Below are 144,179 nucleotides of genomic sequence, written 5' to 3'. Positions count from 1 at the left end.
CTTTCAGTTTTGGTCATCGCTGGCTAGTAAGCTCTCTAATTTATGGCCCGTATATGGGAAAGGGTACTTTGTTTGCTCTACATTTCTCGTTTTCATTAGTTTTATTGCTGGCTATTGAAATTGATAGTGATACGACTAGTTCTTAAGCCTTTCCCGAACAGGCGCTCCAGTGTGGACCGCCCGTTGCAACGTTGAAGCAAACAAATCCACCTGAGTGTACGTAGTTTTGGTATTTTTGTTGTGAATAGTGAAATCTCTTGTGCAATCGTATGTTGAGCAAAATGAGAGCATTTTTCTAGAATGTGCTGGTAGAAACGTATGGCTTCGTTCTATTCTTTTATTTTCGGAACCAATGCCTATAACTATTTTCAAGAGTAGTTCAGTACTTATTGATAATAATTATCTGCAAAAAATGCTCTGCAAATTATATTTATTAATGTAATAAACGTTAAATATAATAAATATAATAAATTATAAATTAATTATAAAACAGATATTCTTACATCCCATCATATAATATAATAAATTATAAATGAATTATAAAACATACATTCTTACATCCCATTAAATCAGATTATTTTCTGACTGCAATCACTTAGAAAACACACAAAAACAAAAAGGTTCACATTCTAGAACAACAATTCTTTAACCTCTTTTGCAGTCCGACAGCCCCAAACATTAATTAAATTCATAAATTCATATAAATCTGCAAGCTTATTAGAGTTCTCATCTATATTATAATGTTAGAGAGTCGCGTGCCTTTATATTGCACAGTAAATATATATGTATGTATGTACTATATATATGTAGTACATACTATATGCTCGTATGTTTGGGATCCCAAGAAAGTAGTCAGTGTATTCAACTCTGCCACATCTTGTGGGCAGACAGTCGCATACGCATAATTTCCATCGGCCACATTAAAGAAATTCGTCACGTAGTCCGCCATAAAGCCATACAAAAATAAAATTCATAAAACGAATTATAGGCACATGCAACACATATAAATATATATTTATATTTAAGGCACATGAAATTTCTTCAAGTTGAAAGCAAGAACAAGAAAAAAAGAACATGCAAAAAGAAAAAAAACTGACAAATCTTTCACATATCGGCCGCCGCATCAGCAATATCTTCGAGTCAACAACACCCCCAATCGGTGGTCACATTATCAGCTTTACGACTTGGCGATGTGTCAAAAAAAAAAAAGAAAAGAAAAGTGATATGTGTACGTTGTGTTGTGGGCCACGCGCCTATCAAAACTTCCGCCTTCGCCACTTCTATAAACTGATGACAGGGCAGAGGAGATAATGTCTGTTTTTGTACACCGAAGACTACATACGCTTCCAGGTCTCTTATATTCGATAATAAGAGTGTATGCTTTGATGAGGCATCATGAACATCGACTGCCATCGATTTTTTTTTTTTTTAAATATAGAAAGAAGTGTTTTCTGAAATGGTGCACGAAATAAAAGATATGAAATAAGTTAATCAATTAATAATCTGTGTAGTACATGAGTGAAATCTTATGATATGCAAATGCTGTATATTTATGTAGATACCTAATAGATGCTTAATATTCGAGTTACCAAAAACTATAAGAGCTATCTGATATGATGGTCAGTAGTTTCTTAATAGGAATGCCATATCATAGTAAAATTTAAAATAACTGGAGTACTGGAAATTGAATGGAAAAAATAATAAATCCTCAGCCTTGGTTAGACATGAAAACAATTTGCACTCAGCTTTGTCGAGTTTTTATTTGAATAGCAATTATATATGTGAATTATATATTTTTAATATTATAATATTTTTAAGACACTTTACTTATCGACATACACACTCGTACTACAATTTGAATGTGTTTTGATTCGAAATCAATAGGTTATAATACATTTATAATTAGCCTTTAAAACTTTTTGCTTTTATAGGCATTGGTTGGAGAATATTATTTATTTATCATAGTAAGCCATTAGTTTATTGAGGCACGGCTTTTGATCGAAAAGCCTTCAAAGATTCTCAGCGATGCACAAAAGCACAATTACGATTTAAGATTAAAACAAATTAATATTTTAAAACATTTCAAAGGCAGGGATTATTCAGCTTAGATATGTATTCTAGTTAGCTATATCCACTCAGCTGTAACCGCTTTATTATTTGTAACATGAATGAAAGCAAAACCAATATACCCTTTATGAATTTATGAGTATGTGTACTATATTTATTATTGGCAGCTCCAATATATACAAGCATAATGATAATAATTTGCACTTGCCACAATCATATTTTCAATTGTCAATTGTTTAGATATGCGATAGCTGTGCATATTTATTTAAGGGGCACCCTTATCTATCGCTCGACCAGCCCCACAGGAACTGCCGGCTTATCTGAGTCGCACACACAATTTACTCAAAATGGCTGGCTTTGTGTGTAAAAGTTTCTGCATATGTTTATTGTTAAATTTGCATGGCAGGCACAAAACACAATGAATTATGTCTGTATTAGTATTTTGATCGAGATAAGTGGCACACGTGTCCACAAAAGGGTTCATCCTGCTTATCTTTCTGCTTATTTTGGCCTTAATTCGATTCGTCTCATGCAGCTAAGCAAACAGTTCTGTGAGTTATGTGTGCAAATATTTAAATTTCCCACAAAGAATTTTATTGTTGGCAGCCAGCAAAGCAGAGCCAAGCAAAGCATAGCTATGTTTACAATTTATAACGGTATTTTATGTACATATATATCTAGTTTTCCATCCACTCTAGAAGTATGTACTCAAATGCCATTGAACCGGCATAAAAATGGCTTAGTGGTCTAGTTTATGGCTAAATAAAACAAATTTCTATGCAAACTAGAGGCGGTTATGTATATGGAATATATAGGCTTATATTTAAAGTATTGTATTAGCATTTATGTCAACTATCAAAAAGACGAATGTACAATTGTTTAATTATAGTAAGACTAGAATTAAAGCTGCGTGTTAATCTTAGGCTTTTGAGATCTGAAACTGAAGCCTTTGATTAAAAATTTAAGAGGACTAAGAAGAGCTGTAAAATGACACCAAAATATATTTATTTTAATTAGTTACAGCTCTAGTTGATTTATTTGAATTTTTGTTAGTTTTTCTATTATTTATTTCAACGATTTTCCAGTCTTACTGAAATAATAAACAAAACAAAAATTTTTTAAACAAAAGTAAATCAAAAATGCATAAATATCGAAATAATTTGCATTGTTTCCAAAGTTATATTCCCGCTGGACCTGTGCTTCTGCAACTTCTTAACAGACAGACGGGATTTTATGTATGTTTTTATTGCTGGCAATTAAACTTGGCAAATCTTATTTGTTTTATAATAATACAAGTACACACTGTTCGTTTGCATGTGGGTGTCTGTTTGCATGTATATTTTTCCCATGGCACTCAAGCTAATATTTGTAAGGCTCGACAAAAGAAAAACAACAAATTAAGTGCAAAGCTTGAGGCAAACACAAATAATCAGTCTGTATACTAAGTATAGCACAGCTTTATCATGTTCTAGGTTTGGAGATATGTTTGACTGAGCTGTAGGAATAATAATAATAAACATTAACATTAAAGCAAACAGGCACGAAAAACAAATAGCCCTAGACTTGCTTTCCTTCTACTCCTACTTCTTACTCACTATCTGTGTTCTGTGGGCCTGCATGTCGTATTTGTCTTTGTCTTTGTTTTTGTCACTCAGTTGGTGCTGCCCATCAAGTGAGGCAGTTGTTCGGACAGCTGCAAGGGGCATGCAACATCGCCGCTTGAGTTAAAATATTTTTAAATAAACAATAAATGGAAATGAGTTTTTTGTTAGGAGTGCAGGCAATTTGTCGCCAATGCGATTTTCCATTCATAAAAGTCACTTCAGCCGCTACAAAGTCGCCGCAGGATATTTTTGCGCAAAGGATGCGGCAATTGTTCGCTCGTTTTTCAGCAACACGCAGCACACACGCACACATACTCGTACACAAAAGGTACATTTCCGTTTCCTGTCCTGCGGCGCATCGAATGCGCTTTAATTTCCATTGTCATTTAGTTGAGTTGAGCAGCATTGATACAAAAGTCATTTGAAAGTGTTCGGACTCTACGCCCTTAAGTAGTTGGCACTCAGCATTGAAGTACAACGCTTCAGAGCCAGGTGTGCCGCTTTTGGCTGAAACTAGCAGCTACCTGTGTCTGTGTCGTTGGCATGGTTTTCAATTAATTGTTAAATTCACACTGCATGCAGCGGCTGCCACTGAAAGCCCCATCCATTAATTGCTCGCTTAATCCGTTAATGCATTTAAAGCCTAGCCCTTGCTTCCTTTAAGCCACAAAGTGTGGCGAGAGCGTGGCTGATGATGCCAAAAACCGAAGTAAATATGAAAATGCCAGGCCATTTTTTTTTTAAAACCATTTCAATTCAATTCTAAATCAATAATTTCTATTTGTGGCCACGTGCGGTAAAGTTGAAATTATATTTCATAGAAATTATAGTAATTGGTTGGCCACATTAAATTAAAACGATTTATTTATAATCACTAAAAGGGGATAGCTTAAAATTCTGATTGCTCGGTCGAGAAGAGCAGTAAAAACTAAATAAGTGAAATATGAAATTTAATTGTTTTTGAAATCTATATGTTATTGTTGTATTGTAAGTAATAGTTTGCTAAAGAATAAAAAAATAATATTTGCTTGAAATGTTTTGCAAGCACCAATAAAGACCTTTTAAAGACCAAGAAATATATCACAATAGGCCTTTTACGGGAAAAGTATATAGACAAGTACCAGTAACTAATAATTTGCAGCATCAAAAATCTAAAAAATAATTTAAAAAACCATTTCAATCAAATTCCATTATTAATTTCATTTAAATCAAAGGTATAAAGTAAGAAAAATTAAACTAGAAATTCTAATAATTATAGTCATCTTTCCATTAAAAAATTCTATTTTAAAAATAAAAGAACTGGTTTGATGTGTCAGATGACAAGTCGCCAGAATCTTCGAAATCAGAAACAATTTCAAAGTCAGTATTAAAAAATATTTCACCTAATTGTGGGTTTTTTGATTTTCAAATATACGCAATAATATGTTATTCAAAATTAAATTCAAATCTTAATTTCTGATGCATATCAGTTAATGATTTCCTCCCATTTGTTGTGGCATGAAGATTAATAAATAAAAATTGTGCCTTTGTGTTAAGTTTATTTGTTCTCTACAAACAGTCGTCACAAGAGGCATTGGAAAAACAAACAAATCAATGTCTATTTGTTAATATTGTTTTACTCTTTTCAAAGGGCTTCGCCATATTATTATTATATTATTTTATGTATTGTTGGTGCGGCAACGGAAATGACTGATTTATATATATATGACTGATTTATATATATGTATATACTTGTATATATATGTTTGTGTGTGCGCAAATATTGTTTTGTGACTCAGTAATTGATGAGAAAATTGCTTCACGAATTTATATTTGCTATTAATTGCTTTCGTTATCAATGCGAAATATCGTTAGTATTCAAATTAATTCGACAGCCACAATAGCTTTAGGCCCAGAGAATAGATGAGCCATTTATTATCAGCGGCCCGATGGGTTGCTGGTTTAGTTTTTGTCTAAGCCCTTGGGCTTCTTTGTGTTTTCCATTCCTGTGCATATTCTCTCTTTCAATCTACTACATTTCAAATTAAATTAAATTTAGGGGAAATTTAAAAGTAAACTTAAATTGTTGAACTTTAAAAACTGCCAGCACATCTTTGTGTGAGAATTCTTAAGGCTTCAACAGGAATTCGGGTCTCGAAAGGAATAGTTTTTACTTAAATTCGTTCAATTTATCAACCGAAACTTGGTTGTTGTGTTTTCTAAACAAATGAATTATATGTATAAACTAATATTAAAAATATTACTTTTATCATTTAAGCATTATTGCATTTGACACAAATTTTGTAGAGGGTTGAAGGACTTAAAATGCTATTTGATAGCTATCGGCATCTTGGAACGGAACGTTTTTGCCAATAGGAAGTCAATCTTTACAGAATTAAAAAAACGAGGCTATAAGGATTATGATTAGCTCCAAATTTTTTCAAAGTTTAAAACAGATGAGTCAGCTTTGGGTGAAAACGTTTAAAGAACTAAAAACAAAAATTTCCAAAAAGTTTAATCACAATAAACAATGTTTACTTAGGCCATAAAAATATAAGAAAATTTTTTATAAAACAAGATGTTCTTTATTGAATTTTATTTATTTTTTAAATGTATTATTTAATTCCAATTCAGATAATTAACGTTCTATTAAAGCAATTGCAATTATTTCAGTATTTTAGTCCGTACAATTATTTATAAGCCTACTTATGTATTGTTGTCCACATGTGCTTTGTTTATGTTTTGTTTTCCCATCTGGAGATGCCATTCGATTTGCCATTTAATTAATTAATTTTGCAGCATGGGACGTTTGGGCTCTGGGTTCGGTTTTTCGTTACCGCAATGTTGAAATGCTCTGCCAGAGCTAATCAGTTAATTACTTAATTTAAAGCCGCAGGTCACGTTCCATCACCATATGTGCTGTTGTGTCTAATTGTGGGTGGCTGTGCGTGGGTCTCTGATGACCTGGGTTGACAAGTTTTATTGCAAAACTACAAAGGCGAGCATTAAATGGCGTTTTGTAACAGATAGATTGCCTATTTTTTGGTGCCAGACACATTCGCAGGCACTTCAATTGGCACGCAATTGTCGTGAGTCTTGTCTTCAATAAGTATCCTTGTCAAGTGCTTACCTTCTTGGAGCACACCAATCGATGACCATTGTCTGGGCCCATTGTTGTGTTCCACTTTTCTTTTGATCATTGCCTTAAATAGTCGATGGCTTTAAACAAGAAGTGGCCGCGCGAAACCTCAGCTGTGGTACAGAAAAGTGCATGCTAATGAGTCATATATTTTATTCACTAAATATTAAAAAATCATGTATTCATGTATATTTAAAAAAAATTGTGTATCAAGGCATCACGCGATAGAAGTGAAACGTAATGGTTGTATTAGAATGATTTAATTTGAGTTAATTATTTAATTAATTAATTTTTTTCAGTTGGGGAATGGAGCCTTTATAATTGAAAAGAATAGCTAGAAAATGGTTTTCACTTTCGTTTATCAAAACCGATAGAAAATGGCTTAAAAAACAGTTAATAATAAATAGAAAACCCGTCACAAAATGGCTAAAAGGACAATTGTAAGTAGCTAGATAATAGGTAGAGAATACGCTAAAATCCGCCAAATATTGTTTGGAAAACCCACTAAAAATGAAGAGCCTCAGTTCTATTTCGCATTAAAAATATTCCTGGAAATCCATAAAACTACAAGAATTGGCGACTATTAAAAATCAAGAACTACCAGAAAGGCATAAATAAGCAGAAAGTAAATCCACTGCTGGTCTACTGTTCATTGATGTTATCAAGCAATTGGTTTGTTTCAGAAAAGGTTGCCAAGCCAGCTATCAAAACCCTCAGAGAAGAAGTTTTACTTAAGAAAAACATGAGCTCTAGAAGTTTTGCGTAATAATGAAAACATTTTGCAATTACTTTAACAATCTATCACACTGTGCCTTTGTCTGTCACTTCACTTACTCGTCTGGCATTGCGGCATCAAATTGTTTGGCGATTGCGAGGCGTTCTTTCTTTCTTTGCTCCCACGCCTGTCGATTGTGGTTGCGGCTCAGCTTCGATTATGTCTTTGGAATCGTCGGCACTCCTCACGCTTTACTAATTTCTCTCCATTAATTTTCCAATTTAGCGAAATGTTGGTGCATCATCATCATTGTTTGCCATTCTTTGCGGTTTCCATTGCTGATTTGTTTTGAATCAATCGATTGAAAGTGAAAACACGAAAGTGTGAGTGGAAAATGATTTTCCAATGCAAAAACCACGTTGATTGTGGCATTCAGTTTTATGAAGTCTAATGAGCCAAGACATTTGGAGCGATCTAGAAAATTTGTATGCAATTTGATGGCCCAACTTTTCTGAAGTGCAACGCACCCGCACTTGGAGAGTGGAAATAAATTAATTTACAAAATTAGCTTTACCAAAAAGCAGACCAGTCGGGTGTCTGGGCGCCAGCAAAAGTGCCACTTGCCGTTATTAACGATTAATGGGGTCTACGAGGGAGCTCTACATATGTACTTCGAGTATACATATGTTGCATATAATTATGATTTAATGAATGCGGCGCGTTTCATTGGCCCCCATATTTGGGGTAGCAATCAAAATTTCGGTTCCCTTTGTTTGTTTTAATTGTGAACCATTAAATGCACTCAATACTTTTTGTTGTTAATATGATTTAAAAGCAACATAATTAAGTGAGCTTTGTCTTTGCCGCCTAAAAAGCATAATTTTTTCACAATAATACATGCAGAAAATGAAATGATTCATAATTTATTTCTATTTAATAAAGTTAATTGCATTACGTTTTATCGCAAATTATTTATTTATCTGTTGCATTTTAATTTAGTGTGTCATGGCTTTATTTGCGGTTTATATCAATGGGATTTGAGGCTTAATGGTCGTTTCATTAATTGAAGTAAAAGTAATAATTGCAACAAACTGTTTTTTCGCAAGATTATATATAAATACCTGCAGTTCACAAAATAGTCCATGCTAACCATTATGGGCTTAGACGGTAATTTTATTCGAAAGGAAGGAACTAGCTTTAAAGCATTTATTTTAAAACTAATAAACTGCGTTCGGAACTAAAAATTCGCATATAATATCGTAAAAAGAAAGTGCTTTGGAAATAACTAAAAAAATTAGTCTACAACTACTGGAAACTCGGCTTTTAATGGAGAAATTTATTACTGTATCTTGAAAGCACAACTTTTCTTCAAAAATAATCAAATTAAGCTCCAAACAAACAAGAATGAATTTGTTTTTATGTTTTAAAGACTTTCCAAAATATAAATAAACATATAATGAACGAGTAGGAGTTTTCCTAAATAAACAGGGTGTTTGAAAAGAGATTAAGTTCGTTAAACATTATTCCAAAACATTTAATTTAGTAAAACAATATTAATAAACATAGAAGCTATCCACACCGACAGCTTGAAGGTCAACCACTCTGTCCACATGCTTTTATTTTGAAGAAAATAAATTGATGTCGCTAAATTATTGTTTATTTAATTTTTCGAATTTTTACCAGGTAAAGCTCCTTGAATATAGCTGCTTTCTGTAAAAATGTTTCTAATACTAATGTAGCAAAAATATTCCAACAAATGTGTAGTTTTGAAGAAATAATTTCTCAGTAGTTCATTGAGTAAACTACGAAAACATGGATTTTTTGAAAAGTTCCACATGAAAGTCCCATTAAAATTGTTTCGAAATGCGGTAAATTATGATTGTTGCGCAAATAACTTGATCAAATATGTTATGGTTCAGCTATAAAAGAAGTGTATGTCTAATGATATAATTGCACAGTTTTCGCGACGAAGTAAGTTAGCTCTAGTTTTGTTGTAGCCGTTGTTTTCTGAAAAATGCGAATATTACAAGCTATAGGTAGGCCTTTTCGAAATAGGTTTTCTAAAATTAAAAAATTTATAATTTAAACAACAGTGGTGCTACTTCTAATTGCTGAATCGCTGCAGAAACCCGCCAGCGTTTGGGACTTTTTTAAGCACTTGCATTTGCCTGTGATTGGAATGACAGTTTAAAAAAGTCTGGAAGACTATAGGTATAGGAAGACAGAGGAGACTCGAATTATTGTTCATGAGAAATGGGTTGACAAAAAAGCCTTTTCATTGTAAATTGAAATAAAATTATTTGCGAAACGTTGAGTAGAAATTATTGATGGGTGTGTTATCAGCTTCGGAATCATGCTGAAATCAGAAGAATATGGAAAACTTAGAATTAAAAGCTGGCCCAAAAGCTAGATTAAAGTCTGCTCCATAAATTAAAGTATAAATATATTTGCGAATAAGAGAATAATAACGATAAGAGCTACCTTTCTAAGTGCCTTTTAAAAGCCTTATTTTTCAAAAAAGGGCGTGCCTTTCGTTAGGTGTGGCTGCTAGGAATATGAAAGGCTAATCCATATGAATAGAGTTTGCATTAGAATAGAATCCGGTAATATAAAAGTAACAGTGCGTTTAAAAGTTTGGCACCTTCTTAATTTAAATTCATTTAAAACGCTACTGTTCGGCATGAATTTATTTGGCAAATCTTTAGAAACAGCAGCATAGGCTGGCGTTACTTTCCCATAAGACCTAATCGAACCAGTTTAAGATCAAAGTATTGACAATAATATTGAAATTCAGTTGATTCTGTTGTCAATTTGTCAGTGCGATCGACAGTCACGATGTGTTAACATGTAAATTGATATCTTTTACATTGAGGCAAGAGCAGTGAGAATGAACGACAATAATGAAGGTATCTTATAGATACAATGACGAGCTTTACGATCGTGCGACAAAAACACTGAAAAGAGGAAAAAACAAACTGATTTATGCACAATGAACGTGTTTAAATCAAGTTTGTAATAATGCCCTGCGAACGGATGGATCTCGGACCATGGACAGACACACGGGCTCAGCACTGATCAATGAAATTTGTGGTTTATAGTTTGTTGGTTGTCGCTAAGCTGCTCGCACCCATTTGGCCCATTGTTGTGGTTGCCATTGCTGTTGTTGTTTTTGTTGTTGTGTTTTTGTCATCAGCCTTTACTCACTGCCAACTTCATTGATAAAACTTGTTGTAGTTTGCCGCTTCCTCTTTGTAAGTGATTTTTTTCTCTTGGCCGTATTTGTATATTCGCTGATGTCTTCGTCAGTGCCTTTCATTGCCTTTTTTATATCAAATCCGGTCGTCTGGTCTTTGAGTTTGTGGATGGATTCCAACATATTGCTGTGCCGATCGATATAGATGTCATGAGACTGGCATGCCCTAGTAAGAGGAATTTGCGTAAATTGTTCAGTTGCGTAGGGTGGGTTTGGCAGACCGAATTGGCTACAGAGTAGGTGAGGCTGGGTTGCAATGTCTGGGTGATGATGGTCACCCACCCACTTAGGCCACAAAAAGTTCCATTCTCTTGTTTATTTTTAAGAGGCCACCCTTTACCAGCGGGAAGGAGTGTTGTTTCTTTTCCCTTTTGCCTTTCTAACGACGCCCTAGACAACAAAGTAGAAGACGAACATGGGAGAGTGAGAGACAGAGAGGGGGGAGAGAGAAAGAGAGAAGAAGAAGAGAAGAAGATGATCAGCGAAGTCCTTCGAAAGAGGTTGAATTCGGGAAAAATACAACGAGCTTGATACTTTGATGGTAAACTACTTTAAACGATGACAACCAAATGAATTCTATTCGTTCACACTTTTCATTTAATAAACATTGTATTGTATTAAATAAAACCCCACATATATTCGCAATCACAATCCCCAGAGATCGCTTAAAAAGGATTGTCCTAGAGCAATGATTCTCCGTCTCTGCAACTTCTGCAGAAATGATTGAAAGGGATAATGGCCCATTCCAGTGAAGACTTCGCTACTACTACTTCTCTTCAGAGTAGGATATTTGGGGTTTATTTTTGAAATGATTTTTATTCAAATAATAGCTACAACAGAGAATTGTAGAGTTGTTCATAACAAACACATGGGATTAATAGTCGCAAAAGTCACTCTATTCAGAACGATATTGCAATTAAGTTTTTATAGCCTCTACCCAAAGAGTAAAAGAGTGACAAGTTTCGTGCTAGTGTATGAGCAACGTGACGCGTGGCAGGCTCCACAAAGTAATCGTCTATATAATTTTGTTCGTCCGTACCTCCGTCCGTCCATCTGTCCGTTTGTCTGTCCGTCCATCTGTCCGTTCACCCGGTTAAAATAAACTGGTTAACATGGTTACCATGAACTAAACGGCGTGTGCTTTGTTTTAAATGCAATTTATTAATTGCCCATGCTGTCCGAATACATATATAGCAATACATACATACAAACATTATAGGGGTTATTCATATACATAAATATATGTGTGTGCGTTGTGTGTGTGTGTGTGCGCGCAGGCCTCCCCAGAACGTCTCAAGCCGCTGCCACCGATCCTCCGATACATATGGATGTCATCTAATACTTATCGGGCGACTCTTCGTCGGCGGTACGTGCACCGACGGAACGACTATCTACATTGACTGGCATGATAACATCCAGAGGCGCTCTTGGTAGTGCCACCTCTGGTGCCTTCGGAGGCTTCTGCGGTGGTGGTAGAGGATTCGGAACTGGTTCGGCGACAGGATTTGGATTGGGTTCAGGGGCAGGATTCGGGTTTGGTTCTGGCACAGGTACAGGGTTTGGCTCGGGGTTGGGGGCTGCCACCGGCTCTGGCACTGGCACCGGAGCTGGTTCGGGCACCGGCTCGGCAACCGGCTCGGGCACCGGAGAGCCGTAGACGTTGTTCAGCAGCGCAAAGACTGCAACTATGAATATAATAGAGACTATTTTTAGTTTATTAAACATTATGTTGTGCAAACTTGGTACTTTACCGCATGCGAATAATACAGCTGCTAGAAATTTCATGTTCTTTAGACTGATTGCTTGTTGCGGCCGCAGCTCCTTTTATACCAATATCGCAGCATTAAGCATAAGAAATTAATTTGTTTTAACGACCGTTTATTGCGAAATTTTTAACGCATCTGTCACTATCGATAGCGAACACAATTCGCGCCTTATATAGAACATTCTAACATACTTGTACATACTCGTATGGCTGTTTAAACATTAATGTACACACACCACATTAATGATGATAAGTATATGTATATACTTGTATGTAGTATATATATTTTATTAATGCAATTAATTATTTTATAAATCAATGCAAAATTTATGGCGTATAGATAACGAGTAAAGCAGCGGATAATGGTTGGAAAGCAACTTAATTTGCACATCATTTTTACGCATTTCTTAAGTATTCCATATATTCATGACTAAATGGCAGTAAATTTTTTTTTGAGATACACTTTTCAGAGCGTACAGAACACGGTACGAATTTTGGCCTAGTCAGCAATAAAGAGTGAAAAGCTGACTTAATATTCCAGGATACCTTAATTAAGGACCGTGTGTCTGTTTGGTGCAAATAATTATACATTTATTTGTTTACCTTGTTAATAGTCTTTGCTTCGAAGCAAGTACTTAGTAGTTTACTGACTTGGTTAATATCTTAATAAATAAGTAAGATCTTCCCTAGTTTTTTTACCTCCCTTTCGTACTTTCTTCAAACTATTTTCTTGCCTCAATTTTTAAATTAATTTGTTCCTATTCATTGGCTTTCTTCCTAATTTGAAAACTAGAACAAAGCAGTACATACTTACTTTTTTTAAGCACTTAATTCTAATGGGAGTTCAAATCAATGTGGAAAGCTTTGCCATTTTATTAGCAATGTAATAATTCATAGACATCATCGCACATTTTAAATGATTTTTTATTTCCCCTTTTCTATAACACGAAGCATGATTTCAAAATCAATTATTATCCGCTTTATTTTATTCAGTATAATAGAATTATATAGAATTTCATTTGGAGTTCATTTCTGTTGTAAAACTATATAAAAGAATTGTATTTTATATATCATCAGATATTTTAAATGGTTTCATATGCGTCGCCGGCCGTGACGCCCATGGCTCTTTACTTGTGATGGAAGGATGAGCGCCAAGAGAAGAAGAACTAAGCAAGGCTAAGAAGGTAACTGAAATATATACATTTGAGGAAAAGAAGTAGTTAATAAATTAATTAACTTGCACTGTGCACAAAAGTTCACAGTTTGTAGCAAACGCTTACCCAAGACACCTATTTTCAGCGACCACAGGTACATTTTCGAGCAGGCTATGTATGGCAAATGGCCATTAGTTGCTCAGTGAATTGTTTATAAAACATTTGCATACCATTTCAAATCAACCAAAGCGATTAATTACAAGAAAACACATTAAAGTGTGCATTTATTGGTACGATGGGCAAAAAAGCTGTGGTAGTTAATGATTAATGTTTTCAAAATTCCAAAGAATGATTTGAAAAAGGACCCTGTCGCACGAGACTAATTAAGCCATTAAGTAGCAGATTCTGGCTTCTTCCCCTGGTAGTTTGAATATATTGTAGCTAAGTTAAAATGTATGGCATTTTGAGTTGCAGCTGCTGGCGAAGCATGGGAATCGAATTAAACAAAAGTTGAAAAGGTTTCCTGTTTACAAAATTTGTTTAGAATAGAGTCCTCTGCGGGTATTAATATTATAGATAATTTATTTATTAAAGCGTTTGAAAGATGGTGCCAGAAATCCTGAGAACTATTATTGCCAAAAACATCTAAACAAAAACTTGTTACTTGTTACTTTTAAGTCTTATAACAACGGAACACATCGCTGTTGAAACTACCCCTATAATGGACTTTGGCATATTTGCCATTATTTTTTCTGAGATCGAGCTGCTGTCTAGCGAGTTGTGACTATATTTTAAGTAAGTGGGTGTTTCAAAAAAAGGCCATAAGCTAATTTGTTGGAATATCTGCGGGATTGTTGTCCAATATATTTTAGTAGAAAAGTTCTCGCCCACATAAATAATATTGCCATAGGAAATAACTTGGTTACAATTTTTAATACCAATTCCAATTACTGTCGAAAAGTTTTAAGGCAACATAGATTTATTTAATTAGTGATAGTTAGTGGTTTTTTATGCTGGCTTGGTGATTGGTTGGTTGGCTGTGGCTTCATTGGTTGGAGCACCGGGAGTCCGGGCAAGAACAATGTTCGGGCTTTGGGCAGCTGGCCCTGGGACTCCTGGGACTACTTGAGGCGCAATTCCCTGTTGTACAGCAGCGGGTGCGATATATTGGACGCTGGGATTCCCATTTGGGACACCTTGAACTGCCATTGGAGACACTACGGGCGCTGCATAAGGAATTGTGGCAGCCGGTACCTGTTGTATGGCTACTGGTTGGGCCGCCATTGGAGAAACTACGGGGACTGCATTAGGATCGTAGGCAACCGGTGCCTGCTGCATGCTTAAGGGCTGGACTAGGTTTCCAATTGGTTGTCCTTGGGCTGCCATTGGAGACATTGCGGGGACTGCATTAGGATCATAGGCAACAGGTGCCTGCAGCATGCTTATGGGTTGGATTTGATCTTGGGCTACTACTGGAGCTTCTGCGGCGGCTGCATTTTGAATTGTGGGAGCGAAGGCAACCGGTACTTGCTCTACGGCTACGGGTTGAGCTTGCTTTTCAATCTGTTGAGCTTGGGGTGCTGCGTTTGGGCCTCTCAAGGCCTTCTGTACACCCTGAGTTAGGCCTGTGAAAAGTGTATTTGCTTGTTTTTGAGCTCCGGATATGATTTCAGTGGCTTTTGCAACCTGGGCGGGACTCATGCCTAAGGACACGGCTTTTTGGGATAAGTCGGTGACAATTTTTTTACCCACGTTCGAGACTTGTGTTTGAATAGTTCGGGCGGTTTCCACTCCCTTGTTTAAGAACTCTTGGGCTTGGCCCGCAGGGCCATTTTGTGGCTGGTTCACACCAGCATTCGGTTGCCCTCCTGACAGTAGTTTTGTGAAACTTGGGCCAAGGGTTTTAGCCATCGTAAGGCCACCCAAAATTGTCTTCCCTATGGCTTTTGGAGCGATTTTTGCAGCTATTGGCAACATGCCTATGGCTATGCTCAGACCCACACCTAACCGAACAAAGAATTCCTGCTATGATTTGTTGCGTTGGCATTAATTAAAAAAAAAAACAACAACTTACAGCTCAGTAGCAGTATATTGCGAACGGCGAGTCTCATTTCTTAATCTGTGCTGGAACACAACATCCATGTAACTAGTAAATATAATATTCTACACGATGTAGAATGTGTAGCAATGGAATTGGTTCTGGATATTTAGGTTTATATAAGCCCAAATAGATTACTATTAGTCTATGGAAATAAATATTTTAAATTATTGTACTATTAACTCAATTATTTATTTAATACGTTCGCAAAGCATATAGAAGTAGGTAGAAAGAAGCTGAAGAAGCTTTCAAATAAACTGTGAAACCTGAACTATTAAAATTATTTATTAAAGCAAAAATAGCAATATTTATGAAGGCTTAGCTCATCATCTGACATATATATCTATATATGTACATATATCTTAAATTAAACTCTTTGTTGAAAAGCTCGTTGCCTCAACAATGTCCATGAAATTATTTTCAAGCAGCTGTTGGAAATTGTAATACAACGACCGAACAGTCAGGGGATCACTATAATCTGTGAACTTAATATTCTAATTTTTTCAAGACCATTATAGCTTCCTTTGAATTCTTTAACTCTCTTACGCGGAGAATATCAATTCCACTGACAAACTTATTGTAACTTTGTGTAGCTTTTAGGTGATTCTTATTGCGATTTCCCCATAATCTTTTAAAGCAAAGTATTATAATTAGAGCATTAGCGTAGAAATTACAGCATTTTTGGTTTACTAATTTGCTTGACATAGCCGAGGTAACAGTAAAAATGGGCCACATAGGGTTATCGAACAAGTCTTCTTCTTCTTCTACATCGTTGAGATACAACAGCCTTGCCGGAAGTCAGTGGCGGCGCCCATTCGCTGGCTGCACCTTTGAAGACCTTTGAAACACAATATTTGAAAAGTCTTAGTGCAGACAATAAAACTCGTTGAGCTCGCAGGGCACTCAACGGTGGTTCTATTCAAAGGGGGAACCCAAAACGCTTCCGCACAATGCGCCGACGTTGTCTTGCATACCAAGAGAGGCGCAGCAGGTTACACGAACGATTCCACAGATTTGAAAGTCCCAACGGGCATTCGTTGGCTTTATGATATCTGAAAGCGTAATATAGTCGTTTGTATGACGTTTATACATTTTATTTGATTTGTGTGCGCTATGCAATTCGAATAAAAATTCGTTCCTTCATCCGTAACTTGTGCATAAAAGCTGATAGAAATGATTTGTAAATGATACTCTTTATAGGCAGCAGGTGGCATTAGTTTGTCAATCTAACAGCATTCAGTGCAACGAGTATCTGCATTATCTGGTTTTTCACCAACTGGTTTAAATTTAAAAACTATTAATAGATGCAATGCAGTTGGAAACTTAGTCTATCAAAACTACATATACACTCTGAATGCATTTTTAGATTGCAATTTTCCGCGTCCGTTCCACAAAGATTTTTATTAAACCATATTTTCACAGGATATTATAAAAACTGAAATCATCTTCCATTATTCGACTTGTTCTTTTCTTGGTAAATAAAAATATTTGAATTCAGACATTTCAACCCAAAATTGAAGTTTTTGAAAACGGTTTTTATTTTTCAATTATAACCCTTTAACATTAAATGTAAAGCGTTATATTTTATTATTATGAAACTGTAAATCAACTTTAAAATTTGATCAAGAATTACATACATATATAGTATTTTTAAAATAAATGAAGGTTGTTCATCGTTAGACATTTTCATTTGGTAGCTCAGAAAGTGAACGTGTCTCTATTTTTTTTAAAGCGTATACCAAGCTTGCATTTGCACCATATTGTAATCTGATTATTGAAAATCAGTTTAAGTTTCACAATTTGACAGTAAAAACATTAAATTGAAATTTACATAAATGCTCATTTAATAATTTTAATTTAATGCACGATTTAATTCGAAACTGACTTCATGCCAGCAGTTGATGATTAAAGCATTTGTAATTATTTTATGAAAGAGAAAAGCCAGACGAAAAAATGAAATAATGACGATTTAAAAAGTCAAAGCTTCGACATAAGTGTGTACTGACATATGTGAGAGTAATTATGAAATGATGTCGTTTATAAAGCAGAGGAAAATAAATTATGAATCTGATAAAGTGTATACTTTATTTAAATTTTATTAGCTAACAATTAATTATTATTATATATTTTTTGGAATATTATTGATAATTTTTGGAATGGCATAAAAGTAATTCTAATTTAGACCTTAATAAAAACACAATTTAATAAAACACCTAATGGTACTTCCTTAAGCGAATATGTAAGGCAGTTTTAAAAAAATGCTGATAGAAGTTTATATGTGTATATTGGAGAGGTTATCTTCAGAAGTATATATTGGTAAACATTTCCAAAGGGGTTGTACATCGCCAATTTGGAGATGAGAAATCGTACGTAAGTTAAGTAAATTCGAAGGTTTTGATGAGATGGAAGCAACATGAATCCATTAGTTTACAACTAAGATGAAGAAAAGTCATAAAATAATGAAATAAAGAAAAACCATTGCGCTGAGTCGTCAAGTTGTGTCCAGGTCGCAATTTCTTAGTACCAATTATAAGCTTCAATTTAAATTACTTTACTATATCTTGGCCAAAAAATTGTTGTATTTGTTTTACCAGAATATGTATATTAAACTGCTCAAAAGTATCTGAAAAAGTAAGACTTTCGATTTGTATCTCAGAGTTGCGACAGCTATGGCTACAAATGCACAGCTTGAAGAAAAAAATGGAGTTATGCTCACAATACTTGTTGCACACAGCTTCCATTAAAGTGGCATTTAATAGCGAATTATTGTATGAAGTCCATAAGACACAATTTCTTGTGGTGTATTTAAAATGTGATTGGAAATCGAAAGTTAATGAAGCGCTCTGGGTGTTGAATGCGCGTTAATTGAAAGTGAAATGTGTGCGACTAGTATTGCCAAAGCCGATTGCGAAACACAGCAAATTAAAAACGTTCTTGGGCCCAAATGTTCAAAGACTTGGACTTGGTCGGCTTCAATGTCTAGTCGCTTGACTGCCAAAAAAAAAAGAAGGAAAAAATACCAGCGAGTATAATTAAGTAGCGAAAACGAAAACGTTTCGCACAATAAATCATTCGGCTTTAATATATCATATTAATTATTTTCAGCACAGACACAAAATGCAAACTCAGAGGAGCAAAAAATAAATGATACTCCAAAGGCAAAGACATAAAAATGCTATATACAGACACACACACTCGTGCCTATATATAATATTTTTGGCAATTTTAATGTGCGCTCAGCACAAACCAAATTAAATTTCGGCTGTCAGCTTAGGGTATAATGCCCATCGAGTTATTAGAAATTTAAAGCTTCGCTGAAAATACAAAAAGCGAAAAACAACAAATTTTCAAAAATAAAGCCAAAATGCATGCAAATTAAAATTCTTTGGAAAACTATTGTTTGCACAATTTTTAACAAATGCGTTAAAGCTTGGAAAAAGATGAAGATATGAGCCCATTTTATAAACAGAGCCAGAAAAAAGAGAAGTCGTTGTTAAATAGTGTTCCCTTCCCTGGTTGACAGATTGAAACTAAATCTATAATCATACTTTGCAATATAATGTGTAAGCTGCGAATAATTTATCCCTTAAAAATATGAATACTTGTAAACTACACTGAAAAGAAGGGGAACACGTTATAGCTGAAAACAACTGAACACTTAAATACCCTCTTTGTAGCTCTAAGCAGTGTTTGTTTAGAAATACTTGTTAATTAAGTTAGAGTTTAATTTTGTAATAAATACATAGCAAAAAATTTAATATTTCATTCAATTCTGTTAAAAGTATGTCTTGTAATATTAGTGCCTTTAATTAATAATAAATTAAAATACACAACAAGCACTTTTATAAAACAAACCAACAAACAAAACAAACATTTTCTAATTATTTAAAAGTACAATTCAACGAAAAGGCTATAATCATTATATAGAATTAAGTAGAGTGGTTTTAAACCCTCTGCTGATCTTCATCTATCCTGAAATACCCCGATAATATACCCGATTGCTTGGCTCTTCGCCAGAAGAGCCGTGGCGTGCGGAAAACCGATTTGGTTTTATAGGAAAAAAAGTGATTAATTAGATGAACAGTCGGCAGCCATATTTTGAACAGCTTTATTTATAATCTAAAAGCCTCCTACAAAGTCTTTTCCCTAATTATGTCTGCTAAATAAAACCATGCAATTTTAAATAGGCAAGCTTAATATTAAAGAGAGCTATGTGACGATAAAGACATTAATATAAAAAGAAACTGGACTCTAAGAGGGAACGACAAATTCGGGAGTTAATTGCGTATCAAGATATCAATTGTAATAAATGGCGGAATAGATTTCAAGCTATATAGTTCTATAGTATTTGAAGTTGGGCAGAATATAAATACAGTTCTTGAAACGTTAGTTTTGTTAAATACTTTGAAGTTGCCATAAATCTGAGTCGAATGTTCTTTTTGGAAACTGTTTTATTTAAGCTGCTATAGTGTATAGATACTTCATAATGCTGTTACATTACCCTTCCTGAATTCATAGTGCTCTCCCAATTGCTGAGTATAGGCTGCGTAAAAAGAAAAAAAAGAAACCATGACCCAGTCCATGTTGACGCCTTTCCGCTTTGTATGCCCTTAATAGGCAGCTGGCCACTTTGTGGTGTTCTGGCCTTCTGGCGACAACGGATATGCCCAAGACATCAACGGCGGCGCTAAGTTTTTGGGGTTTGGCAGAAGCCAAAGCCGAGGAAGAAGAAACAGCCACTTGCACAGGTTGAACTTTGGCTAAACACTCTGACCAGCTGGCCACCTGTTCCTGGTCAAGCTGTTGTGCTTCAGCTGCTTAAGTTGATGTTTTTTTATGATTCTGTTTCGTGCTTTAATAGGTTTTAAGGCACATAAGCGTGGCACTTGCCATTATTCGAGTGTACGAGTATAGCCGCAGCAATCGGAAGTTCGTGTTTATGATACGAGTCCGTTGTACTTTTCTGGGGATCGGATCAGCTGTCACTTGTTGTTGGTGCCGAGAGAAACGAATGTTGTCGGTCTGGTGTCCAGTGGCAGATGATTTGCGTTGCTACTCATAAATAATATAGATTTATTGCGCTCGATGGGTTGTTGATATATTTAGTTTTCCTACTGACACGGAGCTGTTGCTTATTTTAAAAGCCACGATTGTAGGTAATAGACACTTTAAATACTATGGGAGGATAATTGATTCAAAGAGGCATATGATGATGAAATATTTATAAGCATATAACGTGTGTTCTACCATTCCATATACCTTTACACTTTTCACTGCAAAGAATACAAATAAAATTCTGTTTAGATATAATTAAAGGCTTGGAAATGTCTGCATTCCGTAATAATTGTTATTATTCAAAAATATTGCCTTGTTTGCATTGCTTTTCTAAAATTTCTAATACGTTTATAATGTTTTTTTTGTCTTTTCCTAAGACACTTGTACAGTGAACAGATTTTTAGAGATTTTCTGTAAATAAATTAAATTAAACAAGGATTTCATTTCAAACAAGTGATTCTAATAGCCATAAAAAATGCAGCTTTGAAAGGGTCTCTCCTAGGTATTATATTGCTTTATATTTTATGGCATCTAACATTTTTAGAGCTGATCCAAGTAGCAACGAATAAAGGGATTAACGAATTAATAAACGATTGTAAATATAATCAATTCTCAATTTAAAATATTAGCTCACCAAATGCCGATAACATGTCCAGAAGTAAGTATATATAAATATCTGCAATATAGTATCTTTTTGAATAGGTCGAGTTTTGTGGCTTGACAAACATTTCGAATTGCCAGGAAAATTCATATTGTATGGAAATTTTTTGTTGGTATGAGCAGCTTTAGATGTTCAGCAAACACTCGTAACAGTTCGAACTATAATTAGAAGAAAACACTTCAATAATAGACTGTTCCAGAAATTTCTTTTGTCTTCTCTGCTTTTTCGCATCACACGCTCAGAACGTAAGCGAAAGCTATTTGCAGAGCTCCCATGATGTTGATTGATTGCCATTGCATTAAGCCTTTTTGATTTACAGCTATGTATTTTTAGAAAATGTGCAAAATGCGCAAAAAGGGGGAAACTGCAGCGCTTGGCAGACGCTTTCCGTAATACGGGCAGATGCATCTGCTTGACCAATTCAGAGGCATTGTAGCTTTTATTGTTGTTGGCAGTGCGTGCAACAAGTGTAATGCGGCAAGCCGGCAATGCGGCAGCTTTTTGTTTACAATTGGAGCACGTCTGTTTTGGCTGCTGCAGCTGCCCAGCTGCCCATCGCAGCTTCCCCATGCCCCTCCATGTAGTCATTAAGTGGCAGCCGGCCGGTCTGTTTATCGCGTCTCCAACTCTGCACTGCAACCGAGTTGCCGGCTGCAACGATGGCTGGGTAAGGGGGGAGGTTCGGGCCAGGGGGCCAGTCAGTCAAATGCGTTCTTCTGTGTCTACAATTACATAATAAGTTTGTACAGTTTGGGCAAAGCGCGGCTATAACTATAACTGGAGCATGCATTCCTATGCTATCGAGGCATGAATTGGGTTAGAAGGGTATATCAATTAGCTGAGCATGTATGCATGTAGCAGGCGGAGGGAAGACAAGATATACCGGTATTGCAGCGATTAGGCCCTGAAAAATTATAGCATTCCATCATGAATAATTATTACAAGACACAACCAACTCTGAGAGGTGTTCAATATTAAATGCAAATGCAAGGCAATAATATCTTAACACTGATGTGATTTTATCAACATTTTATTTCAGTTTTGAATGATGATATGTTCAATATTATCGGTTTTAACTTCATTCTTTCAACACAAATTTAGATTAGATCGAATTAGATCTCTAATACAAGTTTGGCCAGCGATATACTTTCTCCTTCAGGGCTGTTTAACATAAATATACATGTACAATTCACAAACTAACTATAAAAAGTACTAGAATTGAAATTCATTAATAATTGATCTTTTTTCATGATTAAGATAATAACCAATTAAATTTTAAAATAAATTTTTGTAATCATTTAATTATGTATCTCGGGGTATTTTGATTGCAGATGTCAAGATTTTATTGTCTTAGATGTTGTTTATCGCTGTGAATAGATAAATCGTGGCGTTGCTTGTAAATTATTACAATTTCTTATTTATTACTGATAAGCTGATTTTCTAATAGTTGCTATTATTGTGATAGTTATATATTTAATTTATCATCACAAACATTTCCTTTTTCAGCTTTTGACTTCAAGAGCTTGTGATCTAATTTCTCTTTACAAATATCCAACAAGTTAAAATTTCATTTATTAAGTGAGGGTGTTTAGTCATTCAAATGAAGCAGAGGTGCTGATTGAAATCGAATTGGATGAGCATTGATTGAAAAAGTTGAATCTGACAGGCATGGTGGGCGTTTCAAAAACTCTTGTACTTTCCATACTTTCCATTTGAGAAAGTTGTGCGCGTTAAGTACCGCAAATTCGTTTCATAAAAACAAGAAAAAAGGCCACAAATTGTTTTCCTATTCGTCAGACTCAACTATTTTCGCTCGATTTGTCAAAAAATGTGATCTCTGTTATAAAAGATATGAATGTCTATAACAACAAACGTTCTGATTGAGAGTATTTGATGGTCGTGCAGGCTCCATCGCTAGATGTTTTGCTTCGCCTTTTCGTGGATTCTTGGGCTCGATGCTTCAAAGACCTCAGGCTGCCTGTTTGCCTTCGTGACACATTGGAAGAATCTACCTGGGGTGCATTGAACGACGCTGGGCTAATTGCCTCACATGCCACAGCTTTGGGGCACTTGTCGTTGCTGTGTGTGTTTTCACACGTTCGTGTGAAAAGCGTGCTAAGGCAACACATTTTTTATTGAGAGCAGCAACAATGCTAGCTAAGCAAATATTAGGCTCGGCTGATCTAACTGTCTGTCGTTGTCATGTCATGGATGTTATAATTTAAATATGGTATATAATTAAGCGCGATTCTAATGCATGTACCTGGCCATTTAATTCCAGCTCTAGGCCGTATTTAGACATACTTGCATAACTATATCGCTATGATTATATACAGCTGTGTCTAATTAAATCAACAAAATTTCACATGGCAATCTTTCAAATCGGTTCCGCATTTTTCTAAGGTTTTTCACAACTTCACACATCATCGAAACACAGCCTCATTATCATCATCATCATCGTAGTGAGCATCATTATCATCGTCGGACGTCCGAAAATCGTTTCGCAAATGCACATCTATCAAAAATCTAATGATGCTGGTCGCCCTCAAGATACATTTTTGTTGCTCATAATTAAATTTGACTTCATTTTTTTGGCTTAATTCACAAATTATGCGTTACGCGTCGCGCTCCAAAATAATTTCACTTTCATTAATAATTTTGATATTTTTTTTGGGCAGCCTCATCATACAATTATTTTTCAGACTTGTTACGTTTCGTTAAATAAAATCATGGCAAAAACAAAGCGTAAAAATGATATCATTGCGATATAAAACTTTCTTCGTTTTCGCCGTTTCTTGCTGTTTGTTGGCCTTTGCCGTTGCAGCGAAGGTTCAAGCGTTTTATGCTTTTGTTTATGGCCATAAAGTTAATAGCAAGTGCGCTTAAGTCTGAGCTTAAATGTCACACAGAGTTGACACGTTAGGGTTAAAGCCATAAAATGCCACTTAACATGCGCATAAGGCACAATTTTCGTTCTGAAGCATAATGGAGGAGAGAAAATGAAATTTTTGGGACATTATGATGGAATGAATGCAGAGTTTTTTGAGGCCCATATAGTCACTTTACATAATTTATAGAATTTTTACCAAGTATAGAATTTTATTGGAAAAATCTTAAGTAGGTTTTTTTTAACAAATTCGCCTCTATTAATACAAAAACTTCAATAGCCAGAATGTTTATTATTTAAGACAAACACTATATTACAAAATAATTCCAACAAACTAACAACATTCTCTAAAAATATAAATATTTATTGTTACATTAGAAGTTTATTATATTCATGTTTACAGTTACAAGTATTTTGTGGAGTTGAAAAATGTATATGTTGTTCAAATATTTTCTTAGTTGTCTCTCGCTCTTTCTCTCTCTCTCTCTCTCTCGTTCTCTGTGGGGCACAGTTTCTACTCTTCGCTGTACTGTCTAGCTCATTTTCATTTATAACCTTAACGAAAACCCACATCGAGTGCCGGTCAATTGCACACATCTAATTGGAAACCAGTTTTCCAGGCAGCCCGCCCAAAGAAGCACCAGCACCTACTCAAAATTTGAAAAAACAACAACACAAACAACTACACGGCTATAGCAACTTGGAACTAGTTCGCCCAAGCAGCACGCCCACAGCAACATAAATACGCACCAGCAACACTTCAATCAGTCAAACAGTCGACGACCTACACAAACAACAACAACAACAGCAGCAACAACACCCACGCTTAGGCGCTCACTTGAAGCTAGCAACATGTTGCTGAGAAATAACGCCCTTGCAAGCCGGCTGTTGTTTTTGTTGCTGCTGGCTCTCGCGCGTTAGCAGTCAGGTCTGATCTGCTCAGCAACATGAGCGAGCGTCTCGCTTGCTTGCTACATGACAGACAGGTTAGCCCTCGTTGTTGCCAGCGCTGTTGTTTCAGTTTAGCCGTAAACATTGTTGAGAGCGGTTCGTTACTTCGTTTGCTCGCTTCTTCGCCTGCGCTCTTGTCTTGCATTTTCTAAGCCGATACGCGTCGTTGCATTAACGGTAAAACCAAAGTTTGATATTAACAACGCATACAAAAAATTGAAAGTGTCGTTCTGCAATACATTTATACAAGTTTCTGCTAAGACAAAAAACAAATCTATAAACATCTTCGCCAAAGTCAAAAGCAGAGCTGCACCTGTTTCCTGCCGCATCAACCAAAGCCACCACGCACATCTGCTGCCGCATTATGAGGCACGTACGCGCCTTTGGCTACGCATAAAAATGCGATGTGCTTCAAACATATAAGCATAAAGCATATACGAGTTTAGAAACGAAGAAAAAGTGTAGTGTAGTGCAGTGCAGTGCAGTGCAGTGTCTCCCAACATATTTCGCTGTCGGCGTCGCTTGCGCAAGTGCTGATAACTTAATGCTGAGCGCCAACAACAACAACAAATAAGCATAAAAAGAAACAAGAACAGAGACAACGGCCTTGTCTACTTGTCGCGCTGCCTTTTTTGTTTTGTGCGTCCCTCCGTATTTGCGCTTGCACACATCCACACTTACTTACAGACTTTACGCAGCGCTGCAATCTATCATAGTCAGTGCACTCGAATACCAGAACAAGCCACACAAAAAACAAAAAGCAAACTAAACTTTTTCTTCTTCTTGGGATTAAATACCACAGTTGGATATTTTAGAGACAAACGCGTCATTTTCAAAGGTATGTAAAAGCTCTTATTTATTCCATTGAGGTGGTGACTGTGAGAAAAAATGCAAGCAGTTGCTGTTTATGTTTATGAATATTTACAAATATTTATTCATACTCATTTGTCATAAACAGATTTATTACATTTTTAAGGATTCATTTCTAGGAGTGTTTCTAAATTTCTTATACTATTGAACTTTGAAAACTTTGAAACCAGAATAGCTGAAAACCCAAACCTTCCATATAGATTTGCTACAAACATACTTGTGCATCGTAAAATATACAAATAATATAAAATATGTATGCAGCAACATTTAATTACAACTGAAAAATGTAGCTAAAATTTAAAATTATATGAAATGTGATGATAAGTCGATTAGTTTTTGCTTAGCTTACTCAGTTGGAAAAGGTTGGTTAATATTGTCTACCCGTCCGCTAGAAGTTATAAGCCGCGCGAGCTTTTAAACCACAAGCCACAGCCATATAGACTTCCTCTACACACGTGTAAACATGGAATATTATGAAAAATTAGTGTTCTAAATTTCAAAAATTTGAACACTTAGTGGGCAGTCGGTGCTGGCATTAATGGGTAAATTTCTCGAGAGTCAAAATGTTGAGTCAATTATGTTGCTACCTAAATTGATTTATTTGGATAATTCGGAGCAGGCGGCAGCAGCTTCCTCATTTCGTTGGTCTACTTAGAAAGTTGCGATGCTATCGTTGAGACACTCGTCTCGACTGCTTTTTAGGCGCATTGGCGAAAGTTTAGAATTCTCACTTGAGCTTTTAATTGATCTGATAGCAGAAGCAGTAGAGGTGTTTTCAAATGAAAGTGGCACAACTGGACACAACCGATTTGCTTGTCATTAGCATCGGGTCTTTCGGCGATTGCTGGCTAAGTTCAAGGCACTTGGCACCCACCGACTTAAACTTTTAAACCTTAACTTAACTACGCCAGAGTTGATTGAACTTACCTGCCAGCAGGCAGAGCAACGGTTCACAGATCTCTGCGCCAGCTTAGCAGACTCATTTCCGTTTCCCTCTCGCATACACTCTACGAGCATGAATCACAAATCGCAATCTTGCCGCAATTATAATGCAAATTTTCAGTGCTCTTAGAGGTCTGGTATTACGAATATGTTTGTGTCATTGTTGTCATTTTGCTTATGAATGAAACCTGCAGTCGTCAGTTGGCAACCCTGTTACAAAGTCACCGCAACAACAATTATTAGTAGTATGTATTTGAATTTGTTTTTCAAGCATATTTATGCAAATTTTTACACCGGGGGGCATACAAATGTTCGTTGAAAAATGCCACACAGCAAAGACCTTCCCAACTACTTGTATTTACAAAATGCATATGTAAAGCTTTTTATGTTAATTGGCATGGACTTAAAAAATATTTTAAATTAAAATGCTTACTTAATTAGTCAGAGCTAGTTATAAATGCTTATAAATAACATAAAGTATTTGTCGTTGTCTCTCTTTACTAATCACGCTACAGTTTACGTAAATTTGACAATCAACAAAAGAAGATACAAATAAAAGAAACACAAAAATTTCCTCCATTGTCTTTATTGGCTTTTGATTGAGCCCTGGCTCTATCACAGCCCATTATGACAACAAAATGGGCTCCAATACTCGTAGCATGGAGAGATAAGGTGGAGGAATATTTGAATTATAAATTGGTTCGCACGCTATGAGGTGGGCCCAAAGAACGGGCGGTTGCTGTAAATTAGTTTCATTATAAAGTTCTTATATTTTCAATGAACAATATTATTGGGATCAAGATGGGCTAAGAAGCTTGGTCTTCTGATATTATGTGATATAAACTGGTAGATTGATGTTTTGTTATTAAATATAGAACTGGTTGACTAGTCAATCTATATTCAGCCTAAAGGTGCAAACTAAACCCCTGCAGTTATTTTAATTGCAAAATATAAAAAAAGAACTTAACAAAGCTACCATTAGTATTAGAACATTATTTTATGATGAGTGATCGATTGAATTGGGGAGTTGAAAATTGAAAGGTGTACGAATAGTGTATTTTTTCAATAAAATTAATAACAATATATATAATAAAATATGTATATAATGAAACATATAGATCCAATGTCTGAGAGCAGAACTCTGAATAAGTAGTAGCAGCTATATTTCTTTTTAAATTTTCATCAACTCCACACTATAGCTTTTATCGAAAACATATTTTTTCTGGTTCTATCTATATAATTAAGTGCAGCTTATTTAATTTCTATCTTTCAAGTCGTCATTTAAGCATTGAAAAATATCAAGCCTTTTTCCTTTTCCCCTGATTTACCCAGTATATTAGCTACCTATCTATTCTATCCATGAAACTCTTGACCCAATTCCCACAACTAAAAGTATTTATAAATTGTCGTTCACACGTTTGTAAATCGAAGACAATTAAAATCATATTTCACGTCTTCCCAGAAAGCCATCAACATAAAAGTATGTCCGCACCTCACTGACATGTTGAAAGCTAATATTTATGGAAAATCAGGTCGAAAACCTTGTGGGCCATCATGTCACTCAACAAAGCAGAAAATTTGGCCAAGCAATATATCTTAGTTATATCATCTGAGCAGCAACTTTTGCTTTCAAACAATCCCTCAGTTAGAATCCCAGACGTATTGTTGTGGACTGTTGTTCCCACAAAACAAAACAGAAAAGGTCACAAATTATTAGCATATTGCCGATCATTATTCATTTGCCATGTCGCTGACTACTTAAGGCCTAATTAACGCACAAACTTTATTCACAAACATTAAGGGAAAACTTGTAAAAAAGCAAAACGAATTAGACTTGAAAGACAAAAGTAAAGAATTTGCAGTAATTTGTAATTTTTGTAGAAATTTCTAATCCGAGAGCGAGAAACTAAAAGTCAGTCAACTGTTTAAATTGAATTTCATGGTAGCGGGCAAAAGCGTTGGGAAAAATCAAACTTCAAATGCAGACAATGTTAATGCTGATGATGCTCAGTGCTCAGGAGGAGGCTGATGTTGATGACAGCCACAACAACAACAAAAACAACAACAGCAACAAAAAACAACGTTGTTGTTGATGTTGTTTATGGCCAGTGACTATGAATTTCATTTGGCTTGGACATTGGCCGTTGCCGCCTGATTACGAAACAGTTTGTTGTTTGTTGTTGCAGTTAATAACTTTATCGTTGAGTTTTCACTTTTTGGTCGCCAAAGCAATTTGCTGAGCATGCATGCACGTTGCCCGGTTTTCCTGGAGTTCGTTGAGCCCCAGACAATCGCCATTGATATTGACTTTGAATTAATTTCCTGTCTTTTCGAACACCCTGGGCTGGGAGCCTTTTCACAGTGCAGCTCACGTTCCGACTTACAAGCAACTTGGAAATGCTTACAAAAACTGAACAATGTCCGTAACAATAACTAGTTGACAATGTGTTTCCCCTCGCCCCTCATTTCGGCCGAACATCGGGCCGAGTTTATTGGCTAATTAAAAATCAGGAAATGCACACACAAAACACTGCGCTGCATGTGGTCGCAGTCGTCCTGTAAGGACGAGGGTGTCTTCTACAACATCCAAAACTAGCTACCTGCTATTGTTAAGAGCCTGAGCCTACTGTCAAGTGCGGTTTGCTATGCTTTAGCGCCCCTGCTCCTGCTTCAGATAACAACAGGTACAGGACTCTCCAGATCGGGATTAAGGATGCAGCGAAACGTGATCTATTCGCAGTTTTGCAGGATATGCGCCTCATTACATGCACATTGCTAATGGCAAGCACGTAGCGGTCAGAGGCGTGGGGCGTTTTAAAGAGAAGTTTAACAGGTTGCTGCGATTAGTCCGATCGACCCTTATCTTTAGCCAGAGATCTGTGTTTTCTGTATTGAATTGTCAAAAAAAAAAACTCCAACTTTTTATGGCTCAATCTTTTAGGTTTGTATATAAATTGGTGGCTGATACAGTGGCAGGATACCTTGCTATAAACTTGGCTATGTCAGGAGTGGCTGTTGGATTATATCTTTGAGTATAAATCGTAAATGGAGATGTCATCAGCAATACTTTGTTGACACTCTTCTTTACAAAATAGCTTCAGGTTTAGAAATGGGTGCATTCAGTTTGATCGTAGTTAGTATACTTTACACTACACTATATTATTAAATAATAGCTTACAAAAATAATTGTTTATTGTATTTTCTAGCAATTTGTAAAAAAATGTATGTGTAAGCTAGAATTTTTATTCAGCTGCCTTTTTCTGAATGCATTTAATAGATTTGATATCATAAAGAACTCTTACAACGACCAAAGGCTTAAGAGTTAAATCTGAATCTAAATTTGACGGATTTTTTAAATATATTTATTGCTTAAACTAAAGTACTGAGCTTTAATTTATAACTAAAATATTTTGATAATAAAATAGCAAAAACAATTATTGAAGAAAGTTTGAAGAACAGAACCAGAGTTTTTCTAAAAGTTTTGACAGTTTTCAATCAAAAATGTCTTCGTCCAACTCACCTTAAGAACAACTAATCAGGACTACATATTTTATTAGTTTTAAATTATTAGTTTTAAACTAGTATACCCTTTTACCCTTCGGATGCAGGGTATAAAAACTCATAGCAAGCAGCCGCTGTAGGGCAATCAATCATGCCAACCAGCTTTTGACATGAGACCATCAAAAGGCAAAAACTAAAGGTGAAGATGAGAAAAACTTGAGCTCTGGAGACCTTTAAAATGTTGATTGCTGAGAAAATTCTCAGCACTCGAATCGCAACTCATGTTTATTTTCAAGCCCATTTAACACATGTGTACATAAGTGGCTATAAAGCGCCATAATTGTTTGCTTAACACGCCATTTAACGAAAACGAATTATTTCACAGCTTGCTAAGCACAACAAGCTAACAAATTCGTCATATTTTTGCATTGTCGCCTGACACCCTTTTTTGTTAATTAATTTGTTAACAAAACGGCGTATCAACAAAAAGTGAAAAACCACCAGTAGCAATAACAACAACACACCAATAAAATGATCAGCAAGCAACAAGCTGACTACCAATTTTTGCTGACGTTATTGACATTCGGCCATAAAAATACATACACACATTTATAAATAAAAATATTTCGTTGCCGTGCTGCTTTTTAAAACGCTGACTAAGTTCGCATTTAGCTGTAATTTGGCCAAGTTAGCATGAAAAAGGCAAGTTGAAGTTAAGGGGGAAAAAAAACCCATATTCGGACTGTTTGCCATTCAATTGAATTTAGCAGTAAAAATATCTCTCTCTATATATACATATGTATATATACGACATTGCTCGAATATTAGCACCCACTTAATTGAATTGCAAATCATTTCAAATGTCTTATGACACGCGTGACGCTTCTGACTTGTAGATCTGCTACTCTTGCCCATATATTAGATGCCTTTGCCAGATGTGAACGGGTTTTCTAGTTGGCCCTGCAAATGGTTCACAGTTTTGTGGCCATTTATGCTTCGTCCAAACGCTCCGACATATGCAAATTGTGAGACAGTCAGTCAATTGTCTTTTGTTTCGTATTTCAAATGATTGCGGGCGTTTCTTTGATTGTGAAATAAGCAAGAATAAAGCGCTTTAAACTGAATAACTAGAGCGGGCACACTTTACAAAAGAAACGGAACTACACGGATTGTCAAAGCAATGGAAACAATACATATTACTTATAATAACCGATTACAGACTTTATTTTATGCATAGATTTGAAAGTAATGTATATACTATACTTTAGGAAGTCTATTGCATTTACTGCAGCTGCTGCCTTCTAATTCATGTATAGGCTTTACAGAAGACTGAATCTGAAATAATGCGCTAATTGGCATCAGTGCGTTAGAGAGAAAGGGATGGAGAACCTATTAATCAGTCATAAAATATGAAAACAGTTCGATAAGCAATCAGACTGAGCAACTGATTGGCGAGCATTTTTAAAGCACTTCAGCCAACAAATAAATAGATTTTATCTTGCCTTAATAGCTTTATTTTTTTTTGTATTAACAATGAAAAGCCTAATCGTAATCGTTGCATATTTAAAGACATTTTTAAGGACCTAATAATCCAAAAGAAAATAATGACAAACATGTCAATATAAAAATCAGATTAAAAGGACAAATAAATAAGCATTCATCTAAGGGTTCCATTAATATACATACTCGTAAATAGTTTATAGCTTTCTATAATTGCTGCTGATTATAAATTCATTATAAAGGAATGAGTTTTAATATCATGTCGATAAAATATTTGTTTATATTGCAATTCCTTTGTAAATTATCTGACTATTGCTGAATGATGTGCTAATCCATTAGCCATTATCATAAGAAACGCATCATTACCTTTTATTTCCTCGTTTCATTTAAAAATTATCGTATATAATCTGAATACTAGGCATATATAATCAATTTTATTTTATATACAAGTTGATACGCATTTCTTGCGCTCCACTTTCTTTGGTAAATGATTAGTTTTATGTCCCGCTGCTCGCACATTAACCCTTTGGCACTTAACGGACATTCTTTTGGCACAACATCTTGACCCTTCACTTTTGAAGGCTCGTTAAACTTTCGTTTATCTAAAGCTCGGCTTTAATTTGAAATGTATCTCACAGTAGTTTCTTTCGTTTATCGTCGCCTGAAATCAACAACAAAGCCTAGGAAAATGACTTTCACAGTCAACCGAAGGGGCCGTGGAACACGTGCCTACAAAAAAATACTAAAAGCCAACAAAATTCTCACGCTAAAATCAGTTTATAGCCAAACTCTTTAAGTCGGGCTAAGAGTTTTCTTTAAGTCTACTTCTGACTGTGACTGATTGGGCGTGTGGAGCACAAAAGTTGCACACAAGCGAGTGAAACCGCAAAATGTAACCGCAATGTAGCAGTTTTTGTTGTACTTATAGTAGTTGTTGTTGCAGTGGTTGTTGCTGTTTGGTGGTGGCGGTTCCCAGCTATCCTGGGACAGGAATTTGCTGTGCTGTGCAGTGTCTTGTCGTCTTGGAAAGCCCAGTGTGGGAATGAACAGCAAAATGATTGACTTACTTTTTTTTGCACTACTGTGTGCGAGCTTGTGAATTACCAAGTTGAGTTTCATTAGGCCACAGTTGCTCAACGCCTCTCTCCCTCTCTCCATCTCTCTCTTTCCCTTCTTCCTTCTTCTGCTCACTTGCCCTTAACGACCTTCAGGCTAAGGATGTGCGCGTGAGTGTTAAGTTACAACTTGAAGTTGGGAAGATCTGCGAAAGATTGACTCGCAACTAAAACTACTTGATGATTATTATAACGATTTGAAATGTTGTTAGTAAACTATGAAAAAAATCTCATTAAGTGATAACAAATATGATGAAACAGGCCGCTAGTCCGCAGGATGTCTGTGTTAGATTTCTGAAAGCTCCATAAACAAAGAAAACTATTTCGTTTGCTAATTTAGGGGAATTTTAATTATTGATTCTTTAATGATAGGCATTAATTTGCTGTAAATGTTAAATAGAACTGAGTTAAAAATCGATATGTATTGCTCAAAAATATTCATATAGTGAAATAAATAACAAATAAATAAAAATATAAATCAAATAAAAATATAGAATAAACAATGAATGAACAATGATTGTTAGGGTTCGTGAAGCGATTGCCTCTGCACATCAAATTCACGAATCACGCGCACTGCTCTGACAGCGAGAGAGTAGAGCCGCTGAGTGAGTGAGAGACTCTGAATGAGCGGTAAAACAAAAGGCCCTTGGAGTGCGAATACAACTGGTTGCAAGTCATCAGCGTAATCGATATGCGTGTGCAATGCACTGCAATGGCAAAACCTTAACACCCGGCCAGCAACCGGGTACTTATAGGTGTACTATATATACGAGCACATACCTATAAGTATGCAAGTATGTAGCTTTGCATGCCAACAAGCGGAGCCGGAAGCGCCACATTTAAACGCCTCAATTTGAGCCAAGTTGTTTAAATGCGCCAGCAATTGACGAAGCCGGGCAGCCAAAATAAAACATAAAAAAAGAGGGCCTAACTACCACAGAGCTCTGACTTGGCGCTCTATTTGAGCGTGATTAATTTCTGTCAATGAGTGTCTGGCAACAGCAGCAGCAACTAAAAAAAAAAAAAAAAATGAATAAATAAAAAAAACCATTGCACAATTGCAGCTCCAAGTTTTTTTTTTGCCTTGCTTCTCTGTTGGCCTCTTTGCTCTGGCCTTTTGACAAATTGCCCGAGCCAAAGGCTACATTTTGTTGCTGTTAACCGTATGACAAGTTGACGCCTTTGTTGGCAGGCCATATGAGAGGCGTTGTTGGCTTCCAGCAGGAAGCATTTTGCTGGCCTCCAGCACTTGGCTACTCGTCTTCGTCTCCGTCATCGTCCCAGGCGGCTTAATTGTGCGTTCGCAAATTTGTGTGTGAAATTCTGTTTTGGCCAGCTGCAGGCACAGAGCCGAAGAAGAAGCCAGATCGCCCACAATTTGGTTCACATTCTGGCCATTTCTCTGTTTCTGTCTCTGCTTGTTTGCATTTTGGTTGCCGGTTGGCTTTGTTACTGCTCCTCTGGTAATATTAGTGGATTTCAATTTGTGTGTTAGTTGCCGAAATTCTGTTGTTCAGCACGGATTGTAGGCATAAGCTGGACTTGGGCTGGGGATGAGGAAACGTTTAATTTGTCAAAGTATGCACAAAAGGGCTAGTGCTGGTCTACAGAAAGGGTAAATACTATATATGAGAGGAAAATACTTGAATAGGTTTTCCTTTCAATGAAAACAAAATCAATCTGCAGACAGGTAGAAAACCAAATCATTGCAGCGCAGTCTAGAAGTTCTCTTAGAAGATGAACAGGCTTGGGAAGTTTATTTTGATCTTTGGCCGGCAAGAGTTGTAACAAAATCAAAGGACACCATATTTAAGCCTTAAAGACTGTATTAATTTATCCTACCAAAGTAGTTGCCAGCAGCTGAAAAAATAAACAAAAATTGTAACAAATCTCGTAGAGGACAAAACATCAAATAATTTTTGATTACCTTTTTTAAATTGAGAAGAACGTATGTTTTAGGAAAGCAGCGTCTATTATTAATCATTTTTGAAGAACAAGTTTATGAATTTGTTTGTGAATGTCATGATTCTTTGCTGGTATGAACAGAATGCCTTTACTTTCGTAAGATGGAAGTTGAAGACTTTGGAACGGCTTTGGATCTGCACTATCATTGCAGGTCTGTGGAGCTGCCTTGAAAAATGTTGACAGCTCTTTATAATGATATTACGAATACATACTTGTATGTAACTACTTTTCTTCAAGCGAATGAATCACTCTTCTGTTGTACATACATAACGTACTCGGATATACTCGTACATATGTATGTACAATAATATATATATATATATATATATATATATATAAGGGCATATTTTTATTGCGCTTATCAGTCTGCGCTACAAATAGCAGCGGCGAGGGCCTCTGCTTTAAATGCACGGCGTGGGCAGATATCTTAATATATAAAAACAACTTAATCGACACTTCAGTATATGAATGCGGCAAAGAAAAATTAATCGTCGGCGCTTAATTTATTTATGAACATGCGCAGCATCAGCCTTCATTTAAGCACATATATGCTTGCAACATACATATATACATATATTTATATATATACATACATATACGATAAATGTGAATGCCTGACTGACTGACTGAGTGACTGACTGGTTGGTTGGCTGCATAGCTGGCCGTTTTTCCTGCTGCTGACAGAAATGAGAAAAAAGGGAGCATCAGAGACCCTCTCCGCACAACTTCATTAAGCGCTCGAGCAACTCGAGATGTTTCTCGGAATTTGCTTGCCTTGTTTTAGTGGTTGTTCTTGTTATTATTTTTCTTAAATATTTATGCATGTGTGGCTATATGTGTGTGTGTGTGTGTCTGTCTATATGTAAATATTCTGTGGCACATGTGCAGGCTGCGATCTCGAGACGAAGAATTAGTTGTTGCTGCTGCCACTGCTGCTGTTGCTTAAGTTATTAATGTTTGAATGCTTTTAAAGATCCCATGCATATTTTATGATTAGTGACGAGGACGTTGCGTTGTTTTGACTTTAAAAGCATTTAGTCTGCACTTTGTATAAACAATTTTAGAACTCTTTGTTGATTTATTGCAACAAATGCGCAATTTGTATGACATTATTCACATGGCTGCCCCAGACAAAAGACGGCCTTCCCATTTTTAATTGTAGTGGAAATTAGCATTTAGTCTAATGTGCTGGCATGTGAATTAAAGCCACGTTTTGAATAGAATTGAATTGTTAAATGCTCAACAAAATCAACAATAATAACAAAATATACAAAAACCTTTCATGCCAGCCATTATTTTTATATTTAACAAAAAACGCCGGAAAGCAAAACCAGCAGCCACCAAACAAAAAATAAATATAAATAACAACAAATTAAAAAAAAGCAACAACTGACATTATTTTCGGCGTTCTATTTTCGTGTACGAGTATGTATGTATGTGTACGTGGGTGTTGTAATAATTTATTGACAAGTGTAAAGTGTAAAACAATACCTGGAGTCGATTTATTTCCCAGAATTTCTCGTTTCTCGTTTTTGGAAAATAATTGTGTTAAAGCAGATTGCGTAAAGCGAGCAAATGAGAACAGAAAAAAGATAAAGTTGCGCATTGAATTTATAATTTCCGCATAGAGCTTTATGCGATTTCCAAATCTGACAGTATTTTCCAATCATAGTGCCAGCAGCGTTTGCCCTTTGACATCGTTTTAGTGGAATTGCTTTCAATTATATAGAGGGGGGAATTTAAGTGCAGATACTCCGCATTGAATTGTGTTGCCATAAAATGGCTTTTATGCAATTGAAGGTGGCGCATAGTTTAAGAAAAAAGCGTTAATTAATGTTAATAATGCGCAGTCAAGTGGTTTCGATCAATAATATTTGCCACAAAAATGCTGAAAATGCGGCATTTATCGGCTCGCTAGCAGAGCACTGCATGCATGAAACTAAAGTAGACAATTATTTGATTCCGAATGAATGAATACAGAAATAAACTAGATTGTCTGTCCCCACACATTGTCCAAAGAAATGTAATATTTAACAGCTTCGCATTTACACTTCACTCATGCAGTACTCTAATACGAACACACACTAATACGAATATTCACACTTCAGGCTCATCGTAGTGGAAAAATCTGTTAAGTATATTAAGTACACTTGACACCCACACAAAAAATAGTGCTGATGTATGCACTAATTGAAATACATGAACAAAAAATATACATGAGAATATATGCTCATATATTATGTGAAAAATATGAAATATAATTGATTAATTAATTGACAGCAATTGAGTTTAATTGAGTGTCACGTCGGGGCAGCTGTTGCTTTTGATTTCGCTGTAGCTTTTCAAAAAATGAAAAAAAAATCATTTTCTGAGCTGCTGAGCCCCATGGACGTTGATTTCCGCTCCCAGAATATTTTTGCATAATAAGACACGCACACGCACTTTTCACACACACACACACACACACGCACACACACATTCATGTTAAGATAACGACAAATTAGCGGTAACCCAAGTCAGCGTTGTTGATTAAAAATCAAGACAGGAAACGATAAGAGAGCAGTCTGAGTACGAGGCGGCCAACAACAACAGCAACGACTGCGCATTAACAGTTAAATTCTATATTGGTTTTAAAGACTTTGTGTCTAGGGCAAAAAAAAAAGTTAAGCTATTTCGCACTAAATACCAAAGTTAAGGCACCTGTTTTTTTTTCTTGCCAACAAAATTGCCGGCAAGTCAAAAACTTGAACATGCAACTGTGGAAAGGAAGTTGACAATTGTGTTCAATTTTTCGATTAAAACGTTATTTGAATTTACAAATAAAAAAAGGAATTACTAGAAAAAATACTGTCTTCAAAAAGTAATTTATATTGATGTGTATTCAAATAGTGCAATATATTACTTAATGTATTAAAGGTTACAGTCCTTATTGATTTTATTAAATAACTGATAATTAAAGTATCAAACAATACTTTCAAAATGCGATAACAAAAAGTACTTCATTTTTAACAAATATGTATTCAAAAACTAGTCTGCTTTTTATTTATTAAATAATTCTAATAAACCAAACAGATGGGGGTTACAGTTTAAATATTTGATACGATTTTATTTAAAAAAGTAAAAACATATTCTTTAATTAGTTTTTAAAGTATAAAGTATTAAAAAGGCTTATGCAAAATTGTTTAGTTTGGTGCTAAGGTTATGGAAATAGTTTGGATACTTGATTTTATTTGCAAAATATTCCAAATTTAACATTGCCATCCCATAGTGCGTTGCAAGCATTCGGGCAACAGCATCGCTTAAGCCATTTGCGCCAGCTAATAAAGCAAAATTACGTAGTCGGACACTCACCTAGGCGACAGCGAAGCAACGCGACGTTGACAGTGATGGCAGCAACATGCTCAGGCAACAATTAGTTGCAGCAACCACACCAACACCAACACCAACAGCAGCAGCAGCAACAACAAGTGCAAACACTGCAAAAGTTTGTTGACAAAAGCGCAACGCGGAACCGAAAGTCAAGTCAAAGACCGCCAAGTAACTTCATCAGTCACAACAACAGCAACATGAACTATGACTAAGCGGACAGCTTGTTGTTGCTGCTGTTGCTGTTGCTGACGCAGCGCGTGCGGCAAAGTCAACAGCAACTATGTATGTACTCCAAAGCGTGACAAATAACTTGCTGTCGCTAAAGTCAATGTGCTTCTTCTTCTTCTTCTTCTGCGTCTTCTTGCTCATATAAGTATGTTCTTGGCCATGCTGTTGCTGTTGCTGTTGCACGCTCAGCAACATGTCCAATAAGCTGCTGCCTTAGTTGCTGCAGTTCTGCAATTTGAGCCGCAAACGCTCACATGGTTATGTTGCAATGCATTTGAGCCTTCATAGCTATCATTTTTTCAAAAGAATTGCTTACTTTAAACAATGTTGCTGGTAGGAACAGCAGCAGCAGCAGCAACACATGCGAAAAATTCTTACGCCCAGCTATTTGACTATGTAACTAAGCACAAATATGAACTGACGACTAAAGCAACAACAATTAAGCACAACAAGAACAACAACAATGTCAATGACAAGGGTTTAAAGCCAGATAATCAACAGCAACAGCGACTACAAGACAAATAGAAGCCACAAAAATTAGAAAAGGTAAAAAGGCAAGACAACAAAACAAAAAAAAAAAAAACAAAAAAAAAACAAAATGTCTATTGTATTTACGCAGTAGCGCTACAAAGCCAAGTGTAACTCAGCTAACTTGGCCATTAGTTGAAAGCCACAGCCAAACTTGAACTTCATTTCTGTACGGGCTCGCGTGCTCCAAAAGGAAGAAAAAAGACGCAACTTTGCGCCACAAATTTTTATGTAATTTCATTTGTACTTTATTGTGTTAAGTGATGTTGTTGCTGTTGCTTTTCGTGCGAATTCTGCCCAAAAGCAAACAGCACTCGTACTGTATAGTGGACGTTGGCTGCTTTAACCGGAAAGCGCTGAAAAACTAGTTTAAGCTTTAGCTTAATTCGCAGTTGCCAATTCGCAGGAATTAAGCAGGGGGAAGTGAAGTTAAGTCATGCTCATAAAACAATGCAAGTTCTGTTAGACTTTTGATGAGCTCCAGCCTCATAGAGCAGAAAGCATAGAGAGCCTTGGGCTATGCTGCTATGATTTTATGAAGCAAATGGAAAATAAACAAAAGCAGGCGCTCTTTATGAATCTGCACAATTAACTTCCTGTGCACAGAATCGTGGGCACAATTGTGCAAACACAATCAAAATTGTTGTCAACTCATGCCGTTAATAAGCAACAAACAACAACAATTTGTTGTTTGAAATTAAACAGCAGTTGATTGTCAAATGATAAATGCTCATAAAATCTTCACAAAGTCCGTCTGACATTTTTCCCTTCTCCTAGACACACAGAACGAGGCTTTTGGAAATTGGTTCCCTTTGGCATTGGCGCAGGAAATGAGAGGGCACTGGTTACGTCTACCTCTGTACACCTGATTCAATTGCATTTCTTGGAATTTTACGAGCTATTAATTGGTGAATGTCACTGTCTGGTCAATTGTTGTTCAATTTGAAGAATGAAATCGACAAAATGATTGGCAGAAATAAGTCCAGGAGTCGTTTTTTATTGCGGCATAAAAGTAGGATTTCGAAACGTAATAAAGGAAGCTATGCGCACAGGCAACCTAATACTGACAATAAAAAATGAAAGTAATAAAAAGCCGTTTGTTATACAATTCACATCAACTCAATGCAGAACTCTAGATAATTAATTTTAATTGTGTCACATAAGGTGAATTGCGTGGCTAAAACAGCTTAGTGAATGGAATTGGAATTAATTTAAATGCAGAGGGCAGGTGCATTAAATAAATGGACAAGAAATAAAACGAATAATAAATTTATAATAATGTAGTGTCGAAATGAGTTTGCAAATGTTTTCAACTTAATCTCAAAACAAATCAATCCAAAAAATTGTAAATTAACAAAAAACTAAAGCATACTCTCTGAAATGCTTATCATCGAACAAGTTATGAGTTGGTAGCAATATGCTTAATAGGAAGAAGTTAATAGTTTAATTTCGATCTGTTATTTAGCTTATAACATTGTTTATTAAAAGAAGAACATAATACATTTGCATATAAATTTATAAAAGATAAACAACTTACTCTGCTTGGTTAGCTAGAACTCTAAATTAAGAATCAACTCTACTTTTTTTTTAAACTCTGACGACGACTCTCCACTTCTCCGACAGCCCACGCTTAACAGCTGTCCGTGTCTGGAGCACATTGTTGCATCAATCTATGTCTACTCGGAAAATGTTAAAACATAAAGCGGAGACCACTGACAGACCTGAACCAACTTCGAGCCTCTTTTCACACCTACGTGTATCGGCTCGTACCCTTTGTTCTTTCTAATTGTGGGCGTTAAGCCGTGACAAAGGTCCGACAAAGCAATCGTTATGATCGGAGCAGATCTTGTTAGGCATGCCAACTTCAATTACCAGGCAGAGCAGCTGAGCTAGGCTCATAAAAACTATGCCACACCAGCGATTAGGAAAGATATAGAGAGCCCCAACTTCCGCCAGCATTTAAAATCAAAAACCAACAACCGGAAATTGCATTTGCATTTACTTAAAAGAAAAAACAAAATCAATTCCGAAACCACATAAGGCAAACAAAAACAAAAAGAACGCCACATGCAGGCATTTTCATTTTCATTTTCCAAACAGCTCCAAATTCAAAGAATGCGCATCTTCTTTATATTATTCTAGGAGTACATATCTTTTGACTTTGGCGTATTTTGATTTCCTACACCGCGCCGCGTCCAGCGACTGCTGTTTTATATGGAAATAATCAAACTGCCGCATTACATTACCATTTCCACACAGTTCCACACAGTTCCTCACAGTTCCCCACAGTTCCACACATTTCCACATGTTGAGCACACGCACATTTCCCTTTTAGTTGCAGCTACCTGCGCTCCAGCGAAACCTGCCACAGATTGCTGCAGCATGTGCAGCTGCCGCGCCTTTCGAGCTGCGCTGCGCGCTTGTCTCGCGTTTCTCATAGCGAAATTCCCACACTTGTTGTAAAGCCAGTCCCAGTCCCAGTCCCAGTCAGAGTCTCTATCTATGGGCAAGGACTGGAAGTGCAACTGCAAGTCAGCTGCTGCTGCTGCTGCTGCTTCTGCTGTTGCTGCTACCACTCAAGTGTATCTCACAGATAAACATATGCGTGCACAGCCAGATTGTTTTTCTCTTTCCTTTGTTTTTGGCAGATTTCCTCATATGGTTTTTCATATTTCTGCGCTCCGCTTTTCATTTTCTGTTCATTTTGGCAGCTGTCGCGTGGCTGCCCCTTCTCTGGCATGGGAATCAGCAACAGTTGCTACTACTTTGGGAAACGCTCGAACTATTCCCAACTCTCATATATCATCGTATGCAGTAGGAAAGGGCGTACAAGTGTCTACTGTACTCGGTTATTCTATTAAAAATAATGCCGTGGCTTGTAAGAACATTTGCATAGAAATTGTGTGAGATGCAATATAAATAAATAAAATTAAATTATTTATGGAAACAAATTCAAATGGAAGAACAACATTTTAGAAACCGTGCAGAAAGAAATCAAAATGGTGGAGGCAATTTTTTTTATTTTATTTATTTATTAAAGACTTCTATGCAATTTTAAATTAACAAACGAGCAGTGAGAAAGCTGTAGCTCAGAGGCTTTAAGATAAGTTGGAGCTGAATTAGTTTGATAATATATTAAGAATAAAGATATGTACTTGTAGTACAATAATAATAAGTTTTATTAGATGTTTTAATAGATATGTAGTACAATAATAATAATTTTTGAATGGGTGTTTTTTATACCCTATACACAAACTAAAATGGGCTTACTAGTTTTTTAAAATATAAATTTTGTTTTTGTGTTTTTAGAAAAGCTTTTTTTATATAAAAAAATTTATTTACATGTCATAAAACCATTATTCTGCTACCAATATGGCAGCTTAAGCATTTGAAATTTAATGAGGAATATTTTCCATAGAATGCAATGCAATATTTGCAATACTTTTTGATAAAATATTACATTTTTATGTATTTTTTTTTATGGAAAGATCATTTTTATGGCACTTCTTCAGTCTGCTTTTCCTGGGTCTGGCGAGCAGCCGTCTTGCTAGTGCGTTAGAGTGCCTGTCGAGGCGAGAAAAGCTTAAATAAAGTGATGTGCTTAGTATATTCAATTTTATCAAACATTTATATTCAATATTGTCAAATTATTATTGAACGTTGTCTTCATAAAAGTTTCATATTGATTTTTAAAATATATCTGTATTTCTGGTCATCCAATTTTATTTGTCTATACATTCAGTTCTAATTTATTCAATTTATTATTAAACATAATAAAATTAAATTACATTATTTTTATTATGTGTGACAATGTGACATTTATTTGCGCTTAGTTTGTGTTTATTTTCTACACAAAGAGTATTTTTATTTCTCGGTTTTATGAACCTTAAACCAAGTTAAGTTTGCGCCATAACCATTAGCTAATGTCTCTCTTCCGTTGTCTCTATTTTTCCAGGTAAGCCCTCTGTCCAACAACAGCTGTGACTGTGAGTGTCCAAAAAGAAAACAAGACGATTAAAAGCAGAATACCTTGCCAATGCTTTTAAACCATGAATTTTATAAGGCAATTCGAAACGGAACATCGCGCTGCCGCGCTTAGCAACAAGCTGCGAATCGCGAAGTCTTCCAAATGCTGCTTTAAAATGACAAAACAAATAAAAATTAATAGCCGACTGCCCAGGCACAGGCACAGGCCCAGGCCCAATTCGGAAGGAATCCTTAGCAGGCTGCTCTGCCCTTGTCCTTTGTGGCTTTTTATTTACTTATGGTATGTTTGTGTTTTTGTTGTTTGGCCTTTGTTGGTTTTAAGCGCACGCCGCAGTCGCAGTCGCAGCCGCGGCATTGGCAACCTTTGCTGTTGTTGTAGTCCCTTTGTCGTTCTATATATATGTATGTATGTATGTGTGTATGGTATATGGTGTATGCCTGACATATTTTTGCGTAATGCGGACGGCGGCGCTTGAATGTTTTCTGTGCCCCTCTTTAATAGTCTTAAATTCCTGAACAAATAATTCGACAGCAAATAGCTCTAAAGAGGACCTCAAAAGTAAACCAACATGGGGGGAAGAGTAAGACTATTTTCTCATATTTAACAAAAAAACATGCAAGTATAAAATCGTTTATAAGCTCAGATTATTCAAATTAGTTTCCAATGACATCTAATTGTTCTCAAGAATCATTTCACTCATTACAGTATCGTAAAAGTTGTTTACATGCAAAGAACATTTTGCAAACTAAATGGTTTCTGCTTCTAAATATAATCAATGGCTTAATTCTCATCATTATATGGCGACAAAAGAAAAACTTTCTTGAGCATAATCGAAGTACAGGCATTGCTGACATTGCCTTCCACTCGTACATAGTAATTGAATTTCCGTTTTTCCACCATGCCATTAATTTGAGCATTTCCTGGGGCATTAGTAACCCACACACGCACATCCACACGCACAATCAAAGCACTCGCACCCAAAAAAAACCCAAAGACATGGAAAAGCTAGAATTTAACGCACGCATCAGTCAATTTCTAGCATTTCCCAAAGACACCCAGATCCCAAGTGGATGATGAAGAAGAAGGAGGAGAAGCAGAAGTAGCAGCAGGCAGTTGTAATTGGACAGAAGACGAATCCAACGCCTTGTTTCAATTGAGCGCCAAGGTGTGGTTGCCGAGTGAGTGGGTCTAACGAGGAGCGACTCTTCTGGATGCCTGTCGACAGAAAACTTATTAAGAAACTACTTTGATGCACATGCTCCGGCACTTCAACTCCAGACATTCGCCCCAAAACGCACTCTCACACACACACCCTAACGAGTTTTGTGGCTTGTTTTTTGTGGGAAGGCAACGTACATTAGATTTTCAAATAAAAAAGTTGTGTGCGTGGCAATTTTGGGGCCCTCGTTAAAAGGAACTCACATGTGGGGCTTCCTTTGATGACGGCATTTGGTTAGGGGAGTGGGACTTAGATAGTGACGAAGGCCCAAGGATATTAACTTGGTGAGAATGATTTGATAAATTCTAACACCAGCAGCTGACATTGCGTGATGAGATATTGGAAAAGTTTTAGCGGGGGAAGGTGGAGGAGTGCAACTGAGGGTACCTGCAGAGTTTGGCAGGACATTGAGGAGGCAGCTTTAAATGAGAGTGAGGGTCTGAAAGCTGATGAAAAGTGAACTGTGTTTTGGAAATTGATGTTGAAGTGAAATCCTAGGGATTCTCTGAACCGAAGACTTACGAGCTAAATGCTATCCAGTGTGACATGTGCATAGAATAATAATTTAGTTGGCTGCAGCTTACAAAATAATTGATGTGGTGGGTGGCTGGAAATGTTCGCCTTCAATAGAATAACAATGCTATTCACATGAAATTTTCAATTAATTTCTCAATTGATGCATTAATGCAAAACCTGGCACAACAAACAAGCATTTGAATCATCGAAAAAAAAAAAACATTTTAAAAGCTACATGTATGAGAAAAACATTTCCTCGAATTGTAATAAACATTTCTTAATAATAATAGGGTTTTTTTTGCATATGCAATGTGGCAACAAAAGTTTTTCTAATGTAGACGTAAAGTAAATTCATAGAAATGTTACTGAACTAAAAAGTGATAACGAAATGGAGGTGGCCTTGCCATTGCAACTGATTCAAGGGCGTAGGCAGCTTTTACCAAAGAGGGGGGGGGGGGGGGTTAAAAAATTAAAATTTTGATTAAATAATGCACGATGCATTTAAAAAATAACTTATGCATATGATCAACGAAAAAACTTCAACTCAAAACTCTTCCCATTAGCGGACTGATAAGTTCTCCTAAAATTAAATAAATATTCGTCAATAATAAGCGTTTTTTGGATTATAAATACCCATGGCAGCAAAATTATTTCTAAAGTTGTCGCAAATTATATTTTTAGAAATGTTACTTAACTGAAAAGTGATTGCCAAATGGAGCTAGCTCTTGCCAATAACTCATTGATAAGTTCTCCTACAATTTAACAAATATAACTCAATAATAAGTTTTCTTTTTGCTTTTTAATACCTATGACAACAACATTATTTGTAATGTTACTGATTGATAAGTTCTCTTAGAAATGAGCGGCCTTATAAAAGGCAAATGAAGGCTGTGAGTGCAGTGCACAGGTAGTCTCAAGTGCTTGCAAACTTTCGTCATGACGTGCCCCAAGTGTTTGGTGCTTGTGCAACACAGCAGCCACTTAATGCCTTCATCTACATCTATGTCTGTCTGTCTGGCTGCCTGTCTGTCTGTTGGTTTGCTGCATTGTCGGCATGCCACTTTATAAATACCGTGCGCATAGAGAAAAAGGCATTTAAATAGTTAGTCGCGCGTTCCAAACTCATGTCAACTCATTGGCCAGAAGTGCTGGCAGCCACAGCCAATGCTGCCACATAAACATTTACATAGTTTACTTCAATTCTTTTTTTCCCGCTCCATCATTTTCTTCTGCCGGATGCCAATGCATCGAACCAGTTTGCTAGTATACTATAGTATGCTCATATATAAAACCCCCTCTATGATAAATCATACAAAGAATTTATGCAGTAGGCAAATTCCTCAAACGCAGCGTCAGCGAACACGTTTAGCAGCAACAACAACAAAAACAACTAGTTGGAGCTCTCAATCTTGGCTGCCAACTAAACGGAAGTTGACTAGAAAATGTATTTGCCCCCCGCTCGCACTTCAGTACGCACCCAAGTACTTCTTAATGAGTTTGTTGTTGTTGTTGTTTTTGCTGTTGTAAGTGCGCTCCATTGGATAGGAAGTGGTTTCTTCCAATTCGACTTCCTGTTGAGGCTAAGGATGCATTTAATTTGTGCGTTGCAGACAAGGCGCGACCGTCTGAATGTCTATATGATTGCCTGCCGCCAGGCAACAATTGTCATTGCTGGAAAAGAGTCTCTTAAAGAAACAGTGGATAGAGAATCTAACTAACTAAATAGAATAGTAATACTAAACTGCATAGCAAAACTTGTAAAGTATTACAATTTAACAAATTCAAGAAATGTGAGAATATTTTTTTATTTATTTATTTATTTATACTGTTATTATTTATATAACAATACATAAATTACACTTGTAGAAGAATACAAATATAGCTTGAACTAGGAGTTTAGTCTTTATTAATTATTTATTTCATTTAATTATTATTTACTTATACTTTGTATAAATCTATTGTGAACGGTTCTCTGAAAATACTTAAATATAATAATATATTTTATATTTGTTCTATATATTAGCAACATTTATGCAAATACTGGCTTTTTAGCTCCACTGTAGTGGATGCTTGCCAACTTGTAGCGCTGCAAGTGCCTTCAAGTGCGAGTTGCATGTTTGTTGCGTGCGTCTATCAACTGCTATTTCCGTTAATGCGTCGCGGCATGAGAAACTATTTGTAGCTGTTGTTGCTTTACATTTGTCTAACGGTTGATTGTTATCAGCTACCATACACAAGTGCTCGCAAAGGTATGCATTTACAACCACACACCCATACTTCATCGTTCGCAACATTGCACTTGCAAGCAAATCATATGCAATTATTAACGAGGTAGTAAATCTTATAAGCAAACATGCATACACACACACACACATGCATACGTTGCCACGCTGCACACATGTGTGGAAGTTCACGTTGAAATTTATGGGCACAAAAAACACGCCCAGCAAAACAAGCACCTGTGCGCTCTTAAGTATGCTACAACAATTGCAATTCATTTGCGCAGTAGAACTTGATTGCTCGATAAACTTAGTACTTACTTAGTTACTCTATCAACGTTTTTGCTGCACGATTATGAAGCCTTTTCACTCGACTATTAAAGGAGAATTGGCCGACTTTTGTGATATCGATAGCCGGAATAGACAGTTATTCAATGCGAAGAGCGCTCTCCAAAATCCGACTGGGAAGCTTCTTGTCTCTGAGCCAGTGTGTGTAGTGCAAGCACGTGCAAGCATGTGCTGCCTGCTGCCATTTCGCATTGAATTCAATTTCGTTAGTGACCCACACATACACAAAATTTACGGCACTTTTAAAATGTGAAATTTATGTGCGCTTTTGCTTCCGCAAACCGCTCCGAGGGTCGAAATGCAATCCAGCCTGTGGCGGCGCAAAGTTTCGTATTTGCCTTATGAAAGTATATATATATTTGTGTATGCATATGGCTCATATAAAAATAGATGTGCATTATGTGTGGGTGTAAAATTGTTTGGCATTTCAAATCATTTGCTAAACCAAAGTGTAATTAACTTTTTGTTGCAATTCTGCACAAAATGTGAAATGTGAAAGCTCAGAAATGCAAAGAGTTTAATCAAAATAAGTTCACTTTTCCATTCAGGTTATATGAGAACGTAAATAGGAAAATACCAATTATTTTTAGCACAAAAGAAACTAAAACATTAGTTAATTATTTTTCGAAATGATATGCAATAAACTTTAGCCACTGATTGTGAAATATGAGCTAAAAGAAAAGAATTTCAAAGAGAGATATATTGTGGAAATCAACATTTTTCTGGTGAATGGATGGGAGCTGAGCGTGAAATGCTTGTAGAATATTTATTGATAACCTAATTAGCAAAAAATAATTGAATCTAAGTAGAGGTGGGGAATATTTCGAAAAAGTGATGTAAAATATGGATTTTTTAATGCAAATAGAAGACAATAAAATTTGTATCTTTGCATGAATAATCAACAAATTTGATTACCATCCACAACATTTTTGTATCCAATCCGCATATTTTTCAAAGTCATTTATTAAATCTATGGCTTAGATTAGATAACAATATTTTCGGAAACGAAATAGGACTCGAAAAGTTTACAATTAAAAACTTTTAGAGAGGTATGGATGTAAATAAAATGAAATAATTTGTTAATTGTAAAAATGTAACATGACAATCTATTAAATAAATAGCTGAATATAATATATTGATATTAGAATTTATAATGAAATCCCCGAAATAAAGAAAAATTGAACAGGAATAATAACAACATGAAGAATAATGTACTTAAAGAAGTTTTTTAAAATAAGTAAATAGAGGATTTTCTAAAAAATCTCTTAATATTTTTATAGTACAGCCACAATATTAATGTACCTAAAAAGAGTTTTCTTTTATAAATAAATCACAAATGTTTTTGAGCCACTGTTGCTGACAAATTGTTCAGCCGCTTTGCGTCTGAAGAATGTATTTAATAAGCTCGCGCGATAAAAAGCCTGCGGGAACAACCCTTGCCTCTTCAAATGCTCAAGGGCCATTATGCAAAATAACAAGTCAGCATTAGCATATCATTTGATATAGGTGCGCAGCAAATGGGTGTTTGCCGTTTTTTTCTTTTTTTTTTTTGCCTTTTTGGTTTACCTAGAAAATGTCAAATTACGCATACGCCTCGTGCGCTACAAAATTTGAAATTATGTAAGTGGAAAACCGCTGGTAAAATGAAACACTCACACATAGGCAAACCGACTGAAAGACTGACTGAGAGACCGACTAACAGACAGACTAACAGACCGACTGACAGACCGACTGAGAGGCAGACAGGCAGGTGTTGTCACAATGACAGTTGCTGTTGTAGCTTCTCCATTTTTGTTGTTGTGGCTTAGCATAAGCGTAGTTGTGGAATGGCGGTCGTTGTAAACAGTAAAGCGGCATCAAAATTGCATAAGTGGCATGTGGCAAGTGGCAAGTGTAGTGTGGCAGGTTGGCAGTATCAAAAACAAAACCGACATCGTGTGTCTGTCATACCAGTGGGTTGGGGGCAACTCCTGGCACTGATTCAGGGTTGCCAGCGCTACCGAAACCGCAGCAAAGTGCAGTTCCTCTGCGGCCTCCAAATTTGGCTGTATGTGTGTATAGCTTTGCGTGTGTGTGTGTGAGCGCGACAGAGACAGACTGATTGCTACAACGAAATGTGCATTCTCGCAAAAATGCGTTAATACCACGAACATATTCCGGGCCATAATGCAGGTTGTGGCGAGCCATATCACCATATATGTAAATCTATATAGTATAGTCAGTATATATTAGTGTGTGTGTGTTAGTATGTCGCGCTTTAATTTGGCAATGCAAATTATTTGCAATTATTTAGAGCATGCTTTTAGGCTTCCGGTGCTCAGTCCCCTTTGCGGCATATGTTAATGACCCAAATGCCGGGGCGCGCATATTTAAAATTTGTGGTCAACAAAATGGCCGGACAAGTGGTGGGGATGTCTGCCCGTTTTGGCACCTAATCATTTGCATATGTTGCGGTGAACAATTCGTATTCAAATGTAAATATTTTAATCGAACATTGATGAAAGTTAAAATAGCAGAGCCAGCGGAGCTATGGAGGCTGTCAGACAAACATAAATATTTTCCAACTAATGAAAAATAGGTTCAGGAAAATAAATTGGAAAATGTTGACTTTGAATATTTGACGAAATAGGTTTCTGAAATTTTGAAGCTGACATTTTGTAGATGAACCTACGAGTATTGATTAGAGGCTTTAAGATATGGAGTGTTTATCATTTACAATACCTGATTAACAGGAGAGATATAACCCACAATCAGTGATTTCTAATAAGTAGCCGGAAGAACAAAAACGGAGTCCTTAAATGTATTTATTTAGAAAGAAAAAGCTATTTTCTCTTTTAAGAATTTATTTCAGCAAAAGTTGATTGGAATTCCTTCGCTGCTCACTTAATATTTTTTTGCTTTAGAAAAGTAAAATGTAGAATAAATAAAATAAGAAAATAGAAAATATATAGAAATATTTAATTCGTAATTTCCTAGTGCATGGTATTTAGAATAGATTCTCCCGACCTAGTCTTAAATCGTCTATGCTTGAGTTCCAAAAGAGTTCTCTTTGCTAGTTTTTGACTTTTTTTTAATCAAAACGACTGTCTAAGTAAGTTCCTTTTCTCATTTGACACTGCAATGGCTTGAGTATTGTTTATGTTACTCACCTACACCAAGAGATTTTCTTTCAGCCATGCTTTTTAATTTATTTAACACTTGTAGTGCTGCTCTTTCGCTTCTTTCTGCCAAACAAAATACCCGCAGGCGGTAAAAATGCGTTGTAATGCCACTAAACATTTTAATGAGCAAAGTATTACTCCCTCTTATGCCCAGGAATTTGTTCCCTGCTGTTGCATTCCTTTACTAGCATTAAACAATACTTTCCCAGTGCGCTTCGCTAATGCTTTTTAATTTGCAAACAAAAGCGGGCACGAGAAGGCGCAAAAATAGACTGCAAGGTCGAGAGTTGAAAACGTTCTCAGCTCAGCTCACACCTTCAACAACAGTTGCTCATGTAACCGCCAATTAAAATCTAGTTAGTGTGCAGACTTTTAAACAATGCTTTGGCCCCAGGGGTTGCATAAGCTTTAAAACTACTTGTATTTGTTGGCAAGTGCGAGGGAAGGTCGAACGAGTTGGAAAGTTGGCAAAATATATAAGCGTTTATAATTTATTACTTCTCCACACTAATTGCTTTGTTGTGGCTATTTATAGTGTTTTGAACTAATCCATAGACTTAAAAGCTTTTCCATTAATCAGTACTCCTTGCTTTTGGCGTACAACTCGAACTGTCCTCGTTTGTTTTGGCCAACGCTTTGTGTTATTTGTCCAGCTCTTGCTTTAGTCTATTCCCTGTATTTTGTTGTTGTTTTTGCTCTGCTACCCTCGGCTTAAAAGTGTGTAGTAAATTAGTCAAAGAAGTTCGCGGGTCTCTTCATTTTTTCGGTGCACGAAAGAAATAAATTAAATTTTTGCGCACGCTGCCTTTGTCTCCTCACTTCCTTTTTTTCCATGTTGGAGTTGGTATTGTTGTTGTTTTTGTTGTTGTAGCCACTGCCGCAATGCATTAACTTGGCTGTGTGTGTGTGTGTGTGTGTGTGGCTTTTACGCCTTCTCCGATGCTTTTAATTACGAACCAAAAATGGCAGACGCAGCGTCGCCTAAGCGGCTTACAAAAAACTGGCAGAAGCAGCACGAAAAAAGTAACCGCCTCCCCCATTCTTTGTGGTTGTTAGCGGGCTTTTAAAATGGCAACAACAACAGCATTGTACATGCAAAAACAGCTAAAATGCGCTAAATAAATAAATAAATAGTGTGGTTAAGCTTGCATTATAAATGCTGGCAGGCTATTCGAAACGAAGCAGAAACTAAAAACGCGCGCTCTTTGCAACAATTTTGTTTGTTTGTTTGCGTTTTTTTGATGCACTTTATAGCAGTTGGTTGGTATTTCAGTTTTATTCTCATTTTTTACGTAAGCTTAGCTATTTATTTGTCTGTGTGCAATTTCTTTGATTGCACATATTTTTTTTTAGAACTATATGCAAACAATTTTCAAATATCAACTCACTGCCCTAACCTAACTAAGTACTATTCATCGATTTATGTTACAATTATTTTTCTGAGATTAATAAAATTTGAAAAACAAATGATAAAAGCTCCATTTTGACGAGCACCTATCAGTTTTTTAACATAAGCGTGGTTACTTATTTAGAACTATATGCAAAGGAAATTAAAATATTAATACTACTACCTAACAATAATAGATTTTTTTATATTAAATAATATTTGGAAAAATGTGTGATTAAAGCTTCATTTAGACTTTTTTCTACAATTGTTCTAATATAACATGACAATTTGTTGATGTATCCGGTACACCAGAATGCTTTAATTTCAATGCCAGCACTGAATAGATTTGCTTCGTATTTTTGACAAAACTCAAACATACTTTTTGACATAATTTGTTCGCCTTTAAATGTCTAAATGGGTCTCGAATCAATTACAGGATGGTGGAATAAGGCGAAACACACTGATTTACCTCAACTTAAATACCAGCTTAATAAAGTGGTGGTAAAATTCTTTTACCTCCAGGCCTATGCAAATTACTAATTAACTATTCCCACGCTAAACAAAAGCGGCTTAATAGTTTTTAAATATCTGTTGTTTGCAATGTGGAATTTAATTTCAACAAATTTATACTCCCACACAATAATAAGTAAGCAATTTTAATGAATTTCTTCGAACACACAAATGACAATTACAAGTCGGCCCTGTGAATGCGGAAAAATGATTGCCATATATGGAGGCACAATTGGCGCAATTTCCATGCCCAGCTGTTGCCATTTCCCTTTTCAATTTGCTGGCATTAAAAATGTAAGCATTCCTATTAAAATATTTAAGCTCTACGCTGGCAGGAATGCAAGAGTATGCGACCGAAATAAAAATTGTAAAAATTACAAATCAAATATGCGTAAACTGCGCCCAACATAGTAAAAAAAAAAACAAAAAACAAAAAGGAACTGAATGCTAAAGGCGCATGCAACGACGTTCATATACCCTAGACTATTATAGAACTTACTAGAACTTCAAAAATTATATAAATAATGATAGTGCTAAATTTGTTGAGGTCATCTCTTTTGCCGATAAAGTATATGTAAAATAAAACAGCACGAATTCAAATACTCTTTCTTCTGTTTGTCCACAGCATTGAAATAATTTAAAGTTATTTTAGTAGTATCTGCAGATCGAATTTAGTCAGAATAGCTCGTATACTCTTTAAGTTCTTGACGTTCATACAGTCGAACGGTTTGCCAGTTCGACTTGGCTTGCCTCGCACATATCGCTTCTTTTCTATACAACTCTGGAGTATTTGACATTAAATGTTGCATTCCCTAATTGATACTCTTTGTTCGCGTGAAGAATAAACTGGCAAATATTTGCAGAAAAATGGCGGCAGGCAAAAAAGTCAGTCGGATGTGGACAAACAGCGGTCGGCAGGAAATACGCGTCAAAGGGCACACGTAGCTTTATCATATTATACACTCAATAATTTACAATTTCATTGCATCGCTCTGTACATATGTACTTTATATATGTATAATAACTTATCTGACGTCATTCACTATGTCTAGGGGCATTTATTGAGAATGTTGCGCCAATTAAAGCAAAATTTTTAATAAATGCATTTTAGCGTGTTCTGGGGTTTTGCCTTTGGCTTATAAACTTCTTAATGATTTATTAAAAGCATTGCTGTTTTTTGAATTTAAGCTGCTGTTGTTGTTGTTCTACTTCTTCTTCTTCTTACTTTGCCGCAATGTGCGCTGAAGCGGTGCAAGCGATTGTTTTGTTGCTGTTTTTGTTGTTGTCGGCGGTGCTTCTCCCATTTATTTTTGCTTAACTTTTCATTATATTCCTACTTGAGTGATTTCTGATGTTTCGTTTTACGCTTAATTTATATGCGTATACATATACACTTTGTGGTGGTTTATTATATGGCTATTTATTTATAGCTGTGCCCTTTTAAGGCAATTGGAAACCAAAAAATGGAAGCTGGTCGTTGTGGAGGGTCTAAAAATGTTAATGGCAATAAAGTAACGCACAAGTAGACGCAGTTATAAACGGTTCATTATTGTTCATGGGTCTCCAATTACTCGCAAGGGGATGCAGAGAACCGAAAGAAATATATATCTTGGAATGTAAAAAGTGAAGCCATATGTAGATATTGCCAAGGTTACACAAAATTTGGGCCAAAGCTCGTCTAACGTTCTAATTCTCTATATTTCTTGTGATTAAACTTTTCATGCGAGTCGATGCCGTTACTGAAGGTTTCTTCTGAAATAAACATATCTATCTATGGGTACATTTTATTCGTATATAAGTAGAGTTGCTCTAACTGTTTAGTAATGTCGCGGAGGTTCGCCTCAGCATAACAACATAATGGTAATAAATGGTATATAAAGCCATTGTTAAAGTACACAAAAACACTATTACTAAAGGCATTCTAAGCTAATAGGGGATTGCAAAAGGACAGTCATACTTATTTTGATTTGATTCAAAGCTTATAGCTTTTACAAATATATAAGTTATTGATGCTCTGCTTTTTGCTGGCTTTAAATATATATGAGATATTCCACATTCCAACATAACTAATTGCTAGGATTAATTGCAAACATTGAAAGATTTTGGATGAATAACAACTTTTTATTTATTTAAGTTATTTGTTTGTTTAAATCATATATCTAAATACTAACGTATATCTAACTTAAGAAGCATATTTATATTCACACATAAGTAAGAGTTTGTTGGAACTGGTTGAATAGCATTCTATATTCTATATGCATTGAAAAGTAGCAATGTTTTTCTGGCAGTCAGAAATTTCATTCCTGGAGTCTCATTTTAGGATGTCGACTATTTATGCCTTTTGTTATTCTAGTTAACTTAGCATTGGACGCAGCCCTAGATTCTATTTAATATTATTATTTCATTTCTAAATTTCGAACCTGTTGATAAAATGTTCTTACAATAAAATCCACCAGCATGCCTGTTAGCATTTGTTTATTAGATTTAAATTAATGTTTTGGGAAGCAATGAAAATTATTGCTAATTTTTAAATGGACTTTTGCAATTCTGTATTCAAGTTGCTGCATTTTTGCTTCACATTTTGGTTCAAAGGGCAGGCATAAACAAGTCGTATGATTTTTCATTTCTGTTGTGGCAGCCAACATATTGCAAGTTGTCTTTGCTTTGTGTAGTCACAGGACTGGCTGCTCCTCTTGGCCACATTTGCCAATGGGTTTGTCACTTATGATGCCTTCTTGTTGCTTGTATATTTGTGTGTGTGTGTCTATGATTAATAAAAGGCAGCGCCACATGACAGGCCAACCTTATCAGTCAGCCCAGAGAGAGAAAATGCCAGGAGTTGCAGCAACAATAATCAGAGCACGAACGCTCGAGTGTCGCATCATTCCTGAACAAAGACTGTTCTTTCGTGCAATTTACTCAGTTGTTTCTTTAAAGTGTTTTCTCGTGTACGAGTATTTGCAAGTTTTCAGAGCAATAAAAAATGTTTCCAAAGGTGCAAAGAATTTTGTTTGGCGCAATCAAAGTAAGGAACTAAGTCCCTTTGATATGCTGACAAAAACGTGAGCGAAAAGGCTTTTTATTTGTGTGGGAGCCGGGACGGTCCAACAGGAAACTTCTGTTCCCAAAAGGCCTGCCAGCGAAATCCCTTCACAGCAAACTTTTCAACACTTTTGCACCATTGTCTTTTGTTGGCCTGGTTACCCTTTTGGCAATTATCCTTGGTAACCTGCTGCTGTTTTTATGGTCTGTTGACCATGAAAATATATGTATATATATTTTTTTTTGGTTGCGTTTCGCACTTTTGCGCTCGTAATTTAATCAATAATGTCACAGCGTCGACAACAAAGATGAAGACGAAAAGGACGATGAGGTCGACTGTTATCCTGTGCGAATGTGTGAAGATAATAAAGAATGCCACGTTTCGGCTGGGACTGATAAAGACGAATACAGACTCGCAGCCAAGTGTCAATGTTTTGTTGTCTTGTTAGACGAAGCGGCAAATAAAAAGTCGCGCGCCAGATTTGTTTTCGTCCTTATTGTTGCTGTTTCGTGACGAGTTCAAGGACATGCCAGTAGTCAGAAATGCAATTTTTATCACTGATAAATCGGAGTGATGCGTGGCTGAAGTTGCCAATGTGACTATTGCCCAGACATTGTCATCGTCTTTTGTCTCAGTCTCTCGGTTCTGACTTGTAAAACTTAAAATTAAAACATTCCTTAGCAGTTCTTACCATTGCTGGCCTTCCCACTGCCCTCCTCTCTACATTGTATTGCTTTTCTTTTATTTTCTCTTTTCTGTTTTATTTTGTTTGGCCACTTGAGCCAGTTCCTCTCTGCCTGCCTGTTGCCCGCCTGCCCCAATGCCAGCAGCTGTCCAATAACTTTTTGTCCACACATCTCAGTCTCCTCTGACCACTTGGAGTATGTAACTTGGTCTCTTTGACTGCTGGAATTTATGCGACATTGCAGTCAGCGGCAGACAGACTCTATATAAAGTGAGTGCTTCTCATAGCCTGAGGTATACGCAGAAGGGCAGTGTCGGTTGGAATGTGGATCGGAGAGGCGAGCTTCCTTTTGCCTGCAGTAGTTCTAGAGATCGCATCTTGGGGAGTATAATTACAGAAGACCCTGGTGTTTTATATTTTCCAAAAAAAACTATAGAAGATGTTTGTATTTGCAGAACAAATATCATGTAAGCATCCACCATATATCAGGAGTAGCTATGGAGTCCAGTTATTAAATATTGGTATGGAGTAGTAAAATTGAAGTCCAATTAAGCAAAGTAGTTAGATCCACAAAGAGCGTAGAATGTTTATCAGTTATCGATTAAATATTATTTGTATGTAGTGGCTATTCAGAAATAAATTTTTACAATAGTCATTGCTGATATATTTTGCCACCATATTTAAGTATTTACAAGTTACAAGTTAAAGTATGTAGCATTGAATAGCAATGCATTAAGCTTTGAATTAATTCCCATTCTGCCGAAATTCTTAATTTCCCATTCCCACAACCCCAAAGCTGCCATTCTCCGACTTATGTGTTCTCTTTTTTGAAACTCTGCCTCAGAATAAAATGTCAAATTATTTGCATTATTGCATTCGCGGCATTCAATTTAATATCTAGTTGATCTGAAAGCCCATACTCGTAGCTTTGATGCTTTTATGTTGCCTTTAGCTTTATTTTACATTTGACACGATTTTTGTTTTTCCTTTTTCTTCTCATCTAATTCAATTTTATTCTTAACGATATTTTCTTGATTTTCTTGTCCCCGCTGCCTTGTGTTTTGTTGTTCCTTTGCACTTTTTGGTTGGCTTGTCGTGTGAAAAATTAATTTATTTGATTTGCATTTCAATTTGCTGTACGTAGCCGCAGTTTGGCTCGTCGGCGGAGCTTGCCACTCTTCTCTCCTTTTCTTCTTTTTTTTTTTGTTAAATTCAATTAAATACAAGTGCCAGTAGGGGGAGGCAGGCCAAGTCATGCACGTGTCCTTAACGCCTGTCAGGATGTGGAGAAATTTCAACATTACACTGACAATAGTGTTTGTGTAATGAATAAAATGATTTTTTTCCTGCAATTGGTCCAGAGTACAAAAAATTTAATAATTCTTAGCAATCTAATAAAAGAAAACAATACATTATAAATTAAATATTATTATAGTATACTCAAATGGGACCACTAATTGTGCTTCTGGTTTTATTTTCCATGCTTAAATAATATAAAATGAAAATCAGACTAAACTCCTAGTTGTAATTAATTTTTTTTCATAAGTTTAATTTAAGTTATTGAAATATTAACAGTAATAATTAATAATATCAGGAAAAGAGCTTTAATATGAAGTGTTCTTTTTTATTGTTTTTTCTTTATTAATCGATTAAATAAATCATTAGACTTTAGTTGCATTGTTTTTTTAAATATGTATTATTTTTATTTTTTTATTTTTAAATTTATAACAGCTTTTTATTTATAATTTGCCAAATGTGCATATTAGAAAACAAATTATATATTTTTCTATGTGTTTGTTAATCTATTGAAAAGTTAGTTTTATTTAAAATGTACTTTTTTATTGAATCTTGCCATGCCTACATTTTCAACAAAGAGTTGGAGCTTTGACAGATGACTTAATAAATAGTAAATAATAATATTTATTTAATAATATTGATAATAATCATATACAAGTTTACATTGTCTGCAATACCTTTTTTGGTTGCCATTTGTGTGCGTGAATGCTGTGGATTTTTGAGAGGCCTTAAGTGCCCTTAAGCCTCTTCGGGTGCTCTGCGTTTTAGCTGTCCCGCTGCAAGATAAGCGGCGTTAATTGCGAATTCCAATAACCAGCAACTACTAAGCAGAGACTGGCAGCTACGGCAGCCCGGCTCTCTGCTCGGCTATCCGTGCCAGTCGCTGTCTCAGCTGCTCGTCAAATTTATGCTGGTCCGTCATGGCTCACTTGCCACTTGTAGTGGCAGTGGCTGGGGCATCAATCGATGTTGCATCGTCTGTTCTTCAATGCGACGCTGGCTCAGTCGCCTGCGATAATTTTTGCAATTTTGTGCTGCATTTTTTTCCTCTTTTTTCTCTCTCTCTCTCTCTGCTTTATTGCCCCCCTTGGTGGCATCTCTCTAATTAATCGTGTGAAAGTCGTGCAATCATTTTTACAGCTGTTGCTGATGCCCCACTGAGATTGCCGCTCCCTCGTCGTCTTTCTTCTCGTTTCTCCAAAGGGTTTTTTCTTTTTTTTTTTTGTTACCGGAATTGAACATTTTAATTAATGTTGCTGGGGACGCCCTTATTAATGCAAATAATTTGCGCGAAGAATAATATTTGCCATATGCTCGACAGGCGGCAGCAGCAGCAGCAGCAACCACAGTAGCAATTAGCAGTTGCTGCTGCTTTCACTGCCACCCACATAAACAAACACACACACACACACGCACACACACACTTGCTTGCAACCTACGCACATGCATATGCAAGTACAGTAGAAAATTTAGAGAAAAATAAACCGCTCTCTCAAACGCCATTTCACAAAAATAAATAATTTGAAAACAAACAATGAATGCATTGAACTGAATAATTATGAGAAAATTTAAATAATCCCTTTATACTTATTTCAATTGGGAAACCCATTAATGTTTAAATTACAATCTTAATACTCTTAGAAGCCAGAAAAGCAAATACTTTCTTCTTACTTCAGAGCATAGAATATTTCAAGCTAATCAAAACACAGGAGCTAATCAGCCGTAAAGAATCGAAATAATACTTATGCTATTAAAATAGAAATAGATTTTGTATATGCACTATAGGTTTTAAATATTCAAACAGAAATAGTTGTATATTTCTTTTAAATACATTTCTATTTGAGGAGCTTAAACGAAACTACATGAATTTCAATTATAGTAAAAAATTGTAGTAACAAACAATGGATGATATAGCTGTATTATACATAGACTTCAAATACATTTCTATTTGCACTTACAACGAAAATACTTGCATTTAATTTATAGTAAAAATTAGTAGTAACAAACAATGGATGATATAGCTGTATTATACATAGACTTCAAATACATTTCTATTTGAAGAGCTTAAACGAAAATACTTGCATTTAATTAATAGTAAAAATTCTTAGCAATAAACAGTGAATGAGCCCAGCCTAAAAAGTCTATGATGCGGCTTACTTATTATACGTGACATATGTTTTCCTTAAGCGATTAATACTGTATGAGTATAACGGCACCGGATGTGCAACAACTTCCGCTTACAACCATGCTGTACAACACGGCACGCCTCAATGCCCGCCTCTGCCGCAACGTGAATGTAAATGTGGCGGGGTCCCATCAAAAATTGCGGCATTCAATCAGCGTGCCACACAAGCATCAGCAGATTTTTCCCTTCGCTGGCACACACATCTCGTTCCACTCGTACTACTACATGGGCTACATAGGTGTGCTATATGCTGTCTAGGCAGGAACAAAAAGCTGGGCCCAGAAACCGGGACAGAGGCTGCAGCTGAATGGGAAGCGGAGCGAGCGCTGCTCTGCTCTGCCTCATTTCGCTTTCATGGCTCATTGTCAACGCGAATGCGTGCGTTCTGCCTTTATTAATTTCAATACATCAACGCACATGCACACCCACACACACACACACACACACACACACACACACACACACACACACACACACACACACACACACACACACACACACACACACACACACACACACTAAAGTGCAGCCCTGGAGTGCCGCTTCGCCTGAGGGCTCTTCAGTGGAGCGAGTGAGCGAGAGAGAGAGCAGCTCCCCCCATGCCTATACTGCCGGAAAGTGGCAGAACTTGTCCAGAATCGTGCCCCTACTCCCCTACTATTGGGTCGCGCCTATTGTTCAAGCGCCCTGCCTTTCACAATGGCATCGCCCCTTTGCATTTTCAGTAAAGTTCAGGGGGTTATCGGTTGTCTTTTTAAACATTTTTTTTATTTTTCGTACCCATACCCTACCCCAGACTACCCACATCGCCGCTTAATGGGTATGTTGCGCTTCAATGAAGCGGATGTATCAACTCCATTTGGAAAGCCACTTTCAGAAAACGCTGACAAGTTTTGGTTTGGAACGTGCTCCGACATTTGGGAAAGTCTTACTTTCCTCTTCTTCCAAAACTGTGCGTACTTTGAGAAACATATTAATCATCTTTTGAGTAACTAGATTCCTTTGTAATGTTTAATTCCCTGGAATGTTTTATATGTAAGCGCTTATTATTTCAACATCCCACCTGTTTTGATCAAACTCAATTTTTGTTTATTAACAATTCGCGAAACTATTTACAAGTAGCTCTTTTAAAAACTTAATAATCATCTTTTGAGTAACTAAATATGATTCCTTTGCAATTTTTTTAGAATTCGAATTATTAGAATTACATTTTTAAATTCTGGAATGTTTTATATGAGGTTCTTGAAACACGGGTGGCCTTTTGATTTCAATTTCCAGCTGTTTTGATCAAACTTTATTGTTTTCATTAACAATTAAATATATTAATCATCTTTTGAGTAACCAGATTTGATTCCTTTTCAATTTATGTCCATAGCTCTTATTAGGATTACATTTTAAACCCCTGGAATGTCTTATATGCAAGGCTTGATTCAGTCCGACACTCACAGAAGGGCTGATCATTTCAACTCCCATCTTTTTTAATTAAGCTTTATTTTTGATAACACTTAAAGAGACTATTTAGCTCTAATTTAGAGCGCACACTTATCTTTTTTAATAGATGTACCTATCCAAAAACTGTTTCATTTATTGATTAACCTCTCTTCTCTGATCCTTGCAGATGCTGAAACACGTGCAAATTTCGCCGCTGCGCAATCGCGCCGATTCGCTCTCCTTGAGATCCAGCAATGTGTCCTCCTGTGCCTCATCGATGTGCGGCAGTCCGGAGCCACCGAATGACTTGCAACGCACTCCTTCACGAGCCTCCAGCTACTCAAGTCTTAACGAACAGCTGCCACAGGTAAGTGCCACTCACGAATGCAATGCTAAGAAATACATTTTACTAATTCGATTAATTCCTAATTCCCACAGACCACCATCAAGGTCTATACGAATTGTCTGAAAATTGACATCGAATACAAAACACTGGGCATACAATGGGATACCACCAGCAAGGAGGTGATTGCGCAGCTACTCAGACGGTACGTTACAATTATTGTTGATATTCCTTTAATTGACAAAAAAAAAAAAACTCCGAAAAAGTGACAAAAGCCAGCTAAATGTAAACAAGGCAGAGCTTAGAACAATATCTTTTCATCTGAGATATGAATATGTACATATATTACAAGTGTAGCTTAAATCTATTATTAAATATTAAAAGAATATAACTATAAGAAAAATCTCATTTTAAAAGGAAATAAAACTATATAGTATACAGAAAAACATTATAATTCCTCATAGCTAGAATAAACTCATTCCATCAGCTTCAGCCTCTTTTAAATCTTTATTTACGATATCTAAGCAATTTATATCTTAAACATATATATAATTTTTAATTAAATTAATGTTTAATTAATTAATGAGCAGATAAAATACTGAAATATTTTTAAAAAATCTTTCTAATTGAAAACAAATTATTTTAACAAGAGAGATTTTTTCTTTAATTGAAAACAAATTATTATAAGAAGTAAAATATTTCCCCATAGCTATTAAGGAGATTTTTTCTTTAATTGAAAACAAATTATTATAAGAAGTAAAATATATTTTCTTTAATTGAAAACAAATTATTATTAGGACTAAAATATTTCGCCATAGATATTAAAGAGATCTTTTCTTTAATTGAAAACAAATTACAAGTATTATAAGAAGAAAAATATCTTTTCTTTAATTGAAAACAAAAGATTATAATAAGTAAAATTTAGATATTGAAAAGCACAAAAATTAGAGTAGGAATAAAAAAATGATTCCCATTATATGTTTAATTAACTATTCAATTGTTGAAGCTAAGTCACATTGATTTGTCTATTTAATTACCGTTAATAAGTTGTTTTAATTTCGATGCTTTACTAAATTGTCTCGTTTGTTTTCTCTTTTTCTCTACAGTCTCAAAATGCGTCATCGCGATCCACGTCTGTTTTATCTGTCCATGGAGGTGGCCGTGCGTCGCGCCGGAGTCAAAACCATTCTGGTGCTGGACGACGACACCCGTCCGGCCATATTGCAGGCCTGTCATCCCAAGGGGGAGTCTCGCTTTTGTCTGCAGCTGAAGCCTGGCGGACTCATACGCGTCCACACATCGGCCTTGCAGCCGACCTCGCAGTACAAATCGCTGGTCATCAGCGAGGAGACCACTTCGGATGAGTTGCTGCAGCTGTTGCTGGGCTGCTATAGTTCGCTGGAGCCCGTGGAGCAGTTCTCCATCTATGAGGTGTGCCCGGGGCAGGAGTATCAGCGGAAGCTGCATCCCGACGACCTGCCACTGCGCGCCCAAATCGAACGCATGAAGCGCGGCGAGTCCTGCCACTTTCTGGTGCGTCGCAATCCGAATTATGCGCGTCGTCGCCAACTGCTGGCCAACCTGAATGAGGCAATCAACAAGTCCTTTGAGAGCGAAGGTAATGCGCCGGCCGTCAATGCGGCTGAGGACACCAACAGCTTATTGGATCTGTCCATTGAATCGCTCTCCGATGATTTGCACAGTTTGCTGACCACAAGCAGCAGCAGCAGCGGCAGCAGTAGTGGCAGCAGCCTGGATGACGATGCCGAGGAGGATGAGTGCGCCAGTTCATCCGGATCCTCGGACAATTCGACCGAGTGTGCGACAAGCGGCTTGCGGCGTGCCGTCGTCGTCTGTCCCAAGTGCCGGAACACGTTCAAATCCTGCGAATTTTGCAAACAAAATTCCAGCGCATTGATTGGCACCCAAGCCCCAGCGACAACCACAGGCTCGTCGGTGTCTCCTCTGGCCAACTCGCCTCCCGCGCGCGCCTACAGTCCGGTCTACAATATACGTGAGATACGCACAGCCTCGCACTCGTTCTCCTCGCTGGGCAAGGACAAAAAGCTGCTGGACATCCACATAAATGCCCGCTATGCGCCCTCGGCAGCCGTCTACAGTCGCCTGCTGCCCGTCGCCGAAGTGGAGGCGCCTCCCCTGGACATCAATGGCAATGCGGCCACCAGCCAGACAACGACTCCCCTCAGTGCCGAGGCCGTCAATAATAATCCGGCCAAGGGCTTGGGCCATTTCGTCTATCTGTAAGCCCAGGATAGCTGTTAGAGTTGTTGTTGCCGTGCCGGGAGCCACGAGTCATAGCTTCCCATTTTGTTTTCTTTTTTGTTGTTGTACATACACTTAGAGTTCTTAGGCTAACACTCCCCCCAAAAACACGAGTACCGTATGGACCAAAGATGCATTTGTAGGCTTAACTTAGCTCTTAGTGGCTTCACCTTTCTACATAGTATTAGTCTATAAAGTGCACAGCCTGTAAATAATTTATCTAATCCGAGCAAAACTGGGCATTGCCTTAACAGTAGCTATAAAAAGTGAACAAAAAGTACATCCTCGTATGTACAATTAAACGCACACTTGATCCTTTGAAGCTTTCATCACGCAAATCAAATTACAAGCAACAATTTCGCGTGCGACTAAGTAAGGTTGAAAGCGATCGGCAAGTGTCTCAATATATGGAGTCTATAGCTTAGAGCTTTAGTCCAGTTACTAAAGCTAACTTAAGTTTATTTCTATAATGCTTCTTGTATAAACTAATCGATACACATTAATAAAATAAATACCAAAAAATTAACTAAATAATGTGAATTATTTTTGTATACCCTGTACCCCACAAAATGTATATTTTTTTGATCAGGATAACAGCCTGTCGTGCAAGCCATGTCCCGATTCACAACCGTGTGTGGTCAGAGGTTCCGAAGAGAGTATGCAATGGGGCTGACGAAATTCCGTCCCCCACAATCATTTTTCTTGGAAAAACACAACACCAAGGACGATCCTGCGATTAGCCAGCGGCAGAAGCAATCGAAGATCAGAAGTCGGCTTGATTAGAATGGCAACCGAAAGTTCAAGCCACGAGAAGCATAACGAAGGAATTGCTTATATTATAATAACAGAAAAATTAATTATAATAATAATAATAATAAAATTTATACGTATTTATTTATATGTATTCATGATATTGGATGTCCTTTTCGAACTTCCCACAGCTCGCCAAATGACCAAGTGAGAATGGCAAACGAATGTTAAGCCCCGAGGATCAAAACGAAGAAATTGATTATAATATTATAATAATAATACAATTTATATTAATAATACTGATGGATGTCCTTTTTGTGTCCTTTTTTGTGCATATTTTATTTCCTATATTTAATTTGTTATATCTAATTTACATTAATAAGAACAATAATTATTAATTCATTAAATTTGTAAATAAAAGAAAATAAAAATGGCTTCAAATAAATTTTAAATGGATTTATTAGTATGGTAGGTGAGAGGGGTGAAGAGGGTGGTTATATGACGTACTCATATAGCGGACTCATAGATAAACAAAAACCAGTTTGACCGATGGCCAAATTGGCCTGCGTTTGCTAAAAGCCAAAATCTGAAGTACCAGGCGAACAGAAGGCAGCAGCAAGATGAATCTTTTTTAAAAATTGCAACACTTTTCATAGTGTTAGCCGATCTTCATACCTTTTAGTAGCTGGGGCTCAAACCAGTTACCAAATTGGTTTGAAGCCTGGCTGGCAAATTGGTTTGAAACCTAGCTTACATTTATTTTTAATTTTTTACAAATCATCTTGCTACTGCATTATGTTCGCCTAGTACGTAGCAAAGATGCCAATTTGCAATCTAAGCACAGGGCAATTGCGGCTTTCTTACAAATGTAAGCCAGGCTTTAAACCAATTTGGTAGTCAAGTTTCAAACCCAGTTGCCGAATTGGTTTGAGCCCCAGCTGCTAAATGGTTTGAAACCTGGTTTACATTTGTTTTTAATTTTTTACAAATCATCTTGCTGCTGCATTATGTTCGCCTAGTACGTAGCAAAGATGCCAGTTTGCAAACTAAGTTCTGAGCGGCTGCGGCTTTCGTAAAATTTGTAAATCGCCTGCAAATGCTTAAATCCAAAATCTGAAGTACTAGGCGAACATAAATCAGCAGCAAGATGATTTGTGATAAATTAAAAATAAATGTAAGCCAGGTTTCAAACCAATTTGGCAGCCAGGCTTTGAACCAACTCGGCAAATTGAGCTTAAAAGTCAGGTTTCAAACCATTTGCAGCCGATCTTCAAACCAATTATTAAATTTTAAATTTAATTCTGCCCCTGTATGATATGCTACACTATTTTTTAGGGCAAACCAATTAATTATTAAATAAATAAATGGAAAAATAAGTTGCTGCGGCACAACTACTTAGATACAAATGCAAATAATAAAGGACACTTTTTAGGACTTGCTGCGGACTTATGTTTGCCTGAAGTTGAAGGATTAGGATTAGATGCTGCTACCTGCAGCAAATCATTAAAGGAAAGAAAGAATGTTATATTTTAAAATTTGTTTTATTTGTAATTGAAAAGCTGTATAAAATATTTTCCTTATGGTAAGAGACAGTTTTAAGGATAAAGGATAAACACAACTCCTTTTACAAGAAGAAGAACAGGAACATAAGCCAGCAATTTTTGTTGTTATTATAATAATATCAATAAATTTCTTATTTGTTTGCAAATTAAAATAACAATTAATTTTGTAATTACATATTTTATAACAAAAGTAATAATTAATTTCGTATTACTTTAAACTTATTTAATTATATAATTAATTAATTATATATTTAAATCAATAAACTTCTCATTTGTATACAAATTAAAATAACAATTAATTTGGTATTTACATATAAATTAAAACATATTAAATTATTAATCAGTATTATCGCTTTGTTCTGCACACGAAGAAATTTATTTTGAAATATCATTGTGGCTGATAAACAAGGATAAGAACAGCATATCTTTGCAGTGCGTGCAGCTAGGACATTGGCATTAACCCAAGAAATGCGCCAACGTGACGCATTGTGCATGAAACTATACCCTGGCGTCTGCTTGCAGGGCCATCTGTTGGAGCAACTCAACAGCTACAAGCACTTGGGCGAACAATTGGACAGGCGCCACCATCGCCACAGGGACTATTACAGAATCAACGAAATTCGTTACTTTTGGACCAGAAAAAAGATGTCACTCAATCCATCCCGTATTGCTCCTGCCTGGCAGATTTGCAGATTTGCAGATTTACGGAATCGTTACAAAATCCCAACTAGAAAATTCGAATGCTGCTAGCTAAAGCATTAAGCTTGTTAAGTGGTACATGAAAACCGTTGATACCGAAAAGGATCAAAGTTGGTGACTTCCTTAACGAACTAACTTCGCAGTACAAATTAATTAGGTAATTCCATAAGCCTATTTTTAAATAAAAACAGTACATTTAATTAATAATAAAAGTTTTAAAAAAATCCCACTATTGCTTTTGATTTTTAATAGCTCTAGTTTTTTATTCCATTTCCTTTCACTCAATTTGTAATAAAAAATAATTCAATCTGCGATAGTTGGATTTTTTAAGCTTTGAAGAAATATAGAAAATTGGCAACGTTTGCTTACAGATTTATATTGTTCGAGATTCTACAGCTATATCTCACAGTTAATTAAGCGTTCATAAAGAAGAAGAAAGGACCCTGCAAGTAACAGCTCGAGTTCCTTTGAAGTAAAAATAACAATAGTAATAATAACCAATAAGTTAAAATTTATTAACAATAAATTTAATTCCATTGTCAGACCAGAGCTTCCATATTATTGCTGATTTTATCAGGACACACAATAATATATAAAACCGTGGCAGGACAGGCTCCACACGTAAAAATGCTTCGTAAGCTTCTCTGTAAAGTTCGAGCCAATGTATAAATTTTAGTTGTTGAATATATACTATATGTATATATTTTAATATCGCAATACTTCGCTGACATCCAACTTATGTAATTTTCCACGCACACCCCACAAACTTGGCATTAATTAAGTGCTATAGACCATGAACAAAAGTATAATAACAAGATGAGGAACTATAATGGGCATTGCAAACGGCCACAGACGAAAAACAGATTTTACGCGATTTTTGTGCCTTTATGAAGACATTAAAAGGGATTAAGCCGGCAAGCGACCAACACACAGCAGACGGTCCATGCATTTTTAATTGCAATAAAAATAAGCTAACAATGGCCGAGTGCGCGAAAGAAGCGCGAACAGCATGAATGGAAGCAAGCCATGTGGATTCTGCATATGCCCATATAAATAGGCTACAATTAATGCGGCCAACCACGCAATTTGTATTTAAAACCTCAGGCAGCAACGGTCGCATGCATCGACACCCCAACACCACCCGCCCCGACAGCTTTTGCACGCAGCTTAAGTTGAATGATTTACGGTGCGTATGCGTAATTTGCATAACCACTGAGGCTGACGCTTTGTTGCTTTAAATGAGCTTCATATGAATGGCTTTTCATTACCCGTGTTCCTTCAGTTATATAAACGCTGTTTCAATTTAAATTGTCATTATCATACAATGTAAATGAAGATATTTGGAGGTATACTAAGGCACTGGGAATGTATGTCAAACCTAGAAGTAGTTGCGAATGTGCGGTTAAAAAAACTATTGATGAACGCATGGGCAATGAAGCAATTTCTCTGGACAAAATTATTATTTAACATATCTAAAGCAAACTACTCTCTGATGTATATAATGAAATAGATCAACAAATTGGGGGCACATTCCAATACAAAAACATGTTTCCCAAACTCAAGTTGTATTTTTAAAGGAAATTTAGTTTTTTCTCTGACCACACATCTAAGATTTTGTAATAAGATTTTACAAATGTTGATGTGAAAGGAATTCATACGATTATTGTTTATTATTTTCGATGCAGTGTTATAAAATGAAAAAAAAAAAATTATAATGTAGGCATACTAGATTGCTTGTGTTTTTAATTAAAAAAAGCCTTTGCTTGATTTTGAAAATATAAACAGCAGTCTGATGGCTTCCTTTTTACAATTGTTAAGTGTGGCATAAAAAATATAGGATGATATATATTATACAATACATAATACATTATAGTATAAGTGCAGTAGAAAGCGAAATAGAAAAGGTCTATCATGTACATCCTAATTTTATGTAAATTAGTCTCTGTTTACTTTTGTCAGAAAAGCTGCAGGCTATAGGTTCATGTTTAGAGGTTTCCAGTGAAATGTTTAAAATATTCATATTAAAATTGTGAGCATTAAATGTTGTTGTTTTTCAAACAGTTGTAATCTTAAAATATTGCTGAGAACAGAAATGTTTTTTCTTTCATTGAGTGCAGTGCATTTAATAGTCGCTCAAATTTTTATTATTACCAAGAAAGTGAAATTCTCTATTTCTTTCCAGCTACAAAATAAAGTTCTGCACACAGAACACAATGTAAATTTCTTCTACAACTTTTCACTCTTATCGTAATTACCAATTCCAAGTAATGCTGACGCAAATTTTGGGCATAAAATTGATATTCAATGCCACTACGAGGTTTTGTGTAAGCCTTTTTTTTAGCTAACACTTGGGGTAATTTATTAAGAAAGGTCGTTTGCTTGCTTGCCCCTCATTTGTAAATGTTCTGCTTGACTTTGCTTTTACTTGGGCTGCTCCGAAAAATTAAAAATAAACAATTTGCCAATGAAATCTAATTTTTCGCAGCCTAAAATAATAACTGAGATCCCTACCTAGGAACTGGCTAATAAAAAAGAAATTAGGCAAGCACCGGAAGAAATACATACAGGCTCAGATTTATTTGGGTGTACGAGTTTGAAGAACCTTAAAGATTGCTTGTTGAAGTTTTTGCTTCTAAAGTTTAAATTGCAATTTAACTTCAAATTGCATTTCTGACTTCTTCATCGCAAATGCAAGGCAATGTGCACGTTCCAGCTGGCACAACGGCAAAGGAAATGCAAAACAGCCTGTGAGCACACTGACTGACTGACTGACAGACTGAGTGAATGACTGACTGACTGGCTGGCCGACTTGCCAACTGTCCAGCATAATAACTTAAGTACTTTTTAAGTCGAATTTAAAATTTCGAGCTCTGCAAATCTTTTGTCTGGCCAAGTGCCAAAACAGAGCCCGTCCTCATACTCATATTCCAAGTGCAACTGCAACAGCAACAGTGTGGCAGCAAACGTGTGTGGCAGGAAAGATAACTGCAAGCAATTTGGCGGGTAAGTGGAGCAAATATGCAGATTGCACTTGGCGCAAAGGAACAAATAAAATGGAAAGATAATACTCGGTCTCTCGTATTATTCCAGCCTGAAGGAGGATGTTTTATTTTTTCCACCGATTTGTTCAAGTGTGGCGTTTTAATAAAATACAAGTAAATGTATAATTAAATATTAGATAAGGGTAACAAAAAAAACCTAAATATGTTGCTTAACAATTGTTCATATTAATAATGTAACCAAATTGTGCTTCCAAGTTGAATCTGTTTTCAATTACAAATTATTGCTGAAAGCCAATATTTGTTTAGCATTTAAAATGTTTATTTTTGTTCAGTTGAATTGGGGTTTTATTTTTCCTCAATAACCCTGAACTTGAACTTATATTGGCAAATAAAAAACTTGGCAAAACAATCGCATGGTTATTATTTAATTTATACCGAAAACGGCCGACCAAAAAATGGCTAGAAACACAAACATAAAACGCGTAATATATGAAATGAAAATATTTGAAAAACTGTATTCTAAATCACAACATATACTACATTGTTGGTAAAAAAGCGACACATTCTGAAAAAAAGAGAAAGGCATTAAAGGGCAAAAGACAAACACAAAGCTGAAGGGTAGTGAGTTTAAATTTCTAATATCTGCCAATGTTGAAATAATTTCTGTTCAGCATAAAATTCAATAAATACAAGTTGTAATTATTTAAAGGCAGCATTAAAAAAACGAATGCACCAAAACAAAAACTAAACAATTAAGGAACTTCAAGAGAGATTTGTTAAAAAAACTTGCTTAAATAAAATGTATTATATTATTTTCATGCTTATTTTTTTTAATAATTTTTATTTAATGTATATGTTTGTTTTAAAGTTTGCACTTGTTTCTGTTTGTTTTCCACATATTTTCCAAACAAAAGCGCACCAATGAGAGAGCAAAATTTTGAATTATAGTTGTAGATTGAAGGTTCCCAATTTTTCTTGTAAGCCTCAGCACATCGTTTGCAACAATGCATTGTATGGAAACTATACAAAAGTTTATTAAATAATTCATACAGGAAGCTGTAAACTCCCAACCTAACAATCACAGTCGTTTCCAATTTCTGTATAGCAAGGCAAATCCATATGAAAAGTATCCAGCATTGTAATTTGTTGTGCCCTTGAAATGATGAGTTTATGCTTTTCCTGCCTCTACGGAATGTTGTAGGTTGACGAGGTTATTTGTGAAATGGCCAGAATTCTTTAAACTACAACTACACAATGCCAAATGTTCTTGTTGAGCATACATATGTCCGCCTGGCTCATTCAGAAACCATCCACATACCTTTAATCTAACTCATTGTCCCCCACCTTTGTCTTCACCATAAATTGCAGTTGCATCAATTTTGAGGCAAAGATTTTGTATTTTTGAGTGCCGATGGAAATATGTGTGCTTCTTGGTCAGGTCAGAGCTGCCTTCCTCCACTTTCCCTCACCCGTCTGCTCAGAATTGCTAAATATTTTGCAAAATATGCTGGCAACCTTTGCTGCTGGCCTGGTATTTTACAGCAATTTTTGAAAAATTGCATTTCACTCGAAACTCTTTTGTCCCCGCACTTTAAAATGAACCCAGAAGCTTTAACATGTGTGCATGCGACAGTTTATAAAAATGAGAGGCCACAAATGTAAGGACGATGTGCTCTTGATTAACAGTGTCAAGACTTGTAATTAATAAAATGTAGAAATGCTTGAGAAGTAAGTATGATGTACAATATTTTAACATGAATGGATGTGAAAAATATAAGTAAATCAATGCGATTTGTTTTGTAGCTAAATTTGGAGTCTCTTAAATAAATTTAATTAAAACAAGCATAAAAGGAATAGAAAGATAACTAATACAGCTATAAATCTACTATATTTTGATCCGATAAATGTAATTTTGATATGCAATCTCTCTATGAGAACTAAATTAGAGTTTAGTTTAGTTAGTGGAAATTATTGCAACAATTCTTTTAGTACTGCCATTTAATGTTTGTTTCCCTTAAATAACAAATGCCTAAGCCTTCAATATCTGCAGCTCAGAACTATTTATTAAAAGAAAGTTTATGCTATAGAATTAACAAAAAATAATTACTGACAAAAAAAGAAGCCTTTTGGAGTTTATTTGAACAAGTTTTCAAAGCAGATAAATTTACGAGAAATAAAGAAGCAATTTAATTGTAAAAATATATATAACACTTTTAATGGAAAGAAATAACTGCCAAAAAGAATAAAAATTATACATTTATTGCTCTATTCTTTTCACTTTATTATCTAAGAATGGTTAACTTCTATTGAGCACTGAATATCTTTTAAAATTACAGATATATACAAGTATATTGTATATATATTGTATTGTATATATATATATATAAGTAACTGTAATTTTGATGGCAACCCAAATCACTTTTGGTATTTAGAACAGCGAAAAATTGCTTAAAGCCTGTTTTTGAGAGAAGTGATTTGCTAATCAAGCTTTAATTTTTAGAAGTTGTTTATCGTTCATATTTAAATGTCCACTCATTGTATTGTAAGTAGAAGTATAGGTGGTCAGAGGTCGTTGTCGATGGGTTCTCGGAATGTTTGCTTTCATGTCAGTCAATGCAAGAACGTTTTGTTTATAGTTGTTTGTTGTTTAGTTTTTTGTTGTTGTTGTTTAGTTCGTCACTGCCATTGCACTTAATATAAACATTTAAAACGAATTAATTGCTCAGCTAGACAAAATGCCGAGTGTGTTGTCTGCACTTGGCCAGATGTCAGACATCTTGTCAAACTGCACTGCCAACGAAAACTTGGCCACTTAACTTTTCGCATTTGTGCCATGTAAATGGTTGTTGTCGTTGCTTTCGTTGTTTTCGTTGTTGTAGTTATTGTGCAGAGTTGCGCGCAGGCGAGCACAAAAAGTTGCACAGCTTAAGTTGCAAGGCATTTGTCAAAATGTTGCCGCAGGATGTTGAACAGAATATTCAGTAAGCAGCTGGTGCCTTTTAAAGTTTTATCAATAATTTACAAGCGAACAAATCATTTAAATAAGCTACAGTTAAACTTTGCTGGACTTTGGAATGCCTTGGTGATCCAACGATTAGAGAGGTGCGGTCTGGGTATTTAGGATAGAAGCGTGTTAAGGTACTTAAGTATTTAGGTCTCAGTTGCGCACAATTTGTAAACGCCTTTCTGTTTTCAATATTTTCTGCACCTTTTAACTAAGCTCAGAGTGAGAGGGAATATTATATAATTAAATATATATGAATTACAAATGAATTTAATAAACAAAAGCTTTAAATATCGCGAAATAAAATGATATCAGAGGTCAATCAAGTACTGCCACTATTCTGCCTGTTGAGTAACTTGAAAAGAATCTTTGCTGGTTTCCTCTGGCTTTGTTACTATAATCATGAATGGAAACCTTATATAGATATGCATATATAAATTATAAATAAATTTTATAAAAAACTATAAATAGCTCCTATCCTGTTGAGTAACTTGAAAAAAATCTTTGCTAGTTTCCTTTGGCTAGGAACTAATTATTTATTTATTCATATAGCCATTTATTTATAATTGTGTTTCAATTGAAAAATCAATTGGTTGAGCCCCGCATTAAGCCCCATCTGTTCAACTTGTTGAATGCTGCTAAGCCAATTTTGTAACTCGCTCAACTAATTGCCATAAGCCGTTAGGTAAATTGTGACACACACACACACACACATATATACACATTTTTTTCCTGCCTGCTCTCTCTCTTTTATTCGATGATTCAGTTTGCTTTGTTTTTATGCTCAACTAATCCGCTTAGTTGCCCACGCAACTACACGCAGCTGCCCATCCAGATTTCCAAACACCGGACTCGGCCTCGGCCCCGGCCCTGGTCCAAGCTCAAGCCCCTGCTCATCACGGTATGGTTATGCAACACCCACAGCCTGCCACCGCTGCCTTTGTTGCAATGTGAGTTTGCGCTGAGTGGCACGTCGCTTCTTCCACTTGAATGGTTTTTAATCCTTTGCCGTTGGCAGCAACAGCTCAAAAGCGGCAAATTAATTTTTCCATTGGCCAATAATTGACGTGTGTTTGGCGATAAGTTGAGCTCTACTAATAAGTAAAGCTACTGACAGCTTCATTAAAAGTGGTTTAACATACACAATTATAGATGAAATTAAAATATTTTGATTGCGTTTCAAAAAGTTTCCATATGGCTTCCAACATAGTGCTGTGGAAACATAATTCGAAAAGTTTGTTTCCATTCCTAGCAACTTAAATACAATTAAGCTTTACTTATAAATGTTAATAGTCTAATACAGATAATATAAGCTAAACGATGAACTGAAGGATTATTTAAAACCCTTTTTTGTTACTTTACTGTACATATTTCAATTCAAATATATTAATCTGCTTCCAATCAATCTTAGCTTATCTTTGAGAATGTAATGAATATAATTCTAAATCAACACTAATTAGCGTATTAAACTTCAATTAAATTGATTAAAGCAATATATCCTAATTGAATTAGTTTAGTTTTTATTTGAATTTCGTGGCGTATTTAGTTTTGTCAATTAATGACAACAATTTCTTCAATTCAAGACGGTCTAAAATTTTTGTAGCTATGCATTTTTCTTTGTGCATTGTTATTAGAAAAAAATTAAAGAATTATCTATTATATGTCTACCATTAATCAAAAGTTGTTTCAGAAAATATATTTATGAATTTCCAGGCAATTTTTAAATTAAGAAAATACATAAAAATAGATCGAATGTACAGCTTCTTGAAATATGATTGTACTTACCTGCAACCATCATCGCAGAGGCATGATTGAAATTTCAGGTGTTTATAAAATTAAATAATTGTGCAACCAACGACAGATCTGAAATAAAGACTGAAGGTAAATTAATATATATTTAATGGCAAGCTTTTGAAGCTAGGGAAATCGATTAGAATACCTTATCTTACATTATCATAATTATAAATTTTAATAAGTTTATAAGAAGTCTTTTTTGCATTATGTTATTTCTATATTTGATCAAGTCTCTGAAGCTGTTGTGATTGTACATTTTCTAAAAATTCCACATCTTATTTATGTGAGTAAATCTAAGTGTTATGGGAATAGCAAACAATATAGCATTGTTAAATTGTTGAACTAAATTTGAGTGACCTTGAAGAAAACTTAAGATGGCCTTTGATTTAACTAAATAAATAAAATTAAGAAAACCACATTTAAAAGCTGAATTGGCTGATTGTTGAATTGCGACTATCTATCAGATGATGTCCTTCAAATGTTAGGGCTCGGAAACATACATAGTTTAGTTCATAAGTCAATTAGGAGGCTTCCATATAAAACAAATCCGTGCAGTTATTTAAACGACTTCTCTTAGTTCTCTACTAGTTGCTTTCACAGCAGAATATAAATGAATAAATAATCACATATACGAGTATGCCTCAGCAGCAACAGCTTTTCTCCTGATATGCATGCAAGCTGCAAATATGTGCACACACTACACATATGAGTATATGTACTATATCTATATATACATGAGCAATGTATGTTCACACATTTACACCTTTATCCGTACGCATACTCGTAGTGTGTGTGAAGTGGCACTTTCTCCTCAGTGCTGGCAACCAGGTCTTAACTTTTGTGCAGCATTTTTCGGCAGCTGCTCAAAACTTGCCCCCACAGCCGGTTCAGGCACTGAAATTTTATCAGACGAGCTGCTGTCTAAGGCTGCTGTGCGCCTGGCACTCGTATTTTTTAATATTCCCAATTTTTGGCAATTTTTTCTCATTCACTCATACATATGCAAGCGGAGCTCGTATTTGTGTGAGTGTGGTGGACTGTTTGTTGTTGCTCAAATGGGTTATACTTATGTATGTCTAGTATATCTATGGCAAACAACATAAATATGAATTGTGCGGCACACACTGCGTATGATTGATGCGCATTGATTGTGCGCCAGATTTCGATGCCATCTGCTTTAATTTGTTACGCACGATATACATATCGAATATCGTATTTATATGAAAGGACACGCCTACTTGGTCGCTGCAGGACACATAAATCAGTGGCATATGATGCGAATGGAACTGGGGCCTTCCAAGAGTTCCTTGATTTATGTCAATCTGCATGTCCTTAAGCAGCTTTTAATTATGAGAAATCGTACGCTTAAATGGCCCTGGCAGCTTTTAAGGCACTTCCTCACAGAATTCGCAGGCACTTGACACAATTTACGGTCCCGCAGTACGAGCTTTGCATAACAAAGTCCTCCGAAAAAGTGCAAGTGCGAGACGGAGCGAACCAAAATAAATTGCCAAGTAAACCAGAAACGTCAGAAGATTTTTTGATTTTTAAATTTCTCCCTTTGTGCTTGCGGCAAGTGAAGTGCAATCTCTTGTGGATTTACTGCAGCGCATAGTTTTGACAAATGATGGATCTGCTTTTGTTTTTCCCGCTGGCCTGCTGCCCTTTGAGCTGCAGCCAAAAGTGATTTAAGGCGGAGCGGACACGTTTAAATGTAAATCGCTGAGCTCAGCGCCAAATCGCTAAAAAGGAACAATTCTGAAGAGAGTAAAAATAAAACTTAGACTTAACAGCATTTGCAATTAATGCGCTAACAGTCCGCAATGGCGCGTGATTTTTCGCCGACCGCAGCTTTTCCATAAATTCTCTGTCATGCATATCTAAAAAGCGCTATCTACACAAAAAATACATAAATACGTATATATATTTTAAACACTGTTGTTCACTTGAATATGAACAATTTGTCAAGGCAAAAAAGTAACATAATTTCGTTCATATTAAGGATTATTAAGAATTCAGAAATCTGTTGTTCAGTCGAATATAAACAACTTGCAAAGGAGTTATCTATCTATTAAGGATTATTAAGAATTCAGAAAGAGATGAGGAGTTATGGCAGCAAAGCCGCGTTGTCTGGCAACTACAAGCAGGATCTCAGATACATGATTAATTTTGAATTAATAGCTATTAAAAAATTTGTTTTGACAATGCTTTTCAAACCTTCTTCAATTTTAATTGATTTTTAAAAACAATAACGCAATTTATTTAAATGGTGTACCCTTAAGATTAATTGGTATTAAGTTTTTAGCATTTCCACAATTAATTATAAAATTTAAAAGCAAATAATGTATTTGCAAATAAACTCTCATATTATTAACGAAGACGTACCTTTTATGTACTAATAACAAATCCCTGCAATACAAAAAACTATTAAGAAACTAAAACAAATTAAGACTGTTATGGAACTTATCGCGAAAACATAACTGCATTTTCTTAATTCTTACGGACCGACTAGGAAGCTGAAATTTTGATAATTAATGAGCATTCAAAACATACATGGTAGATGTAAGAAATAGTTTTGTTTTTCCTAAAATTAAAGAAAATTCGAAACGCTGTAGCCAACTGCAACTTACATTTGTGCAGATTTTTATACCAGCCATATAAAATCTATTGTAATATTTGAAGGCTGTTAAATAGTTAAATAGTTAGGCTTGCTGAACTCTTATTGTTTATGAAACATCACATTCATTAATATTGTATTGCTTAAAACCTATTAAATAATGAACCGTATATTGCTTGTCTTATTATTTATCACAGTAGAGTGCACTTTAATCTCGTGACATCTGTCTCCTCTAGCCGCCTGACAAATATGAGAGCATTTCTATTTTTGTATGGCGTTTATTTATGAAATAGTTCAACAGCGCTGCTTCAGAAACCAAACCATTCCTATTGAAGTGGGCGATAGTGTTCCGAAGTCTTCCTGTATATGTATTTATGTACATTTGTATATGTACTATACTCATGTATATAGTTTAGTTGCGCAAACACCGCAGCATAAAATATAAATTGCAAACTCAATCGAAGCTGTTGATAACGCACATCAGCCATCTAGTAGTCTCTGTGGCTGTTCGATTGCCTTGCTTCTTTTGATTCCTAGCTAACCAAAATCCAATTCAATGCAATCCAATCCAAACCAATCCATTCCCACAGCCAGCCCAGCCAACACAGCCAACCAGGCACGCCCGAGCAAAGGCAATGCAGGACGGCGGAGCAATCGGAGTCGGGTTTGTTTACTTTTGGAGCGCGAAATTGTAGCGCGCGAGGTTATGCCACTTTATAGTCGTTGTTGTTGTTGTTGTTATTATTGCTTGTGCCTGGCTCCAATCGGCGTATCTTTCTAATGCCCCAGCATGACTAAGCCAGCGGATTTGATTGATTTTTCCAATAAAAGCACCAACAGCAGCAGCAGCAACAACAACATTATGCCAAAGTGTTAAAGGATAAAGCATATTTGAGGCGTGGGTGTTCAGGAAGTTGTGTGTGGGTGAAAATTTGCTCTTTTTGATATAAAAGAAATAGTTCGTGAGCTTTAAAAAATATACGGTGGAGCAGAGCAATTGAATTGACGGCACAAAAAGATTTTAAGAATGTATAATATTTTAGAGAAAAGAAATAGAGGCTGAGTAAGTTGAAACCATATACGAGTGTTTAAAAAAAAGAAAAACACATCACCAGGTGTTTAGTTTAGTTGCTCATTAGGGCGAAATAACATATACACATGAGTTGCAGAGAAAACTATTTGTGGGCGCAAAATATTTGTTGACTTCAGCTATGATATATTTTGTAATCGTTACATTGCAGCACGAATTGAAAAAAATGTACATACTCTACAGCGTTACTAGAACAAAACTATTCGCATAATAAATGTTCAATTCTAACGAGATCCTAAGTAAATGTAAATTAATTGATAAGCTAGATTTGCTCTGTCTAGACCACGAATGGTACATTATCATATTGTTATAGATAAAACCTCGATAAACAGACATGCTCTCTTATACAGATAATAATGAGTTCGGCCTTAGATGCCGAACATAACACCAACATTTTCGTAGCTGGCAGGCGCCAGCTTAATAGATAAGGATGTGTAAGTACACAAATCATTAGCTCAGGCTCGCCACCGCGCTGGATGAGCAGGCTGCGGCTGGCTAACATGAGCTACCTGATAAAGTACGCACACATGGTAGAAGATAAGGAATCGATGATAGTATGTAGGCGATAGCATAAGAACTAGGATAAGAATTTATATATAAATAAAGCAGTCGAGCTATCGACGTTGTTCATTCATCCACAAAACTTTGTCGCGTATTATTATCCTCCCACCAATCCTGCTCCGCTCAATACAATAAACGACGCACCTTTATCTAATAACATCTCTTAATTAAACAATTATGAATTAATTAAACAATGAATTATTTAAACTAAATGTTAGAAAAATAGATTTTATAGCTGTAGAGTTTGAATCCTTGTACGTACTGGCTTCGAGCTTAAACCACAAATCATGGAACACTTATAGTATTGTCAATATCTGCCGAAAAGAGCTTTTTCATTCTTTTTCTTAATATAGACTTACCTAAAATGTACGCAAATTATTTTACGATCGACCGCAGCACCTTTGGAGAATTACCAGCGAAATACACTTCAAACTTATCTAAATACCTAAATTAAATAAGAAAGAAAGAAAGAAAGAAATAAAAATAAATAAACTTAATAATGGAAATGTGTAACTTAATTAAATTAAGTTGAATTAAATTAAAAATAAATATGTAATGGCTAACATAATAACTTATAAGTAATCTTGTACTTGTAACGCTATAATAAAATAATAAAATAAAATAAATAAAAAAATAAATAAATAAATTAAATTTATTAAACTCACTGTGCCTTTCGGCATGGATTTTTTAAAACATCAGTCAAATATACCATTTTCTTTATTTCCTTATCCTCAGGACACGTCCGCTATACTTATTCCAATTATATTTCCTTGAGTTGCTGCTTCATTTCATCCAGAGGCTTCCATCCACTGGTTTTCCAATCAAAACTTTTGGTTCGAGACACATATTTTAATTTATTTAGATTAAATCACTTTTCAAATTAAGCTTACATGAGAGCTGAGCACATATGCCCGCGCCAATAGAATCGTATATAAATGTAGTATTTAATTAAGTCTATTTTGAAATGAATTTAAGGAAGTAGACGCTAAAAATGACTTGATTCGTAATACAACTGACATATACACGTACACTTACAGATACTGAATACTTATTTGCTAAGAATTATGCAGAGATTTATTTGCTAATCGTTTAAGCAATAGGCTCTTAAAAAATCACAATGAAATTACAATCAAACACTTAAGAGCTAATGTAAAGGTAATGCAATGCTTGGGTTTATAGTATAGTTGACTTAGCCTTCTTCATTTTGTTCTGCCTGTTGGGAACGCTGGCGGCGGAAAAACTTGGCTTTCAAGTTCCAGGAGCGAGACCATCATAGCTGCTCATTGCCAATGTGTGTGGTGTCCGTGGGCAGCGAGTGGGTCTACATTTAATATGTAATTGATAAACAAACAAATGTTTTGAGACTTACAGCTTATCCGCTGACACTGGCAACCATTTAAATAGGTAAAAAATAATTTTCTCTTTCAATAAAAAATGTCGATTGATACAACTCTAATTACGTTTCATGTTTATTTGAATATATAAATTGTTGTAGTATTAAAGCACGTTTTAAATTAAAATGCAAAATAATAATTTCGAAACAAATAGCTGAAGGGTTAACGGTTTTAATATTATGATTTATTCTCAATTAGTTTCAAATCAGACATAAGCAAAAGAAATGAATAAAATCCCAAACCCAATACGGCATTGTTTATTCTTTTAATAAATAGGCTCAAAAGAATGTATGATAGTTCATCTGTAAATCGTTTATTTTTTAATTAAGTGAATCTCTTTAAACTAAAATAGTCAGTAGAGTCGAAAAGTGAACCCTAAACGTATCATATTATTTATTTCAGTTGTGCGTCATTTCCACTCAACGGAAAACTTTCCCAAGCCATTTGGAACAATCATTCAGTTGCGGTTTCAGATTCTTTCCTGTTCAAAAGATTACAGATATGGCAGCTGACCAGGACGAAGTAAGGGCTTTGTCTACAAGAAAAATGAAGGAGATGGTAATAAAAAGCGATGTACGATTTTGAATCGAAATAGTCATTTTTTCCCGCAGCTATTTTGAAAAATAATAAAAGTATAAGTATGATTGATAGATGTCCCATTTATATAACGAAAGAGTAAAAAGTCGGACTTGAAAATAGTTTTTATGAACCCACTTAATAAGTATATGTATGTACTATTATTTGAACTAATAAAAGTTATATTAAAAGTTATATTTTGCTGAATACCCATTTAAATGTTTGCCATTGTGTCTACGTTGAGATCGAGAAGTGCAACTCACCTGCAGGGCCTTGCGCTTGTGGTGCATCGATGAGTTCGAGGAGGACTTGCCCTTGCCCTTCTTCCAGGAGCAGAGCAGCAGCTCCTTCATGCCTTTGCGAAAATTGCGACTGAGAAAGGCGTAGAGCAGGGGATTTACGCCCGAATTAAAGTACGTGACCAGAAATGTGAGTGGCGTTAGCAGCGCATTAAAATTGGAATCACCGCGATATGAACGTGACCTGTAAATGCGACAAGTGTTGTATATTTATGTAAATAGTGGAGGTGATGCCACCAACAGTGGGGTTGGGGGTTCTTTAAACAAACACATTAATTTAAAAGCAGCGCGCGACTTTTTAAGTTGATTAAGTCGCCATTGCTTTCCACCGACTTTGCTGCCCAGTTGTCAACTTTTCCAAACTTTTGCCCAACTTGGACTTGCCCTACTCTTGAAAATGGACTGCACTTTTTATCTTCCCCCACCCCGACTCCTGCTCCTATCGCTTCTGCAACTGCACAGGTGATTAAGTTCTTTTGTCGAAACGTGCAAGTCGGAACGGAACTTGTGTAATGGACCAAAATAAACGAAAGTATCTGGCAAGCAAACTTTCACTGCAACCCGATTGTCGACAAAAGTGTCTGGCCAGCACTAGAGAGGAGCGTGTATTGTGAACGCAATAATTTGCAAGATTGAGTTAAGTTTAAGTTGATTAAAGATCAGCTTAATGATGATCAATTGCATACTGGAAATAACGATAGAGCTAGATTACTTCTTGTGAAATGTGAACATGTTCAAGAATTTACAGTATGGACCATCGTGGATTGTCGATTGTAAAACTGCAGTCCCTCGCTAAACGAACTAATATCAAAGAGTCAAATTTTTTCAAATCCATATCCGAATTTACTTGTATAACAAACATTGTAATAAAAATTTTAAATACATAAGTAGTTATACTAAAGTGAACATTGTTTCTTACTTAGTATTTGTGGCTCTTTATAAAACAAAGATCTTCATTATGATATTTAATATTGAGTCGAACAACATTTTATTAAGCTCTGATGTGTGGAAGGAAAAGAGAGTCCCAAGAATGGGGGTTGAAATGTTGTTTTAAACGTCTTATACGCTTGATCGTAGCTCTCTTACAGCCAGCAGGCTTACATTACATACGCGAGAGGATTTACTGTTACAATAGTGAGAGCCTGCGCCATGAGAGAGTCAACTGAGCTTTGATAATAGAGAGACCCCTGGCCTGCTACATATGTATGTTTTCAAGTCAATTTATTCAAAAAGCTTTTCATTTAGCTTTAACTTTATCTTCGTATAGTGGAATTGTAAGTGTGTTTAGAACTAGGATTGTTATTCACATATGAAATATCAAATGAAAATTGTCGCATTTTTAACGATCTTAAAATATTCTTGATATCGATTTACAAATATCATCAACAGTTCTAACCCAGCTTTCACTCACATAATCGTATTTAAATTGTAAAATATCGATAATGTGGAATACTAAGAAGCAGCGGCTTTATGAGCTTAATTACTATCTAGTTGTCGAATGCAGAAAAGGTACGTTTCAGGCTGCTTCTTGGCTATGAAACCCAGCTAGATCTATCGGCAGCTATAGCTCTTCTTCCAAGAACTTTCACCAAGAAGTATTCTTCCTTTTGCCTTCTTTCATTTTGCTTGCACGGAAAAAAAAAATACACAGACGAATTGAGAACCTCGTTCTTTTTTGCAGTCGTTTAAAATGAAAGGAAATACGAATATTCTACTACAAGTTTTTAGTATTATATTTTTATAGTACATTTTTGTTTTATAGTTTTTTCACGCTCTCATCTTTGATGTCACAAAGTAAGGACACGTTCGCCTGCTACAAGTAGTAACAAAACCTGACCAGAAAGAACCACTTGCCTGGCACAAGCAGCTGAACGGCTTTTACACAAATTGATGCAAGAGTGCAACTTTCTGGCCAGTTGACTTGGCGCCCAAGTCCGAAAACTTTGTGACTGCCTGTCAAAATGTTTTTCAGTTGACAATTTGTGTTGCAAATTACATATAGAAGCAAGGACTCAGAAATTGCGGGGAACGGCGACTGATTGGCGCACTCAAGCGATGTCGATGGCGCTTTCAATTGTGCAGCTTTCGTTTTCATTTTCGAGTGATTTTTAATTTTTAAATGTTTAAGTGCGCCATCGAACTAGTTGAAGTCAAAACAGAAAAAACGTACAAAACGGGTCGATTTTCAATTGCAATCAATACTATGCTCGTACTTTAATGGAATTGGAGGAAGTTAGATAAAGAAGAACATTTAATAGATTATTGAAATAGAAAAGATTTAGATGTTGGGACCTACGATCCTCATTCATTTAACCCAACCTAATGACATCTATAATCTTTCTATGTAATCGTAACGGAACTCTAGCCTACAAAAATGGGCTTTTCACTGTCTTTAACACATAACAAGTAATACATACAAATAATTTTGTGTTGGTATAAAAATATACGCATTATGTCCACCCACCCAGAAATTTTTATTATTATTTGAACCTTCCCCTCAACAAATCATAACAATTCAGAAGCAACTTGGCAGTTCTGTTCATTTTGTTTTGTGACTTACCACCCATCATAAGGACCCAGCCCAAAGACCATTTAGAGAGAGAGAGAGAGACGCGAGGACTTCCTGCAGGGCACACATGTCACGCCCTTGGGCCTCTCCACTTAACAGCCCAAGAAGACAATTAAGTGACCTGTGGGCAGCCTAACGAAGGGGCATTTCGTGAAATTGTACCGGAAGTTGGTTAGAAAATAAGCCACAGGAGGTTGGCATTTGCCTCAAATGGCCTGAGAGATAATGATGTGCAGGACTATATATTTCCGCAACGTACACAGTTAAATAAATATCTGAATACAAATTCAGAAACGAAACAAGTTGGCTAAAGCAATATTTTGTACACAGAATCACTTTAATATTAGCACTTAAAAGTGTCTGTCAATTGCATTGCAAAAGGACTCAAAGGACAAAGGTTAGAAGCAATTGCTGAAAGTTTTATTTCAGTAAAAGGATGAAATGAAAAAATTGGCAAAAAGACAATCACATGGACAACTTTATAAAAAATGATTTTTTCGTGAAGTTCGTTTAACGCTAGGATGCACAGATTCGTCCTCTGTCCTCAGACTGCCTTTAGCTAATAGTTGGGAGCTGTTTGTGTTTGCCGCATTTGAAAACATTTCACTTCAGTGATTGGGATTTTTCATTGCTATTTACTTTTGCTTCTCCATTCGTTTGCCATTTCCATTACCCGTATATGTCAGTTTATTTGAGTGGTATATGAATTATAATGGTTGGGACAATGGCCAAACAAACTTCTGACAGGTGTCTCTTCTATAAATACACTTCGCTAAAAGCTAGTCATATACTTGTATTGAGCGACAATTGACTTGCAGCTTGTGGGCGAAATTGATTAAAAAGCAAGTCTTTCTGGGATGTAAGTCTATTAGAAGATTCCATTTCTTAAGTGATTTATATATTTAAAATATAAAATATTATTTAGCTGCAGTATAATCAATAATCTTTTAATTGAATTAGCATTCCTTTCTAGCATTTCTTTCTATCATAATTTTTTACCATATTATTTTTGAAGTATTATTATCAGCTATTTTATATAGATTATCTATTGTGACATTTATTGTGATTTCTTCCAGTGCAACTGTTTCATAATTATTTACCTTGCTCATGTTGTGTTTACATTTATTAACATGTCAGGCTATCACATCCAAACCATTCTAACACACAACAAAAAGACTAATACTTGTAAATAAATTATTGTCTGCTCTGTAATTGACATTTAAATCAAATTGTCAAAGTGGGAAGGATCATAAATCTTTCAAAATTGACATGTTTATACAAAAAGAAGACTGTACTAAAAGAATCAATTGCTATATACATATGCTCGCAATACTCGCACTTTCCGTCTACAGATTGTTTTTTGCAGCTCCAAATATACATCACGATTATTAAGCAGACAAACATTTGAATGTCAAAAATAAATTCTTATTTATTAGCCCCCACACAGTCTGAACCAGACGGGCAGACAGACATGGACACATCTAAAAACAAAACAAATTTCAATTTGTTAGCTTAAAAATGTGCCAGCCATACACATATTTCTGTATTCATGTACTATACACAAGTTTTTCGTGGACTGAAGCACCGAACTGAAATGCATTTCAGCAATTTTTCACGCATCCACTGAAAATATTATTATTCTTTATTTATTTTTATGGCAATCCTGCACTAGACGGCAAAAAGCAAATATCTGTATTGCTGTAAATATTGAATGAGCCACTGGCTGGCAAGTGCCAATGCAGACTTTTCAAATGTCCGTTTATTCTCCATCAATATACTATGACAAGCATGCGACACTGGTTCTGATTTCAATAAATAAAATACAAGTATAAGGGATTCACAGGTTAGAAGTAGGAGCAGGATGGCGGTTGCGATTGAATGGATGGCCATGTCATGTAATTTTAAATGAATAGTTGCGAGGTATAAATTTTACTTTGTGTCTGTTATTTAAACTACGTAATTGCATATTGTTTTTAAAATACAAAAATAATTGAGAAAACTTTAAAAAGGTGGCGGAACTTTTGAAATAAATTTTCAACTTTATCTGTGTGCCTAATCGGAATCTGTGTAAAGAGAAACTGCAGAGCCACTTATTATATAAAACCAAGCATTTTGATTGTTTTGAACTAATATTGTTAGACTCAGAAAACTATAGATTTTGGTTATTATTCTAAAATCAGTAGAGATCTCTTTAGCTCATAAATGTTAAGTATCAGGCTAAGTTCTCTCCTCTGCACTAATTTTAGACACTTTCCTAATCAACCACCACAGACAAAAGCTGCCGCCTCTTCCTCTGTGTGTCCTGCCAAGAATTGAAGGAAAGGTAACGGACACTTCAATCAGGATACTAGTTACACAAGTCGTAAGGCAATAGTTACATCAGCAACAACATCATCGCACAGCATGGTGCTGCTTTAAAATCTGGACATCAAAACATGTTTACAAATGCAAACTGCTGGCATTTTAAGTCTCCAGGCCATCCACATGCACCCTTTAATCTATTCTACAGCTAATCTAAGCCAAACTACTCGTTTGTTTCCGGTTTCGAAAGCGCCAAAACGACCATATCCGGTGACCAGTTGAAACTGGCCAGGAAAGCCAGAAGGATTGGCCAACTAAACGCTGCCTTGAACTCGGACAGACTTAATGGCGCATGGCGCATGGCGCATGGCTCGTGGCGATTTCTGGCAGCTGTGCTGATATTTGCAAACGGATATTAAAACAGAAGGGATGGGACAGACATAACAGGAGCCGTTTACTTTCGTTCACAGACCATGTTCCTTGACAACTTAATTGTTTACTCAGGCCAGTTGCTCGTCACACACACACACATGAGATTAAAGCCGACATACGAGTACTTGTACTATAGAGAGAGACTGGTGAACAAATAAATGCAGCAATTGCTTTCCAAATCGAAGGGCCCGCATAATTCTCTGTTTTAGATAGACATCGAAAATTTGTGGATGTAAAGGCACTAAAAGTATATTCAGATTTTAAAAGTAAAGCAAAGTCCGCAGTATAAGTAGAAAGCATCAGACACGTATTGGGTCTGTTCAGAATCAATTCCTATTCATTAATTCTAATTACTAAAAATTCAAGCAGAATGTTGTTGATAAGCCTTCCATCAATAGCAATTTGTATTTATTGTTTTTAGGTTATTTGCTCTCATTATAATGCAATTTTTCACTAACTTTAGACAGAAATCTCTCACTTTTCTCTCTGTTTTATAACCCTGATTCTCTATAGTTATACCTGAGGAAATCTCGAAATTAATTGGCATTCGTCTTGTCTAGATGCATAACTGATTACGCTGTGTACAATCGTTTTCGGCTTATTTGTTCTAATTATAATGATCTTCTTTAGTTATTTTCAACAGAACTCTCTCTCTCTCTCTCTCTCGTTGTTCTCTATATTATGGGAAATCTGAGCCCACTTACGGCTGAGAGTTGGGTCATAGCTTGCCGGACTGACTTTCTTTCTATTTGCTCCTTCGGTAATTCTATTAGTTCATTTTTTTTTAAAGATTTTAATCTTTTTTTAATCTGGTAGTACAATTATTAAAATTGTATGATAACCTTGACATTTCTTCAAAGATACTTCTGTTATGCCGTGAGAATCAATTATTCCACTTTTAACGTTTATGAGAATTAATTATTCTCTTTTAGTTATTATATTCGTTTTAGTTTGTTAAGTCTACAAGTATAACGTGTCTGATCCTATCGGGCTGTGAATCGGAGCATAGCTGGCTAAATTAAATGTATTTCTTAAAAAACTAGATACCTTTAAAAACGAATAATATTTCAACATTAACTTTTAAATTATATTAACTGTTTTAAAATCGAGAAAAATATATATAGATATTTTTTATTTAAAAAACGCCCCCAACATATCGGAGCTGTAGACATTAATGTAATTTTTTTTATGTGTTCTTTTATCTTTTAAATAATGAAATAATAACGTATTATTATTCTTTATATTTATTGCAATCTGATTTGCAAATGTGGGCTCATTTGTTGATTCAATATTAAAATAATGTAATAAAAACAGGAACTTCTGGAAATAAAATATCTCTAGTCAAACGGGAGAGGTTCTTTTATGACATTTAGCTCAAAAGCGAGACACATTATATAACCCCTCGAAGAATATTAATAATTGGGTTTGTTGTAGAAAATCATTTGCATTGAATAACATTTTTCAGATACTTCTCATCCCTGACGCAAATATGTCTGACAGATTGTTTGTAAAAAGTGGAAATTTATTTTCTCTCGCTTTTTTCTCAGCTGCGACTGCTGATGGAGCTGATGGAGATAGCGGTTGCGATGACAAAGACGGAGAAGAATACTCACCAGTACTGCCACATTTTCCGTGCATGATACGGTAGATTGCAGAGCGCAAATGTCAGCACAAAAATTATCAGCATGCGAACGACTCCGCGCCGGGCGCGCAACACTTTGCTCGACGAGTGCGACATGTGGGCGGCTCCGCTCACGCCCCCGCCCCCGCCCCCATTGTTGCCAGGACGCTGGTGGTGCGTGTGCGAATGCTGATAGAAACTGGTTTTGCGACAGGCGGACACAATGGGCCGGTCCGACTCCAGTGAGACCTGGTTGAGTAATGGATGCAAAGACAATGATAGACGATTTAAATTGAATGGCCTCTGCATGTGGGAAATTTATTAAAATGGAGATTTGGAGATTGTCAGTAAGGTATACACCTACCTTGCAATTATCAAGCTAGGGTTTTAAGTTGTTGTTGTTTGTTTGTTGTTGTTGGGGTTGTTGTTGTGGTTATTGGAGTTGCGGGTTTTGTTTGGTTTAGAAAAGGAGCAAATCAAATATTCACAAAACGAAACGAGAAAGAGAAGTTTAACAAAAATATAGTTAAACAGTTAGTTGTGAGCAGAGACATAGTTGAGAATTCGTATGAGGACTTGCAGTGTAATGAGTTTATTGAATGCAAGCAAGAAATCAGGTTCTTATAGAGCAAGCGATGAATCAAAATCCGCAGAATTGTTGAACTACCTAAATACTATGATTGTTGTTCGAAAACAAATATTCGCTTTTTATCAATCAAAATCAAATCTGCTCCCGCCTTAGATGCCAAGACTTTAGTTCGAATCAAATATGAATATAAAGTTGATATTGTTTTCAAGATAGATATAAAAGCTTTGACTAGCTTTCTTAGCGGGTTTTCGCGAACCCATTTATTATTAAAACGCATCGGTTGTGTCATTAGCTTGTTGGGCCAACTACCTACCTACTAAGGATCAATTTTAAATTGAAACTTGCACTTGAACTCCATGCCAGTGGCAACAACAACTATTTGCTGTCAACGCAACGCTCAATTGTTGCGAAATACTCGTAAGTGGCAAGTCAGCTAAGGGATGGCCGGCCAGGAATCTGCGCTATTTCTATTTCCAGTATTTGAACTTCTGCAGCAGCCAGCGCCTCAATATCTCTCGCTGTCAGTTGGTTTATTTAACTTTCGTTTGCGCAGCGCAATACTTGGCTTTTCATCTCGTCTATGGCCGAAATGGCGATACTTTTAATGCGCATTGACACCTGGAGATTGGCTCCCACTTGACCAAAGTTGGGCGAATTTAATTTCAAGAAACTTCGGCCGGGCCACTGCGGAATTTCGTTCACTCCGCCTGCCATTTTCCATGGTGTTGCGCAAATATTAAATATTAAGCAAGCTAGAGAGCTGAGCTGTTGAAGGATGTCCGAATGGCGCAATGTGTTAAAGTTTTTCAAAAGATGGCATCAAAGCGTCAAGTTGTTGTTGCCAGCTGAACAGACGAACTTAGCTGTCCTGCAGCTACTGTATATTTTCCTATTATACGATAGCTATTTTATATCCAAAACAAAAAATAAAAAATAAATAAAAACACATTTTTGAAAAATATTTTATTTACAAACTTTTAGTTTCTCTATTCTATATGGTAAAATGTTTTTCTAGCCGCTCATTTTTCTCACTCTATCACAAAACATAGGGAATTTATTATGCTTTGTTGTAATTAAATGGAAATCTTGCTCCTCTTTTGTTTAAAACTAATAAATTGAAGTCATTTGTATTTAGTAAGAAAACGTTAAATGTTAGATAAAATGTATGTAAGCATAAACTTTAATTTGAAATTTTTATTTTTGAAATTGAAAGCAGTAGATTTTAATCAAACTCCTTGATTTTTGCATTAAATGTAAAGATGACAGGTGGAGAAATGCGATGAACACATTTTCTATCATTGCCCAGCTACTTTTTTAATAAATCTCACAGAGCTCACAAAAATCGAGATTGTGAAAACATAAAAGTTCATGAAGAATACTGGATGGTTAAAAACAGGTCCGTCCATAAAACCAAGGGAATTATATGTCATCACAAACGGCGTCTAACGCCAACCCATGTATCATATAACCTTTCTACATAAATAAAAAGTAGTTTGAAATATAATAATGCTTTTTAAACCACTTGATTTTTTGTACATTACAAATACAATAATAATTGAGCAGCTAAGATACTATGTTCAAAAAAGTAAAAAAATAATAAAATTAATACATAGTCCCTTAACGCTCAGTTCGCTGAAGTCTGACGAACATACATATGTGTGTCATTTATATGACTTCTTAATTAAATCAGAATTCTACCTAAAATAATAATAAAATAAATACATAGTCCCTTAACTCTCAGTTTTCTTCAATCTGACGAACTTATCTGTGTAATTTATACGATTACTTATTTAAATCAGAAATGGCTGCCTAAAAAAACTATCCTGGATTTTTATTGGAAAAACCTTAAAAGGTAAATTTACATCAACAACATTTCAAATAAATGCTTACAAATAAAAAATACAATTTCGTAAGGCACACTTTTTTGTCAATTTTAATCGAAAAATATGAATATGTGTATTGTAATATTCTTAACAAACTCTGACGTTCTTTAGCATTTACGGTAGAAAAACTTTCTAAAAACGTTGTATATTTTCATTCGAGCTGCATACAAAACCTTTTGTGAAGAACATTTTATCTGATTTATTGATGGACATTATTTTGTTGACATCACTTTGCCACCAAAATAGTTTTTAGTGCTATACAGCATAGATTCTGGCACACTAGCTCAACAATTTTGTGGAATTTTTTTCGTGACATTGCTTAATGTGTTTATTGCAACCACTTACCTGACTCTCTGTGATGCTGACGCCCCGCTTTTCATATTTACTGCTTTGGCGGCGTGACAAGGACAACAAACCGCCGCCAATGCCACCGCCACCGCCACTGCTGCCACCACCCGTCAAGCTACTGGAAAGGGAGCCACCCGTGGCCTGCGACTGCAACATTGTTGTTGTTGTGGCGGTGGCGCCACCGCCGCCATTGCCAGCCAGCTGCTGCTGCTGATGGTTCAGATGCACGTGCTGTTGATGATGATGATGCGGATGCGGATGGTGGTGGTGATGATGGTACATGCTATTGTGCATGCCCATACCATTATCCTGCGTCTGTTGCTGCTGCTGCGGATGGTGCGGATGGTGCTGCTGAGCCATGTGGGACGTCAGGCCACGCGAACTACGCCACAAGGCAATGGCAATTTTGCTGTAGAGCACCTGGTTGGCAGAAAATGCAAATGCGCTGATGAAATTATTGCTGCAGGAGATGTGACTAAATGGGTGCGACACTACTAACTGACTACTCCATTATCTTATCTAGTTGTGTAAAAATGTAAATTACAATATCTCGGTACACCAAAAGCATCTTGTAGTATACCGAAATGGAAGGTATTCACTTGTCTATTTTATAAGTTGGACACTTTCCATCTTAATTGTATATTTTTACATATTTTTGCAGCACCTGCACAAAACAATTGTAAAAGCTAATTAACCTGGCCTTTTTTTTTTTGAGTTGAGGGAAACGTACTAGCTGTGAAAAGCTCTAAACTCAAATTTTGCTGCCTCAGCCAGTTGTTTTGTGTCTAAATGGAAAATGATTTGATAAGTCTAATCAATAACAGCTACTGCCTTAATTAATTGTTGCCTAAGGCCACGAATCCTTTAACTATAGTTGCTTTGATTTGGATATAATGACGAGAATAGAAGAGAGCTGAGGTTAAACCAATAATTGCCATAGGCAGTTTATAAAAGATTGTAAGGACATAACAGGAAGGAAATAAAAGTTCCCTGAAACATTTAAAAATGCTAAATATTTTATGTGAAAATCGGAACACTGCTTCCTTTTTTGTACTTAGTCGCAGTCATCAGCAATATTCAATTTTAAGACGAATATTCTACTATCAATGGGAATTACCTAGGAATTTTCTCAAGAAATAAAACAGAGTTCGACTTTTTTCAAACTCTAGAAAATGGTCACCACCTCATGCTATAATAGTTGTGATACATAAAATAGTTTGTAAATAAGTATAGAAATTTTTAGGAATGCATTTCAAAATTGCTTATAATGATTACATTCTATAATTTATGCCTTGATATCATACAAAAATAATTTTTAATCAGAAACCTATTTCATTAAATCTCTGCAATATAGTAAATATAGAAAAATAAACAGCAAGTCCCAAAAATTAAATCAACAATAATGGTTTCTTTGCTTTTACATTTTCATAATTTTTATAATTTTTTTCATCATCTAAAATGTAGTCTTTCCAAAGACAATTGCCGACTATTACTATAATAACTCTTAGTTTAGAGCTGAAGCATACTCACTGTCATGACCAGCAGAGGTATAACATACAGCAGGACAAAGTTAATCATGTCCAACAGCTTGGAGTTGAACATTTTGCGATCTAGGACACAAATCTCCTCCTCCTGACCATCCTCGGTGTGTATGTTCTTAATAGTTTTGCTGAAGACGAACTTTGGCGTTGAGTAGACGGCCGAAGTTATCCAAACGGTTACAATGACCATCTGTGCGGAGCAGAGAGGAGGTGCCATGAATACAAAATGAAATGTAAAACACGCAAACAATTTGCTAAATTGTTGTTTAACACACACGTCCACATCCATCCACCCATTATTGCCGATTTGCATGTGGAATTCAGACAGAAGGCAACAAATGCCGTCAAAACATACTCGTATTTGGTCTCCTTTTGTCGTTGTGTATTTTAATTAGATTCATTAAAATCAACAGCTCGAGTTAATAGTGCACATGTGAATTAGTCTATTTGCTTTACAATGGCCATAAATGTAGCATGCATATGGGCGGTTTTGCATTATGGCCAATTACTCAGGACAAATGACTCAATATTTATTGCTCATACCCCCCCACATCTTTGGCTTACTCATTATTTTTAGCCACTGGCGATGTCTGTGGGTTGTGCAAAAGTTTTGGCCAAAGAAGTGAACAAAGTTTGCCGCTGGAAATGGAATTTCGTTTTGGATTATTAAGCCTTTTACGCTTTTCTCGCTGCGGGTCATTTAAATAGGTTACGGTGGGCAACAATTTGCAAGCCAAAATTAGTTAGAAAAGTCATTAAAATGTAGGCGATGTTGCTTAATGTTTTGTTTTTAGAAATTCGACCGAAGCCCAACAATTTAAAACTGAGCATTACCACGAAGCACACGGAGAAAAAATGGTTCAAAACGGCATGGTTTATTTACGTGGTGGGACCAAAAGGTAAAAGTATTTTCGATCCCATAACAATAAATCAAGTTAAACGTAGCTTTAAAATTCAATTGCGCCTGAAAAGGTGTAGCGAAACTTTAGGTGGCATTTGTATATATACACATATATATGTAACGCTAAGTATCGGATTATTGTGCACGAGAGTTTCCTTTCAAATATATCAAATATTCAATCATCTGGGCATCATCCAGTTCTGTCAGCGCCGATGTTGGATTTATAGTAAGTTCTTTGTATACTTTTCAGGCGTCTAAGTTGAGGGTGGCATCAAAAAAGATTTGAAAATTCTGTTGCTTGTACGTGTATCTCCAATCTATTCTAAGATTAAAGCCAGTTTTTTTTTTAAATATTCTGGACACTTTTCCAGTCAAAGTTATATAATCGCCATTGATCTATATATTTTTTTCGTTGGAATTATTGTTACAATAAAGGTCCAGCCTTTTTAAAGATTCGGCTGCATTTTATTAGAAATTAATACCAGAATAAGTTCAAATAGGGGTTAAATAAATAGCTTCATTCTATGTAGTATACAAGTGCCTCTACGTCTTCACCTATTATTCATTGCTTATATAAAATAACCAATAATCTTTTTAGAAACATTGTAAAGGGAACTTTTAAATAACATACTTTTTTAAATACAAACTTCACATTTGTATTTTGCAATTCAAATGACTAATTAAATATAAGTTTTCATTTCATGCATAAATTGGCAAAAGCTAATGCTAAGTATTTGAAAAAGTACAAATATATGAAGATAACTACTTAAGAATGCTAAGAAGAATTATAAAAAGAACGCTAAATTGTTTGTTAAGTATCCTAATTAAAAATTTATAGTAGTAAAAGTTCCATTTTCAATGCTCTGGCCTTTTATTTGGTAGCAACAATCCTTGCGACAATATTTCACAAGCAGTTTTTATTATTTTAATACAAATGTTTTCAGTCCCACTCGTATATATTGAAATCAATATTATATAGTTAAATGGAAGAGTCCAACTGAATTTCAGAATACCAACGAAAGCAAGGTTCGCACACAGACATGTCTCTATTACTTTAATCGTGGCATGTCTTTTGGGGCAGACACACAATTAATGTGCGCGAATGTACAAGTAACCTATTTTTATTTGACCCAAATTTCATTCATTCCCTCTAAGAGTTCATTTCTTGGACTATTACTTATTTTTAGCACATTTTTGTTATTATTGCTGTTGCTGTCTTCAATCGGGCCAATGTTTCATGACACTCATTTCATTCAGTGTCATCGCGTTTCACTCGCGATATCAGAATGCTGTCATGTCATGATAGAACTAAAGTCATTTATATATCCATACACTTCAACGCCAAATACTTGCGTTCCTCCCACACTCATTAGATCATCATCGTCATTACAATTGTGAGGGGTGTGGATAATCTATTTTGGCCTTCCGGACGCCGGGCGTGCGCCTACTTGGCACGTACATCTCTTGGCAAATACATAAGCACATATATACATATAAAATATTTCAATGCCGTCCGGCCAGTCGCTAATAAAATTCAATTTATGAGAAGCTCAATCCTAATGAAACAGTCGTAGACGGAACACATTCAAGTGCTATTCATTTCAAGTAATTATACATTTATTATAGCACATAGTTGTCGGAATTCCAATTGCAAATGGCGCACTTAGCTTGAAGAGTTCAGTTTTGTTGTGCAACTTACCCGCAAACGGGCGGCCGTTAATATTTGTTTACAGGTAATTGGATGTACAATGGCAAAGTAGCGCTCCATGCAGATGACAACCAGGATGAAAATCGATGCCGTGTAGCTCAGCGAATGGACGAACTGATACATCCGGCAGAGGAACTCGCCAAACACCCAGCTGCAAAGAGGCGTCAAGTTAATGAAATTAATAAGAGTTTACATGCAAAGTTTTCAGGTTTGAAAGGACAAACTTTTCTCAATTGTGCACAAGTTTGAGAATGCTGCACAAAATATTACACATACGCCCCGTCTGCACACATTTTTCTTATTTCCCAGGCCGCTTGAAGGCCGGTGCCATTAAAATTGTGACACGCCCACTTCTAATGCGACATTCGGGTGTCATTAGTATTTTATGTTCGGCAAAGCTTTTATTATTACTATTGCATTATGCTTTCAGCTTAGATTACGGCTGCTTTACGCACTCCCTTGTTTCATATCAAGGATTAGCACGTACTTCTGCCTTTCCTTTTTCAGGTTTTACAGGCACACGTTTACTTTTGTATGCGTGTGTAAAAAATGGGTATGGGCCGCATTTTTTGTGGCATTATTAAAAATTATTGTTATGCTGCTGCCACCTGCATATTTAATGTCGACGATGCCAAAATTAGCAGCAATTGAAAGGCCTGCCATTGTTCAGTTTTATGAGCATGAACGAAGCGTTAAAGCCGGGAATGTCAAGTGTGTACGTGTGCTGTGCTCTACACTCTCTTTTTGCCAATCAACATTCCTCCAAACCGTCAATCGCAATTGTTGTGCTTTAAATCCCCTATAAAGTCCAGCTACTCAAGCACCGGCTGCCAGCTAGTCAGATCAATCTTATATAGACTTGTGTGTGATATTTATTTAGATATGTTTCTTAACCAAAATTTATTTTTATATATTGGTAGGTGTTTCTTGCTTATTAATGTTTGAAAATAAAACAACATAAATTAAATAACAAATGCAAAGGAAATTGAATGGGACAGCAGGACAGCTTAAGGCCACCACATAAAAAAAACCCAGCAGATAAATAAATTGGGGTCACGAGCTAGACTTCAATTGATGATAGGAAAAAAAATATGGCCCTTTTGTTTGAATTGATTTGCTTTTAATACCTCATTAAGAGCAGATTTATTAGTCTTTTTAATGTTCTATTCGAATTTCAAAATATGTGTATAACACACTCAAGCATTGTGCACTATTCAATAGTCTAGACAATATTATTAGTTTATGCATTTTTAAGAACATTTTAATGGACCGCAAAATGCAAACTTTAGCAACTAAATAAATATCGTAAAATTTCAATATGAAAATATTCTATGATTTTGCTTTTAACGCTATTTAGCAAAAACAAAACAATTTACAATTATAAATAAGTGGAAAGAAAAGGACCACATAGAATTTTCATAAATGAAAATAATCGAAAATTGAATGGAAGCGAACAAATGAGTATATGCCATATACGAGTGTAAATAAACAAGCAATCAAAATAAAAATGCAAATGAGAGTATTAAAATCTCAGAAATATGCGAGCCACGCACAAACAGAATCAAGGCATGCACACACACACACACACACACACACACACACTTACAGCTATTTACACATTTTTGTATTATGTGGCGAGGTTTGAAATGAACATCGTTTTGTGGAATGAAAACGGAATTTAATTTTTCAATTTTGAATTACGTGTTCAACACAGTTATGCCATTTTCCGTGTGCCAAACACAATTTTCGATAATAAATTTATTGTAAAACATGCGTTACGAATCAAGTCTAATGATAAATTCCAATCGAATTATACGAGATGATACCGCAACGATAATAAGTAAGCAGCAATAAATGTGTTAAGATACAAGTATTACTTGTGAGGTCATAAGTTTGTTGATCAGAATTGTGTAATGATGTAGCGATAAAACTAAGACAGTTGATTGTCTAGATATGAAAATGTGAATGGCTTTTAATAAACACATGATAATAAAGTCGAAAGTTAATAGATTGAGAAAGTTTAATCAAAGATAAAATGTTCACGCGTTTTATTTATTTTGCCTATTCAAGAATTGAGATAAAAAGGAAGATAATCAAGTAATCAAGTATTTAAAGCTTAAAGTAATGGATTTAGTAAGCATTTTTCTGCAAAAGTTATGGTATAATCATAAAAATACACATGAATATCAGTAGTAACAAATGTCAAAATGTATAAAAAGTATGTAAATAGATAACTGGTAAAAATAAGAATAACAATTAATATTTCCACATTATTTTTCATTGCAATTTAAGTTTAAAAAGAATCAGTTGGCATTCGAAAAATATTGATTTCCTAACTAAAATACCATTTACAATAAGATTAACAACTTGTGCCTTTATAATGAGCTCATTCACAAGAATGTACTCTGAACAACATTTCAAATGAACTCACGTAAAAAGATTTGAGTTTATGGCGTAATTTCAATTTACAGAAAAAAACGTGTAGTTTTTGCATTAAACGCGTGTTCTTTTTTAAATGCTGGGCAAATAAAATACATATGTGAAAGAAACTCGTTCATGGAAAATTTCATGTTTTCTCGCATATTTGCAAGTGAAAATCGGCATGGCATACAATATCTACGTACACATAACAACAAAAAAACTGGAAAACCAAAAAAAAGAATGCTAAATGGCACAATAATTTACATATGCACGGACAGACTAAAATTTGCGATTTATAGCTTGAAAAAATTGCGGTTTTGCATTTGAGTGGATTCGGTCTTTATTTGAATTGCTTCTGGCTTACAAAAGTTCGGACAACCCTGATATACTGCAATTACTGAAAAGCACAACACACAACTCAATTTACATTTGAACATATTATAAATGTATGTTTTAATACCTTAATTTAAGATAGTTCATTTTATTAGAGGTTTGTTTTTATTATTCTCTGATATACATAGGAGCATGCACATCCGAATTCAAAAATAGCAGACTTAGAGGACTTAAATTTAATTTACTTCTTTCAAAATGCAAAAAATGCATTTAAAATAATTAATGGAGTCCTATGAATTCAAATTATTTGCATACTTTAAATTAGATTGGGATAGAGTTTCCTTTGATACATACTTATATCTTCTAAAATTTGATTTTAAAAATATGCTATTCTTCATTTAAATGGAGTTCCAAAAGGAACGCAGTTATTTGAAAGAATCAAAATGCTTTTCAGCCGAACGAAATCGATTTGGACAAATATGCTACCAATTTCGAAATCCGCTTTCTCTCCAACTCAGCCATGGCAGTTGGCTGCCTGGTTATGCTCGTACTCTGGCATTGGTGTGGAATTTGTCGCCTGTTTTTGTCACTTGCACAACATGTTTTTGTGTTGTTGCTCGTGTTGGTGTTGGTGTTGGCTGTTTTGATAGTCACTACTTTAACGTACTTGTCAGTTGTTTTAATTGCAAGTCCCGGGTAGCAAAAAAAATAAAAATTTGCAATTTAACACCACAATGCAGTGACAGACTTTAAATACAGTTGAGTGTAACATTTGCCAGCATAGGCATATTTATTTAATTTGTCAAGCGTTTTAAACACTTCGACCAGCAAAGGAATTCCTGAATTCGATCAAAGCTCAAAAATGTTCAATATAATATAAATGGCAATACTTAATCCTAGAACATTAAATTAATTGGAAAAAGTAAGTCAAATAATTTAATTTTAATTTTTACCTAAAAAAAGTGCTTAAGAGCTTTTAATTGAGTTCAGATTTTCAAAGCAAGACTTAAAGAAAAACAATGAATAGCTTCCTGGAATTTCACAATTTTAGGTCTTCCAAAAGGAGCAGCACAAATTTGTATTGCTTAGAAAAGCTGTATTCTACAGCAATATGTGTATAATTGAATTTTGACTTGCTTTCCTAGAAGCTTCCTCAACAAATTTCGTCGCAAAATTTGGAGAAATGCAACATGACTTTTTACGAAGAATGAATTTAAAACACGTTTCTCTGACAACAATGAAATGCAACGCGAATAAACACTACATATGCACACATATTTTAATGCACACACATGTGTGTTCTTATGTTATATATGCAGATAGTGGCACTTGTGTTTTCGTTGTGCTTTTTTTTCCGGCTACCACCTCAGCTCCATACCCTTGCGCACTTTCACAGAAACGCCTCGGAAAAGTCAGAGCAACAACTTTAACTGCTGCCTCGACATTGTCGGGAGCACCTCCGGTAGCTGGTGGCGTTGTTTGAATAATGAAAAAATGCAAATTGTTTTATGTCTGTCATTGTTGCGTATGAGTTGAATGCTGTCAGATGTGCTGTTGCCCTTTCTCTTTGCGTTTGCTTTAAAAAATTCAACACTGAGAAGCGTACACAGGTCGTATGCATAATGCATGTTAATTAAGCATTGCGCATACGCCCCGTGCCAAACAGTGTGCTGTTCACTTACCTGTCTATGAGATAAATTGACAAGTTCTGCATGACGCAAAATAAGCCCACACAAAAATCGGCGAATGCCAAATTGGCCAAAAAGAAGTTCGTAATGGAGCGCAGGCGACGCGACAGCGTGACAACCAATATCACAAGTAAATTGCCTGCAAACAACAGAAACAAAGGAAAGAGACAGAGCATTAAATGTTGAATAAGACTAAATTAAACAAATTCTTTAAGTACAGAAAGGAAAATAAATATATTTTAATACGATATGCAATTTAATTTTGAAATCAAATACTTCCTAATAATACATTACAAGCAGTGCAACACATTTCAGTATGTAACTTAAATAAACTATGATAATATATAAATGATAATTTAATCGAATATGAAAACTAACGCTTACACTTTATAATGAATGCAATAAGCAAAATATTCATGTTTCACTAAGAATTTTGATCCCAAAGTTTAATTCCTTTTCATTTTACAAAATAAAATTAATAAAATATTTTCAAGGAGTAGACGCAAGTTTTTTGCAGTGTGGTTTTCCAGAAAATGGAGCTGAGGCAACCAGAAAGTTTATTTAATTTAAAAAAACCGTCTGGGGGACAGCACAAATGCAAGTCAGCCGCAGCGTGGCCCGCAAAAGGAACGCAACAAAATTCATCTGGGAGATATTAAAAATGTTAACAAAATATTTGTATAAGTGACAAGCAAACGGACAGACAGGCAAACACACACACACCAATGTAGTCTGGAATTTTGTCTATTCTGTGAACGGATCTGTGGCTGCCTTCCCTGCCCCTACATCCTCCGCCCACCCATCAACCACAGCCAAACTACAACGTAGGCACAAAACTTTGTCAGCCTGTCACACAAAAGGCGCTCGGGGAGCAATAACTTTTTGCACACACTGTAAATTATCCATGAACATTTTAAGCAGCGTCGTTTTAGTTTTCCCCCTACCTTTTTTTTATATCTACCCATCCCAATCTAGCAATCGTTTTAACATTACGCCGCTTTCGCTGCAGAAAGTTTATTTTAATTAGGCGCTTGTGTTTTTAGTAAAATGCTTTCTAAATTTGTTTAGTGTATGCCTGATTAGCTTGTTGTTCCTCTGTCGTTTTTAATTTAATGAAAGCTTTTAAATAGCGTCAAAGGCAGTAAAGGCTGCAGGCCCTTAGCACATAATAATAAATATTTAGAGAGCTTTAGGTTCATCATAGGAGCACGTACTCTGCGTGTAATTTGAGGCGTCAACGAATTTTTAAATGAGGGGCAATAGGAGATTTGAGAACATAAAATATTAATAGATAAGTATTTAATTAGAAAAATGAAGTAAAATCCCCTAAGACTTAAATTCAATTAAATTTGTCGCAGTAATAAGTTACAACCAGTTATTCATTAGTTACAAGTTACAAAGAATATAAATAAATCCATACCAATAGTAGTGAAAGAAAGTGTAAAAGAAATGAATGGATGAATGAAGCACAGAAATAATTTTTGTTGCACCGTTCTTTGCACAAAAATTAAAATGTACAAAAAGTTGTATTTTTATTATCACATGGTTTCTGAATAAATGTTCATTTTTGGAACCCATTTGACTAAAACGCTAATAGACAAAATTTGTACTGCCATAAAAGTTTGACAACACATGCAATAGCACCCGACTTTATTTTAATTTCACTGCCTTACTGCCTCGCCTCTATAATTTGTCATAGTTTACTTTAAATTGGTCCACACTGCCACCATATTTCCTTTTTTAACCGACTTTAAAAAAGAAGGAGGTTATTTTTATATACGTATGTATATATGTGTGTGCTTCAATGGCTGTTTAAAGTAATTAAAAAAGTTCAGCACACGACTTGCGACTGTCGTTCGGCAGCGAACATGATTCACAAACCCAGATAACTCTAAGTACATTTTGGCCTTTTTGCGGAGAGGTTTTTGTTGCCTTTTGCTGGCAATTAAATATGTAATGTATTGCCTACTTTTTGGAATGGCATTTGCATATATTTATGAGCGCGTTGCTGCATTTTAATTAATTTAAAATATTATCCATTTAAATGGGCGCACAATGTCGGAATTATGCAATAAATCTGAATTACAATTTATTTAGTGCGGCCGGCCGCAATCCCAACATAAAAAAGGGAAAAGCATATGCGACTATGTAAGTGAGACTCTGATAGAGTTGGGGAAGTGGAACGGAAATACTTATAAGCTCAAATAATTTATTTTGCATGACCAATTTCGTTGTTGTTCGCTGCTGCTATTATGTGAACTGAATAATGAGATTTATGCAAAGCTAAAGCTTATTGACGCATGAAATGAACATATACTCAGAGTGAATGATGTGTTGAAATATAATATATAATGCCTTAATAAATATGTCGTTTGTTATAAGTATAAGTACGACTTAAACGATATGATGGCTTTTTTAATTTGTAATTTATTTGCTTTATTGATCTTTGGCAGCTTCTTGACGACCAGCTGACATTATTAGATTAAAACAAGAAGCTTAGGATAGAATATATTTAGTGGCTATTGTAAACAGTAAACTAATTGTGCAAATGTATTCACATTCTCAAAATGCAAATACCACTAAATATTCCTTGAAATAATGAAACATTTGCCTTCATTAACTTTTGATAAAGTTAATTTCAATTCATAAATTGGCAGCTTAAATTTACAATCAAATGGCACCTGTGCCTAACCACTACCACAAATTTTGCAATAGGGCATGTGGAAGTGGCATTCCACACCCACACGCCACGTGCTTCAAAAAGCCACGAATGACGCTCAAATGAAATATTTACCTTTACTGGGAAATGTGTGTTGCCATAGATTTGGAGTGGCACGGCAGGGAAATTATGAAGGAGTGGCGCGTGTAGGCCTATCAATTGACTACTTAAGACTGAAGTATTTATAAAACCAATTATTAGAAAATTTAGTTAAGCAAATGAAACTAATATAAAATGCAAATTAATCATCATGGCAACAGATGTCTGGCAACTGCCACATATTCATCAATTGTGGATATTTACTATTTTTTTTTTTTTTTTTTTTGTTTCTTTACATTTTGTCGCCTATTTATGCCTATGACACCAAAGCGTGGAAATGAGCTTCATTTAAAGAAAACCAAAATTGTAGCCTCTACAATCTGCACACCTAAGGAAAATGTTTGGCATAGGTTTTTGTTGCAATTAAATTGCCAGTTTGGAAAAAATCAGTACATAATTCAAAATAAAGTAAAAATCAGCTGCAACGATTGTTCCCTGTTTTAGTATTATAACTACAATACTACAATGTATATTATCAATAAAGATACATAGCTATTAATCATATTAAATATTAGCCATGAATCAGTATCTGAATAATATAAAAGTATTATGTTGATTTTCTAAATGCTGATATGGTTCTGATCACCCTAGATCCAATATTTTAGCGGCTATTGAATCAGTTAGTGCTTGCTGACATGGGTAGAGATGCTGCGAAACCACAATTAATCTACTGTATGTCCCATTAGAAGCGACTAGACACTTCTATCAGTAGAAAGTAAAGCCTTAAACAATGAATATATGAATGAGTAAAACACGAAGGTTGACTTTACAGTAATTATTTTTTTTACGACACCGTTCTCCACTTCCGCTATCTCAAAGTCGTGATTGAACAATGCTGCTTGAAACCCCTTCTCTGTGAAACGAATCTATCAAATTTCATTCTAGTCAACTGGAAATTGTAATTGCAATTGTTTGTACAAAATTAGCATATTTGGCTTATATCGAATATAGAAGATACAAATATACTTTTGCTTAATTAAAAGAGGAAATGGTTAAACAATTTCATCACGACATTAATACACTTACATTTTATTTCATTTTGAATGCTATTCATGAATACCCTACGCACCCAAAGAAATTAAATTGTTTGTATTTGTTCACCAGTAACAACTTGCACACTAGTGCCAAAGCGAACAGGATCTAATTTTGTGATGCGATTCACATGCCATCCGCACCGTTAATGGCATAATAACTTGATCCCTGCCTGCCCGCTGGCTCGCATCTGTCAGCACGGCAGGCAGGCGTGAGCTTTAATTGTTTACTCTTTTAACTGTTTTACGCGCACTTCCACCAGATGCAATAAAATTAAAAGTCGCAACGAAAGCATTTTGTTGGCCAACGCTGTGCGAATGATTGGAGTGGAGCGTGCAATTGTAATTACAGTTGGGGCAGGCTCAGGGGTGCAGCAATTAGTGCCATACAAGCTTATGAACACAACACACATACACACACACGCGCACCCGGACGAACGTTCCTCACTAATACAGGCAGCAAAAAGGCAATAAAATTGCTTGTCACACAACGACAGCAACACTACAACTGCAACGCCAACACCAACAAGAGCGACAACATTGTAACTGCAGGATGCAAATTTTATGACTCTGCGCAGTGTATGCTCACACTGGAAGAAATTGCACTTTACAATTGAAAAAACGTTGCTCAAATGAAATGAAATGAAAAGTCTTGCTTCGAATTTGAAAAAACACATGCTTCAGCTGGCTGGGTAAATAAATACATATATACCAATCCTCATATATTCAGTGACGCCCAAATAAATAGTAGAATGCAGAAAGCCGATTAGCAATAAAATTAGAATATAAATACTCTGTTCACAGCTAAACTTTGGACATCAATATGAAAATATTGTTTAAACATTCTTGTTTGAAAGTCTTGTAAAACTTGTTAGTTTCCCTATTTAAATCTATTTGTTATATAAAATAGCTTTACAGACGTCTTTTATGTTTATGGTTTTAGAAGCATATAAGTTGCTTGGACCAGGTTTTCTAGCTCGGCATACGTCTCTTGAAAGCTCTTTTATTATGCCTTCATAATTAATTTTCTTCTATGAAGTTTTAAAACTTGTCTTCTATTTGATTGCACATATCAAAAACTGTCTTGAACGTTTAAGGAAATATACTTTTCGGCTAAACATAAAAAGCGAAAATAAAACTTTTATAACGATTGCACTGAATATATATTTAAAAGTGTATATAATCGGAGTTAGCTTGAGTTTGAGCTTGAAGACAAATAAATCAAAATTGTTTTCTTTCTTTCATTAAGATTTGTACTTCCTTTACTAAAGCCCAACTCAATTATCTTTCTTTCAGTGTAGCTGTATTTGTATATTTTGTGTGTTTGGGTGCTTTTTAAGCAAATAAGGTTGCTTACATTTCGCAATTGTCTGTGGCACTGCAATGCCGCCCATTTGTATGCTACGCTTTGCCGCCTGTGCGAGTCCCGTTCCGGTTGCGTCGTTTGTGCCTAATGGGCGCCATTTGTCGCCATTTTGTACAGCAAATACACATGTTTGCCTGACATGCTCATTGTTTCTGCTGTTGTTGTTGTTGTTGCTGCTGTCAGTGCGGTTAATATTTTGCTCATTCAATGCCAAGGACAACGACAAAGACGGCGTCTGTTGTAAATGCCCAAAACATAATTGATTCTTTGCAGCGCATTAAATGCCATTTCGCATGTCATTATAATTACAAGCGTGCCCGCATACAGTGGGGTCTTGCGATAAAAGGAAGCAAGGCGTCCACATGTGGAGCGTGGAGCTGTGGAATGGAGCAGAAGGGGCAGCATCTCAAATTTATGTGTCTGCAAATTAAGCCCTAACAAATGACTAATTGACATTTCTCCATTATATTGCATTTAACGATTATTTCATCGCTTTATTAAGCAAAATATGGTGCGTATGAGCAATATTTTCGTACAAGTTCAAGGCTATAAAGTTGAGCGGGCAATCAGAAAGCCAGCACTTATTATAAGAGAAGGGGACTCAATCAAGCTTTTGCCTTTTAATCTTGGCAATAAAACAAAAGTCATTCATTTAATATGTAGCAATAGCTTAATAAAGTGCATCGTCCTTTGTTACGATTTGATTAATATCGTTAAGTTAAACGCCTAATACCAATAGAAACCTTTCCAACAGCTTTACTTCCCAAAAATATTCGCAAATGGATATGGAACAGAATATTTACGCATTTTGTGAAGCAGCTTGAAAATGCTGAATTTTTAGGCATAAATAGCATCTTGATAGAATTCTTAAATTCAGACGAATCTCGTTGAACTTTTGACTCAGAACTTACAATCGCCCCTTGCTTAAAACGCATTGAATATAATTGGCAAGTCAGCGTAAAATTGAGTCCGCAAAAATTGGCCCCACAAAGAGGCCATTTGTGCATTTACACGCACAGACTAAGACAGGCACAGGCGAGCCCAAGGACTTTCGTGTGGGGGCAACCATTTCCGCTTGGCCGGCACGTATGTGAGATAAAAATAAAGGGAGACGCACGGACGACGCTCCTACTTTGGTCGACTTTGCTTTTATTTTGCAGCTATTCCATTTTGGCCAATGTTTGGCTTTTTGGCCTTTGTTTGCTTATCGGACATGAAGTATCAATAAGCTAGCATGAATAGAAGCGACCCAAAGGACTAATGGGAATGAACATGTTCGAGGCAACAAAAGTACACGGCATGTTGTTAGCCTTTGCAGCAAATTTGCCAGCGATTGCGTAGACTTTAAATATATGTACATTGCGAGGGTGGTTTGAGAAGTGCAGGAAGGAAAAAATTTTTGTCGATCTGGATGGTGTGATTTATTTATCAAGTAATTACTTGTCTCATCTTCCATTCACCTTGCATCTTCATTTATACTATACAAAGGAGCAAGTGCTCACAAAAATATATATATAATATTATTGTTATTATTACAAAACGTGTATGCAATTAAAATGATTTAAAACAATAAATAAATCAAAAATGAATTAAATAAAGTAACCAGATTTTGAACTTTACTAAATTATATATTTATTTATAATAAAATAAATAATATATATAATAAGTAATTGTGTAGATTAATGTCAATTTTATATATAGAAATATAGTAAAATAAATTATTGAATTAAAAGTAATAACAATTTTGTTTGAAATAATCGAAAAATTAGAAAAAAGGACCGACAGTTGGATCCATCAGTTAAATAAATTTCATTTACATTAGATCAATCAGTGGTATATTTTAGGATCTGAATAAAAGGATGTAGAGAAAAAATGAGATCCAAAGACGATCCCACTTCGAAGCAATGCGAAAATGAATTTCGATTGTTTGAATTGAAAACTATATTTTATTTTAGTATTTAAAAACAAAAACTGCACTAAAATAAATGGAAACAAATGAAATTTAAAATTTACTGAAGTCTGAAATTATATTTGATTTGTTTACCATTTTTAAACTTTAATCATAACAAAAATCCTCAAATACTTGCGAAAAATTAATTAAATTAAATTAAATTTACATTGCCATCAAATTTATGTTAAATAAGTTAAATGTGTAATAGATTTATTTTCGTATTTTTTCAGATATTTCAACACAAAACTTTTCCGTTTGTTAAAGACATACTCACCAAAAAAGCAACAGCAAAAGACAATGGTATAGAGAGTTATGAATATAATGCGCACATCGGTGCGATCGAAAATATATTCGCTGGCACTCTCGGCCTCTTCATCACTCAAATCGTCGATGGTGGCAGCTTTAGTTTCGGCGCCACCCAAGGCCACAGCCAGGGCTGTAGTCAGTGGTAGGCTCCCAACAGTTGTGACTGGTGTTGTTGAATCGTTGAAGAGTAGCCCTAAGTCTGTGCTGCTTATGTTGGCCAAGAGGATTGTGTCGTTTGTTGGCCTGGCCATGGTCAGAGCCATTGTTGATGAGCAGGCCAGCATTAGGAGGGCGTGCCACAGCAAAGCTCCGGTGGGTTGCTGTCGTGCCTCTTGTTTTTGTTGCTGTTTCGCCTGGTGGGTGTTGTTGCTCAGAATCTGCCGCCGCTTGAAGCCGGAAATGCCATAATTTGTTGAGCCAGACAACATCGGCAATGTCTCATTATTGTTGTTGTTGTTGCTGTTAGTGCCTTGATTATGTTGGTCGCAGTCATTATCATCGTCATTATACTCGCCGTTATTATTATTATTGTGCTGGCTATAACCTGCTGATATGTTTATCCACGTCCAGAGTGTCGTGCTTGTCGTTGTTGCTGTTGTTGTTGTTGTTGTTATTGCTTTGCTGGTGTCCAGCCGCATTAATTTTCGCTGTTTGTGTCGTTGTTGTTGTTGTTGTTTAAGTTGCTTTCGTTGATGCCGTACTTTTGCTTTCATCGCCAATGCTGCTGGTTCCAGTCGCTGTCGCTTGCCATCAACTGCAGCAGTTCCTGCCATCTTTCCTTCATAATCTGCTGCCTTAGGCAGTGCATTCCATGTTCCTTGCAGACTCATGATGCTAATAGGACTCTTCTGCCGCAACTCTAAAGAGACAAAGGAAGAACGAAATAATCCGTTCGGGATTAATGTTCACAATCACTTCCATTCAGCGCTGTAGGCAAATGGCTAAGCGAAAAATGTTATATGCATGCACATTCATTTAAATATTTTTTAATTCTTGTTCTTGATTATGACAAAGTTGGCATTTGGCGTAGAAGATAAAAATGCTTTTATAAGCTTTTAAAAAATTACTTATCTACAGACGCCCTGCAATTTAGGAAAGTTGCTTCTCTCACAAAGGCTACAAACTTTAGCATAGGATTATTATGGTAAGATATTTTGATCGTTTTAATTTTAGTTTTTAAATGCTTTCAAAACAGTTCCTCAAGATCATGACTTTAATCGATGAAGACTATATCAGTAGCTGTTTCATTTATGTTTTGTATATTTAAAAAAAATAAAAGAAAAATGGAATTGCTTATTTCCTTGTTTCTCTCTTGATATTTCCGCAAATATAGAAAAATAATAATATATATTATCACTTTTGTAGACAATCTTAAGGCAACGAGCAACTAAATGCAGCTCAGCTTGGTAATACGAAAATTTTAATTGTATTTATCAGGCTAGCATGCTTCTAACAATTATACACCAGCATAAGCCAAATTTCAATCATTTGTGTCATACCACATCTGTATTGTCTTTAACCAACGATTCAGACTCATCATCAAATTTCTGCTAATCAATTCTAATCAACTAACAACAGCATCCTTTGACATTTTCAATCTAATTACCTGCATGTGAACTCTGCAAAGCCAATATCAATTATTAATTAATGGAATGTCCATTTCATATTACACATACGCACTGTTAAACGCGCTTGAAATTCTACCACATTTAAATATTTGTACAAAATTACATAAATGACATGGTTGTAACAAATGTCATTTGAATCTAGTCGGCTGCTTGTTATTTACATTTTCGTGAATTATATGGCATACCTTTATTGTGCAAACAAATAAGCTCGTAGCCTTTAAATTGTGTGTGCATTTATTATGACTGCCCGTGTGTGTGTGTGTTCGTGTCTATTTTCATGAGTGTCTATTAATTAGAGCACGTTCATAATTTGCAGTCATTCTGGCAGCCATGCAGACCGCACGCAATAATCACAACCACGCGCTGACACACACGTGGGTCACATCTTTCCTCTTCCTTCGTCCTCTGCCACAGCATTTGTGTAATTAACAGCAGAACGTGACACATTTTAAAAAAATAACAAAAATGAAGCCATGGCTCTCATGTTCAAATGTACAATTATAGAAATGTTTGCGCAACTTTTGTTTTTCCTTTCTTGTTGGCGTGGGAATAAAAATCACAACTTTTTTTTAGATATTACTGGTTTTTTGTCTTGCACTGTCGGGGTGCTTTTTTCTGTGTGTGTGCCATGGCAGGCAAATGTTTTAATTATACTTATTATTAAGAGCTGGTTAATTAAAAGGTACATCGACAATGGGACTTTTGTTGGCCACATTTTACAAACAAGAGAGCTAGAAGTTTGCGGTGGAATGGCGACCAAATTTAATTGCAAAGAGAGTATAAGGCGAACTGATTTTGTAGCTAATGATGTGGAGATTTTGGCCGATAGGTCAAAGGTTGCCGTCGCTTTATTGGACAGGCAATTCAATATACGTGGGAAGCATGTGATTGTTGAATAAACATGGAACAAATTTGCGAATAGTGTATAGTGTTTAGACTCGACAAGATATATATATATAGCGATGGGTAAAGCCACTGGTAGGTAACTAAGAAAACTAAGGTTAGTTAAATATGCGGGTATATACCAGTTAAATAATTGTTAATTGTAGTCAAAAAACTTTGCCCATCCACCAGAGAAAGAGATATATTCTCTTCATTTTAAGCCGTAAGTTTTTAAGTGGCAATATATAGAAACATGAAAGGCATTAGTGCGTAATTTATTTATTTTAAGGCACAAATTTACATCACAGAAGGTGGAGTGTTAGAGTTCGGACAGAAAAATAACTTCTGCGGAGCTAAAATGAAGCCCTGATATAGGAAGTTAGACACGACTCCAGAGAGCTGATCACACAGATTATAGAAATTCTATTAAATAGCTTCTATAAAACGGTAAAACCTCAAAGGAAATTATTAATAAATAATAAAAATACATTATCTGCCTCCTTTTTTATTTAAAGCTGATAGAGAACTCACGGGAAACAGCTATCAAGAAAATATATTTCTTTTTATGAAGGATACGCGGAAGTGAAGGACAAGAGCAGTAATAAATAAACCAGTTACTATGTAGTTGACTGTAAGGAAGGACAAGAGGGGTTTCCCACACCACTGAATTTCTTTCCATATGCAATAAAGCCTGTTGACGCTCCAATACTTTGGGCAACAAATTATGGATAAAGAATAAATAGAGAAACTTAAATTGGCAGATTAAAGCTTACTTAACAGCTTCCAAATTAATGAGTCTGGCTGTCAACAGATAATCATATATAACAAGAAAGGAATGCTAAAGTCGAGCAGGCTCAACTCTTAAATACCCTGTACCACCCCACAAAAAAGTAATTAAATTAATTTAATTAAATTAATTAATTAATTTAATTAAATTAATTAATTTAATTAATTAATTTAATTAATTAACTAAATTAATTTAATTAATTAACTAAATTAATTTAATTAATTAACTAAATATTCCATGCATGCATAGATACATTTACATTTACATCAGAATCGTGCCTTAAGCGTGTTTGTGTACTTGTACATATGTATGTATGTGTGCATTGGGCCTGGTTATATGGCTATAACTTTCTTTCCGATCATTCTATCATAATGAAACTTGGTATACGGATATACAATTACTAACTGGATGTGTCTACCAAATTTTAGTTCAAAATTCCAAGAATTACGGGAGTTATAGAAAATCGTTAATAGGGGGGGAGTGGGGGGGTGGATCAGAAAAAATGAACAAACTCGTCCTTTCTCGGTCTCAGGAGAATCTGTATACCAAGTTTGGTTATTCTAGCTCTTATACTTTCGGAGATCCTTGCGTTCATACAGACAGACAGACAGACGGACAGACGGACAGACGGACAGACGGACATGGCTATATCGACTCGGCTTGTCATGCTGATCAAGAATATATATACTTTGTGGGGTCTACCAAGCCTCCTTCTGTGTGTTCCATGTGCACTCGCACAAAACTAATATACCCTTGTACCCTTTGGGTACAGGGTATAAAAACCACCTGACATTCCAAATCACCAAGCGTGCAAAAAAATATATATATTTATTTATAAATACGTAAAGTTTTACTGACTACTCCCGGAATGATGGGCCATTTATTTGCGCAAGGTCTGACAGCAGCAAATGGAAATCATAAATCCATAAAAAAAGAACGAATTCCACATAAAAACACATAAATGCCAGTCAGCAGTTGGGCAAGTTTTTCATGCGCGATTAAAGCGAGCAATAAGGGCGTTCGCAAAATCCAAAAACAAACAAACAAACAAACGAACGAACAAAAAATGAGTGGCCAGTACAAAGCAACAACAACAAGAACCACGAACAACTACAAATCCATGGCAATCAGAAATGGCAGGGAGTGGCGAAGGCACTTCAGAACACAGCCACATGCGAAGTAGGCAGAGTATTTTGCACTTTGTCGGCAAAATCGAAAACACCGCGCAAAGTTCGGCCTCTGTTTTTGATTTTGCCCCACAATTGGCGAGATGTGGGCCAAACAGCAAGAAGTGTAATTAAAGGCAACACCTAATTGCCTGAAATTATAATTAATGAGGCAGACGAACGCAATGCCCACAAAACCAAAAGGTGTGCAGCAGGATAATTGACTTGAGTCGTTCACATCAACTACATTGAGGTTTCTTAATTGGCAAGATAATGTTTTCAAGCTGCACTTCAACTGGAAAAAACTATTTGCTGGCATCATACAATGCTCCTTAATAAAAGATTGGTTGCAAAATTGAAAGACGAATAGTTGTTGGGAGCGACTTTTTCATCTACTACTACTACTACTACTACTACCATCTAATAATATTAATTAAAGTTGAAGGATGAAGTTTTATTTACCTAATTAAGTTCAAATATCTTTAATTACATTAGAGTGATATTTCCTGCCAACGTATTATGGCAGTTATTTGAAATAATGAGGCTAATAATAAATCTGTTCTGCATATGAATATGAGAATTTTTTGGACCTAATTATAATTTGATTGACATAAAATGCTATTACTTGTATTTAAAATAGCATTGTATTTAATATAGAATTTTATTATTTTTATTAAAAACCAGTCGCATGATGATACGTCCGAAATATCTGTCCATTATAGCCAGACAATTAGACCAAAACCAAGTTAGAGGAACGAAATTGTTGCTAACCCAAGCCAATCAAGCCATGTTAATTGTAACCATGTGAATCAAAACAAGGTCATGCCCCGTGCGCATATTAATTTCCAACCCATCAATTCCATAATAAAACATATATGCAGTAGCCATGGTAGCCTCCTGAATTTAAAGAGGTTGAAAAGGAATTCTTGAGGAGAGTTTTCTTACGTGGACTTCCCAGACCAAAAACACAACTGTCTTTGTATTATAAGAATAATAGAAGCTGAGTAAAAACAAAAATGGTTGTACACATGATTTCATTTCCTTGACGATGGCAACAGAATTATGGCCTCTTTTCAATTACCGGCACATGTCGAGCTGCATTGAAATGTATACGGACGAGTACTGTTATATACAAGTACGATATGATAATCCCAATCTTGTCAACAACAGCTCGAGCTACCGCAACGTGCCAACACATCATTTCATTGTCGATTTGCTCGTCTGCTTGGCAACAATCAGGCCAGCACAGCTGACACTTCACACCAAGCTGTCGACTCTCCAACTCCTCCCAACTAATGTCAAATGCAGTGCACACAAACACACTCAAACACACACACTCACAGACACATAAGCACACCTCTCCCTCCACTGACTAGGTATTCTAGCCTTGCTAAGGCCACGCGGCAAGGCGGGATTAGTTTACGTTTAAGTGATATTACATGCTGCTTGAGCTTCTGCCGGAAGGGGGCAGGAGGCAGTAACACGGCAGCTGCTCTCGACATAGCCTAATGCCGTTTTTCCGTAACTATTCTGTCGAGTGCAGCTGCATACAGCCGTATTGGATATGGGATATACATATTTGCAAGTTGTTAGTGAGTCAGGAAATCGCAATGATATTAGATTTAACGAAGCACCAATCTCACGCAGAAGGCTTAAAATGTTTTATTTTTTTCAGGCACATCACATATGCATTTAGTAGTACCTTTTTAGTTTTTAGTTCTTTCCATAGGACTTGTCAATAAGAATCAGAACCTTAACTTTATATTAGTAGTAGACCAAGGATTTTTGTTGCTGCCTGTCAATAACGAACCGTAAACAATTTATCGAAATGTCATCAAACATTAGCGGACAAAAAAATAATAAATGAATAAATAGAATAATACTACTATTGATCGCATCGTTATTGGTAACAATTCAATGGCCATTATTACTAAAGCATATTTATAGGCGTACAAAAGGCAAATAACAGTTAAAAATGTCCTTGTTTTTTGTTTTTGTATTTGTTCGCTCTGCTGATTTATGAATTGCAACAATCCAAGCCCTTCGGCAACATTCTATTGTTGTATTGTGTATAAATATGTTATTAATATTTGAATTATATTTTTGTGCATTTCATTCAATTGTGCATTGCAATTCTTTTATTTAACATAATTGTTTTAGTCTGATTGTCAATTAATTTTAACGATTGTTGTTTTGCACATTACTTGTATTTTAAACTAGGTGTGTAACTAACTCAATTATACAGTTAAAAGCAACACATTTTCCTAAAATTGCTTAACTCAAAAGCTGATTCAATTCGCCAATTTAAACACATTTTATGACTTGCCCAACAATTGTACAAATATCGAATCAGGAAGTGATGTCTCAACTAAAACGATTAAATATTTGTTTATTCTGTTTTCTTTAATATAAGTAACGTCTGGATTTTCGGAATGACTAGACTTAAGCATTTTCACAATTTCAAATACTTATTTATGAACATTAAAAACGCATGCTAAGCGTCTTAATTTAATTTCTACGTGGAGCCCAGACCTCGTTTATTGTCGGATTAGAGCACAGCTTTTTGCTTTATCAGCGCTATGTGCCTCTTTCCACTTCTATCTGCCATACCTAGATTTTAAAATAGTTTTCATGTCATTTTTATATACTTTGGAAGTTGGTTTACTTATTTCAAATAATTATATTGTTTTTGTGTTGACTTCTTGTAGTGACAGTGCATTGTAAGTCCTTTCGATAGCTACATATTTTCTTCATACTTTTTGTAACAAACATCCGTAGTAGTCCGAGATTTAAAGTTTTGATAAAATTACATTGAATATTCCTTTTAAAATATAATTACGGATTACAGTTAGCTGCCTTTTTTAGGTGAATAAAGAGGAAAAGCTCTTGTAAAACCAAACAATTTTGGCATTATGGATTGGAATACTCAAATATAATAAGTATAAATAATCCATTTATCGATATTAAATGGCTTGGTGATTTTTGTATCCGATGTATATAATTGATATTCTTTTTAGACCTACTTCATTATTAAAATTCTCACTTGTCGCACTTGCTTCACCCATTTTTGACTTTTCAATACGAGTATGCTATTATAATCATTATAATCAAATTTACAGCTTAATCCTAAATACTACATCAGCACGTATAGCAACTAATTCCTCACCGACACAGCAACTGCGAGACAACATCACTTAAAAGTTGTCTCTACTGGTTCTGTGACAGCAACAAGCATCTGCTCGACTGGCTGACTAAAGACTACGACCCAGCAGCCAAGTCGTAAATTCTATACGACTTTACATATACCTTATATATGTATTTGTCTATATCATGCAAGGTTGCTGTTTTGTGATGGAAAGAAGGCAGCGGCATTGGTATAAGCAGAAACTGCAATCGTAAAACTGGCGACTAAACGCGTCGCACGTTGCATTTTAAGCACCTTGCTGGCTTTTTAGCATCTTTGCCAGCTCTACAGCTTGTCACGTCAAAGTAACTGTCAGCAGTAATGCGAGCAGCAGAACGAACAGCAGCACAGTGGCAGCTAAAGAACCAGCAGCCAACGCACAGTGGTACATTTAGACGAAAAACCTCTATTTTATATTTTATGCAATTAGCCACACAAATTTTCTATAATTTAAAAATATTAATTGTTGTAATAATAATTGCAATTTGTTTACGTATAAAATTAACAAATTTTTAAAGCTTGTTGAAAAATGTTTCTAATTAAAAACAATAATAAATGATAAATCATAAATATATAGAAGAAATTATGCTTTGTTTTTTTACAAATTATAAATTAAATAATTGATATAACTTGTTGTTAAAGCCAGTCTATATCTTTCTACTCGTATTTACTTTTTTACTCCCAATATTTGATAATACATTTCTTTGAAAGATGGTATAGATATGACAAATTTTTTTGTGGATGCTACGTACATAGTATAAGAAAGAAAGGCTTATTCTTATATTATATCACTTATACTTGTAATTTATATATATTATTCTTATTGTTTAAATAAACGTATCATCTCTAGCTGTTATGGTTGAAAAGTTCGTTTCACATTTTTCGTAAAATGTTAATAGTTCTTTAAAAATAATTGTATTTGTCCTCTCAACCATATCCGATACACTGTTCATGCAGTGGAAAAGATAGCAGTAGCAGTAGCAGCAATGACGACTTCCGGCCGGAAATTGTTTGGCGCTTTAATGAGCTTAGCAGCAGCAGAGCTGCAGGAGCAAAAGTGAAGTGTTCCCTAGCTCCTATTGAGGCGACAATAAATGGTGCGTGCTGATAAGTTGAGCAACTAAATGATAACTGACGCCTGGCAGTTTCAACAACTAAATTGATTTTCCGGATTTAATTAAAGTTGGGTGCGAGGTAAGTGGCTAGATATGCAGAGCAGCCGTTGACATCACGACAGATTTGGCAACGGGACGCCCCAAAAGACAAGGAATAAATGGCAGATGCTAAAAGAATGCGTCGCATCGCGTTATTTCCCTTGTAGTTGCAATAAAACAAAAGACGCGAAGATTCGCATCAGCGTGAAATAATAAAGGTAAGCAAAATATAAATTAAAGTTAGCGAGAAAATTATATGCAACATTAAGTAAATATAAAAATAAATAAGTAATTACAAAATACTGCGAAAAATTGCAAAAGAACAACCTTATTTTCACTTAAAAAGAATCAAAGCTACAACTTTCTTACAAAATGAATTATAATGAAAAAATTGTAAGGGAGATATTGTTGTCAAATTCTGAAGGCTAAATAACTTTTAAAATACAATTAATACTTGAAAGCATTTTATAATTAAATTTGTAAACCAATTTTTTGCATTTTATTTATACCTTTTGACAAACATATCCAATTTCAATAAACAAAAAAGCAACTTAAAACAGCTTTTACGAGGTTCAGTGCACTCCAGGACTTTCTAGCTATAAAATATAATTGCTTAAGGTACCACACATAACAGCAATAAGCAGCTGACAAGTTTTGAGCTCGAAACTAAGCTACAACTCATTATGATTGTCATTTCATTTGCTGGACTTGTTTTTTGCTCAGCATATAGAAGAAAACGTTCAAGCCAAGCTTTTCGCTTTCCATTACCAATGCTAAAGGTTTAATGCCGTCTTTGCAATCTCAAAGAAATGGCAGCCTGTTTTTGTTGCCGCCATTTGAGAGAGCACTTAAAAAAGCAACTAAATGCGTGCTGCATGCCACAAGAGGCGTGATGTTTTTTCAGTCGTTGCGGGGACTGGTGCGCGGCGGGGTGGCGGCCCGACTGAACGGGAAAGTGTAACAACAACAACACCTGCGAGGATAAGTGCGCTTGGTTGCCACCCAATGCTGGGTGTTGCAATCCGCAACTAGCTTTCGGTACGACAGACTGTTTATGTGTGTGTTGGCGCTGGCTCTGTTTGCGTAAATTGTGCTGAAGTAAGGGCATTAAGTGGTAATTGAGTGTATGTATGTATGTGTGTGTGTGCTGGCGCAAAACTGAAATATGCTGTAGCCCTGGCAGACAAGTGTATGTACTGTGTAGATGATAAACATGATTTATATGCCCAGTTGGGCGTTGCCAAAAAATGAACATCAACAGCCAACTGCAATTTAAATGAAAAGTACAAATTCAATGGCCGGCAACAGAGAGAGGCACTGCATAGCTCGGGGCAGTTTAACAGACAGACTGTCGAAAATACTTTAAAACGCAACAAAACGGAAGATATAAAACGAAAATAAAGTAAATGAAATGAAATGCCACGACCAAGCAAATAACGAACAGCAAAGAACGAAGGACGCCTGCGTCTCAAGGCAAGTGCGTTCAAGCCGCAAAGACGGCGTGCCAACATTGCCAGCGGCTCTGCTGTACATGTGACTATATGTGCGAGTATGTGAGTGTGTGTCTGTTTGTTTCATTCTTGGCGGCGGTTTAGAAAAACCGTGAAAAGCAATTTTGTGCGACAACACGTCGCTACCACTAAGAAACAAATAAACAAAAAGAATACAGCAACAAACAGATACAAATGTTCACGCAAACACACACAGCCACACATACACACTCAGCCTTCGCTACCTGTGCCAAATAGAGACGCGCCATTGTTTGCCCCAAAAAGTATGCACTGCTTTTTGTTCATGCCCTTCACATCCTGGTCTTTGGTTTTTGGCAAGCATGGGAAAAAATCTTGATAGGCTGCACAAGTTCGTAAAATTAGTTCAGCATCGTGCAATATTTGCATCTTTAAATGAATTTTAAGATGGCACAAATAATTGTTAAATATTTACTCAAATAAGTGGATAGTATTATTTAATATTAATTAAAAGAATATATCACACTATTATTAAACATTACATGTACATATGTATAAGCAAATGAGCTGTAAAGAATGTAAACGATCAGGAACGAATAATTTGGGATAATCCTTTTCTGTTATTATTTTATTCTCCTGATGGAAAGCTTGTGATGGCAACAATATTTGCGATATAATAAACCCCGCTTATAAAACCAACATCGAACATTTTATTGAGTGCCAAACGAAGGACTTTTTAATAGCATAGCGACAACAATCAGTAAATAATCTATGCTTGTAACTGATTTCATTTAAAATATATTTAAAACATTTTCTTTAAATGCAACCGCCCTAATTTTTTTAAGTCAGTCAGGGTTTCTTTTTCTAATTAATATTCGTGATATATTCTTAGGTATATTTCAAATCAAGAAGTCTTAACTTTTTTAGAAATTATAAAAAATGTTTAATCTGCAAGGTTGATAAGTAATGAAAAATCTGATAGACTTAACCGCTATATAACACTTGTAGTTTTTACTTCATTTCAATGCAAATTATAATACCGTATACCTATTGATATATATCAATCATAGAAGCATATTTTTCACTTTAGGCTTCATTTTGAATGTTAAATTGCAATAGGGACATTTGCCAATCACTTAAATGCAACATGCGATTTAATATCTGCTTGATAAACTTCTATCTCAACTATTACCTAGGATACCAAAAACTACGACCTACATTATGAATAATTTAACTGAAAACTTAGAAAGCCCTATTTGTTCAGGGTATTAAAGTATCTGTTTAGGCAAGTTTCAAATTCCGTCTTGCCCTATTCTCGATTGCCTGGCTGGGGTCTCACGGTCTGCGAGTCCGGACGCATCGCGTGCTATTGGAAGCCAATTTAGTAGACAACATCGCGCCGTGTGCGCCTTGCATGGCCAATTTGTGTAATAAAATTGCACATAGTGCCGGCGGCTTGCACTCGTGTTGCATATTTATGGGCGTTATTTATATGTGAGCCGGTCGCTTGGCGCGCCGCTGACTGGCGCCCACACACTCAAGTAGCTCGCATCATTTGCCGTCGGCGATTGGCAAATGCCACACACACAAACACACACACCCACAGCAACAACAACAACAACTGACAATTTTCATTAAAAATTGACCGGCTAAAATGTTTGGTTCAAGCGCCTAAAGCGCCTACAAGGCTGCCAATAATTTATGGCTCATTGTCATTTGGAGCCGAATTTATGCGCAGCCGAAGATTATGCAAAGTTGAGAGCCGCTGACACTTCCGCTGCCTGCTCGTGAACAACGTCAACTTTTCGCTATTGACATCGGTACAAGCGGGTGCGAAGATATGGGGCTGCACTTTGGGATGTTTGGATCGCCAGCCATGACGAAAAAATGGCGAAAGTTCGCACAAAATTTATGACGGCGCGCAAGTGTCAAACAATTTATGCCCAAGTATTGAAAAGTTGTGCATATTAAATCAATATGCGCAGTCCTTAAAGAAATGAGAGTGAAAAGGATTCGAAGAGGCAAATAAATTATACAGATTGTGTTTTTTAAAGAACGTAAGAATGGCAATGGTGTTAGTATAAATTGTGGAAATTATTTAAAAACTAGATCGTTTTGAAATTTTAATTAAATTTCTTGCAATTGTACTCTGATCACTAAATTGTCATACTATTGATATAACCTAAGGAAAATTTTAATATTACCCTTTAATATACAGCTGGACTAAGCTGGCACATTAGGTAGGAGTTTATCTGTTTAATTAAATATAGTACACATTTTTTAATAAAATGAAAATGGAGAATTTGATTTTGTTTTATTCATAGACTTTATAAATGGACGTAGGCAGAACCATTTAGAAACGGAATTTTTTATTGATAATGTTTACCCATGTGTTTGGAGCTGACTGTAAATTGAAAAGGTGGATTAATATATATATGTTAAGGATGCCAGGCAAATGGAACTTGCGCAAACTTGACTGACTACATTTATTTGCCAGTAACTTCCGAGTAAGCCAAAAAGAAATGTTCACACGAAAGCTATGAAGATTGGAAAAAAGTACTGTACTAAAAGGCTGTTTATCAGCCGTTTAAATAGCGATCCTGCCTTTTAAGATACTATGCTCGATGGCATTGAGAACCTCCTGTCGAAACACTGTAAGTTTTGTTCATTATTGATATAACAATTGTTTTTAAAGTAGATGGCTAATCAAGCGTGTTCAAGCATTGCATTGTTTTTGTAGCACGCAAGCACAAATGCACAAAGTGCAGGAGCAATACAGGACCTTTGCACATTTGGCAGTTGTGCACGCAAATGTGGCTACTACTATCGGCATTCGAAATACAATTTATAGCATAGCTAATAGCCTAGGGTTTTTGGCCTCAGCAGCCGGTGCTCTTTTCTTCGAACTACTTCCATGCACTTCCGTTCCCCAAATGCAATGCCGCAGCCTTAAGGCTATTGCAAATGATTTTGTAATTTATTTCCTTGTGCTCTATTTGATAAAAGCAAAGGTCCCAAGTGGCCGGTGGCTGGTCCCTTCTATGGCTCAAAAGATTTATGTTTAGGTGCCTGCTCTAGGTCACTGACAAGGTCAGACAAGGACGGACAGCAGCAGTTTGATTATCTGCTGAGAGGTGGCAAGGCTGGCTAGAAACACTTGTACTTGCCACAGGCGCACACTCAACAGGCCAAGTTCCCACACCTTCGACGGCTACTCTTTGCCCTTTGCCTTCGGTTGTGTTCTCGCAATGTAGTCTGAATTGTCTTGGTTGCCATTTTGTACCTATTGTTTATACAAATAACTTGGCTTTGTTTTGGTTGTTGCTGCAGTTTGCGGCTTTTCTTAGTTACCATTTGGAAATTTCAATTTAATTGTTGCGGTCGACTACGTGTGCTACTTGTAAATTGCTGGCGAATGCAAATTTTACACTCATTTAAAAATCTTATTAATTGCTTGAATTGAGCAGCAAATAGGCATGCGCTATTCCAGATACAATTTAGATAGGATGTTGCCGTAATTTGCAGCACGAATGAAAATGGTTTAGAAAAAGCTTTAAAAGAAATCATTTTAGTTGCGCAGTTGGAATTAGTTGTGACCCCCTTTTCGTTTCATAGAGCTACATAAAGCTACAAAAAAATATGAAATGAATTTGTAGTTTTTTTTTTTTTTAAATAAAGCAGTGTTTTAAAAATTATACAACCTATTTACTTTGCTACTTGGCTGTATTTTTGAATACCTTTTATTGTTCCACGAATAAACACAATTGGGCTGTGTACCGACTGTTAAAAAAAGAAATGCCATATGTGAGGCTTATTAAATATTTACACTGATTCATGTATTATACTGAACAAATATCTATATATTTGCCATTTTCAAAATGAATAACTACTTTCCATGCATGAAGCTGCAAGTTTTTCTGCTGTTCATAACTATTTATCCGACTGCCTTTCAAAACAAAAACCAATAGCAATATTTGTTCGATATTATAATTAATAAACACAAGCACGTAGGCAATTCATTAAACATATATTGATTACAAATGGTGAAATCGATTACTACAAGAATAAAATAGTTTGCTTGTTTGAACGTCATGTCTATATAATAAAAACTATTAATCATAAGTATAAGGAAAACAAGTACGAGTATAGAGTGAAATGAAATTGTTATGACAATGGTTTATTGATGAATAAAAGCGACAGCGATCATACATTCACAAATTCTTTGAAGCACACACAATTCTTTTCATATGCTGTACACTTGACAAGCAATCAATTGCCTTTTTTGACAAGTAGAAAGCGCTTTCAATCGCCCTTTTGAGTTAAGCAGCCAACCAAAAACTACAGGACATCACGTGAGTATTTATTGGAGCAAATCTAATCCCATTATCCATCCACTCTACTGCAAATCAGAAATAGATAATCTGTCACTGATATTAATTATATTGCCACCCTTGACAGCTAAGTAACTCAAACTAAACAGAAACCATACCAACTTACTATAGATAGAAACTACGAGTATGTTAAAGTATGTACTACACTCCTCCGACTGCTCTCTGAATTAGACTTTTTGCGAGGCAGTAAAAGTACGGACGTGTCCATCGACAAGAACATGACCCAGAGCTATATACTGCTAAATACGTAGGTCGGCAGTCTTGCTCCCTGCGCTGACTTCAAATGAGTTGTAATTTGACAAGAAACATCAGCATGTTGCGCCTTGAGGCACAAAAGGAAGGCACACTTGTGAGCCTGCTTAGAGCCCCGATTTGAAGTCGGGGCAATTACTTTAGCTACACACTACGGACATTCATCACCGGCATGAATGCACGAATGCGGTAAAAACAGACAGACTGGCAGACATTTATATGCTGCTCACTTACCTCAGTGGAGAATTCGCAACAAACTATAATTCATGTTTCTACTTCAAGGCGCATTCTTCTCACAGCTGCCCACAGCAATTAAAGTTGAAAATATTTCTTGTCATTTGCACAATTTAAAGCGTACTTTGAGTATCAAACTATACTATTGTCTAGCATAATAATAGGCTCGAGGCGTTGATAAATGGGACGCTCATTAATTAGAAAGCCCTTAAAAAGCCTTGAAATTTCTTTGCAACATTCATCATGTTGAAGTGTCAGCATGACCAGCAAGAACAGCAACAACAACAACTACAGCAACAGCAACAGCCACATAAATAATAACAAGGTAATTATGATGGCGGCTCTGGCCAAAAACATAAATTGTGCTAATTTTGGGCACGCAATGCTGATTAACTATAGAGAAATAGAAGTATTGCAACAGCTGCCACAGGGTTCAATAATTCGAACACACAGTGGTAAAGGGAATATAGAAAAATGAAACATAAGCATTGCATTGCAATACTCTTCAAAATTAAAAATAGTGCCATTTGTGGAAAGTATTGAAATGATGCGCAAATTTGTATAAATAAACGATAAAAAATCAATTCAAATGATTGAAATGTAATATCTTCATTAAGCTGTCGGTATTACAAAAAGTCATCAAAAAGTATCCAGAGTTTTCACAAATGGAAAAGGTATATTCGTTTTATTTTAAGGCACGATTATTAGCATTTAATCAAAATTTCGATTTTTATTTGACCAACTGAGCGCATAACTAAGCCTTATTTGGGTACTTCTGTAAAAAACGCAATATTTATAGAAAATTTCACTGTTTATGAAACTTTCAATTAAAATGTATGATCGACTTGGTATTCATACTCTTTCCAGTATTAGCTTTAAGCTTTACTTTTGTTAAAAGTATATATTTCAAAAATTTGTTTAAAAAATCATTATTCCTTTTAATAAGTAGATTGAAATATATGTAAGCCGACTCGCTGGTTCGTACTTCGTCAATAGTTGCCGATTTTTAGCGTCGAGAAAAGTAGTCGTAGTCTAAATCGTTTAACTGAGTTAATATTCAATTTTCCGCACAAACCCGTTGTTTTACTCTACTAGCTCTTCAACTGTTATAATCTATCATACGATTAAAACAATGCTATACTATAACTATTCAAATAAAAACATTAAATAAAGAATACGCATATATTGAAGTGTTGTTGTTTCTTTCTCCACTTCGACCCAGAGTGCGACGAATTGAAACACTTGCGCGTGTTGGGCCAAACTTTTGCATGTCGAGGACCTAACTATTGCAGACTGATAGAAAATTAATCACACTCATCACAACAACGAACAGTAATAATAACAATAACAGACGCTGATTGATGCAGTAGCGCCCGTTAATAAGATTCTGTTGCTTAAATGAAATCAGCTGATGGGCCAGGCAAAAGCACTGAGTAACTGAACCATTGAAGGAGTGAAGGACTGTTTGACTAGCTGCTTTCGAGGGCACACTTCAGTTTTATTAATAAGCCGAATCGCCAAAGTTTGCGCGAGACGTAAGCCATAAGTTCTAATGACAGTATACTCGCAGACAGAGAATGGTGCCTGTCGAATCAGGCCACAGCAGACAAGGGCAGACCGCATTAGACGCCGGCATTCATGTGCACGTACTTGAAGTAAAATAATATCACGTATACGCCACCACCCATCATGAAATAAGCAGAAGAAAACAAAAACAAAGCATAATGGTGGCAAACACCAACCTGTCGTTGAACGTACGACATAATGTGTTCAATATCAATGACATTAAACATGTCAAAGGCTGCGATTGACGTGCCCAAAATGCCACGCTAATGGAGGAAATAACAAGAACAACAACGACAACAGCAGCCACAATCAGGGAGACACCTGGCAAACAATCAAATATTGGCCGATTGTCTCGTCTGAGCTGAACTGAAATGCTCACTGAACTTACTGCCAGCTGCTGTTTTAAGCCTTTTCCTTGACACTGACAAGTTTAAAGCACAACACACTCCACTACACACCTACACATATAGTATGTGTAGATTTTGAGGCTAGATTTGTTTCACGGATAAGAGAAGCCAAGCATTTAAAAAAATTACTTAATGTATTGCACGTACTGTGAATACTGTGCTTCATAGTTAGTTCGATTAATCGTATACGTTTGAGATTCAGAACTAAAACTTATTTCAAATGCGTAATGAACACAAATTACAACTTAATTTAAAGTAGATTTTATAGCCATATTTAAATTTATTAATTTTCTGTAAATATTCATTAATTTTAATAACAAAAGGGGAAAAAATAAAAAATATTAATTACTACTCAACTTTAAAAATATTTCTGATTGTCAATAGGGAGGTCTTCAGAAACTCATAGGCAGCATTTTTACTAATTTACGAAAAAGTCGAATCTCTCAAAACTGTTTCAATATTTTTTGCTAAATTTTGAGCATTTGGCAGCATTAATATGCCTGCATAGTATATAAAATTATTTCGATTTAAGCTGATTCAAATCAGTCTGCATATGTAAAAAAGCCTATCAAGGACGCCTTCGCATTCAACGTAAGTAAAAATTTGCATTAAAATTGTTTGTCTTAATTAATTGTTGCTACTTAGATTTTATCCGCCTTTGAACGAAGAACTTTGAAAACATTTCACTTCCACTCGACACACAGATACTTTCTTGCAAGCGTTCACAAAAAAAACGTCACTTTTCTCGCCACCCCATTCCTAATCCTTTGCTTAAGGCAGGTGACGGGTAAAACTTTCCTCATTTCGAATTCATATGCGCGCTTTCTTTCACTTTCCCTGCTACATATCTGCATATTAACTGTCAAAGAGATGTTTGATAACTTGGCACATCCTTTCACTTCCTTTCACTTTTCGTGATCCTCACTTCTCACATCTTACAAATGCGGCCTGCGGCGGCATTGGTTCGGCAATTTAAAGCAAGGTGTGAATCAGTGTCTTGCCACCGAAAAGGTTCCATGTTTGTCCTTTGGGCTGCTTGCTATCTTGCCCATAATCATTTGTTCTATTTGTCCTTGTGTGTGCGACAAGGGAGGTCACTTCATTGCTAACCTTAACCACACAGACACGTACACAGCTACTGCTATATGTTTATTAATATGTACCATAAATTTATCGGTTTATCGTAATCTTCATGGAATTTTATTCAAGTGTTATAGTATGGTTGTGTAAAATTGATTTTTCCCAACCGCTTTTGTCTTTTGGCAGCTTTTGCACCTTTTGCACTCTTGCTCTTTAGCGCAAATTAAATTTATGCGCTACAGAAAATTTCAGCGTCGGTAAAATTGTGATTTACTAACTCGGGTTTATGACTGGCACTTTGTTTTTTCCTGCACTCTTTTCCCGGTGCGTGATTTATGAGCCAAATTTATGGCATGTGTTTTGTTTTGTTTCGTTTTGTTGCGAAGCGCGGCAAGTTTGTCAGGTGGGCTGTGAGTTTTATGAACGTTTTCCCAATCAATCGTCGTTCGATTGACAAACGGAGAATTGAGAAAAACAGACAATGACTTTAGACGTTACTAAGCAGTGGAAGCACTAAATAGTAGCTCGACATTTCAAAGCCGCTTCTATTTATGGAAAGCGATTCCACTTCAAATTGTTTCACAAACAAAACAAGTTTATAAATAAATTTAAATGCTAAGCAATTAAGTGGCTCGAAGTGCACAGTTTTTTTGTATTCATTTTATATAAATAAATATAAATATTTGTATGATATTAAAATAGCCAAATTCTAGCATATATGAGAATACTTTTGATGGACTTTTACAGTATTGAACAGAAAATTTAATTCGCTGCAGGGGACGACTCGTTAAGATTAGAGTAATAATAGCCGCGAACCGCCGTGCGTCTGTTCGCATTAGAGTTTTATTTATGACTATAGCTATTACATATTCTTTCGTGTTCGTATAATTGTATGTTTATAATTGTAAGTCAACTTTCTGCTTACATTAAGCTAATAAATATACTTTTATATGTCTTTTTTCCAACACGTGCAATCATTGATTGAGATACACGGTCAAGTATCCTCATTATGATCATCACATAATTCATAATTCACATGACATAATTCCTCAATCCTCTGGTTTCTAATGAATGTGAAAACAATAAGCCCTACTTCCATGTTGATTTATTATTTTTATACATCCTTTAATCATATATTAGAGATCCAATAAGTGATTATAATCATTTTCTAGTTCCGGAGTTCTAGTACGCATACTAGAGTGTCCTTTCAATGTGCAAACAACAGGCCATACATCTATTTTGTTTCCTTCTAAGGAAACCTAACAATCTGATCTAGATTGATCAAAAAAGCTTACAAGCTATTCTTTGTTATTCTACAAATATGAAGAGCATATCCTCTTTTTCCCTGTTGGTGTAAATAAAAAGGTCACACTTCGGCCGAGAAATATCGACACATTTTTAATTAAAATTGTCATTTAATTTGCTTTCGCACAAACAAAATGCCCAGAGCTAGGGCGACTGGGCAGCAGCCTTGTCTGTGAGTATCGCTGCCCATGACAGCCATTGAAAATATCCCAAAGCGACATTAAATTGCGACACTCAGCAGAGTCGCACCTACACAAATACACACAGACAGACATACACACACACACACAGTTCGGTACATTGGCTTTGCTGTGGCTGTTCATTGAGCCTGTGCGAAAGCCCAAAAGTAATCTCTTCTTCGTGAGCTTTTGCTCTTTTGAGCCGCAAAGGACCTGCGGTTGTTGTTCGCACTCTTGCTTTGCATTAATGTGCGAAATATTGAATTCAATTATGACAGTGAAATAATACATAGATTTTGGCATTAAGGAATATTTTTATTTACGTAAAAATGCCATGTGAGTTCAGAGCATTAGTATTAATCTTAATTTAAGACTGAAATGGAAGTATGTTCTCTTTACTATTTATAAGAGCGGGTTATGCAGAAAGAAACCTTTGTAACAGAACTTTTCTTTTTCAGAGATTAGTAATAATGCGGTCTAAAAGAAGTTGTTAGAACTTCAATTTCCCTTGATCGATCTATTTATATTCAAGTTTGAAGATCAAAAATGTTGATACTTACATTGTATCGAATACAACCATTGAACAATTTGCAACTATTTTAAATGAAATGCGTCTAGTATTTGAAAACTGCAAAAATTGTGAGTATAATTTAATTTTGTTAGTCAGCGAATTAACAATTCTTCCTTCCATTTTATACTTTGGGAATCTTTTGATAGGGAAAATGTATAATTGAAGGCCTTACATTTAATGGCATGATTAAGGAATAAAAACAAATCAAAACATATTTTAGTTTTGGGAAAAATAAGAATTTCGTCGTTAATCTAAATAAATTCCAAAAAGAGTTGATAATGTTCCAGTACAGCGGTTGCTGTTATGATACGTGAATGTTTGCTAGCAATACGATTTCAAAGAATATAATTATGGTACAATTATAAGCCACTTATTTGCTAATTCATTTAGTAGGATAAAGGCCCTTAAAAGTAGAGAAGAAATGCACTAAAAGTTTGAAGCAAATAAACCAAATTTAAGTTTATTTTCTTTCTTTTTTTTAACTTTTATTAAATACAAAGATAAGGATAACCACAATGCTAATATGTAAGCCCGTTTATCTTAAATCAATTAATTAAGTAGCTTAATTCAAATGTATTGCAATGCCATGCTATAAGAAAATAATAAAATAAAATTTTAAATTTTTCTGCATATTTGTTTGCGTGTATTTGCGAGCCTATTTGAAGTCTTGGTTAGGCACTTCAAACACTTCTTCTCATGTTATTCCCCCCTCTACTTGTTTGATTTTATTTATTATCGCTGACGTTCGACGTTGTTTATTTTCGTGCTTTAGACATATTTTTCTGCTGTTAAGCATACGAAATTAAATTTTATGTGCAATTTGGGGAGAGCTAGTCCCTCCGATTGACTGCTCCATCTCTAAAGCACATGTAAATGGCGCGTGTGGGTGTGTGGCGAATGAATTTTTAACTTATTTGCAAAATGAGGCTTTTTATTGAAATGTAATTTGTGGCGCCGCTGTTTCTCAGCCTCTTCTCGTTTGCATGTGCGCGCAATTTAAACAACTTGTGCTTTATATTTATTGCCATATGGATTTTTTCCTCTCTGTGATGTTGTGATTTTGTTGCAAGTGCTTGTGTTTTTATGCTTTTATTTTAATGACAGTTTAAGTTTCGAGAGAGGAAATTAAAATGCTAAAAAACCAAAAGCGCATAAAAGGGTAGCATTAAATTTAAATTTTTTTTACCATTGGCTGTTGCCATTGGCATCTGCTTTTAAACTTTATGGGGGCATTTGACAGAATGCAAGCTATTTAAACCCATATGTGGCTGACATAGCTGGTCCATTAGGGGATCTGCGTTTTATTTTAAGGCTTAAAAGTAACTCAATGAACAGTTTAAAAGCTTTTATCTATTGCTGTGTTTTCAATTTTCTGTTCAAAAATCGTTTTTAAAATATTAAACTAACTACGCCAATTATTGACTAAGTATTCTGTGTACATTCTATGATCTGTTAAGCAAATGTTTCCTTTGTTAAAAAGCTATGTATAGAAATAAGTAATCGGATTTCCTTCAATTCAGTTCCCAAATGTAAAATGGAAGTAGTATGCATTTAAGTTCTGCTTTGAACTTACTGAGAAAAATGCTGGCAATGATTAGTCATTTTATATAAATAATAAATAATACTCTGATTAAGACTTACAACTAAATTAAAGTAAATAAAAAGAAGCAGTCTTTAAAGCCTCAGCTCTTGTTTCAAGAAATAATTTATATAATTGAATTGAAAATTCATTCGATGTAAATATTCAATTATTGCTGATTTCAACTCGTAACCTGCTGCCCATTGAAAATGGCGAAAACGTGCTGCAAAAAAGCGTGAAAACCAGTCGCACAAGCACTTGACATTTCGATAAAAAAAAAGTAGTAGCTGGATAGAGAGAGGTGTGCATTTTCTCATTTGTTTTGCTGGCAAATTCATGAAACTGTGTACGATGTGAATTCGGTTTTCTATCATTCATTTATTCTCTGGTGCAATTGTGAAAATGTTTCCGAATTTGCCTGCTCGATTTGCTGTCTACCTTTCAGGCTTTTCTTGTTGATTGTTGTTGCTTGTCAATCACTTTTAAATGGCATTGTTGTGTCCTTTTGTGTGTTTGTTTCCTTTCTGGTTAGTCAAATGAAATAGAAACATAGACAGATATGTGGCTCATTTAATTGAATATTTAGCATTGATAAATGAAGTCACATATGCCGACTAGATATGCGCAATCTATTGTGACGACTAAATAAAATTTTGTCTACTTCTGCGTATGGGCAGATTTATATTTAAAGCCATAACTTCCAATAAATTAAATAACATATTGCGGTGCTAACGAACCTGATTAGCACAAACCTTATTTTCTACTCAATTTACATTTTTTTCCAAATAAAAAGTATCGTATCCAAGGATAGACTTAAGTTGCACGATTTATTAAAATATCATTTAAGGTATATGAATCTTATTAGTGTAGCTTTTTGTTTATAAAGGTAGCCGAAGCTGATTAGCACAAACCTTATTTTCTACTCAATTTACATTTTTTTCCAAATAAAAAGTATCGTATAAAAGATTAGACTTAAGTTGCACGATTTATTAAAATATTATTTAAGGTATATGAATCCTATTAGTATAGCTTTTTGTTTATAAAGGTAAGCAAATATTGTATTTATGTGTTTCGCTCTTATTTGTTACCTCATTCGAGTCTGAAGTCTTACTTTAATCGTTTAATCGTTTATACTACAGCCGATAGACTGTACGATTAATAAAACTAACAAACGAAGAAAACACAATTGTCTAATATTCCTCTGTACTCATAAAATTGCATTTATTAAAACGAAAAACAATTAATTTTAATTCCGCTAGTAACTAATGTTTGTAAAGCCCAAGACGAACAAAGTTTTCAACTGTGATAGAATGATTTTTTCACTTCACTCATTTATATTAATATAGTATTTCATTTTGTCACACTCTTAATGGTTTATATGCGACATGTGATTGTCATTCCTCGCAGTTCTTAATTATTTCTCTTCTCTGTTTCAGCTTTTGTGCAATTTTATTTATGTTTATAGACAAAAGCAACTGTTTATTGATGGCCAGATTCGTAGGTTCCTCCCACTGAGTTAAATGTTAACTGCACTTTCAGTTGCCAATTGTTTATGTGGTTGTTTCCCCACAGGCTGACTTTTTCAACTTTTTGTCATTGCCAAGTTGGACAACTTCTACCAACATACACTGCTTACATTTCCGTTGGCAAAAACAATAACCTTTATTTAGTAAGAAGAATACCCGTAACTGCATCAACACAATACAGCGAATTTCCGTTGCCGGAAATTGTTTTGACGTTTGTTGTGGTTACCCCTCAACTGATTTTCAGTTACTATATTATAGAACCGCTTCTTGTTGTTGTTGCCCATGTTCTATTATAACTTAAATGTGCTGCAGCCGTCTGAAAGCAAAAACTTGCTAAAAAAAATAACAACAAAAAGTCATGGCATTTCAGTTTTTTGCTTTCCCAACCCCAACAATCTTTTCCCTTTATCCTGAGTTGCTTCGCCGCCGTTTTACAACAGTTTATGATGCGTTGCTATCTTATTATGATTATCAACAGTCACAACATTTTGTTGCTACATTCTTCCTCTTTATCCAGCACAATTTTCAACTCCAGCTCTAGCTGTTCAGTAATACAAATTTACTCAGTTGGTTAACTCAAGTCAGGACCTAATTACCGTAACCCACGACGTGGCTTCTTCCTTCTTCATGCAAATTGTGCAAAAAATACTTAATGAATGCATTCCGCAAATTACATTTTGCCAGAAAGCTGCAAAAGTGAAAATAATAAGATGGAGTTGGAAAAGCTGGCCAGCTCGACTGTGGAATGCCCTTAATAGTCTTACAGTTTCAAGATCTTATCTTTATTTTGCAGTGCATGTCGATTTTTGCTTTTATTCCAAAACTAATGTTTTAATAGCCAGCAAATAAGTGCAACGACTGTTGAAAGCTTTTTATCCATACACCATCAATAAATTTGTCATCACTAAATCTTCACTACTGTAATAGCAATGACTCAATAGTTCTGCAAAGCTTAATAGATTTAATTTACTCTCCTACTTTATTCGGTGGTATTGCTAATAAACTCTCCAACTATCTTCCTTGAATATAGAATAAAATATCGATTGATTTGCAAAAGAAAAAGGATTTAAAATTACAAATTCTTAAACTAGTATCTGCAATCGATGCGACCATATAGAAAGCCCTTCGACTATTTCACGTTGGCTGCAAACATTGAATTATATGTTTCCTGTTGCAAGTCTCTCTATATAGCTTACATGTCCTCAAACCCTTGAAGTGTAGTCTGTGCAAATGGCGCATTTTTCAGGCAACGGAAATGCCAGCAGACATTGCAGGGCGCGCGAAATTTTCTCGAGCATTGCGTGCCGCTTAAGCCAAGCCAGACAGACTGTCAGTCATTTAGTTAGACACCACGGAAAGTTCACGCTGCCGACAGCTTATTTAAACATACACACACACACACAATATGGCCAGGGGCTATGCCAAAACTTGACCTTGGCCGCAAACCAAATTGACAACCGCACGCTGATTGTTGTGTAAATAATAAATGTGAAAATAATTATTTGTTCATGCCCACTGCTATGTATATTTATTTGATTTGTAATTTTGCGAAAGGAACGGCGAAGACTGCTGATTGAGTTACGTATACGCCGTGAGGGTCAGTTCAGTAAATGCCGCAGGCACGCAAAGCCATGGAAAACCCGCTATAATAGCCTAGGAAACTATGAACACGTGTGTGTCTCAGCGTGAATTTGAGTGGCAGACGACCTTTGCAAGCATTTCAAGCGAGCTAACCCTTTCGGGACGGATTATTTTCCAAAACTGTGATATTGACGAACAAAATGTTTGAAAGCAAGCAATAAAAAGTGTTTCTAAATTTTGTTTTCTTTACTAAATTATATCACTATATATTTTATGGACAATCCATATACACTTATATTGGAATAACTGTCTCGAAGCACATTTTGAGTCACGAGGAAAGCATTCCAAACATTTAGAAATGAAACCTGGGTTATTATTGTTGTTAGCGCCAAAAACATTTGCTATTTCCTCAGTTGTGTATTTGTGTTTCGGTTTCTAAAACTGTGTGTAAAAAAGAGATTTGCATTATATGTCCCATTTGAAATTATAAATCCATAGCTTCCCATTTATTATTTGCAAAATAGTTCGACTGCCATACGCAAAAAATGCGCACAAACAAAAATGTTGTCTAAGATTTAAAGCGAACGTATTGTCCCAATAGTCCCACAAGGGTTAATGGTGCAATTCAATAAAATCAAATATAAGTACAGTTCAGTTAAGTGGGCAGGAAGTCATCGACAAAGCATTAAGAATGCAAATAGAGAAACACATCGTATGTTTACAAAAGGAAACAAATAATAGAAAAGAAATCCCAAATCGTTTGAATAATTTGCGGTTTTAAGCACTGGAAATAGGAAAATGCGCACAACACGTTGGTCATTATGTAATTAATTTCTTAGAAGTCAGAATTATGAAAGTTACAAATCTGCTTGGAATATTTATTTAAAATTTCTCCAAATGCATTAAAAACAAAATAGGAAAAATATAATCCGAGCGAAAAAAAAACCATTGTTTGGTTTTTGTTAACAACAAAAAAACTGTAATGTATTTTGGAAAAAGTTTGTCAAAAACTTCTTTGCAATTGATACAACTCAGTGAAGAGATTCTAAATAACTCAACCTTTAATGTTCGCCCTAAAGCTTAAGCATGTATAATTAAATAAGTAGACAAAAGCAATAACAAACTTCAAGACACTTAACGGCGAAAACAAACAAACAAAACTAATGTTAACTGGCAGAGGGAAGTCAACGAGGCGTACAGACAAAGGGGCATATAATAGATCTAGACAGCGCTTGGGGGTAAGCAAAAGCGACATCAATTTAGGGTCACCTGCCCACGCAGCACACGATGAAAATTTGAATGGCCCAGAAAACATAAACATGCCCAGACATTCACATATACTATTCGAGTACATAGAAACGCTCTTTAACATGCCCGATTATATATGCGCTTTATTTCGCCGCACAGACGCTCATTAATATGCAAGCCGGAGAAAGACAAAAAACATAGCATACTTAACAGCGCATAGCCTAAGCCGCCACACACACAAACAAACAAACACGCACACATGTTTATTTGGGTCATTGTGCAAACAACCGTACAGCTAAGGACCCACAAATATGATAAATGTACGGCGGTCTCTGAACCATAAACGATGCATATAATAAAGTTGTTTAACTTGGCACATGTGTTGGGGCGGGGGGTGGAATAAGAACCAGGTTAGCCTTTGTGGCCGCCCATAAATATGGCGTTAATAACTGTTAAATTGAAATTGATTAACGCTTAAGTGCGCGGCAAAGGTAAATCAAAAACCGACTGATTTTGTGGTCAGTACATTATGGGAAATATTAGCAAATTGACTGGAAAAGAGATATTATTTTGACCACAATATTTATCAAATGACTTACTTATACTTCGAAATAAAAGTCGATTATTGAAGTTGTAGTATGTTGCGGCAACTGCTAATATCGATATCATGGCAGCAATTTTTCCAATACCTAGTATAACTATTAACAGTTCAAGCAGTGGACTTTTGTTAGTGAAATTATTTAACTACACGATGACAAGATTATCTTGAAATAGAAACAACAACTGTAGAACATTTCTCATAATGGCCAATGTCGATTAAACTAGAAACGATTGCACATAAAGGCGGAAAAGTTACTTTCCCCAATAAACAACAAATACATGTCACACAAAAACAGAGTCTTAAAAATGAGCGAATATTTTTCGAAAATGAGCTTTCATTAGCTTGTTATCTCATAAATGATGTAAATTCCTAAATTCTTAAGCGCTCTTCCTGTATCTATGTATTTAAATTCACAAATTGTCTAAAGAATATTTCCAATTTTTCTCTTCACCCATTTGCATTACTACTTGTAAAATTGTATGTTGTTCAACGCCTGCAGGTAGGCTAAATTTTTTACTTAAATAAACAGAGCTAGGCCTTGCCTGCAACTCACATTACAATGCAAACATATGCAAATCGCAGAGAGTTTGCAGTGCCTATTATAGGCGCTGTTGCCCACTCGTTCTGTGTTGTTGGGCTCAGGGACTGCCACATGTTGCCCAGGCGTGTAATTTGAGACCCGAAACATGGCCGCAAATAAAGTTAATAATATGAAAATTTGCCTTTTACTCAAATGGTTTGCATATTTTTGTGTTTCGTCTATGACCCAAAAGTATTCGAAATCTTCTGTCGGCACTTAAGTGTCGAAGGAGTTAGGTAAAGAGGTGGTTCATAACGGGAAGTTATAAAAAATCCGACAAGTATACTTGTATTTAACTTGAATAAACTTCATGAAATATTTTAAGGCACTCCTAAGCAACAGAGTAATTTCTTTTTGTATAAAAACAATAAAAGCTCTGGTAAATATTTTATTTTTATTTTTTATATCGATTATCACAACATAACGAAATAAACTCGACTATACAAAGGTAAGACAAGCTAAAACATTCTTAAGCAGTCTGCGTAATATAACCCTCCCAATATTAGATGCAAACACCAATTGAATCAAGTTCAATTTTTATCAAACATTGTGCTGGACACCTTGAGGCGCCTTGGCCTTTTTCGATAACCTATTTCATTTGAATCATTATCCGCACATCTTACGACCGACAGGGCCAACTGGCCACCAGCTTGGGGATCAAGTTCATTTATGAATGACCAAAAAGCAGACCATAAAATACATATGAAATATTCCACTGAACGCAAAAGGCTGTATTTCTTCTCTACAATTCCAGTGGTCGCTCATCAAACAAGATGCTGACAGCAAGTCGACCTACACGTATGCGGTCGTTAGTTTCCTAGAATAATGGCTACTAACATTTTATAGCACACATTGGCATGTAAGGGAAGCAGCTGGAGAAGAGCAACTTAGTGATATTACGGCGGGCGAAGCAAAGCCTTTTATTGCCCCTCAAAAGCGAATGCGGAAATGCCTTGTTATAGCTCCCTGGCAGACTTATGTGGCGCAAGCAGCGAAAATACTTAGTTTCTAGTAAATTCATCTTATTACTTTTTCGGCTATGGCTGACAAAGCAACCAGTTTGCGAAATTCGTTCGCAGAGTTCAGTTTGCCAATGCTTTTTATCTAATAGGGTATTATGAATGTCAACTGAAGTTTGCAAAGCTCTAATATGATGAATTCCAGAAATACATATAATAAATATATTTTTAAAAAATGGTGCTCTAATATTATTTAAATATTCTTGCTCAATAAATTACAAAAAATACGAACTGCTATCAAAAATAATCAATTATATATCAATACATAATAAACATTAATCTAAAATGATGGTTTATAACTTATAATTTCATATATATTACTAATCCATAAGCAACAAATTTTAGCTTACTTGCTTCTGGAGTTCAGGAAGTTCCGAACTCAATAACACTTCTATGAAAAAATGATAAATAAAAAAAAAACAATAACTAAATTATTGTGATGAAAAGTTCAAGCAATAATATTTCCTAACACACTGCATAATGCTTTAATTTCCACATATTCCTGGTACTACAAATAGTTAGTCATCTACACAGAATTTAAACTAATACTTATGTAACATTTGTGCCTGTTCAGCATGAAAGTATTTTTAGTATTGGTGAAAATACAAAATGTTGAATAAATTACAAATATCAAACAATTGTTGGAACTGATATAAGATAGTTAAATGAGAAACTTCTAAATACTTATGAATACTATACTATATTTAATTTTATCTTTAAAGCATCTATATTACCCTACTTTTTGGAGCACAAAATTGTTCGAAACTGTAAGACTATTGATATTATTTAGAACATATCATATTTGCATTCAAATTTCGTTATTATTTGTATTTTTTATTTATCTGTATATCGTCCATATAAGTAGCTTGAAATTGAATTTCATTTTTATAGATTCCTCTTTTTAGAGCACAAAACTGCATCCTTCAATGATAGGTTAGCACCTTGCAAGGATATGCGGTCTTCGGTGTACTTTTGCCATTAACTAGCATTGCTAGCAAAACTGCTCTGCTGCTGCTGTTGTCCAGCTCCGATTTTGCAACATAGTCTAATATTAAAAAATTCCTCGAGTGCAACGTGCTGCAACCAAGGCTTGGCAACTTGAAATTTTAGCCGAGCAACAGCAGCAAGAAGCTCCTCCATAACTATAGAAATATTTCTGGGCATGAATATGTGATGTGGGTATATATGTGTGTGTGGATGTGGGTGTGACATGCAGTAACAAATTTCTTGGAAATATTATCAGACATGACCCAGCAGTCAGTTAGTCTTGCTGCCGTCTGGCAAGTTTGCTGGGTTTGTTTCAAAACTATGTCTCCAGTGAGCTAAAATTGAAATCATATTACACACTCACACACACGCCTAAATTTGCGTATTTGTGTGTGTGTGTGTGTTCTGTACATTTGGGTTGGCCAACTTGCTGCCAGCTTAGCATTTCAGTTAAGAAAATGACAAGCGTATCTCATAATTATATTCCAAGGTTGCTTAAAGAATTTCAATGAAAATACCGAAACATAATCTAGGCAGTAAGTCATAAGTTTTTATGACTATTAGTTTCAACCAGCTCCGAGTTCCAAATTGAATTTTCATGTATGGCATTTAAGTATAATTTCTGAATATGGTGTGGCTACACAATTTCATTTAAATATTTCCTTTAACTAACGATAAGTCTTCGAGCTTTAAGTTAGATAAGACGGCTACAAATAATGCAAGAGCGCACCAAATGGTTTCAAATGGGCAACACATGCTGAGAGAATTAAAATGGATTTGAAGGCATTAATTGCTTCTATTGCACACATGGCAATTGGTTTGAGCTGAATTGTTGTCAATAAATTATTGCGGTTTATTCATAAATAATTCATCTGGTTTCCTTGTATTGCCAACTATTTAGGAGCAACTCCAAAGGAGCAATTCCTAAGTCCAAGCTGATTACTTAGTAAAAGTTTATTGAATTTTATATCAGACGTTTAAAGAGTTAAATCATTTAGTGGGCCATGTATGCAAAAAGAATATTTTACTAGTGTTTCGTAATGTTTTAAGAAGGCATGTCAATTAACAGATTAAACAATCCACTTATGTGGTGGCTGTAGGATTCCAACTTGTTATATTAGCTGCCTTTCTAGTCCTGTCAGCGCTCTTCTAAATAAATAATAAATTGTAGCAACACACTTGTATTCATTTACATTTTTTGCAGGCTTGTTTAATTATAACAAAAAGAGGTTGCTTAGGTGAGATATAGACAGATATTAAGAGTACGTTCCTCTAGCAACTCATGATGGTATATAAAAGAATTTAAATGTTTGCTTTAAAAAGAGACGCACACAAAGGGTTCATTTCATATTACAAACTAAAGTTCAAGTAAAGCTTTATAACCAATAACCAAACTAGATTTATGAAATGGAAATGGAATCTATTAACATATTTCACAGTGCATTTACACAGTTCTTGAATTTGGTAGCTTGTGGAGATACTCGTACCCAGCAATTTTCCGTCAGCCAAATCAGTAATCTGTCACAGATGACTGAGGCATCGAATTAACTGCCAGACGACAGCGGCAACAATCCACAACCAAACTTTATTAAGAACCGCAAACTCACACTTGGACTTAAGCCAAATCGACATCAGCACTCACAGATGATGCCAGTAGTTCGTTCAGCTGTGAATATTTGTGATTTTGGCTGCCGGAGGCTTGATGTGGTCGATGTCATTGTTGCGGTTAATGCGAATGAAAGCGCTTCTCAATCGGTTGTGGCTTAATATAGCGCTCTTCAAGCATACGGCGACTAGGGAAAAAACGAATTGAAAATGTTAGGCAATGGGGGAGCAAGAAACGCACTTAGGGTACCGGAAATTGCCGGAAATGTGAGCGCTGCCGTTGACAGCGATTAGAGTGGAGCTCTGAGGTGAGAACTAAGGACACAACTTGGCTTAAAAGATTAGGCCATGGCTTACAGAGCCTCAAGCTAAAACGGATTTTGTGGTAATAAATTGAAATGTTTATATACAATATATTTGTAAATAAATATTTCTACTTTGTTAACATTTGTAATATAAGAAACCTACTTAGAAAATAGTCAAAAGTTTACATACACAATGTAAATAAATATTTCTACCTACTTTGTATAACATTTATAATAAGTATATTAAGCTACTTAGAAAGTAGTCAAAATTTAACGACATTTTATTATAATGAAATTCCTAATTAGCCGTAATTCTTATGCTTTTCATATAGACCTTTAAAACATCAATAGACTGCCAAATATATTAATCATTATGATAAACTTAATCATTTTTCATGACACAAATTGCCGACAAGCGCGTTACATTTTCCAATTTTCTAATTAACGTAGCACCCGTCAACAATTATGAGTAAAAGGACGAGTGATAGACAACCACCAAATAAAGCTCATAGGCTTTTCACAAAAGCAGCAAGGGATGTAATACACTTGTACATACAAGTATATACTTTACATACAAACACCTGCACAAATTGCCAACATAATTCACTTTTTTACGCATTAGGCGACATCAAAAATGTGCTAGCTGTTGTCATGGCTTTAGAATTAAGCTGGCAGCTCATGGGCTCTTGATTGAGTTCACAACTTGTGGGCGAGTAGCTTAACGGCTTGTTGGAATCTGATTAATGAAAATATTAGGCAGTTTCAAAATGTATCAACTTTCTAAACAGACACAGATTAGAAGGTTGCAGATAAAGAAAAAGCTTAATTCGAATTCGTTTAAATGTAAGTCATTGTGCTGAAAATAACACAGACTAAATGCCTATATTTTTTATTCGAAATATTCCAGATGGTTACATAATTGAAGTTATTTTTTCGAATGAACTCTTATCAGTTATCACTTAGGAAGTTATATATTTTGTATGCTATATTATAACAAAGCCACCATTAAGTAATGTCGTAACCGAAAAGGTTAAAGAAAAAGTGCTTTCCAAATGGGACCACTTACATCAAACAATTAAGAACAAATTATAAAGAAAAACTTTCAAAAACGTATGTAGCTTCCAACAGTGGCTTTAACTTGCTCTTCAACTTAACGAATCAAAGCAACAAACAGTATGAAAACCCTTCGAAGTGTATGAAGAAATAAGAATGCAAACTATATAATTTAGCCCAACCTTTTAATAGTCCTTTAATAACTAATATTATAAATTAGGTTCAATAAATGACAATGAATTTGTTAATTTCAGACCCACTTAGATTATACATAATTTTTTTATATATTATATTTCTAGAAGAATTTTTCTTATACTTAAGCCAATTAAAGAGGTACTGACATAATTCCGTATAATAATGCAGCGACGTGAATGTAGAATGTATGAAGGATAAACTCCGCTATAAAGACAGCCCGACACTTTCTGCGAAAAAACCAAAGGGAGATTGCAACATGTTTTCCGTTTAATGAAACCACAGCAGTTGCTGTGGCTTCCTCCCTCATCTATCATGTGGCAGGTTTTTCTATTCATTTTATTTTATATTTTTTCCTAATTTACGCACGCAAATCAAACGAAGACAGCACCTGGTGCTGCTACAGGACTCTTTCCTGCCCACTCCATTAACGGCCACAAAATTGTTTGCTTTGCAGGCACGTAGCAAACCGACAATTTTGTGGAGAGGTATCAGCCAGCCACCAATTCCTTTCTGAGCTTGTCCTTGATTTCTCTCCATAGAAAGGACAATTTTTGGCTTAGATCCACGTGCCTGTACTGTACTGTGTCCTTGCTACCACTTGCCTCCTCCACTATGTTTTGCCAAAATGTTCTGTGATTTCCGGTAGCGAAAATAGCATACAACAATGCGTAAATGAGTGCGAAGAAGCTAGGAGGCAGAAGCCAAATTGCATGTTTCACATTATTTACTCTTAATTTGGATTAGACTGACATCATTCCGTTGACTTCTTCACGTGCCAGCTCAAATTAGTTCGATTAATTGAACGAATACACAGCAACTGCTGATAACACACTTATGGGTACACAAATGCCAGACTGTCCAGGCGGAAAAATTGCTCTTGAACTGATTTTTCACACTTGAAAAAAGTACTTATACTTTTTCAATTAGCACGAGCTCAAATAACAAGCTGCCACTATATGGTTTTATTTCCCGACATATTTCACGCACTCTTTCGGCGATTCAATATTTATTTTGCAGTATTTTCTACCTAAACATTTACTATAACTTAAAGCTCTTTCGATATGCTATTCTAAGCATGTTAGTGTAATGAAAACTGTCTTTTGAGTTAAGAAGTTATCAGTTATTTATTTTCAATAATATATTTAAGAGACCACCCAAGTATTACTTATCATCAAACAAATATTTCAATGAAGAATTTCGAATTGGAAACCCCCAAATGCGTTCAAGTGCATGTCTTCACATTTTCAATATTTTTCAAATTTTGCTCGTTTTTACTTACCAAGTGAAGCGTATGTGCGTCCTTGTCTGGGCACTTAGACCGTCGTTCCCTGTTAGCTATCAAGTGCGTTTTGTTTTCTTGTTTCCACTCTTCACCCTTCTCTTTTTCTTTGTATGCAGCAAATTGCAGCAACCGCTGCTCGACTATCTCGACTTTTCGGCTAGGTTAGTTTAATATGCTTTGGTGTGATTCGAGTTACAATAAAGTTTTCCCACATTGTCGTCAAGTATTGTCCTGTATGTAGTATCCTTCCTTGGAGCGTGGCAGCTTTCGCTTTAGCTTTGGCACTTCAATTGGTATTGGGTCGTTGGGCGTCGATTGGAGGGGGGTGGGTGGCTCTGAAGGTAATGTCAAGCACTTGCAATTGCTAGTTTTTCACATGATTTAACATGCAGAGCACAATTTCACAGGAGTTTGGCCTGATGTGGTTTTACTTTTTGGTATGCATGTGATAAATTGCAGTGTCTTTTAAAGTAAAGAAGTTCGTTTGAGTTTTCTAAGAAGAAGGCAAAGCTATTATTTTTAATATTGCAAGCGATTGGCAGATTGTATATATGTATATGGACGTAAATTGCATTTGATATTTTTCTTCTATTTAATTATACTTGTCAATATATTGTGAGCTTTAAATATTCGTTGGTTTTTGTTGAAAATTTATTGTGCTGCATGCGTTTATTTAATTTGCCAATTTTTCATTTCAATAAAAATAGTTTAATCTTAATTTGTGTACGGGTCGTATACTTGTTATTTTATTACACATACGCCATGTTGCACACTTGAGCATGCACATTATTATTGTTTTTTTCTATTATTCAGTGCTCGAAGATTCGTGCATGCACATATTTTATATTTTTAATGCTGCGCAGATTTCCGGTTGTTGTATAGTCGTTTAGTTTTCAATTGCATTATTTTTCCGCTCCAAAAATAATTTGAATATTGTATTTTATTTATGATCTAATTTGCAAGAATGTTGCGGAAAAAGCACACGTAGTTTACATTGATGTACAAAATGGAAGATATTGTAAAACTCTTTTGATATAATTGAATAATATATTATTGCTAATGTATATAGTTTCTTTGAGGAACACCTCCACAGCTCTGTATGAAACTTTTTGTATTTCCTTTCGGCCACACAAATTTAAAAAACACTGTTATATTCAGAAATTCATCAGAAAATATGAAAATTATTATAAATTATTATTTTTTAACTGCTTCACTTTTTATTAAGTAATGTTTTTTATTTAATATGCGTATTTTTAAGGAATAGCTACAAATATTAATTTTAATTTTAGTTTCTTTAAATGTTACAATGTTTTAGTAATTATTATATTATACTTATTTGATCATTTTTAATTAATGTATATATAATTTGAAATTCGACTTTTTCCATAAATATTCAACAAATTTTAGAATAATTTTCTATTATTACAAAAATTTTACGATGCAAGCAAACTTCACATCAACACCTTAATAAACAATTTAATACATGAAAGCAAAACCAATGCCCTTCAGAAACACCAAAACTCGAGCTGTTCTTGACTTCAATAGCAAACAATTTTTAAATCAGTTAGAAAACTTGCCATTGCAGCGTGAGAGTTTTTTTCAATTTAACGGAAATTTAATTTGAGTATTTGTTGTAATTTTACAATTTCTATGCAAAGAATAATTGTTGTAATTGTTACAATTCGACGAATTATTATTTGGGTTGATAAAGCGACAAAATGTTTTGTTTTTTTTTTTAAATATTTCTAATTACCACAGTTTTGTATTCACAATATTACTTTAAATTTCAATCAAATATTTTATATATGTACTCTAGATTGTTTACAAAGTAAAACACGAACACCACACGTTTCACAATTTATTTAAGCCGCGTACAGCAGTGAATTTTTAATTCACAAGAGTTTCGGTTTTTCGCAATGAATTTCTATACGAATTAGAGTCGAAATCGCAGCGCTTATCGCATTTCGCGTCCGATTCGTTTGAGTTGCCGCAACAGTCTAACGGCACTGCCGAATAAACGGCACCGACGCAGTCAACAGAAAAAGTAAAATGCGAAGCAGATTGCGTAGGCGACGAAACTGAAAACGAAAACGAAACCGACAACGAGGACGTCGACGCAGACGACGAGTCGTTCTGACTGCTGTACACTGTAAATACAGTTAACAGAGCGCTGTTATCTAACAGCATGGCTTGCTTGCATTATTGCGGTAGGTTTCATTTGCGTCACGTGCAGCGCCGTTGCTGTTATTGCTGTTGTTTTGTGCTGACTGTTGTTGTCTTTGAACTTGAACCAGAAAGTCGCTCAACTTTGTTGCTTTGTCGTTGCTGTTTTCATTTTATTTTCTGTTGCTCTGCATCCTTTCTTTCAGAATTATTGGCGCGCTTATTTTGCCGGCTTTTTCTCACGACGCAAGCGCAGTGCATGAGGCTGACCGTATTTTGTAAGCCATTCATATAGGCTTGCAACTAAACTAGAAGGAACAACATATTTATACCCCAAGCAACATAGGCATGTGGCTATATTTAAGCAACAACCCATAATAATTAGATGCATTTTATTTTCAAATAAAACTAAACTTAAAAAAGTTTTCGTTCAAGCCCTAATTAGACTACAAGTTGTTTAATAAACTAACTAGTGGGGCAACTATACATACAAATGAGAATATGTGTTGTTTACAGTTTGGTATAAATAGTTCAAATGTACTTACATGATCAGAAAAATAATTTAAAGTTATGTGGAAACCATGTCGTATACGTCTTCTTCTACGTCAACTTATGGCTTTCAAACTGTCGAGCATATAGAAAATATTTCAAAAATTATGTTAGTTTTGAAAACAAATAAAAAAAACATTCTTGTTGACTAAAATAGCTTAGTTTTATATCAATTAGAAAAATATACATTTAAAGCTAGACAAATATCAGTTAAACCTGTTTAGCTGGTTCAGTCTCCTCGATTTAGCCCGTTTCAAAATATTTGGGGAGAATGGATGTTGGTAGTCTCGCATAGATCGAATTAGAGCTGTTTGTTGCTCCGTTAGCATTTTGCTGTGATTTATAAAAACAGGCAGTGCATTGGGGGAGCATTTTCTGTCTTTTTCAGCAAGACAATCATAAATATTAGTATAATAAGAAATGGGAGTAAGAAACTCGATCCGTCTTAGTTTTTTTATTTTAATTTGATTAATTACTGTACTTTATGAAGTTATTATGAAGTTTCTATTAGAGCTCACAGAGTTATTATTTGAACA

The 144,179-nt window shown here is 35.5% G+C and overlaps 4 protein-coding genes and 2 long non-coding RNA genes across 6 annotated transcripts; 2 read left to right on the top strand and 4 right to left on the bottom strand.

Annotated features, from left to right (window-relative positions):
* Positions 1–9,488: 9,488 nt before the first annotated feature.
* On the top strand, positions 9,489–9,813 carry LOC115626529. The gene is made up of 2 exons (XR_003995610.1): positions 9,489–9,540; positions 9,598–9,813. It is a non-coding gene; the product is annotated as an uncharacterized LOC115626529 (long non-coding RNA).
* A 2,094-nt stretch (positions 9,814–11,907) lies between these two features.
* On the bottom strand, positions 11,908–12,604 carry LOC115626502 (procyclic form-specific polypeptide B1-alpha). Its single transcript, XM_030521887.1, has 2 exons — positions 12,509–12,604; positions 11,908–12,442 (listed from the first exon to the last, which is right to left on the bottom strand). Exons 1-2 carry the CDS (start codon positions 12,540–12,542, stop codon positions 12,093–12,095), a joined length of 384 nt encoding a protein of 127 aa, XP_030377747.1. The 5' UTR covers positions 12,543–12,604; the 3' UTR covers positions 11,908–12,092.
* Positions 12,605–13,478: 874 nt separating this feature from the next.
* LOC115626539 lies at positions 13,479–13,848 on the bottom strand. Its single transcript, XR_003995612.1, has 2 exons — positions 13,803–13,848; positions 13,479–13,710 (listed from the first exon to the last, which is right to left on the bottom strand). It is a non-coding gene; the product is annotated as an uncharacterized LOC115626539 (long non-coding RNA).
* Positions 13,849–14,506: 658 nt separating this feature from the next.
* LOC115626566 (calphotin-like) lies at positions 14,507–15,787 on the bottom strand. Its single transcript, XM_030521944.1, has 2 exons — positions 15,751–15,787; positions 14,507–15,679 (listed from the first exon to the last, which is right to left on the bottom strand). Exons 1-2 carry the CDS (start codon positions 15,785–15,787, stop codon positions 14,685–14,687), a joined length of 1,032 nt encoding a protein of 343 aa, XP_030377804.1. The 3' UTR covers positions 14,507–14,684.
* Positions 15,788–25,433: 9,646 nt separating this feature from the next.
* On the top strand, positions 25,434–64,447 carry LOC115626354. Its single transcript, XM_030521705.1, has 4 exons — positions 25,434–26,166; positions 61,522–61,701; positions 61,773–61,882; positions 62,784–64,447. The coding sequence occupies exons 2-4, from the start codon at positions 61,522–61,524 to the stop codon at positions 63,940–63,942; spliced, it is 1,449 nt and encodes a 482-aa protein (XP_030377565.1). The 5' UTR covers positions 25,434–26,166; the 3' UTR covers positions 63,943–64,447.
* A 16,408-nt stretch (positions 64,448–80,855) lies between these two features.
* Positions 80,856–141,323, bottom strand: LOC115626403 (trissin receptor). Its single transcript, XM_030521766.1, has 11 exons — positions 140,929–141,323; positions 107,084–107,974; positions 99,638–99,782; positions 95,193–95,352; positions 92,582–92,782; positions 91,280–91,471; positions 91,049–91,198; positions 88,596–88,610; positions 88,224–88,480; positions 81,273–81,492; positions 80,856–80,968 (listed from the first exon to the last, which is right to left on the bottom strand). Exons 2-11 carry the CDS (start codon positions 107,943–107,945, stop codon positions 80,927–80,929), a joined length of 2,244 nt encoding a protein of 747 aa, XP_030377626.1. The 5' UTR covers positions 107,946–107,974; positions 140,929–141,323; the 3' UTR covers positions 80,856–80,926.
* Positions 141,324–144,179: the final 2,856 nt, after the last annotated feature.

This window comes from Scaptodrosophila lebanonensis, unplaced genomic scaffold, assembly GCF_003285725.1.
Source record: "Scaptodrosophila lebanonensis strain 11010-0011.00,11010-0021.00 unplaced genomic scaffold, SlebRS2 tig00000085-arrow-pilon, whole genome shotgun sequence".
Taxonomy (NCBI): domain Eukaryota; kingdom Metazoa; phylum Arthropoda; class Insecta; order Diptera; family Drosophilidae; genus Scaptodrosophila; species Scaptodrosophila lebanonensis.
The sequence above is the reverse complement of the archived record's forward strand: the minus strand, read 5'-3'. Positions and strand labels throughout refer to the sequence as shown.

Excerpts from the sequence above, each read along its gene's own strand:
- LOC115626354 (XM_030521705.1), top strand. The coding sequence starts at position 61,522 with ATGCTGAAACACGTGCAAATTTCGCCGCTGCGCAATCGCGCCGATTCG. Across the intron at positions 61,702-61,772 it reads TTAACGAACAGCTGCCACAG|ACCACCATCAAGGTCTATAC; the intron begins GTAAGTGCCACT and ends TAATTCCCACAG. Across the intron at positions 61,883-62,783 it reads ATTGCGCAGCTACTCAGACG|TCTCAAAATGCGTCATCGCG; the intron begins GTACGTTACAAT and ends TTTTCTCTACAG.
- LOC115626403 (XM_030521766.1), bottom strand. The coding sequence starts at position 107,945 with ATGAGTCTGCAAGGAACATGGAATGCACTGCCTAAGGCAGCAGATTAT. Across the intron at positions 99,783-107,083 it reads CTTTTGCTGTTGCTTTTTTG|GCAATTTACTTGTGATATTG; the intron begins GTGAGTATGTCT and ends TGTTGTTTGCAG. Across the intron at positions 80,969-81,272 it reads ACAAGCGCAAGGCCCTGCAG|ACAAAGCCCTTACTTCGTCC; the intron begins GTGAGTTGCACT and ends TTTTTCTTGTAG.
- LOC115626566 (XM_030521944.1), bottom strand. The coding sequence starts at position 15,787 with ATGAGACTCGCCGTTCGCAATATACTGCTACTGAGCT. Across the intron at positions 15,680-15,750 it reads CAATATACTGCTACTGAGCT|GTGTGGGTCTGAGCATAGCC; the intron begins GTAAGTTGTTGT and ends TTGTTCGGTTAG.
- LOC115626502 (XM_030521887.1), bottom strand. The coding sequence starts at position 12,542 with ATGAAATTTCTAGCAGCTGTATTATTCGCATGCG. Across the intron at positions 12,443-12,508 it reads AGCTGTATTATTCGCATGCG|TTGCAGTCTTTGCGCTGCTG; the intron begins GTAAAGTACCAA and ends TTATATTCATAG.